Below are 134,099 nucleotides of genomic sequence, written 5' to 3'. Positions count from 1 at the left end.
CTGGTAAGCATATTTGTTTTTCTTTATCATTATCCTGCTCTGTTGTTTTGTAATGTTTTTAATTTTATTTCCTGTTCATTACAAGTGCTGCTTTTGTTAATCACTTTGATCTTTCTTGTGCTAAGTTCTAATAATTCATTGCACTCTTCATACAAACATGTTTCTTACTACCATACTATTGTACATATATTCCATTTGATTACTTTACTTTGTTTTCTACAGTGAAAGTTGCTTCTCTGGAAATCCCTTAGCGAGTACAGTTAATCAAAAAAAATCTCAGCAGTATGACACTTATTGCATTGTGAGGTCTCATAAGTTAGCCTGTTTAAGCACATACAGCATTTAGTTCCTGTTATTGCCTTATAGTCCATATAGAGAATTGAATGAATAAAGATTATTGGAAATAATACATACACTGAAAAGCAGTCCTCTAACAAACAATAAAATAAAGTAAAAATTAAATATTTATATCTTAAATTCTTACCTTATGATTTCTGTACTTTAAAAGCTCCCTTGAAAGTTGGGTGGTTATATCATTGTTCTTCACAATATTGTATCGGCTTGAGCAGAATATTGTCAGAGTTTGGGTCTTCCAGCCTTGACACCTACTTTGTGAGTTTACACCTGACAAGTTATGGAATACAAGGACAAGAGCAAGTGATGAACCATGAAATAGTAAAGCCATACAGTATTAGAGATCTTATTGTGGTCCGGAACTAACAAAATATTGGGAATTGTTGATTAGAATATGGATTAGGTTCATTTAAAGGTCAGATCAGTCTTGTCAATAATATTAGGTATTTATTTTTGTATCCTAAGAATTTATATTTTCTCTAAAAAGATAGTAATAGTGCATAATTCAAAATCTTAAGGCAGTTGAAATTGATTGGCATGGTTTGAGATACTGTACTGTATTGTATTCATCTGTAAAATGGCACAGTAAATTCATCAAGACATCAAAGCACTCCTGGAAGTAATTCATTACAGTATTTATATTTAGAAGACAGAATGTGTGTTATTTGTAAATATGAGGGGTTACCAATATATAAATGGAGCAACACATAAGCAGTACAGTACAGTATATGGTTATTCATTTTCTTACTGGATATGGAAGACGTAAATACAATATGTGCAGCAGTTTGTAAGGGAAGTTAGCATTTGTTACATTGCAAATAATTTTCAGCTGTGGTTTTGTCACTACAGTATTTAAGTACAGTGTAGCTCCAGTTATCTAGATTCCAGTTTTATCAAAATTTCTAGTTCACGCGTATTAACTGGATCATGTCTGGTTAATTGGGTTAATGGCAATTATCAGTGAAGTCTCTGATTTTCCTAAAATGGTTATGAAATCATATCTCCTAAATTATTAATTGAAACAGGTTCCCACGATATGTCACAGCAAAAGCTGATCATATAAAAGTTTTAGGTATGGGAAAAGTCAAGGGGCCTGGTTTGAGAAAGATAACATTCTGACAGAAGAGTTCTGAATGTTGACCCATATTTTAAGTGTTGTTTTTATAGTGTTAATAAAAAGGATAAGAACAAAATTCTGGTTAATTAAACAGTTTGGAGTGAAGGAAAGTCAATGGGCCCATTTTGAAAGAAGTATGGCTGATTTACATTTTGGAAGTGGTAAGTTTCATTCAGTGGAGATGGAGATTTGAATTTGGCCTTGTGGAGGTTTCAGAAATTTTATTCGCAGTATGATTGAGATCATATCTCCTTAATTATTTATTAGAACAGGTTCCCAAAATGTTTTGCATAAAATCTTATGCTAAAGGAAAGAAATTTTTGTGTGTGGAGAAGTGAATGGGACTGACTTGGGAAATACTGGGAAGGTGGGTGAAATATCTCTACAGAAATTTTCTCATATTTGTCCATCTTAAGACAGATTGAAATTATACTTTAGCTTAATGAAATTTAGCTATTGATTCAGGGTGTGAATGGTAACCCCATTAATGTTGCTCTGATTATGTTCTTGTTACTAGGAGTATTATGGTACTTGATATTCTTTTTCATTATTTGGTGAATTTGAAAAGCAATTTAGCATATTTAAATCAAACTCAAGTTTGTTTTCATTTTGAGTTTAATACTTAAACTGCGCAAAACATACATACAGTTTACGATTTGACATAACTAAAGTTTTTCAAACTTGCGTAAACACTTTACAATTTTTTGTGCATAATCAACTAGGCAGATACTCCAACTTTGTGTAAATGATCACAATGTAACTTGAAAAATAAGAAAATAAAAAATAATTTTAAAACTGAATATTGAAAACTTCAGATTTTCAAATCAGATTAAAAACTATGTACTACAGTATCACCAGTTGTTCATTTGGTGTTAGTATGCTGTCAGAATAGCATATGATTTTAATTTTCATCCAATTACAATACAGGTTTTCAGTATACTGTAGTTTACTGTAAAAAAATCGTCAATATGGCATTTGAAATATGCGGCAAATTTAAACAAAAATAAATTATAACTCCAAACGTTTAGGGTTTATGAAAAATCCATTCTGACGGGAGTGTAGAACAGACAGCTGAACAGACACACAATGTCAAAATGGTGAGAATCTGTCAGAAACTGGAATTTTAGAAGCCACTCAAAGTTGAAACTCTACTTTCAGAGATAATTGAAGTTTAAGTTCTCGACAATGAATAGAGGTACAGTACTGTAGTTCTAATTTGTTGAAATTAATCGTATGTTTTAATAAACATTGTTTTGCATTCGTACTTGAATATGTGAAAGTTGTAGGTCAATGTGTTGAAATGAAGTCAAGAAAAAAAAAACCCACCCCCAAAAAAAAAATATAAGGATAACCGCCATAAGGATAATTATAATAATTACAGTGGGGCCTCGACTTACGATGGTAATCCATTCCCAGAGATGGATCGTAAGTCGAAGGGATTTTTCCCATAAGAAATAAAGGGAATTGAATTAATCCGTTCCCCACCCTCCAAAATATTAACTTGCAAATACATTTTATACTGAATACAATTTTGTTCTCTAACTTTAATACAGTACATATGTTTATCTTACCTTTATGGTGGACTCTTGATGGTGTATGAAGGATGGTGATGAGGGGGGGGGGGGGAGGAGAGGTGATACTGTTTGGAAGGGGAGTCCCCTTCCGTTATAAGATCAGGCAGTGATGACTTTTCTGGGATACACTCTGGCATGTTTTGCCTGCATACCACTAGGACCTGCTTGTGACTCACTGCTTGCTTGTCTTACTAAGAATCTGTCTAAAAACACTTGTTTTCCCTACATTTTAACACTTGTCTGTAATAAGACATCACATTGTCATTTAAAAGGTCAATGCAACAGCCTGCTACAGCTTTATCTGGGCGAGTTTTTCTTTAACAAAACTTTGCAGTTCTTCCCATACTTCACACATTTTCTTAATGAGGAAGGGATATCTCTACTGTCTCAACTCACAACTATTTTCTTAGGTTCAACCTTACCACTGACTTTCTGCAACTCATGGCGTGATATATAATAATCAGTTTTATGTTCAAAAAGCAAAAAATCACCACAAAAACGGAATTTCTTATAGGTGTGATCGTCACTAAGCGGGCAGCTCTAGTAAACTGAGGCAGGTTGGCCCGCGTGACCGGGAACCACGCACTCGGTCGACCCAAACGTGTACCAACAAATATCGTTAGTCAACAACACTATCGTAAGTCAAGTCACATTTTTCGATCAAATTTACATCGTAACTCGTAATTATCATAAGTCGGGGCAATCGTAAGTCGAGGTGCCACAGTACAATGATTTAGGGGATATATCTAGGGTATCCTTTATATAAGTGAAAAAGCCCTAATCTGGTCCCTATTCATCAAAACAATCTAAAGAGACAAAGAAAATAGTTTGAAATCTGTAAAAAAAATCAGCCCAAAAAAATTCAAAGTCCCAAGTTCTGCGAGTTGTGACTGATTTATTTGTTCATCAATTTCATTCTGTCTTCACATAGTTAGGAAAGGATATGCACTCTCCAGGATGTAAAAGTTACAACAAAATCAGATAATAAACAAAGGAGAAAAAACTAAAATCTTAAAAAAAAAGTATTTCCCCCTGTAGTAAAAATGATTTTTTTGGACAGTGATGAAAGTAACATATAAATACATTGCCCAGTGTTGATATATGATACATAACAAAATAGAGCATAATTTCTTACTCATTATTATTTGTGTTATGTATTACTCAGCAATGCTATAAAGGCACCAGCTGCATATCCACTTTGTGGACACTTCTTACTACGATTCTTCTTTGAGCATCGGACAGGTGCTTGCATCTCTTTATTACTACATTATCCCTTAGTTCCAGTTAATAGGAGCTGTTCTTATGAACAAAATGTTCCTCTTTTTAAAAAATTTGCCTTAGTCAATTTCTGAAAATATTTTGATGAAAGTTTCACCTCCCTGAAGTCAGTAAATTGAAGAGTTGTTTAACATTTATAAGTTTTTTACATAATTCAAATATTTTTCACTTCCGGTCTTTATGCGCGGTTTAAGGATTGGAGAGAGTTTTGGGTTACCCACATATGGATGTGACCACATTTGAAAATAATGTTTTGAGGCTGGGAAGTAAGGCAGGTGAAGTCTCTCAACTGACAAGTTCTCTTGATGTATGTCCTTCATTTCATACATCGAAATTGAAAAAAGTCAATGAACTTCATCCACGAAGCAATGGGAAAATATGGGCTTAAATTAAATTATTTAGATTTAAAGTTATCTTGAAGTACTACTGTCATATGAATTTAAAACTTATGCCCATTATTAGTTATTATATTTAGGAATTAGGTATTCACTTTACAAATTGAACTTCCATTTTTTTTTTTGGTTGTTAAACATTTACAAAATTCATTATTGTAAATTAATTCAAGGTTGGTAGTTTTTCTCTAATCATACTACAAACTTCCGTTATGCAAGTCTGCATAGATTCTGTAAAATTATTCCCAGCTGTTACTTATTTTATTTTAGGGAATGTAGAATTTATCAAAATTTCATGATATAATCAAGTTTATTCTACTTGTACTGTAGCGTTCAAGTTGTTCAGTAAATTGTAATGAAAATGTGTTGTATGATGGGAAGGGAAAAACATGTGTTATAATGCAGTATGTACTGGTAAATCTTCAAATTCGTGTAACAGTTTTTAAGACTACATGTATTCCACTATAAAACTGCTTGGATATACTGTACCCATATATGCATACACATCCAGTGTTGTGAATGATTTACAGTTGGTAGAATGACGGAAAATTGAGAATCATGTTTAATTTTTATTTATTTAATGATAAGATCTAACATTTAATAGTGGAAGATTTCTGCAACTATAGTTCCTTGAACATTGTCAGCATGTGATATCTGCAATTTCTGTTTTTGTTTTTAAGGACAAAATAATATGTAGTTGAAGTAGTACTCAGCAGTAAGGGTGCAGTTTAACCCTTTAGCTACACTAGTCACAATTATACAATTGGTAAAAAACAACAGTTGCAAAAATAGCAATGTTGTTAGGTGCTTAGGAAAAGTTTCCATATATATATGATCAAATATCTGGCCATCAAAATTGGGGGCTTGGAGCTTCTGCTATTTGTCGGTGACAGAAGCAAGCGTCACTCCTTGTAGTAGCTCCACAAAAACCAAGAATACTACCTCCTTCACACAACCGTATTTACACCCTGTGGCTAGTTCTTCAAGTGTTTCTACATAGTTAAGGTATGTTATGTTTTTACATTATGAGATGTACAGATGTGACATCTATGTAAGCGTGACTGTATGTACTTTGTTCCTAATATCAGGAGTTGCCTAACAAGCTGAAAATTATTAAGTATAGAATTTTTTTAATGTTTCTCTTATGGAATAATATAGTTTTTCATTATATTTTATATTTATATTATATATTATATTTTCATTTTGAATTTAGAATGTTATAATATTGGTAAAATGAATTTTTTTTGATCAACCAAAGAAAAAAGACAACCCAAATACAGTACCTGTATATGCCAATTATTTCTCAATAATACCTAATATAGATAAAAGTAGGTTGTGGTACAGTTAACTAGAGCACGTCTGGGAACATCCAGCACATAGGTTCGAACCCTCATCAAGACCTTCGTGGATTTGTTCATAAGTATCCCTATGTTAGAAATTCATATTGTCAATTTAATAATATTAAAAGTAAACTAATTTTTGAAAGAAATATGTTAAAACATGCAGAGCAGCTCTGGGTGTTAAGCAGAATGTGTTTTGCCTATTGCTCAGATGTTAATACATGAGGCTATGTGTTATAATAAATTACATCTTATGTGAGAGATACTGCTTTGATTATTGCCATATGAATGATACGCAATTATTGCATTAGTAGTAGTCTCCGCCATCATGGTGGAGGTGGTGTGCATGCTTGTCACCAACTAGTCAGTTACGTGTCTTACGTGTTTAGATTATGCATGTAAATTTGCATTGTGCAATTTTCTAATTGTGTCTACATCAAAAGTTCAAGTAGTTTTTGATACTAAAGACAATGTGTGTGTTATTAATTCATACGTTGGATTAATGATTTAACATTAAATTTTTGAAGATTTCTACTGGTTTTTGCTCTCAGGGTTGGCACCGTGCTGTGTATGTGATGAGGCTCTTTATGTCATGTTCCCAGTTCACTGGTTTTTCTTGCATTTTGATGTCATGAATTTTGTGACACCTCGCATAATATTTACCTGAGGTCCACCATCTCTTTAGTGGCTTCGACTGAGACAGAAAGCTATCTGCTTGTTAAAAGTCCCATTGTTTTTTTTTATGATTTTATGTATGTACTCACCTAGTTGGGCTTGTGGGGGCTGGACTCTAGCTCTTTGGTCCTGCCTCTCAACTGTCAATCAACTGGTGTACAGATTCCTGAGCTTGTTAAGCTTTATCAAAGCCACATTTGAAACTGTGTATGGAGTCTGCCTCCACCACATCACTTCCCAATGCTTTTAACTATTTAACTACTACCATTTGTTAACTACTCTGACACTAAAAAAGTTCTTTCTAATATCTTTATGGCTCATCTGGGTACTCAGTTTCCACCTGTGTCCCCTTGTGCATGTGCCCTCTGTGTTAAATAAATTGTCTTCATCTACCCTATCAATTCCTCTATATGTAATTATCTAAGTGTAATTACAGGATGAGAGCTATGCTCATGGTGTCCTGTCTTCCCAGTACTCTTTGTCTTATAACACTTTGAAACTACTGACGGTTTTGGCCTCCATCACCTTCTCACTTAGCTTGTTCCATCCATCTACCAATCTGTTTGCAAAAGAAAACTTTCTAATTTTTTTTGGCACTTTTGTTTCCTTAGCTTGAATCTGTGTCCTCTTGTTTGTGATGTTGCTGGTTTCAGGAATTCCTCTTTGTAAAGTTGGTCAATTCCTGTTAGTATTTTGTAAGTGGTGATCATATCACCTCTTTTTTTTCTTCTATCACCTAGTTTTGGCATGTGTAACGCCTTTAGTCTCTCCTTGTAACTCTAGTTTTTCAGTTCTGGAAGTCATTTTGTAGCATGCCTTTGTACCTTTTCCAGTTTCTTTGTGCATCTTGAGATTTTGGCACCATACAACTGTTGCATATTCCGATTTTGGTCTCACAAAAGTCATGAACGGTTTCTTTAGTATTTCACCATCCATATAATTAAAAGCAAGTCTGAAGTTTGAAAGCGATGCATATGTTCCTCTCACAAAGTTCTTTGTGTGTTCCTCTGGTGATGCCTTACTAGCCAAAACCACCCTTAGGTCTCATTCTTTATTAGTTCTGTAATTCCTCTCCACATAATTTGTAAGTTGTGTGTGTGGTCTATTTTCTCTGATTCCACATTCCATAACATTCCATTCACCAGTATCCGTGGTGTAGTGATGAGACACTCGCCTGGCATTCCACGAGCGCTTTGTCGTGGGTTCGCATCCTGGCCGGGGAGGATTTACTGGGCACAAATTCTTAACTGTAGCCTCTGTTTAACTCAACAGTAAAATGGGTACTTGGTTGTAAAAACAATTCTTCATGGGGGTTGTATTCCAGGGACCGGCCTGAAATGCTATGCGTACTAGTGGCTGTACAAGAATGTAACAACTCTTGTATATATCTAAAAAAAAAAAAAAATTATTCACATTGAATTCCATTTGCCACTTTACGTTCCAACCACTTATTTTATCTACATCAATTTGAAGGGTAATACAATCGTCTGCATCTGCTATCTTCCCCAGTATCTTAGCATCATCTGCAAACATGTTCAAACAATTTTGTATTCCTTCTGGTAGATCATTTAGTTAGATGATACACATTACTGGGTACAAGAACTGAACCCTGTGGTACTCTGCTAGTAACACACCTCTAGTCAGATACATTGTCTCTGATTACTGCCCTCATCTGTCTGTCAGAAAATTTGTCATCCCTGTCAGAAGTCTTCCTATCACTCCTCCAGCATGTTCCAGTTTTCAGAACAGCCTCTTGTGTGGGGACTCTGTCAAAATCCTTTTTTAGGTCCAGATAGATACAGTCCTCTCTCTCACAGTCAACCACTTCTTTCCTGTATTTTCTCTGTGGCTTTTATCATAAAAACTATGTAGATTTGTTACACAGGATCTTCCTGTTCGAAAACCATACTGTCCGTTATTATATCATTACTCTCTAGGTGTTCAACCCATTTGGCTTTAACTATTGTTTCTAGTGTTTTGACTACCACTCTTGCTAATGCAAACTGTCATCCACACTTCTGTGGAAATAAACATTTCATTCACCTGGGTGCTAGGAGACTTGAACCATGGACCTTATGAATGTAAGGCAAAAGCTCTATCCACTCAGCTATGAGTAGTCTAAATAAGGGAACATTTCAGAAGCAACTACTGCTGCTGTGCTGAAATTTGGAAAATTCCAGCACAGCAGCAGTAATTGCTTCTGGAATTTACTATGACTAATCATAGCTGATTTGATAGAGCTTCTGCCTCACACAGGTGTGGTCCAAGGATCAGGTCTCCTCGAGCTCAGGTGAATGAAATGCAAGTTAAGGATACGGGGCTATAATTTAGAGGGTCCTCTCAGCTACCATTTTTATTGATTGGTACTATGTTTGCCTTTTTTCCATACATCTGCTAAGATTTCTGTACAAAAGGATGTCTGGAATATTAATTGGAGTTTAATGCTCAGCTCAGTTGCACATTCTCGCAGCACCCAAGGTGAATCTCCATCAGGTCCAACTGTTTTATTTTTCCTAACCCCTTGAGTAAGTTTTCCACTTTATCTTGAGATACCTCTATGTATTTTTATGGCATGCTCTTGAATTGGTATTGGGTCCGGTTCTATGAAATCCTCATTTTGTACAAACACACACATTGGAACTGTTCCTTTAGCATTTCACACATTTCTTTTTCATTCTCAGTAGTCCTGTTCCCCGTTCTCAATCTCTGGATTTTATCCTTTATATGCAGCTTGCTTTTAGTGAATTTATAGAAAAGGCCTGGATCTATTTTTACACTTGTCTGCTATACCTTTCTCAAAGTTCCTTTCTGCTTCTCTCCTTACTGATGTGTAACTGTTTCTTGCTTGTAGTTTGGGAATTTTTGAGGGTTGGGCCTCTCCTATATTGAACTCATTTTCTTGTCTTTTCCTCTCTGGCCTTCTCACAATTTCTGTTGAACAAATCCTGTTTTCTGGTCCTGCATCTCTTTGTTTTGGTATGAATGTTTGTGTGCCTTTATTGTATATTTTGCAAAATTTGGCATACAACTCATTTACTTTCTTACCTAGCAACAAGTCTGTCCAATTACACTCATTAAATTTTTTTAAGTTCCCATAGTGTCCTTTCTTGAAATCAAGTTTATAAACTGTTTCAATGTCCCCATTCTCTTCTAGATTATATCACAAAGCATATTTAATTTCCAACATGACATAATCATTCTTTCCCAAGGGAGGAAGGTACTGGATGTCAAATATCTCTTCTGCTTTTCTGGTAAATATTAGATCCAGCATTGACAGAACATCCCCTTCCCTCATTTTGTGGCCTGCTTGATGTTTTGATACATGAATGTCTCCAGAATGAGGTTTACAAACCTACCTGTCCAAATGTCCTCTATTCTTGCTTCATGGGCCTCCCAGTTTATTGCTTTCAAGTTGAAGTTCCCCTGAACCAACAATCATTACTTATCTATCTGCTTTTACTCTAATCTCTCTCAGGACCATTATGAGGCCCTCTCATTTGTCATCTAGTTCCTCCTTTGTTCTTGTGTTACTTGCTGGTGGGCTGTAGGCATTTACGATTATCAGTTTATCATCCTAATTCCAAACCTGTAATACCATTGTGTCAACTTTTCTAGGGTTTTTGGTTATTAACTCTCTTACCTTCAGGTGTTCTTTTACCAGCACATCCCTTCCCCCCCCCCCCCTCCTTTCCCAGTTTTTCCTCTCACGTCTCTAAACTGAGTAGCCCCTTGGGAACACGACCTCATTTAAAAATTTTCTTTGAGTTTTGTCTCTGTGTTTGCGACAATATCTGGGAGCTTATGCTGAATTATATCTTTTACCTCCAATATTTTTTATCTCACTCCATCTATGTTGGTATATACAATTTTCAGGAACATGTTCCCCTTCCCTTTGTCCTTTACTCCCCCTTCCTCAAATGATTTTGTTGCTTTGTTTTTATGTACCATTTCACTTGCTTCCCAGTCCCTATCACTTAGTAGTAATAAGAATTTCTTTCTTCATTTCTATTACCATTTAGATATTTCGCGTCATCGAGGTTCATTTTCAGCTTTTCTCTGTCTTCCTTTGAGAGGTCTTGTCTTATTGACCAAAGTTTACCATCCTCATCACACTGTAATTTCCTGGCATTTCTAAGTACTTCTGTCATTTGTTTCACTCCATTAGATATTACTCCATTAAGGGGAGGTTCTAGTCTTTCTCATACTGTATTTTTCTATCCCTAAAATCACTGACATTTTCCTTTGAATTAAGTCCTTCTCCTAAACCTACTATTTTCTCAATGATTTTCATCTCGTCTGCTGCCCTGTCCACCCTAGATAATATTTCCATTTCTGAACACCCAAAACATCTGCAGTGTTTTGTACTAGTTGACTGTTGGTTACCAGTTCTTTCCCAATTGCTTGCCTAATTTCTGTGTCCTGTTGGTCATTTCTGGTTTTGACTTCTGAACACACTTCCCTGATCGTCTCTTTCTCTTTTACAACTTTCACATACGTCTCTTTTATTTCTTTCTGTACTTTTATAGTTCTTAATTAACCTCCTCTATGTAAGTTGTCAATGAAGTTTCTCCTTGCACATCATTGCCTAACTCTCTGTTGGCCCTGAGGGTTCCTTGGAGTTGTTCTCCAAATGCGTCTATTTTCTTATTAATTTCTTCAAATTCACCACTTTTCACTTTCCATGCCTCATTATCTTTCACTAGTTCCTTGATGTGTTCCTCCTGTATCCTTATCAGTCAAGCTGGTCATTTCCTTACCTTGCTGGAAAATACTTCCTATTAAATTACAAAACTCAATCTTGAGTCCTTCATTTTCTTGTTCTACTTTAATTACCTTTTCTTCATAATTCTTTAGCAGGTTCTCAATAATCACTAACCTGCCAAGAAAACCACCTTTCATTATATCTTGTGCTGAGAATCCTTCGAAATGTTCATATGTTGGTGTGCTGTCCTCCCCTGCGGTGGCGGCCATCTTCATTGTTGACATTCTTCTGTTTTGGAATATCAACTTTTCCAACTGCAATTTTTCACACACACTTATTTCTTGTCTCTTAGCAGTGGATGGGGGGTAATTTGGTAGATATATTGTTATCTAGTGCTGCATTGTGAGGTCTGGATTTGAGCATAGGCAAGGTATCAAAATCGTTACTTAACATAATAATAATTCATTGTGTTGAGACAGGAAGCCAGTGTATTCATACACATTTTGGCTTTTTATCAAGTCCCCCCACCCAGGATGCAACCCCACAACAAGCTGACTAACTCTTGAGTACCTACTCACTGCTAGGATGAGCAGAAGCAGTAGGTGAAAGGAAATGTGCCCAACCATTTCTGTCTTGCTCGGGATTCAAACCCGGAATTCTCAATTGTGTGTTGAGAACAATCCCAACTCTACTACCAGGGTCTCTCTTTAATGAGTCATGTACTGTATAGTTTCCAGTACTTGTAGTCTTCTCTGGTCAGTGGTGGATGCCGGGATTGTTGTACAGTATTTTCTGCTAACATGTTCTTAGTGAGTATTGTGTTATGAGCACTTATCATATGGTTTCTAGGGGCACCAGCTTACAGATGGCAGGTCAGTCTTCTCAGCTTTGTGGTGGTCATGTCAATACAAGTAACGTAGATCGAAGGTGACATCCTTCATTGGGGCATGTAAATTGGTATTGGTAAATTGGCTCTCACAAGTCAAGCCTGGCCTCGGGCCTGGCTTGGGGAGTAGAAGAACTCTCAGAACCCCATCAAGCAGGTATACCACGTTTGCTTTTTGGAGAGGGTTGTATTGTTTATTAGGGCTGTTCATAAGTATTAAGTAGTCCTTTTTGTTTTGTAGGAAATTATGAATTCCAATTTCTGGTCTGAGTTCAATTTCTCTCCATTTAAAATTATATTTTTTATTCTTTTTCAGTTTTGTATTGTGAGCTCATTGTGGATTTGTAATACAGTAGTTTTATGGGAAGGGTTATTTGCTGCCGTGTTGGTTGTTCTCTGCTATACCATTTTTTTAAATATTTTCCGATATGGGTGTTGACTTTATTATTAATAAAGCTGTTTATTAATACTTGATGGCTTCTTTCCAGTTCCTTGCGGATTTCATGGCAGTCGGAACAATGAGTAAGGGTTCATTGTTCTGACTGGCATAAAATCCAGTCTTGTTAGGTTCTGTTAGGAGGGTTTAGGTCAGGTGTGATCAAATTTCTGTGTTTTGAATCAAAGTAAAAAAAATATATATATAAATATATAAAAAATATATATTTTATATTTTATATATTTTATATAAAATATATCTATCCAGTCCCCTCACCATCCATCCAGTCCCCCCCCTCACCATCCATCCAGCCCCCCCCCCTCACCATCCATCCAGCCCCCCCCCACCACCATCCATCCAGCCCCCCCCACCACCATCCATCCAGTCCCCCCACCACCATCCATCCAGTCCCCCCCCCACCATCCATCCAGTCCCCCCCACCATCCATCCAGTCCCCCCCACCATCCATCCAGTCCCCCCCCCACCATCCATCCAGTCCCCCCCCCACCATCCATCCAGTCCCCCCCTCACCATCCATCCATTCCCCCCCCCACCATCCAACCAGTCCCCCCCCACCGTCCATCCAGTCCCCCCCTCACCATCCATCCAGTCCCCCCCTACCATCCATCCAGTCCCGCCCCACCATCCATCCAGTCCCCCCCACCACCATCCATCCAGTCCCCCCCACCACCATCCATCCAGTCCCCCCCATCACCATCCATCCAGTCCCCCCCACCACCATCCATCCAGTCCCCCCCCACCATCCATCCAGCCCCCCCCTGCACCATCCATCTAGTCCCCCCCACCATCCATCCAGTCCCCCCCACCATCCATCCAGTCCACCCCCCTACCATCCATCCAGTCCACCCCCGTACCATCCATCCAGTCCCCCCCTACCATCCATCCAGTCTCCCTCACCATCCATCCAGTCCCCCCCCACCATCCATCCAGTCCCCCCCCACCATCCAGTCCCCCCCACCATCCAGTCCCCCCCTACCATCCATCCAGTCCCCCCCCTTCCATCCATCCAGTCCCCCCCTACCATCCATCCAGTCTCCCCCCCACCATACATCCAGTCCCCCCCACCATCCATCCAGTCCCCCCCCTACCATCCATCCAGTCCCCCCCCACCATCCATCCAGTCCCCCCCCACCATCCATCCAGTCCCCCCCCACATCCAGTCCCCCCCCACCATCCATCCAGTCCCCCTCACCACCCCCCCTACCATCCATCCAGTCCCCCCCCACCATCCATCCAGTCCCCCCCCCTACCATCCATCCAGTCCCCCCCCACCATCCATCAGTCCCCCCCCACCATCCATCCAGTCCCCCCCCACATCCAGTCCCCCCCCCCACCATCCATCCAGTCCCCCCTCACCATCCATCCAGTCCCCCCTCACCATCCAATCCCCCCCTACCATATTTTTTTTTTTATTGAGATGATTTCGGGGCTTTTTAGTGTCCCCGCGGCCCGGTCCTCGACCAGGCCTCCACCCCCAGTAAGCAGCCCGTGACAGCTGACTAACTCCCTGGTACCTATTTACTGCTAGGTAACAGGGGCATTCAGGGTGAAAGAAACTTTGCCCATTTCTTTCTGCCTCGTGCGGGAATCGAACCCGCGCCACAGAATTACGAGTCCTGCGTGCTATCCACCAGGCTACGAGGCCCCATCCAGTCCCCCCCCTACCATCCATCCAGTCTCCCTCACCATCCATCCAGTCCCCCCCCACCATCCATCCAGTCCCCCCCCCTACCATCCATCCAGTCCCCCCCTACCATCCATCCAGTCCCCCCCCTACCATCCATCCAGTCCCCCCCACCATCCATCCAGTCCCCCCCCACCATCCATCCAGCCCCCCCCTACCATCCATCCAGTCCCCCCCCCACCATACATCCAGTCCCCCCCACCATCCATCCAGCCCCCCCCCCTGCACCATCCATCCAGTCCCCCCCACCATCCATCCAGTCCCCCCCCACCATCCATCCAGTCCCCCCTCCCTACCATCCATCCAGTCCCCCCTCCCTACCATCCATCCAGTCCCCCCCCACCATCCATCCAGTCCCCCCCCACCATCCATCCAGTCCCCCCCCCACCATCCATCCAGTCCCCCCCACCATCCATCCAGTCCCCCCCCACCATCCATCCAGTCCCCCCCCCACCATCCATCCAGTCCCCCCCCCCCACCATCCATCCAGTCCCCCCACCATCTAGTCCCCCCCTACCATCCATCCAGTCCCCCCCCCCACCATCCATCCAGTCCCCCCCACCATCCATCCAGTCCCCCCCACCATACATCCAGTCCCCCCCCACCATACATTTAGTCCCCCCCCCACCATCCATCCAGTCCCCCCCCACCATCCATCCAGTCCCCCCCATCCATCCAGTCCCCCCCCACACCATCCATCCAGTCCCCCCCCACATCCAGTCGCCCCCCACCATCCATCCAGTCCCCCCCACCATCCAGTCCCCCCCACCATCCAGTCCCCCCCCACCATCCAGTCCCCCCCTACCATCCATCCAGTCCCCCCCTACCATCCATCCAGTCCCCCCCCCTACCATCCATCCAGTCCCCCCCCACCATCCAGTCCCCCCCCACCATACATCCAGTCCCCCCCACCATACATCCAGTCCCCCCACCATCCATCCAGTCCCCCCCATCCATCCAGTCCCCCCCCACCATCCAGTCCCCCCCACCATACATCCAGTCCCCCCCCCACCATCCATCCAGTCCCCCCCCACCATCCATCCAGTCCCCCCCCCACCATCCATCCAGTCCCCCCCATCCATCCAGTCCCCCCCCACATCCAGTCCCCCCCCTACCATACATCCAGTCCCCCCCACCATACATCCAGTCCCCCCCCCACCATCCATCCAGTCCCCCCCCCATCCATCCAGTCCCCCCCACACCATCCATCCAGTCCCCCCCCACATCCAGTCCCCCCCCCTACCATCCATCCATTCCCTCCCCCACCATCCATCCAGTCCAGTCCCCCCCCACCATCCAGTCCCCCCCCCTACCATCCATCCAGTCCCCCACCACCATCCATCCAGTCCACCCCCCTACCATCCATCCAGTCCCCCCCCTACCATCCATCCAGTCTCCCCCACCATCCATCCAGTCCCCCCCCCCCCACATCGTCCCCCCCCCACATCCAGTCCCCCCCACCATCCATCCAGTCCCCCCCCACCATCCAGTCCCCGCCTACCATCCATCCTGTCCCCGCCTACCATCCATCCTGTCCCCCCCCTACCATCCATCCAGTCCCCCCCCACCATACATCCAGTCCCCCCACCATCCATCCAGTCCCCCCCTTCCTACTATCCATCCAGTCCCCCCCCACCATCCATACAGTCCCCCCCACCCTCCATCCAGTCCCCCCCACCATCCATGCAGTCCCCCCCCCACCATCCATCCAGTCCCCCCCCACCATCCATCCAGTCCCCCCCACCATGCAGTCCCCCCCCTACCATCCATCCAGTCCCCCCCACCATCCAGTCCCCCCCTACCATCCATCCAGTCCCCCCCCACCATCCATCCAGTCCCCCCCACTATCCATCCAGTCCCCCCCACCATACATCCAGTCCCCCCACCATACATCCAGTCCCCCCCCACCATCCATCCAGTCCCCCCCATCCATCCAGTCCCCCCCACACCATCCATCCAGTCCCCCCCCACATCCAGTCCCCCCCCCACATCCAGTCCCCCCCCCACCATCCATCCAGTCTCCCCCCCACCATCCAGTCCCCCCCCCACCATCCAGTCCCCCCCCTACCATCCAGTCCCCCCCTACCATCCATCCAGTCCCCCCCCCTACCATCCATCCAGTCCCCACCTACCATCCATCCAGTCCCCCCCCACCATCCAGTCCCCCCCCACCATACATCCAGTCCCCCCCACCATACATCCAGTCCCCCCCCACCATACATCCAGTCCCCCCCCACCATACATCCAGTCCCCCCCCCACCATACATCCAGTCCCCCCCCATCCATCCAGTCCCCCCCCCCACCATCCAGTCCCCCCCACCATACATCCAGTCCCCCCACCATACATCCAGTCCCCCCCCACCATACATCCAGTCCCCCCCCCCACCATACATCCAGTCCCCCCCACCATCCATCCAGTCCTCCCCATCCATCCAGTCCCCCCCACACCATCCATCCAGTCCCCCCCCACATCCAGTCCCCCCCCCACCATCCATCCAGTCTCCCCCTACCATCCAGTCTCCCCCCACCATCCAGTCCCCCCCACCATCCATCCAGTCCCCCCCTACCATCCATCCAGTCCCCACCTACCATCCATCCAGTCCCCCCCACCATCCAGTCCCCCCCACCATACATCCAGTCCCCCCCACCATACATCCAGTCCCCCCCACCATCCATCTAGTCCCCCCATCCATCCAGTCCCCCCCACCATCCAGTCCCCCCCCACCATACATCCAGTCCCCCCCCACCATCCATCCAGTCCCCCCCCCCACCATCCATCCAGTCCCCCCCATCCATCCAGTCCCCCCCCACATCCAGTCCCCCCCCCACCATACATCCAGTCGCCCCCACCATACATCTAGTCCCCCCCCCACCATCCATCCAGTCCCCCCCCCACACAATCCATCCAGTCTCCCCCCCACATCCAGTCCCCCCCCTACCATCCATCCATTCCCCCCCCACCATCCATCCAGTCCAGTCCCCCCCCACCATCCATCCAGTCCCCCCCCTACCATCCATCCAGTCCCCCCCACACCATCCATCCAGTCCAGCCCCCTACCATCCATCCAGTCCCCCCCCTACCATCCATCCAGTCTCCCCCACCATCCATCCAGTCCCCCCCCCACATCCAGTCCCCCCCCACATCCAGTCCCCCCCACCATCCATCCAGTCCCCCCCCACCATCCAGTCCCCCCCCCTACCATCCATCCAGTCCCCCCCCTACCATCCATCCAGTCCCCCCCCACCATACATCCAGTCCCCCCACCATCCATCCAGTCCCCCCCTCCCTACCATCCATCCAGTCCCCCCCCACCATCCATCCAGTCCCCCCCCACCATCCATCCAGTCCCCCCCCACCATCCATCCAGTCCCCCCCCCACCATCCATCCAGTCCCCCCCCACCATCCAGTCCCCCCCCTACCATCCATCCAGTCCCCCCCCACCATCCAGTCCCCCCCCTACCATCCATCCAGTACCCCCCCACCATCCATCCAGTCCCCCCCCCCACCATCCATCCAGTCCCCCCCACCATACATCCAGTCCCCCACCCACCATCCATCCAGTCCCCCCCCCCACCATACATCCAATCCCCCACCCACCATCCATCCAGTCCCCCCCCACCATCCATCCAGTCTCCCATCACCATCCATCCAGTCCCCCCCATCCATCCAGTTCCCCCTCCCCCACCCTGATCCATCCAGTTGCCCTCCCAAATATGACTAAAAAGTTAGTGACGTTTTAAACCCCCAGATAACAGCGAGACCCAAGAATTTAATGACTTGGGTATAGCTCCATATAGGTCGTTAATTAAATCAAGTGGATACCGAACAAACACTTGATGCTCTAAGGCAACTTTGTACTCAATCAATTTTTACAATGAAATTGACTTTGTACACAAAATTTGTACTACTATGGGGCATTCATAGATCGAGGTTCCACTGTATATAGTGTATGTAATTACCTAAGTGTAGTTACAGGATGAGAGCTACGCTCTTAGTGTCCCGTCTACTCAGCACTCTTTGTCATATAATGCTTTGAAGTTACTGATGGTTTTGGCCTCCACCACCTTCTCACTTGACTTGTTCCAACTATCTACCACTCTGTTTGCGAAAGTGAATTTTTTATATGTCTTCGGCATCTTAGTTTAGCTAGTTTAAATCTATGACCTCTTGTTCTTGAAGTTCCAGGTCTCAGGAAATCTTCTCTGTCAATTTATTCAATTCTTGTTACTATTTTGTACGTAATGATCATATCACCTCTTTTTCTTCTGTCTTCTAGTTTTGGCATATTTAATGCCTCTAACCTCTCCTCATAGCTCTTGCCCTTCAGTTCTGGGAGCCACTTAGTAGCATGTCTTTGCACCTTTTCCAGTTTGTTGATGTGCTTCTTAAAATATGGGCACCACACAACCGCTGCATATTCTAGCTTTGGCCTAACAAAAGTCATGAACAATTTCTTTAGTATATCCCCATCCATGTATTTAAAAGCAATTCTAAAGTTAGAAAGCGTGGCATAGGCTCCTCGCACAACGTTCTTTATGTGGTCCTCAGGTGATAGTTTTCTATCTAGAACCACCCCTAGATCTCTTTCTTTATCAGAATTCTATAAAGATTTCTCACATAATATATAGGTTGCGTGGGGTCTATGGTCTCCTATTCCATATTCCATAACATGGCATTTATTAACATTAAATTCCATTTGCCAAGTGGTGCTCCATATACTTATTTTGTCCAGGTCTTCTTGAAGGGCATGACAATCATCTAAGTTTCTTATCCTTCCTATTATCTTAGCATCATCAGCAAACATGTTCATATAATTTTGTATATCAACTGGTAGATCATTTATGTAGACAATAAACATCACTGGTGCAAGAACTGAACCATGTGGTACCCCACTTGTGACATTTCTCCAGTCCGATACATTGCCTCTGATTACTGCCCTCATTTTTCTATCAGTCAGGAAATTTTTCATCCATGTTAGAAGCTTGCCTGTCACCCCTCCAATATTTTCCAGTTTCCAGAACAACCTCTTATGTGGAACTCTGTCGAAAGCCTTTTTTAGGTCCAGATAGATGCAGGCAACCCAACCATCTCTTTCCTGTAAAATCTCTGTGGCCCGATCATAGAAACTGAGTAAATTCGATACACAGGATCTTCCAGATCGAAAACCATACTGTCTGTCTGATATAATATCATTTCTCTCCAGGTGTTCTACCCATTTAGTTTGATTAGTTTTTCCAATACTTTCACTATTACACTAGTCAATGATACAGGTCTATAATTGAGAGGGGTCTTCCCTGCTGCCACTTTTGTAGATTGGAACTATGTTAGCCTGTTTCCACACGTCTGCTACTACACCTGTACACAGGGATGCCTGAAAGATCAGGTGAAGTGGAATGCCGAGCTCAGATGCATATTCTCTCAGAACCCATGGTGAAACTCCATCTGGGCCAACTGCTTTATTCTTACTAAGCTCCTTTAGCATATTTTCCACTTCGTCTCTAGACACCTCTATACGCTCTATGTTGTTCTGTGGAATTCTAATTGTGTCTGGTTCTCTGAAGATCTCATTTTGTACAAACACACTTTGGAACTTTTCGTTTAATGTTTTACACATTTCCTTTTCATTTTCTGTGTATCTGTCCCCCATTTTTAACCTCTGAATATTATCCTTTACCTGCAGCTTACTTTTAATGAATTTATAGAAAAGGCCTGGATCTGATTGACATTTGCCTGCTATACCGTTTTCAAAGTCCCTCTCTGCCTCTCTTCTTACTGACGTGTAGTTGTTTCTTGCATCTATGAATCGCTGGTATGTTTGGGGGTTTGGCCTCTTTCTATAATGATTCCATGCTTTTGTCTTTTGATCTCTGGCCCTCTCGTAATTTCTGTTGAACCAACCCTGTTTCCCAGGTCTGCATGTCTGTTTTGGTAATTACCTAAGTGTAATTACCTAAGTGTAGTTACAGGATGAGAGCTACGCTCGTGGTGTCCAGTCTTCCCAGCACTCTTTGTCATATAACGCTTTGAAACTACTGACGGTCTTGGCCTCCACCACCTTCTCACTTAACTTGTTCCAACCGTCTACCACTCTATTTGCGAAGGTGAATTTTCTTATATTTCTTCGGCATCTGTGTTTAGCTAGTTTAAATCTATGACCTCTTGTTCTTGAAGTGCCAGGTCTCAGGAATCCTTCCCTGTCGATTTTATCAATTCCTGTTACTATTTTGTACGTAGTGATCATATCACCTCTTTTTCTTCTGTCTTCTAGTTTTGGCATGTTTAATGCTTCCAACCTCTCCTCGTAGCTCTTGCCCTTCAGTTCTGGGAGCCGCTTCGTAGCATGTCTTTGCACCTTTTCCAGCTTGTTGATGTGCTTCTTAAGATATGGGCACCACACAACAACTGCATATTCTAGCTTTGGCCTAACAAAAGTCATGAACAATTTCTTTAGTATATCGCCATCCATGTATTTAAATGCAATTCTGAAGTTAGAAAGCATCGCATAGGCTCCTTGCACAATATTCTTTATGTGGTCCTCAGGTGATAGTTTTCTATCTAGAACCACCCCTAGATCTTTTTCTTTATCAGAATTCTTTAAAGATTTCTCACATAATATATAGGTTGTATGGGGTCTATGTTCTCCTATTCCACATTCCATAACATGACATTTATTAACATTAAATTCCATTTGCCAGGTGGTGCTCCATATACTTATTTTGTCCAGGTCTTCTTGAAGGGCATGACAATCATCTAAATTTCTTATCCTTCCTATTATCTTAGCATCATCAGCAAACATGTTCATATTATTCTGTATACCAACTGGTAGATCATTTATGTACACAATAAACATCACTGGTGCAAGAACTGAACCCTGTGGTACTCCACTTGTGACATTTCTCCATTCCGATACATTGCCTCTGATTACTGCCCTCATTTTTCTATCAGTCAGAAAATTTTTCATCCATGATAGAAGCTTACCTGTCACCCCTCCAATATTTTCCAGTTTCCAGAACAACCTCTTATGTGGAACTCTGTCGAAAGCCTTTTTTAGGTCCAGATAGATGCAGTCAACCCAGCCATCTCTTTCCTGTAATATCTCTGTGGCCCGATCATAGAAACTGAGTAAATTCGATACACAGGATCTTCCTGATCGAAAACCATACTGTCTGTCTGATATTATATCATTTCTCTCCAGGTGTTCTACCCATTTAGTTTTGATTAGCTTTTCCAATACTTTCACTATTACACTTGTCAATGATACAGGTCTATAATTGAGGGGGTCTTCCCTGCTGCCACTTTTGTAGATTGGAACTATGTTAGCCTGTTTCCACACGTCTGCTACGATTCCTGTACACAGGGATGCCTGAAAGATCAGGTGAAGTGGAATGCTGAGCTCAGATGCACATTCTCTCAGAACCCATGGTGAAACGCCATCTGGGCCAGCTGCTTTGTTCCTCCCGAGCTCCTTTAGCATATTTTCCACTTCATCTCTAGACACCTCTATCCGCTCTATGTTGTTCTCTGGAATTCTTATTGTGTCTGGTTCTCTGAAGATTTCATTTTGTACAAACACACTATGGAACTTTTCATTTAATGTTTCACACATTTCCTTTTCATTTTCCGTGAATCTGTTTCCCATTTTCAACCTCTGGATATTATCCTTTACCTGCAATTTGTTGTTTATGAATTTGTAGAATAGGCCCGGTTCTGTTTTACATTTATCTGCTATCCCTTTTTCAAAATTTCTTTCTGCCTCTCTCCTTACTGCTGTGTAGTTGTTTCTCGCATCTTTGTATCGCTGAATGGTATGAATGTTTGTGTGCCTTCATCATATACAGTATTGTGCAAAATTTGGCATACATCTCATTTACTTCCTTGCCTAGCAACAAGTCTGTCCAATTATACCCAAGAAGAAAATTTCTAAGTTCCCCATAGCGTCCTCTCTTGAAATTGAGTTTAACAACTGTTTCACTGTCCCCATTCTCTACTAGTTATATCGCATAGCATATTTAATGTCCAATATTACGTGATCACTCAAATAAGTATATGGAGCACCACTTGGCAAATGGAATTTAATGTTAATAAATGCCATGTTATGGAATGTGGAATAGGAGACCATAGACCCCACGCAACCTATATATTATGTGAGAAATCTTTAAAGAATTCTGATAAAGAAAGAGATCTAAGGGTGGTTCTAGATAGAAAACTATCACCTGAGGACCACATAAAGAATATTGTGCGAGGAGCCTATGCCACGCTTTCTAACTTCAGAATTGCTTTTAAATACATGGATGGTGATATACTAAAGAAATTGTTCACGACTTTTGTTAGGCCAAAGATAAAATATGCAGCGGTTGTGTGGTGCCCATATCTTAAGAAGCACATCAACAAACTGGAAAAGATGCAAAGACATGCTACTAAGTGGCTCCCAGAACTGAAGGGCAAGAGCTATGAGGAGAGGTTAGAGGCATTAAATATGCCAAAACTAGAAGACAGAAGAAAAAGAGGTGATATGATCACTACGTACAAAATAGTAACAGGAATTGATAAAATCGATAGGGAAGATTTCCTGAGACCTGGAACTTCAAGAACAAGAGGTCATAGATTTAAACTAGCTAAACACAGATGCCGAAGAAATATGAGAAAATTCACTTTCGCAAACAGAGTGGTAGACGGTTGGAACAAGTTAGGTGAGAAGGTGGTGGAGGCCAAGACCGTCAGTAGTTTCAAAGCATTATATGACAAAGAGTGTTGGGAAGACGGGATACCACGAGCATAGCTCTCATCCTGTAACTACACTTAGGTATTTACACTTAGGTAATTACTCACACACACACACACAGTAGCTCTCATCCTGTAACTACACTTAGGTAATTACACTTAGGTACACTTAGGTAATTACAGTATATATAACCACACACACTCACTACAGACTGCTGGAAGATAGGAGAGCTCGGGAAGACATGATCACTACCTATAAAATTCTAAGAGTAATCAACAGGGTAGATAAAGATAAACTGTCTAACACGGGGAAGGGGGGTACTTGTGCAAGGGGAACACGGGTGGAAACTGAGTACTGTACCCATATGAGCCACAGGGACGTTAGAAAGAACTTTTTCAGTGTCAGAGTAGTTAACAGGTGGAATGCATTAGGACAGTGATGTGGTGGAGGCTGACTCCATACACAATTTCAAATGTAGGTATGATAGAGCCCAGTAGGCTCAGGAATCTGTACACCAGTTGATTGAGAGTTGAGAGGCGGGACCAAAGAGCCAGAGCTCAACCCTCAAAAGTACAACTAGGTGAGCACAGAGTGGTAGACAGTTGGAACAAGTTAGGTGAGGTGGTGGTGGAGGCCAAAACCATCAGTAGTTTCAAAGCAGTTATATGACAGAGTTTTGGGAAGACGGAACACATTCAGATATAAATAAAATCATCAAGAAAAATGAGGGCACTTTTAACAAGCAGCTGGTTTCCTGCCTCCATTAAGGCCACTAGAGAGATGGTGGACCTTGGGTAAATATTATGCAAGATGTCACAAAACACATGATACCTTCTATACTCTTAAATTACTTTCCCTACCCTTCATCACCTTATCTACCATTCACCACCTTATCTACCATTCACAACGTTATCTCCCCTTTACCATTTTCCCGTCATTCTTATAACCATTTTCACTAAATACAGTCTTCATCAATAAATGGCAGTAGAGAAACTTACATTTAATATGCTAGATGAATCTTAGTGAGGCAGGCTAGAGCTTTTTTATTTATTAATTAGCTAGACTAAATTTGTGTACTTTGGTATTTCATGTAAAGAGGAGGCATGGGGCTTGACCTGATTTGCCTCTGACCATCCCCAGACAAAGACCAGTCACCCTGCAAAATTTAATGAGGCTAGCCCCAAGCATCTGGCTCTCAACTTCGCACGGCTCTCAACTTCACACGGCTCTCAACTTCGCACACAGACAGATGTTGCCTTTTATAGATATAGATTATGCAAGAAATCACAAAACACAAGATCTCAAATTTGTAAGTTTTTACAAAATTATTTTCAGTACAAGAAAATTCAGCTTGTTATGCAATTCTGGTTATTTGGTACAACGTGCACACATGCATACACTTTTGCAACAGAGTGGTAGACGGTTGGAACAAGTTAAGTGAGAGGGTGGAGGTGGTCAAATCCTCAGTTCTGTAGTTTCAAAGTATTATATGACAGAGTATTGGGAAGATAGGATGCCTCAAGCATAGCTCTCATTTTGTAACTACACTTAGGTAATTACACTTAGACAATTACACCCACATGTGTATCTAGTCAAGCAGAAGGTTAAATGGAGAAGGTTCATAGGTAAGCCACCAGACTAGTATCCTAGCTGAGGGGTATGATCTGTGAGGAAAGAGTACAGTACTAGAATTAAGCTTCATGTCATTGGAAGACAGAAGAGTTAAGGGGAGACATGATCTTCACATACATAATTCTCAGAGGAATTGATAGGATAAATCATTATTTAACATGGGTGGTACTCACACTAGATAACATGGGCAGAAACCGAGTACCCAAATGAGCCTCAAAATATTAGAAATAATTGTTTCAGTATCAGAGTACTGGTAGTTAACAAATATAATTCACTAGAAAGTGATGTGGTGGAAGCAGACTCCATACACAGTTTCAAATGCAGATTTGACAGAGCCCAGTATTCTCAGGAACCTTTACACCACATTATTTACACATTAGACACTTAGGTAATTACCAGTTGATTGATGGTTGAGAGGCAGGACCAGAGGGCTGAAGCTCAGCCCCTGCTAGCACAGTTAGGCAAGTTGGATGAGTACACACATTCCATAACAGACAAGGAGGAATTTTTTAAACCTAAAACTTCAAGAACAGATGGTCATAGATTCAAACTAAGGAAACAAACTGTACCTAATAACATATGAACATTAACTTTATGCAAATAGAGCTGTAGAATGTTGTTTAAGTTAGGTGAGAAGGCAATGGATGCTGAAACCATCAGTAGCTTGAAAAGGGATATCACAAGCATAGCTTTCATCCTGTAACTACACTTAGGTAATTACAGAGAGAGTGGGAAAGAAAAAGAGGGGGCAGGTGGTAAGGGGCAAAAGAGAGGGAAGGAGGGAAGGGGCAGAAGAGAAGGAGGGAGGGAGGGGAAGGGGCAAAAGAGAAGGAGGGAGGGAAGAGACAAGAGAGAGGGAAGAGGGAAGGAGGGAGGGAAGAGGCAAGAGAGAGGATATGGGGGGCGGGGGAGATGCAAGGAAGCTGGCTAGCTTGCTGGGCTGGACTGGTTGACTGGCCATCTTTCTTTTGAAAGAGTCCCACATGAGGTTATTCTGGAACATACTGGAGGGGTGACTGACTGACTGCTGGCATGAATGAAACGTTTTCTGACAGATATGAAGGCTGTAATTAGAGGCAACACATTAGACTGGAGAAGTGGTACTAGTGGAGTACAACAGGGTTCAGTTCTTGCATCAGTGTTGTTCATTGTCTGTACTGTATAATCAATCTACCAGAAGGAATACAGAGTTATATGAACATATTTGTTGATGATACTAAGCTACTAGAGAAAATACTAGACTTGGACAATTGTCATGCACTTCAAGGTTACTTGGACAGAATGAGTGTATGGAGCTACACTTGGCAAATGTTATTCAATGTGAATAAATTCATGTTATGGAAAATGGAATTAGAGAAATTTGGCCACACAACCTACAAGTTACATGATAAAGTACTAAAGCGCACTGATAAAGAAATAGATCTAGGTGGTGGTTCTGGACAGTAGACTGTCCCCAGAGGACTTCATAAAGGACATTGTGTGAGAAGCATGTGCTACACTTTCTAACTTCACAATCACTTTGAAATACATGGATGGTGAAATATTGAAGAAACTGTTCACAACCTTTGTGAGACCAAAATTGGAATATGCAGTAGTTGTATAGTGCCCAAATCTCAAGAAGCACATAAAAAAAACTGGAAAAGGTGCAAGCACATGCCAAGAAATGGCTTTCAAAACAGAAAAGCAATAGCTACAAAGAGAGGCTAGAGGTGTTAAGTACAGTATGCCAATGCTAGAAGATTGAAGAAATGAAGGCAATATGATTGCTACACACAAAATGGTAACAGGAATCAATAAAACTTGCGAAGAACAGTTCTTGAAACCTGCATCCTCAAGAACATGAGGTCATAGATTCAAGCTAAGGAAAGGAAAGTGCTGAAAAAAAATATTAGAAAGTTCTCTTGCAATCAGAGTTGTAAATGGTTGGAACAAGTTAAATGTAGAGGTGGTGGATACCAAAACTGTGAGTTGTTTCAAAGTGTCGTATGACAGTACTCAGAAGATGGGACACCACAAGAGTAACTCTCATCCTGTAACTGCACTTAGATAATTACACTTTGGCAATTACACATACATGCGTGTCTCATCTAGTTGAGAGGTGGGACCAAAGAGCCGAAGCTCAACTCCTGCAAGCACAATTAGGTGAGTACATGAGGGAAGTAATCAGAGGCAATGTTTTAGACTAGAGGAGCGGAGCACCACAGGGTTGAGTTCTTGCACCAGTAATGTTCATTGTCTACATAAAAACTCTACTGTACCAGAATGAATAGAGTATTATATGAACATGTTTGCTGATGATGCTAAGATACTAGGGAAGATAAGAAATTTAGACGATTGTCATGCCATTCAAGAATACTTTGCCAGATAGGTGTACAGTATGGAGCAATACTTGACAAATGAAATTTTTATATGAATAAATGCCACATTATGGAATGTGGAATAGAAAATTGGCCACACACAACTTAAAAGTTATGTAATTACCTAGTGTAGTTACAGGATGAGTGTTATGCTGGTGGTGTCCCGTCTTCCCAGCACTCTTTGTCATATAACACTTTGAAGTTTCTGACAATTTTGGCCTCCCATCTTTTCACCTAACTTGTTCCAATCGTCTACCACTCAGTTTACGAAAGTGAATTTTGTTTTATTTCTTCAACGGCTTTGCTTCTTGTTCATGACCTCTTGTTCTGGAAGTTCCAGGTCTCAGGAATTCTTCTCTATCAATTTTATAGATTCCCGTTAATATTTTGTACGTACAGTAGTACGTAATGATCATATTACCTCTTTTTATTCTATCTTCTAGTTTTGGCATATTTAACACCTCTAACCTCTCCTTGTAGCTCGTCTGTCAGTTAAGATCATAAGAATAAAGGTAACTGAAAAAGGCCTATTGGTTCATACAAGGCAGCTCCAATTTATAACCACCCTCTCAGTTCCAGGAGTCATTTAGTTTCATGCTTTTGCACCTTTTCCAGTTTGTTGTTGTACTTCTTAAGATATGGGCACCATACAACTGCTGCATATTTCAGCTTTGGTCTCACAAAGGTTATGAACAATTTCTTCAGTATTTCACCTTCTGTATATTTAAAAGTAATTCTGAAATTAGAAAGTGTAACATAGGCCTGGTCGACGACCGGGCCGCGGGGACGCTAAGCCCCGTAAGCACCTCAAGGTAACCACTTCAAGGTAGGCTCCTTGCACGATATTCTTTATGCAAATTTCAGATTTGCTTTTAAATACATGGATGGTGAAATACTTAAGAAATTGTTCATGACCTTTGTGAGACCAAAGTTGGAATATGCAGTGGTTGTATGATGCCCAACATTTTACGAAGCACATCAACAAACTGGAAAAGGTGCAAAGACGTATATCTAAAAATAAAAGGCTTCCAGAATTGAAAGAAAAGAGTTATGAGAATAGTTTAGAGACATTAAATTTACCAAAACTAGAAGATGAAGAAATAGAGGTGTACCCTGATCATGAAAGATCCTGATCACTACATATAAAATAGTAGCAGGAATTAACAAAATTGATAAAGAAGAATTCTTGAGACCTGGAACTTCAAGAACAACAAGATTTAAGCTAACTAAACATAGCTGCTGGAAAACTATTAGAAAATTCACTTTCGCAAACAGAGTAGTTAAGACAGATTAAGAAAGAAGGTGCTGGAGGCCAAAACCATAAGTAGTTTCAAAGTATTATGACAGGTTGCTGGGAGGGAAGCTGAACACCATGAGGTCAGCTCTTGTCCTGTAACTACACTTACATAATTACATATGCATACAAAATAAATAAATAAATATACATAATATATTGTATGTGTGGGTGTGTATATATACACATATGTACATATTTATTTATTAAACAATCTAAATACTATCTAGTAGTGAAAATTGCCACAATTAGTTTTTGGTTGTATTTTGTGATGTAAAATAAACAAAAATCTTTTGGTGAGTATGTTTATTTGTTGTAGTGATGACTTGTGCAGTTTAACTGCAATATTGAAGGTGCACAAGGCCAAGGTTTGTTATTTCACAAAATGTCATAAGTATCATAAGATTTTCTTTACCTACTTTAATACCTAGTGGTAATCAAAATTATTTATCTTGGCTTAACACCTGCACTGCACCAGCCGACATATTAAGGGGTGTGGTGGTGCACCAGCCAACATATTAAGGGGTGTGGTGGTGCACCAGCCGACATATTAAGGGGTGTGGTGGTGCACCAGCCGACATATTGAGGGGTGTGGTGGTGCACCAGCCAACATATTAAGGGGTGTGGTGGTGCACCAGCCGACATATTAAGGGGTGTGGTGGTGCACCAGCCGACATATTGAGGGGTGTGGTGGTGCACCAGCCAACATATTAAGGGGTATGGTGGTGCACCAGCCGACATATTGAGGGGTATGGTGGTGCACCAGCCGACATATTAAGGGGTATGGTGGTGCACCAGCCGACATATTGAGGGGTGTGGTGGTGCGCCAGCCGACATATTAAGGGGTGTGGTGGTGCACCAGCCGACATATTAAGGGGTGTGGTGGTGCACCAGCCGACATATTGAGGGGTGTGGTGGTGCGCCAGCCGACATATTGAGGGGTGTGGTGGTGCACCAGCCGACATATTAAGGGGTATGGTGGTGCACCAGCCGACATATTGAGGGGTGTGGTGGTGCACCAGCCGACATATTAAGGGGTATGGTGGTGCACCAGCCGACATATTGAGGGGTATGGTGGTGCTCCAGCCGACATATTGAGGGGTGTGGTGGTGCGCCAGCCGACATATTGAGGGGTATGGTGGTGCTCCAACCGACATATTAAGGGGTATGGTGGTGCACCAGCCGACATATTGAGGGGTATGGTGGTGCTCCAGCCGACATATTGAGGGGTATGGTGGTGCTCCAGCCGACATATTGAGGGGTGTGGTGGTGCACCAGCCGACATATTAAGGGGTGTGGTGGTGCGCCAGCCGACATATTAAGGGGTATGGTGGTGCACCAGCCGACATATTGAGGGGTGTGGTGGTGCACCAGCCGACATATTAAGGGGTATGGTGGTGCACCAGCCGACATATTGAGGGGTATGGTGGTGCTCCAGCCGACATATTGAGGGGTGTGGTGGTGCACCAGCCGACATATTAAGGGGTATGGTGGTGCACCAGCCGACATATTAAGGGGTGTGGTGGTGCACCAGCCGACATATTAAGGGGTATGGTGGTGCACCAGCCAACATATTAAGGGGTATGGTGGTGCTCCAGCCGACATATTGAGGGGTGTGGTGGTGCGCCAGCCGACATATTAAGGGGTATGGTGGTGCACCAGCCGACATATTGAGGGGTGTGGTGGTGCACCAGCCGACATATTAAGGGGTATGGTGGTGCACCAGCCGACATATTGAGGGGTATGGTGGTGCTCCAGCCGACATATTGAGGGGTGTGGTGGTGCACCAGCCGACATATTAAGGGGTATGGTGGTGCACCAGCCGACATATTGAGGGGTATGGTGGTGCACCAGCCGACATATTAAGGGGTATGGTGGTGCACCAGCCGACATATTAAGGGGTATGGTGGTGCACCAGCCGACATATTGAGGGGTATGGTGGTGCACCAGCCGACATATTAAGGGGTATGGTGGTGCACCAGCCGACATATTGAGGGGTATGGTGGTGCACCAGCCGACATATTGAGGGGTGTGGTGGTGCTCCAGCCGACATATTGAGGGGTATGGTGGTGCACCAGCCGACATATTAAGGGGTATGGTGGTGCACCAGCCGACATATTGAGGGGTGTGGTGGTGCACCAGCCGACATATTGAGGGGTATGGTGGTGCACCAGCCGACATATTAAGGGGTGTGGTGGTGCACCAACCGACATATTGAGGGGTGTGGTGGTGCACCAGCCGACATATTGAGGGGTGTGGTAGTGCACCAACCGACATATTGAGGGGTGTGGTGGTGCACCAGCCGACATATTAAGGGGTGTGGTGGTGCACCAGCCAACATATTGATGGGTATGGTGGTGCACCAGCCGACATATTAAGGGGTGTGGTGGTGCACCAGCCGACATATTGAGGGGTGTGGTGGTGCACCAGCCGACATATTAAGGGGTGTGGTGGTGCACCAGCCAACATATTAAGGGGTATGGTGGTGCACCAGCCGACATATTAAGGGGTATGGTGGTGCACCAGCCGACATATTAAGGGGTATGGTGGTGCACCAGCCGACATATTAAGGGGTGTGGTGGTGCGCCAGCCAACATGTGATGATGTTAATATATCATGAGATTCGAAAGTCCCATGCATACAAGAGGGCTCACATTTGCTTCCTCAGGCCTCCAGGAACCATCCCTCATCTTGAAAATAATCCCGAATCTCTCACTTTCCTTCTATGGCATTAGTAACGTGGCCTACTTTACTAAGGCTTGCATAATGTTCCTAAGGCCATGGCCTTAGGAATGTGCACGGTAGCCATATTATGCCACTGAAATTTTAACAGCAGCGAGTGATTACCATTATATATTTCAGGCAAAATGTGTGATATGTCCAATTCTAAGATTTAAGCTTATATAGGCCTATTTATATATAAGTATGAATAAATACACAGTGTGCATATATTTATACACATATCTCTATATGTATATGTATACATATTTTCAAAGTTATACATAATGAATGCCATCTTTGACACACAGGTGCAACTTGTTAGAGCAAAACATAACTAGATAAATCAAGTGAGAAACAGTGAAAAATAAATTAACAAAGCTATTCCCATGAGGCAACTTGCCTCATGGGAATAGCACCACGGGCGAAATAGAAAACGGGCACCACTCATGGTTAATGCCAGAACTTTTGCAGTTCATCTGTTTGACAGTGTTGTGAGTTTTGAGAGGGGGACATGTGACCTGTTTTATCAGCTTCTGGTTCATGATTTTTAGACCTTTCAGGTCATATCTTGGCATGCGGTGGAATTGGTTAGTCCCTCTGCTCTCTTGGGGTTGGGGCTTGCTGGTCACTCTTGACCAGTGAGCTCCCCACTTCTGTGTTTGATCATTGTGATGTAGTTGGACTTGGGTGTGGTTGAAAGGACCTTTTACATTTGGTGGATGTCTCATTTGTCCCTAGGCCTGGGCCTCCATTTCATTCTCTGCTTTTTTTCTTTTTTTTTTTTTTTTCTTTTCTTTTTTTTTTCTTTTTTTTTCAGAGATATTCCTGCACGGGCCCTAAGCCTGTGGCTGGCCCACTAAGTGTTGCTTGTTTCTGTTTTACTTGGGTAAGGTTTTGTCTCATGTGTTTAACAACACATGTGTTTAACAGTCTCCGTGGTGTAGTGGTAAGACACTCGCCTGGCGTTCCGCGAGCGCTATGTCATGGGTTCGTATCCTGGCCGGGGAGGATTTACTGGGCGCAATTCCTTAACTGTAGCCTCTGTTTAACACAACAGTAAAATGTGTACTTGGATGAAAAAACGATTCTTCGCGGCAGGGGATCGTATTCCAGGGACCTGCCCGAAACGCTACGCGTACTAGTGGCTGTACAAGAATATAACAACTCTTGTATATATCTCAAAAAAAAAAAAAAAAAAAAAAAAACTAATGCTCTGTTGAATCGAAGTTGAAACCTTAATGGGTTTGTAACTCTGCACTATGCTAGATAATGTTCCAGTGGTCTGTCGGGCATTTCTCCACAGTGCTGACATTTCCTCTCATCTTCTGGAACCTGTAAGCCTATTTCTCATGCACATGGGTTTCCAAGCCTGATGCGATGTAAATGTACTTCTGTTGTTCTACTGCTCCCTTTCATCAAACTAAGTGGTTCGTAGTTGGTTGAATTCTTGTACCAACCTGCAGATCCTGATGTTGCAACTGCTGTGTTGTGGTCACTGTACATCTTTTGCATTTGCTCTGTTTCTAATTATTTTCTTAATCTGTGATAGACTCTGTGGTATGTAAATGTCTACATTTTTTTCTCTTAGTTACAAGTTTTACAGCTTTGTCTGCAATGTCATTTCCTATTATTTGTACATGACTTGGCACCCAGTTGATAAGTACCCGACGGCCTTGACGTTTGAGTGTTTGCATTAATGATATGACATTTGTGATCAGATGGATGTTATCACATATGTGTTTTTGTTACAAGGTTTCAATGGCAGTTCTCGAATCTGTATGTATGATAACATGTTGTCAGTATTCAGTAAGAGCATGTTCCAAAGCCTTCTGAATGGCTAGCATCTCTGTTTGTAAAGTCGAACGCCCATTTGAGAGTCTCCAACTATTTAAAGAGTTTCCTGCTTTAACTGCAGCTCCAGTTTCTTGTCCTTGCTGGTCTACTGATCCATCTGTGAAGTATGTGAAGCTGCCAGATGTCAAGTTTACTTTTATATGCATCTGTGCTTTTTGGGTTTGAACAGCTTCATTCCATATCCAACCTTCCACATGTCCATTTTGGCTTATGTGCACCTGATCTTGCAGGGTGAGTCATGTGGTGTCCTGAGAACCAACCAGGTTTCATTGTCTGGCTAATCTCTTCAAGGTTCTGCCCTTTGGTTTGAGTCTGGCTCCCCTTGCTTTTAGTAGGTTAGTGTTGGGTGTTGTGGCCTGGCTCCATCGCTTGGGGTTCTCTTGTTGACCAATCTTGATAACTGGCTAGTTTGGGCTTCCGGTTGGCATGTATATGTCAGCTGGCCAGGGCTCTGGTTCTTTCCCAGCTCACTGAGCTCGTTCCTGGTGAACTGGTGCAAATTCCAGTTGGTTCCATCTCTAGTTTGGACTTGTCTGGGGCCCTCGTTTGGGACTCTTAGGTCAGTGTCTCTGTATCTGCCTCCGGTGGCCTTGCTAAGCTTACAACTTTGTTGCAGCCTGTTGATCAATCGGTTGTGTGGCAATCATTCTTTGCCTGTATGTTTTCCTGCAGTGCAGAGTTTGCCACCAGGCATTGTTCCATTTTACCTGTTTTGCCGCTTCTGAGACTGGCGGGTTCTAGCCACAACCACCCTTTGTTTGCTCATGCTTCACTGGCTTCCTCTTCTGATTTTTTGTGGCTCAGGTTCTGTAGCGCCATACTTTCCCATCACTTGATGTGGTTATGGATGGCTCAACTCTGGGTTTGGGCTTCATGACCAGCATTTACCAGGTCTTCCAAGATCATTAGATGGGACCATTCCTTCAGGTGCACTGCATGTTTCATAAATTGTGGCTATGTGACATTCCCTGAGGAAGATTTCAGCTTCCTCTGGGAGTTTTGATGCTCTTGTTCCATTCTGACTGCTTCCCGGTATTTCATTGCCTGAACTGCAGGAGGTGGGTGGGTTGCTTTGGTTTTCCCCTTCTTTTGGAACTATTATTATATAAATGAAATTATGAAATTATATAAAGCCACTAATACATAGAGCGTTTCAAGCATAATATAAAATAATCGGGTAATTTATTTATAAGTTTAATGGGGGCAATACTAAACAAAAAGTAATGTTACACATATGAATTGTAAAAAAATTAGCAAATTATTAAAAAAAAATTAAGTGATATTTATTAATGAAAGGCATAGACTACTTAAATATAGAACCTGTAGTTTTAGTAAAAATACAGATACAGTATATTATTTAATGTTCACAATAATAGCAAATCGGTTTGACTTACGTAGGTTGAGTAAATGTGAGTTGAAATTGGTTATATAATGTTAATTAGGTATTTTTTAGTTTCTCATTCAAAATGATTGAGGAAAGTACAGTTTTAAATCTCTTCTGGAATGCCATTGCACTAGTTAAGACCCTTTGAGTTGTACGACATTTCTGCTTTGGCTGAGTCACACTCTTGAGATATCAAATAAAAATAGATATTTGTTTCTGGTGTGGTGGCCATAAGTTCTGTTACAGCTCTCAAGGAGGTGTTTGAGGTATTGCAATGTAAAGTTTTATAGATATAGAGCACTTAGTGTGTGCAATTATCTTGGTATTTAACATATTCAAGGATTTCAATAGGGCAGATAGATGAGTGAATAATATAGTGTTACCAAGGCATAGCATGGTACATAATACTGGATTTTAGAGAGAGTTCCTACTATTTTACAAACTGTTATGTTTGTTTATGGCTATTAAAATTCAGCTGGTTGTTAACTTGAACTCCAAGGAATTTTACATCCCCTCTGCTCTCAATTTGTGTTTTGCAAATTCTTAGTTCAATTTGATTGGTTGCCTTCTTTCTAAACATTATGTAATACATTTTTCATTGTGTAGGATGACGATTAAAGTAGTCTGCACACTATATTTTGGCAGGTTATCATTTGGGAGAAATACTGTACATTTAAACCACAAGAAAATTTTAAATTTTTGTACAGTATGCAGTTTTACGATACACTTTACACAATATTCCAAAATGTATTTGATCAATTTGCTCTTGTACAGTGTTAACTGACTTGGTTTAACATGTGATTTATTTATTTGTTTATTTATTTATATATATACAAGAAGGTACATTGGGATTGTGAGGATACATAGCGTAGTAATTACATTCTTGTAAAGCCACTAGTACGCGCAACGTTTCAGGGCAGGTCCTTAATCTAAAAAGTGATATTCAGGTACAGTATCATGAAATATAGTATTGGCAGTTCTTCCTTTTTGGTCTTGAAAAATTTGTCTTATATATTTTTATACAATATTTAAATTAGACAATTTACTATTTGAAGAGTTGGTTATTTAGTGTGTTCATCAAGATTTATAATAAGTAATTGATTTCTATCATAGATAGCCTTACTGCTAAATGTTGTCTTAACTCATTCTTTGAGTGAGTAGATATCTGCTCTATACTGTATTTGGTTACCAGCAATTGGAGTCTTAAAAACAATTGCTTTTAAAGTTGAATGCTATTGTTTGTAGTATTACAGAATACTAAATTTTGCTGTCATGACCCATAGGAAATATTCTTGTATCAAACTTGGTACAGTATATACTAACATTTAATTAATACATAAACATTTTAAGGGAACAATATAAAAATCTACAGTATTGGTGACCAGCAGCAAAATGTGTTGAGTAGTGAACAATATATGAAGAACTTTATGCTTGAAACACTTATGTTCTTAAGATGAAATCCCATCAAACTTAAGTACTGTGCTAAATATGTTATAAGAGGCGAGTACAAGTATTAATATCTTGGCGTAACGTGAGTTTCTCACACAAGGAAATTCATTGGCAGATCACTTTAGTTTCACACTGATAATTAATAACTAACTGCCAAAGTAAGCCTCCATGAAATGCTTTGATACTCTCCTTTAACTTTCTGTACTGTCTTACCTTAAATTTTTTAAACTTTCATAATTATCTTACATAAATTATACTGTAGTGATGTATTCTCCATTTTTCATATATGGGATAACTGATGAGAAGAGCAAGTAGCTGTATCTACAGTTAAGAGGCGAGCTTAATCCCGAGTGGAATACTGTACTGTATAAACTTCTCGGCTTCTAATACAATCGGTCAGTGCTATTTATAGTTGAAAGATGCTTAAAAAATTGAATAACTTCTTAATCTGTGACACTAAATACATAAGCTGTAGTACATTTAAGACTAATCTTGTAAATGGTTTAGCTTTGTACATGTGAAATTTGGATTTCACATGTACAAATTTTACTGGGAATATATTTAATTTTGTATCATTGCTTGTGTTTTATATTACCTACTTGCCTATATAATTTTAAATCTATTATTTAGAATATATTTAGACTATTATTTAGAATTATTTAGAATCTATTCTAAATTTAAATCTATTATTTAAATAAATAAATAAATAAATAAATAAATAAATAAATAAATAAATAAATAAATAAATAATTTTGTTTTTGTTAGGTATTACTGTATGTGCTAGGCCACAAGATGTGTAATGAAGAAAGGGAGATTTGTGTAATCATTTTGTCACTTTTATATCAATATAAACATAGATGGAGGTCATCATCATAATGATAGAGGGGGGGATATAAACCCAGTATACAGTATAAGCCTTATATGAGTAATTGAAGTACTGTATATATATATATGTCAGATTTGATGAATGCAAAAGATAGTTCTTATTACAGTGACAGAGTTATGCAAACTAATGGGGTTATTCCAGCCATATTATCACATCAGAGTGGACTTTTCAACCCGACAATGTCTTAAGTTATTGTCTTAAGTCATGACAAATCTCATTATCGTGAGATTTGGTAGGATGGCGGAGAACATGAAGTAACCTACAAAAGCAAAATATTCATACAGCAGGGTTGTCAATGTGAAAAAAAAAAAAAAAATGGCTTACAAGCTTGACAACATAAAAATTTATAACTTCATTTCTATTTGAGGTAGAACCTTTTTGTGCTTGTTTTAAAGTTAAGGAAGCATTGTTTTCATTAAAAATAGTTTTACATTAAATGTTGATTTTTTTAATTTAAAAAATCACAGTAATGATTTGACCTTGAAATATATAAAAAATATACATTTTCAGTGGGGAGGACCTTCGGCTCCCTGGAGTTATCAGACTAATATGCGAAATCATTAGATCGGGGCATTAGTCTATGGAGTTCTGCCTACCAGGGACCACTAGCCAGAACATGGCCCACCTCAGAGAGGTGCAGGGAGCAATGGCCCTGGAAAACCCCCTTGTGGGGGGGGGGGGGAGGGTTCCTTATCTGCCATTGACTTGGGTTAGGCACACAGAAAGGCAGTCATAACAAAACAGACCACATGGTAAGAAAAATATAACCGAAAGCTGAACAGAGAGGTAGAACTCCCTCCAATCCCGAGGAAAGTAGCAAATGTCACACTCCATCGCCGCAGTCGCTCGTCCATACAGCCCCCCTTCCCCCGTGCCGGCGAACCCAGCCACTCCAGTTTGTCAGCTCAAATCAAATCAAATGTTTATTGAGGTAAAAGTACATACAAGAAGAGTTACAAAAAAAAAAGTTGGATTTCTAGATAGAGCTAGTACATAAAAGGCCTAACCCCTAAGCTCCTCTGGGCTATTTGGTCTTCAACACCTACAGGTGCAAAAAAAAAATTAATATTTCATCTTAAAAAAGTGTTCATTTATGTTTCCTGATCATGAGAAAATAATACAAAAAAATCGTAGGTAGCATATTTTGGCAGGAATAGGGCGGTGAAGTCTGGCAAAAAAAGAGGCAGTTGACAGAGCAAGCTGCCGGAGGTGGTCAGCTCGAGCTGTCAGGCGGAAGGTGCCACAAAGATATTATTACCAAATTATTTCAGTGTCTCTGATTTTTTTTTTTTTAAGTAATATTATTCAATAGTGTGTAGTGTGATATACTGTATTTATATATTAGTATATTTTGGTAAGTGTTTCTTGTAAACATATGTTGTTAAATATGACTGAAAAAGTAAGATTAATAATTCTAACACAAATTTTCTCTATTTCTTATGTTTCTTTTTACTGTCGATGCTAATTAAAAAATCAGTTCTTCAAAATTAATTTTTATTTCTAGTCTGACGCGACGCTTGAACGCATTTCGTAATAACTTATTACATTTTCAAAGACTTTAGTTTACACACACAACTGTAACCTGAAAACACTAATACTCGCATTTGGGTGAGGTGATATGGTGCAACAGTTTTGGGTGAGGTGAACAAACTTGTGACAAATACAAGACAGAACACGAAACTTGTGGGTATTAATTGGATATGAGAGCATAAGAATGGAAGTAACTGCAGAGGGCCTATTGCCCCATACTTCCTCTTGATGCTTCTATATTGGTTCGGAGTCTTGAAGTGGGTAGAATATAGTTGTGCATTAATTAATGCACAATTAGTATTAAGTTTTAGTCTAATTGTTTTCCCACACCTTGCTAGAAACACGAATCAAAATGATTGATCAAGTGTTTCGAGCGATTTTTTGTGGGCCATTGTGCATTGATCCCAAACAATAAGTTTGCATTTCTGCAATACTTTTCCCATGCCAGATGCTTTGGAAATGTTGCACATGAGAGTTTCAATGAATTGCATGTCCAATGGCAATTTAAAAGCCGATGTAGCAGTTTTTCCACCTGGTAGCAATGCCACAGCTATTCCAGATGATGCAAGAGCTATGGTTATGCCATTTTGGGATCGAAATGCTGCTAGAATCAATCTAATTAGGAAGGTTTTACCAGTTCCTCAAGCGCATCTAAGACGAAGAAGATTTCTCCTAGCCCGTTATTGACAGTTTGAATTATTTGATTGTAAATGCCTTTTTGCTCAAGCGTTAGCTTAGGAATATTTGATTGCTCATACTACAACAGATCACCTGTGTTGTAATTTTGTTCACGCCGCAATTCTACATCGAACGAAGCAGCAGCAGATCGATTCGGCAATGGCATTTCCAATTGGTTGAGAACTTTGTTCGCGATTTCTAAAAACAAATCTTCAATCATTATCAATACCATGCCCTAATCCAATAATATTATTGGATTAGGGCATGGCTATTCCAAAGGAAACAGAGAGTTAGTATAAATGGGGTTAAGTCAGAGTGGGATAATGTTGTTAGTGGAGTACCTCAGGGCTCTGTCCTGGGACCTCTGTTGTTTATAATATATATAAATGATTTAGATTCAGGTTTGAGTAGCAACATTTGCAAATTTGCCGATGATACGAAAATCGGTAGGGAAATTAATTCGGAGGAGGACTCACTATCACTTCAAGTTGATCTAGATAGGGTTTTGAAATGGTCAAATGATTGGCAAATGCAGTTTAATGCTGATAAATGTAAAGTTCTGAGGCTAGGTAATGATGATAGAGTTACAAGATACCAGCTAGATGGTGTTGAGATCGCGAAGTCGGATTGCGAAAGGGATCTGGAAGTTATGATTAGTAAGAATTTAAAACAAAAGGATCAGTGCATAAATGTTCGTAATAAGGCAAATCGGACACTTGGATTTATTAATCGCAGCGTTAGTAACAAGACACCTGGTGTGGTTCTGAAGCTATATCTTGCTCTAGTTAGGCCCCATTTAGATTATGCAGTTCAGTTTTGGTCGCCATATTATAGAATGGATATAAATTCACTTGAACGTGTCCAGCGTAGGATGACTAAGTTAATTCCCCAAATTAGAAATCTTTCATATGAAGAAAGATTAACAAAGCTTAAGTTGCATTCACTGGAAAGGCGAAGAGTTAGGGGTGACATGATAGAGGTTTACAAGTGGGTGAATGGACATAACAAAGGGGATATTAATAGGGTATTAAAAGTATCAACACAAGACAGAACACAAAACAATGGGTATAAATTGGATAAGTTTAGATTTAGGAAAGACTTGGGTAAATACTGGTTCAGTAACAGGGTTGTTGATTTGTGGAACCAATTACCTCGTAACGTGCTGGAGGTGGGGTCCCTCGATTGTTTCAAGCGCGGGTTGGACAAGTATATGAGTGGGATTGGGTGGTTATAAATAGGAGCTGCCTCGTATGGGCCAATAGGCCTTCTGCTGTTGCCTTTGTTCTTATGTTCTTATGTAATACTTCGTTGTAGATTTTACTGTGAAATCCATGTTCATATTTTAATTTTCCTTGCGTATTCGACAGATAATATCTTCAGCTATGTGCGATTTATATTTCACCCATAACTCTGTTGGAGATGAAGGAGAGCCGGTGGTCAATATGATTGCAAACAATGCACAAATTTGATTTGGATGTGACGTGTTGGATGCATATTAATGCATACATCCCAGTGTATTTATTGGTTGTTCTCCAATAAATTCAGGGCTTGACATGCACTACGGAAAGTGGTATGTGTTACGCAGTTGACAAATCTCAATTGCTGGAAAGACGTTGGACTGGGCACATTTACCAACAGCATGCAAAGAAAGAAGCATTCATCCTGATTGGGATACACGATGTACAGTCTGCCTATCGTAGTTTATCTGAATATGCCAGGTTGTCCGTCGACTCGCTCTCCTCGTTTGCGTTGCTCAAATGATTTCCTACTGGCATTCCATGTGTAATACGTAGACACTTCCGAATACAGCAGTGTTTTCGCAAACGCTTCATTTTGACATAACATGAAGAAGACAGTTAATGTTGTAGCCGGTGGATTCATAGCTGTTTGTTGCATATTTGCAGCTGTGAAATAAACGTGTTGTCCATTTTCTTATTTTCAAAACCAAAGCAAAAAATACTAATGAAACATTTCAATTCAAACGCAGATCAATCGACACGGCTAAATTTCACCACCAATTGCACTGAAAAATAAGAACAGTTAAAAAAAACGAAATGAAAAAAGAAATAAATAAACTATACCAACGAAATGAACGGTATGGTAAACAACACAGCTCAATTCCAACGCAATGTCACACAACATAATTAAATCAAAATGAAAATAAATAAAAATCTATGAAAATTCAATTTATCAATGCAATCGGAAACATTAAAATAGAATCGTAACATATTTTGTATAGCGTGTGTTGCTCTTACGTGCAACAGATGGCACTGTTTAAAAAAAAAAGTTTTAACAAGTAACAGGTGTGGCATCTAAATAGTAGGCATATAAAAACATGCACGTATTCAAATGGAATGTTGTGTCAAAATTTCAAAGCAATCGGTGAAGAACTTTCAGAGATTACAGCGTGTGTTGCTCTTTTGTCCTACAGCTGGTGCTGTTTTTAAAAAAAAAGCATGTTTTTTCCTGTCACATGTGAGACATGTATATAATAGGTGTATAAAAACACTCGCCTATTTGAATGCAATGCAACGTTGTGTCAAAATTTCAAAGCAATCGGTAAAGAGGTTTCGAAGATTTCCCTCACATGAAAAACACATGAAAAACAGTTTTTCAAAAAAGCATGTATTTTCCCGTCATAGACGTGACATCTATACAGTATGTATATAAAAACCTGCTTGGATGCGAATGGAACGTTGTGTGAAAATTTCAAAGCAATCGGCGAAGAACTTTTGGAGATTAGCGATTTTGAACAAACGAACATTTCCCTTTTTATTTATATAGATTATTTTTTATTATACACTTATGTTGTCAGTCTTTACTGATTTTCTGTTTTTTCTTTTTTACCTAACTTTTGGGACTATTGGTTGTTTTCTCTTCCCTTTAGTGAATGTCTGGGTCCTCTACGGCCTTGTATGATTGTGGGGCATCTGTCGTGGCCGTCTGTTTCTTTCTCGATTTGAGACCTGCAGTGCTGCTGCTTTCCCGTTAAGTCCCCATTTGCCTTTTCTGTGGGTAGCTAGCCTCAGGGAGATGACGGGGCTCCCCACAGAAAACTTAGGGTTGAATGTGATGAAACTCCAGTTTCTGGGTGATCCCCGGAGGCTCCCTAACACCCCTCTTCCCTTAGGTCGGTGGCTTTCAACATTCTAGAACTGAATTGGTGGGTTGCCGGAACACTCGAGCCAGGTCCCCCTCCTCCCGTCATTGAGGGGGTAGTGCTAATGAGTGTGGGGCTAGTTGGATGACATGTTTGTTTTCTTTCTAGGGGAGTTCTTTTGCTAATTTGAGGACATAGCTCACAATTTTCAACCAGACAGTGGTCTGTATTGATTCGCTTACCTTTCTGGGTGTCTTCCCTGGTAGATGGCAAAATATGACATACAGTACTTTAAATTTAAAGTGCTCAGTGGCCATTGCTCTCTGCACCTCTTTGAGGGTGCCAGGTTCTGGCTCTGGTTCCCGGTAGGCAACAAAAACTCTGACTGATGATTCCAACTAATATAGCACTATATCAGTAGAATAGCTTCAGGAGCCTCCAGGGCTCACCCAGAAATCTGGCATTTCATTACATTTAATGCTGGTTTTTTGTCCTTAATGGCAATATACTATTATTCTTTCAAAATTTCTTCTCTAATTCTTTGTTTAAGGTGAGACTTAGTTCACCAATATTAAGGTGTTGCCCTAGATAGTGTTCTGAGCACTACTCTTTTTCCCTGGTTTCCTTACATGCTATTCCTTCCTTCCTTTCCCATGCCATTTTCTCAGATCTTTATGTTAATGATATCAACTCCAACATGATGCGATCGGTAAGGTGTCATTCTGGGCCACCAATCATGGCTTGAAGTTCTCTACAGCTAAGACTTGTGCTATGACTGTTACTTGGAAGCATGTAGTTCATCATCTACTGTTGTCACTCTGTGGTACTGTATTCCCCTTTGGGGTTGATCTTTGACACACCTGTTTGTCATGGGTCACCCCATGCTTTCAGTTAAATGCCCTAAAGCATTTAAGGACCCTATTTAATTTTGTCCTATACTGTACTTCTTATTAAGCAGTGGAGCTGATGGCTGGGGTCAGCAAGTTCCTCCTGTGGTTGCTTCATTTGCATCTTGTTGGTGCAGTGCTTGCCAGGTGGCATCTCTAGGTTCGCATCAGTACTTTTGCAGTCCCTGTTGGCGGAGGGATGTTGATGCAGCTGGCTCGGTTTGCCTCTCCCTGGTCCCACGGTTGAGGGTCTTTTGGGTCATTTTGTCGGCCTTCACTGGGGTTGGTCAGTCCCTCCTTGAGGGAGTTCGGGTCTGTCTGGGCTGGCTTCCTCTCTACGTCTTTATTGGGTTTTTCCAGTTCTTCTTGACCTTTCCAGTTGAACCAGTTTTCTTCCCTGTCCTTTTCTGAGGGGAGCCCCCGTCGGCTCCTCGGAGCTTATCCAGGCTGATATGCTAATGTCAGACTTTGGCATCAATCATGTGTATGGAGTTCTGTGGGCCTACCAGGGACCATGAGCCAGAACCTGGCCCCCTCAGAGAGGCATGGGGAGCAATGGCCTATAAAAAACCCATGTGGTTAGAAGCATTCTATGTCTGCCATCAACCAGGTCAGGCACCCAGAAAGGTAAGGGTCCCAAAACAAACCCCTATTCTGGTGAAAATTGCTACCAAAAGCGAATAAGTGGATAGAACTCCCCAAAAAGAAACAAGCAAACGAGCATTTATTTATTTATTTATTTATTTATTTATTTATTTATTTATTTATTTATTTATTTATATATTTATATACTGTACAAGAAGGTACATTGGGTTTGTGAGAGTACATAGCATAGTATTTACAATCTTGTAAAGCCACTAGTATGCGCAGCGTTTCGGGCAGGTCCTTAATCTAACAGATAATTTTAAGTAGGTAAATTCTAGCAGAATTAATAAAATGATAACAGATACATTGCAAGAAAAAATGAGATGAGAGAGATTAGTAAGTATAGTAAAGCACATTGGTATATTAAAGCTCTGATTGATTATGACATCACACGTCAAACTCTGATTGAGCATGACGTCACACGTCACTGCGTCGCTGTCTGCGCAGCTTCCCCCCCCTCCCCAGGAGGGGGAAGAGGGGAGCCTCAGACCCTCAGTGCCGGCTATCCACTCTCTAGTTCTAAGGCTGCTAGAGGCAGAGGTCATGTGCTCTGGCTCCAGTGATTTTCAACACTGTGCTTTGAGTGTGGTGGCTGTCTTCCAGGGGTGCGAGAGCCAGGAGTTATTCTACAGTACTCGGACTGCATGTGCCTAGGGTTCCCTTCCCTTGTTGCCCTGTAAGTACCGCCCTTGGGGATTGGGGTTACCTTCCTACAAGTTCCTTGGGTCCTGCCCCTGCTGGGCTGTTTCACTGCTCGGTTTTTCGGCCATCCTTTGGGTGCTTGGGTGTTTTATCTCCCTTGTTTACTTTAGGCTAAGAGGCAGTTTGCACTAGTACTCCTATGGTGCTGCGCAGCTTGTTTTCACCAGTTCATAGCAGCCGGCTCTGTTCCCGTTGGGTACGTTGTCCTCTTGCGGGGTTTTATTTTTCTTTTTGTTTATGCCTTGTGGGGGAAGAGGTCTGCCTTGGTATTTGACCTAATACAGTTTTCTTCTGGTTTTGCCCCCTGCTAGGTCCCTGTGAGTGTTCACGTTGCGAAGGTTCAGTTTTTAGAATGTTGTTTGGTATACTTGGGTGCCGGTCAGCAGTACCCTGCCTGGGCTTCCCTGAGCATGTGTTCCGTCTCAGGACCCTGGGAATCCCCATGGGGGTGCGTGGGTTCGATGGATGTGACCCCTGAGTCCCCCTCGCTTTGTGCGAGTTCAAGGGTTGCTCTGTCCCCTTGTATCAGGGTGACTCTTGGTTTTTGCCTCCATCAGCTGCCTGTGGGGTCGGTGACACCTTCGACCCGGAATCCTGCGAGTTTCGTTGCTTGTTTGTGACTCGGTTACCCGGTCTTATGCTGACTATGCGGGTGCAGGCAGCACGGGCGTTGCACGTTGAGTTCAGGTGGTGGCAATGTGCTAGGTTGTTTGCTCCCCAGGGAGCCCCGTGGCTGCCCCGTTTTTGGTTGTTGTGATGGGCCTTGGTGGTGTTGGTTGCTTCGGTTTTTTCCTTCCTCGCCCCTTGTTTTTCCCCTGTTGTGGTTTAGTCTGGTCTCCATCCCCCCCCTTCCTCCCTGCATCCGGAGTCTTTCCGTCTGTGGGTTCTGGGTCTGGATAGGGATTCGATGGTCTCGGGTGGTCTTGGGGGTTTCCCCTTCTGGAGTAGCGATGTAGGCATTCGAGCCTGTTCCTCCACCCGGGTTGTATGAGTCTGCCAGTGGGCTCTCTTCCTTAGTTGGGAATAACACAAAGCTGCTATTAGGACAATATCCAACTCTGGCCCCAGACATCACTCGGTACCCCTACTCAAATCTCTGAATATGTTAGACATTAAGTCACTGCACATTCTCTCATGTGTATTATACATATATAAAACGCTAAACTGTAATGCCAATCCTGACCTCAAAAGCTTCATAGAAAGTTGTAACAGAACCCATGAGCACCACACCAGAAATAAATACAGTTTTGATATTCCTAGAGTACGACTTAATCAAACTAGAAATGCTCTACAAATCAAGGGACCCAGATTGTGGAATGACCTTCCCAACCATGTTAAAGACTGTACCTCTCTCAACCAGTTTAAGATAAAAATGAAGCTATACCTAATAAATTCCCTGTAACCTACCTTACCCCTCTAATGTCATCCAATGTCTGTTTTTTCTGGGGGGAGCCCTGTCGGCTCCCCAGAGCTATCCCAGGCTGATATGCTAATGTCAGACTTTGGCATCAGTCATGTGTATGGAGTTCTTAGGCCTACCGGAGACCATGGCCAGAACTGGGCCCCCTCAGAGAGGCAAGGGGAGCAATGGCCTATAGAAGCCCCCGTGTGGTTGGAAGCATTCTATGTCTGCCATCGACCGGAACAGGCACCCAGAAAGGTAAGCGCCCCAAAACAAACCCCTATTCTGGTTAAAATTGCTACCAAAAACCGAACTAGTGAATAGAACTCCCCAACCGAAAACAAGCAAACTAGTGTGACGTCACACACCTCCGCGCCGCTGTCTGCGCAGCTCCCCCCTCCCCGGGAGGGGGAAGGGGGAGCCCCAGACCCCCCGCGCCGGCTACCCACACCTCAGTTCTTGAGGCTGATGCTATAGGCGATGGTCGTGTGCTCTGGCTCCGGTGTCGCTACTGCAGTGCTTTGCGTGTGGTGTTGGTTTTGTGGGTGGGAGAGCCAGGAGTTATCTTCAGTACTCGGGCTGCATGCGCCTAGGGCTGCCTTCCCTAGGTGCCCTGTAAGTACTGCCCTTAGGGCTTGGGGCCACCTTCCACAGGCTCCTCGGGGTCTGCCTCTGCTGGTCCGTTTTACCTTTCGGTTTTTTGGCCGCCTGCTGGGCTCTTGGGTGTTCTGTTCTCCCTTGTTACCGGCGGGTAAGAGGCAGTTTGCACTGGTAGGGGTGCAGGGTGCTGCTCAGCTTGTATTTCCCGACATCGCGGCCGGCTCTGTTCCTTGGGGTTCGCTGTCCTCTTGCGGGGTTTTGTTTTTCTTTTTGTTTTTGCCTGGTGGGGGGTTCTGTCATTTTATTCCGTTTGTTTTTGCCCTTCCACTGTTCTCCTCGGTGGCGCCCCCTGCTAGGTCCCCGTGAGTGTACACGTCCCTGGGGTTCAGCTTTAGAAGTTTGCTTGGTAGTTTTGGGTGCCGGTTTGCAGCACCCTGCCTGGGACTACCTGAGCGCGAGTCCTCTTAAAGTAAACTCTCAGGACCCTGGGAATCCCCTAGGGGGCGCGTGGGTCCGATGGATGTGACCCCGGAGTCCCCACTCGCTGTGTGCGAGTTTGAGGGTTGCTCGGTCCCCTTGTCTCAGGGTGACCCTCATTGTTTTTGCCTCTGCCACGCTGCCTGTTGGGTCGGTGATACTTTCGATCCTGAGTCCTGTGAGTGTTGCTGCTTGCTTTTGACTCAATTTACCCAATCCTCTGATGATTCTATTCGGGTACAGGCGGCGCGTGCGTTGCAGTCTAGGTTTCGTCTGTTGCAATGCGCTCGGTTGGTTGCTCACCCGGATGCCCCGGGGTTGCCCCGCTTTGCTTTTCGAGACCCGGACTTTGGGGTGGGGGTCGCTTCGATCCTGGTTCAGTCCGCACCTCCTCGTCCTTCCCCTTCTGTTCGTTCTGGTCCCCCCCCCTCCCCTGCTTCCGGCCCCGAAGCGTCTGAGGGTTTCGGGGGGTGCCCCTTCCGGGGGGGCGGCAGAGGCATTCGAGTCTTGTCTCCCGGCCGAAGCTTCAGGGTCTGACCAGTGGGCCCCCCTTCCTCCAGCTTTTCTGGCTGCTCCTTCCTTGTCTTGTGGGGTTGGGGCTTGGGGAGAGGACTCGGCCTCGGGTCCTGTGGTGAAGGACCTCGAGGCTGGGGAGGGGCTGACTTGGGGGCCTTGGGCCCCGCTGGACCCCGCCTGGGTTTTTCTTCCCTCTGAGCGGGGCTTATTGTTACAAGGAGTGGGGTTTTCTTTTCCCCCCTCTGCGTACGAGTTGGATTTGGTGTCGGCCCCTCCCCGGGTTCGGTTCCGTGTTCCCCCGGGTACGTCGGTTCCGTCCTTCTGGAGGTTTTCGGCTTATCGCATCCAACCTGGTGTGGTGCGAGCGGCCTTTGCAGCTTACCTCCTGCGTGACCCGGATTATGCCTCGGATATGGATCCGTCCACGTTCAGGTTTGGGACTTCGTTCCCTTTCTGGCTCCGTTACGAGGTTCCGGAGTCGTCCTGGCTAGCAGACTGCCCCTTGTTTGGTCTGGATTCCTGGCATTCCTTCTGTCGTTCCCGCACGCTGGAGTGGCGGGAAGCTTCCACGGTGCTTCAGGTTTTCCTGGGGGGCGAACTTGAGTACCTGAATGAGTGCTTGTTTGCCCCTGCCCTTCCCCGCGTTGTGGGCGTTATTCAGCTCCATGTGCAGGTTCCCTCCCTTTCGGCGGCGCTCGTTGCGGAGGATTTGCGTGCCCGGGGCCTTTTGACTTCGGCCTTGCGGTTCTTTTCCCTCCTGGAGCTGTCTTCGGATTGGCTCGTGGAGGATGTGGGGACGCTTGGGTCCGTCCCGGGGTCCGGCACCTTGTCCTCGGCTGCGCGTTCGTCGGCTGCCTTGTTGAAGCTGTTCACGCCGATTTTGCGGGATGCGGGTTCCCTGTTTTATGCTTCCCGTCTCGCGTGTCGGCAGGCAGTGCTGGGTTCCTCCGTGGAATCTGCTTGGGCTCTGGCTCTTAAGCGTTCTTCACCTTTTTGTCCTCTTCTGTTTGAGTAGTCGGCCGTGGCGCAGTTTATTCAGGCTGCGTCGGCGGCTTGTCGTCCGATGTCGGACGTGTTGGTTTTCCGGGGGTCCCGGGGTGGGTCTTCCCGGAAAGGTCGTGCCAGGGCTCGGGGTTCCTCTCGTCATGGTAGGCCTCTGGTGTCAGGTTCGGGGTTGGCTCCTCCTGCGGACCCTCCCTCGTCTGGTCGGCACGGTGTTCGCGCTGTGCGGGGTTCTGGGTCTCGTAAGGGTTGCCGGCCCTTTCGCGGTTTGCCCCCTTGACGGGGCGATGGGGGGGCGGCTTGCACTGTTCGCCAGCACCTGGTCCCACGATTCGTGGGCCTTTCGGGTCGTGTCACGCGGCCTGCGGTGGCATTGGGTGGCCCCTCCCCCCTTTGGGGGGTCGGGGCTGACTGGGCAGGTTTCTTCCCCTGCGCTCTGTCAAGTCGTATTGGAGTGGGTACGCTTAGGCGTCGTCGAAACGACGTCGTCCCTCAGATGGGTTTCCCGTCTGTTTCCGGTTCTGAAATGGGACTGCGCGGACCTGCGGTTCATTCTGGACTTGTCCCGTCTGAACCCCTGGGTTCATTGCCCCTCCTTTTGGATGACTACGCTGTCTCAGGTTCGGCTCCTCTTGGAGCCGGGAGCTTGGATGGTGTCCCTGGACTTCCGGGACGCTTATTGGCATGTCCCGATTCATCCGCGGGATGAATCAGGACATGGCTCGGTTTTGTTGTGGGGCGTCTGAGTTACCGCTTTCGTTGTCTCCCGTTCGGGTTGAACCTGGCACCTCGCGTGTTCACGTGCCTTACACGGGTTGTGGTGGCTCGTTTGCATCTCCTAGGTGTTCGGGTGTTGGCCTACCTCGACGACTGGCTGGTTTGGGCTCCCAGCCAGTCAGCTTGCTTGCTAGCCAGGGATGTGGTTCTTTCCCAGCTCGCCGAGTTCAGGTTCTTGGTGAACAGGAGGAAGTCCCATCTGGTTCCCTCTCGGGTTCGGACTTGGCTGGGTCTCGTTTGGGACTCTCGAACCGCCTCCTTGTCTCTTCCTCCGGAGTCTCTCCTGCGGCTGCGGTCCCGCCTTCGTCTGTTTCTGGAGGGCCCTCGGGTCACCCGGCGGATGCTCGAGGGGCTGTGCGGGAGCCTGAACTTCGCGATGGTGGTCTACCCGCCGGGTCGGGTTTGGCTTCGACGGCTGTTCTGGTTCCTTCGGGGTTCCCCCTCCCGCCTCTCTCGCGATCGCAGAGTTCGACCCCCGAGGGCCTTGCGTCGGTTGCTGCGTCACCGGCTTCCTCTTCGGGTTTTTCGGGGTTCTCAGTGCCTTGGCGCCTACCCGAGCCCTCGCTCAATGTGTACACGGATGCGTCGTCTCTCGGCTGGGGTATTGTGACCAGTGCTCACCAGGCCGGTCAGGGGCGTTGGGATCCGTCCTTCCGTCGAGCTCACAGCACGGTGCGGGAGTTCGCGGCAGTGTGGTTTGCTCTGGGGAGGATTCGGGTGGCCCGCGGATCAACGATTCGGCTCCATTCGGACTGCTCTCCGGTGGTTCATTGCCTGAACCGTGGGGGTTCGATGCGGTCCTTGTCTCTTTGGGGTTGGTCGCTTCGGGTGACTCGTCTGCTGAGTTCTCGAGGTTTGGCTCTCCTGGCGGTTCACGTACGGGGCGTGTATAACGTCTTGGCCAACGCCCTGTCTCGCTTCATTCCTCTCTCCACGGAGTGGACGGTCGACAACGAGTCCTTCCGTTGGCTTTGCGAGACGTTCGGGCGCCCCGAAGTGGACCTCTTCGCGTCGGCGTGGTCGAGGCGTCTTCCCGTTTATGCGGCGCCCTTCCCCGATCACTAGGCCGTTGGGGTCGATGCCTTTCGGCTAGACTGGTCGAGGTGGGGGTTCCTGTACCTCTTTCACCCGGTTCGGCTGTTGCTCCAGGTTCTGACTCGCTTAGAGACTTACCAGGGGAGAGTTGTCCTTCTGGCCCCTTGCTGGCCGGCCCAGCCTTGGTTTCAGGCGCTGGTTGCTCGGTGTCCGAACCCGAGGGTTTTCCCGCGGCTCCGCCTCTTTCAGCAGATCGGGCCAGTCTGTCACGTGGCTGGTTCGATCTTCTCCTCGAGTCTTCGCGTATGGTTTTTTTGACTCGAGTCTATCATCATCTCTATGGTGATCAGGTGGCCTCCTTGTTGGTGTCCCACCTGAGGGCTTCTTCTCAGCGGCAGTATGAAGTTTCCTGGCGGTCCTTCCGTTTCTTTTTGCGTCTTCGTCGTGTTAGTTCCTTGTCTGTTCGGGAGGTCTTGTCCTTCCTCTCGTGGTTGTTTCAGGACCGTCATCTTATGCCTAACACTGTCGCTTCGTATCGTGCGGCGCTGGCGGAGCCGCTTCAGCTTGCTTTCGGTATCGATGTTACGTCTGTGCCGTTTCGCAAGCTGTCTCGTGCATTGTTTCACCTCCGGCCTGCTCATGCGTCGCCTGAGCCGTCCTGGTCCTTGGACAGAGTGCTCGCTTTCCTTTCGTCTCCTCGTTTCGTTGTGGCCCCTTTGGTCCAGGATTGTTTTTCCGAGGCACTTTTCTTGTTGGCTTTGGCCTCTGGGGGTCGGGTAAGGGAGCTTCATGCTCTCCTCCGGCGCAGGGGCTTCTGCTCTTTTGGTCGTGGTGACTGTTTTGTTCGTTTGCAGCCGTCTCCTTCTTTTCTGGCGAAGAATGAGACTGCTGCGTTCCGGAGGGGTCCATGGGTGGTTGATGCTTGGTTGGTCAGGTCGGGGGTGCATCATGTTTTGTGTCCGGTTGCGGCGCTTCGCCGTTATTTGCGCACCACAGCTTCTGTGTCCGGGGACGCGCTGTGGGTTGATCCGGTTTCCCTTCTTCCCTGTTCGCGGGTTCGGGTCTCTCAGGTCGTCCGCAGGGTTATTAAGTCCAGCCAGCCTGCGGTCTATCCCCGTGCCCATGACGTTCGTAAGTTCGCGGCTCTTGCTGCCGTCTTTGGGAATATGTCTTGGTCTGATATTCGGGCGCGGGGATTTTGGCGGTCGAACAGGGTCCTGGCTGCTCGTTACCTTGTGAATGTCCCTGGGCCTCGTCGGACCTGTGTTGCTTTGGGTCGGCGGTTGCAGCCAGTTGTCTCGGCTTCGAGTTGAGGAGTGAGTGACGACCGCCTCCCGGGTAAGTCCCTCTTTTTTCTGTCTGTGGGTAATTAGCTCCGGGGAGCCGACGGGGCTCCCCCCAGAAAACCAGCGTTGAATGTAATGAAACGCTATTTTCTGGGTGAGTCCCGGAGGCTCCCCGGCATCCCTCCCTCCCTCCGGTCGACGGTTTTTCGCGTTTTTGACATCCAGCCTCAAGAACTGAGGTGTGGGTAGCCGGCGCGGGGGGTCTGGGGCTCCCCCTTCCCCCTCCCGGGGAGGGGGGAGCTGCGCAGACAGTGGCGCGGAGGTGTGTGACGTCACACTAGTTTGCTTGTTTTCGGTTGGGGAGTTCTATCCACTAGTTCGGTTTTTGGTAGCAATTTTAACCAGAATAGGGGTTTGTTTTGGGGCGCTTACCTTTCTGGGTGCCTGTTCCGGTCGATGGCAGACATAGAATGCTTCCAACCACACGGGGGCTTCTATAGGCCATTGCTCCCCTTGCCTCTCTGAGGGGGCCCAGTTCTGGCCGTGGTCTCCGGTAGGCCTAAGAACTCCATACACATGACTGATGCCAAAGTCTGACATTAGCATATCAGCCTGGGATAGCTCCGGGGAGCCTCCGGGACTCGCCCAGAAAATGGCGTTTCATTACATTCAACGCTGGTTTTTTAAAGAGCGTTGTTTGTCGACAGAATTGTATTTGTGCTGCTTTTTCAGCTATGTTTTCATTCCATGTTTTCATTTTACTCTTTATGCTCAATTAGTATTAAGCTTTAGTCATTTAAGTTTTTTATGCCCGAAACGCTTTGCGTAATAGTGGCTTTAGGCATTGTATGTACTAGCCCTAACTATAAAACCATCACTCTTTGTAAAATCTCTTTTATGTATGTACCTTACCAAAATACACATTTTGAATTTTTTTTGAATTTTTTTTTTAGTAAATTTCCGGCTGCCCCGGACTTTTCTTTTGAGGCTGGGGCTTTGGGGGAGACAGCTCGGCAGGGCCTGCCATGGAGGTTCCTGAAGTTGGGGAGGGGCTGACTTAGGGGGCCTTGGGCCCCGTTGGACCCCGCTGGGGTTTTCTACCCTCAGTGCAAGGCTTGCGGTTGTGGGAGTGGGGGTTTTCCTATCCCCCCTCTGCGTACAAGTTGTTGTGCGTCGGCCAATCCCCGGGTTCGGATCCTTGTCCATTCGGTTCTGTCCTATTGGGGGGTACTTTTCTCCGTTTCTACCCCCTTTTCTTTGGGGCAGGACTTCTCCGTCATGGAGGGGTCATGTTCCCCCCGTTATCGGGGTTTCTGCATGACTTTTGGTCTTGGGTGCGATTGTGCCTTTCTGAGCCTTTATGATATTGTTTGCTTCTGTGAGGTCTCGGGGGTTCGGGAAGGTCTTCGATTCTTCCCACATTATTGGAACATCTGTCGTCTTCCGGTGAGGCTTACCTCCGGTCCTTTTTGGACTCATTGGTCCTCTTCCGTGCTTTTTGTTTTTTTTTATACTGTCTTGTTTTTTGGCACTATTTTTCTCTCTGTGCTCTGTCTAGGCACTGATAATATTTTGCGATACTCCTTGTTGGCGCTCTCCCTGCTGGGTGGGGTTGTACGGTTTGGACCTTATGCGTCCTGCACATGCACCGTGGGAGTTTTTGTTGTGGACAGTGTACACAACTGCTGGTGTTCTGCGTCCTTGTTTTCTCAGGCGCTTCACCTCTTGCTCCTCTCGTCTCTCCAGTCCATGTCCCATAGATGCTGGGGGTGTTCTGGGTTGCTGCTATGGGGATGATTCTGGGTGTTCCCTGCATATGGGTGTGGGGCGCCTTCTTCGCCTCTACCCTACTATTCTCCTGCGGGTGCAACTCTGGCCTTCTTCCTTTGGCGGTGTTCCCGAACTCCTCTCGGCTAAGTTATGTCTTGCCATGTTCGTGCCTACGTTCTGCAGGTGAGCTTATGCGGTCTGGCATCTCTTTCGGCCAGGCCGTGGTTTGTGGCTACGAATTTACGACCATAAGACCAAGGTGACTGCAGAGGGCCTATTGGCCCATACGTGGCAGTTCTTATTTATACCCATCAGGTCCCACTCATATACACGTTCATCGCATGCTTGAGTCAATCAAGGGGCCCCTGGTTCGTGGCTATGAAATAACGACCATAAGACCAAGGTGACTGCAGAGGGCCTATTGGCCCATACGTGGCAGTTCTTATTTATACCTATCTGGTCCCACTCATATACATGTTCATCACATGCTTGAGTCAATCAAGGGGCCCCACCTTCGCCATGTTACGAGGTACATTGGTGGAGGTGAATGTTATGGGGTAAATGTTACCCTACCTTGAGGCTACCTTGAGGTGCTTCCGGGGCTTAGTGTCCCCGCGGCCCGGTCATCGACCAGGCCTCCTGGTTGCTGGACTGATCAACCAGGCTGTTAGACGCGGCTGCTCGCAGCCTGACGTATGAGTCACAGCCTGGTTGATCAGGTATCCTTTGGAGGTGCTTATCCAGTTCTCTCTTGAACACTGTGAGGGGTTTGCCAGTTATGCCCCTTATGTGTAGTGGAAGCGTGTTGAACAGTCTCGGGCCTCTGATGTTGATAGAGTTCTCTCTCAGAGTACCTGTTGCACCTCTGCTTTTCAACGGGGGTATTCTGCACATCCTGCCATGTCTTCTGGTCTCATGTGGTGTTATTTCTGTGTGCAGGTTTGGGACCAGCCCCTCAATTATTTTCCACGTGTAAATTATTATGTATCTCTCCCGCCTGCGCTCAAGGGAGTACAGATTTAGGCTCTTTAGTCGGTCCCAGTAATTTAGATGTTTTACTGAGTGGATTCTAGCAGTAAAGGATCTCTGCACGCTCTCTAGGTCAGCAATTTCTCCAGCTTTGAAAGGGGCTGTCATTGTGCAGCAGTACTCCACTCTAGATAGCACAAGCGTTTTGAAAAGTATCATCATCGGTATAGCATCTCTAGTGTGAAAAGTTCTTGTTATCCAACCTGTCATTTTTCTTGCAGTTGTGACGGCTACTTTATTGTGTTCTTTAAAGGTAAGGTCTTCCGACATGAGTACACCCAGGTCCTTTACATTGCCTTTTCGTTCTATGTTATGATTTGCCTGCGTTTTGTACGTGGTTCCTGTTTTTATGTTTTCAATTTTTCCGTAGCGCATGAGCTGAAACTTATCCTCGTTGAATACCATATTATTTTCTGTAGCCCATAGAAAGACCTGATCAACATCTGATTGGAGGTTTGCCGTGTCCTCTATGTTGCCAACTCTCATGAAAATCCTAGTGTCATCTGCAAAGGATGATACAGTGCTATAGGTTGTGTTCTGGTCTATGTCCGATATGAGGATGAGAAAAAGTACTGGAGCAAGCACAGTACCCTGGGGGACTGAGCTCTTCACGGTTGATGGGCTGGATTTTATTTTGTTGACTATTACACATTGGGTTCTGTCAGTCAGGAAATTGTAGATCCATCTGCCTATTTTCCCGGTAATTCCTTTTGAACGCATTTTATGTGCAATAACACCATGGTCACATTTATCAAAAGCTTTTGCGAAATCTGTGTAAATTACATCAGCGTTTTGTTTGTCTTCCATAGCATCTAATGCCATATCATAGTGATATGGCATTAGACACCCAGGCACCCAGGGATGCCATATCATCCCTGGGTCAGGATGTTATGTGGTGACATTTTGCTGTGGCTTGATACTGGGTTTCCGTGTTGGGGTTTGGTTATGGCGTTTTGTTTGGCCCTGGCGTGCTTCTTCCTGGGGCCTTCCTTGTTCGTCTGTGTTGTTTGTTACACAGTGGGTCACGGCCATGTTTTTCTTAGTCTTGTCTGGGTCACTCTTTCCTTGCCCGTCTTGCAGTGCCTGGCTCAGCCCTTCCATATACAGTACAACCTCGATTCAATGTACTATATGGGACCACCCCCAGTTCGTTGGAGCTTTGGATTCGTTACAAGAGGCGACCTTCAGGAGGCGTTTGCGTCAGTGTCTTTTTTTTTCTTGTACACAATAAAAATGCATTATCATATTACATACTGTACCTATATTTTACTACTCTACTAAAAAATACTGTAATTCACGTATTTACCTTATTGTTGGAGTTATGTCCATCTTGAAGTTTTGTGAAGTTGTGAATGCTCTACAGTAAATAGGTACTGCAGTGCATTAAGCTGTTAGCACTGTATTATTAAAAGTAGTTCTGCTGTATGTTGAGTACTACAATACAGTTCATGAAAACTATTGTACACTAGAATTACGGCAACTTTAATTTTAACACTATGTACACACTTAAATTTAACACTTATTCTAATTGTTCACTTCACACACAATGTTTTTAGATGTTTGCATCAGCTTTGCTGGTGCTCGCTGCTGCTGTGTTGGCTTCAGCTGCTTTTGTGCTGGTGCTGGGTACAGCTGTGCTGGTGCTGGGTACGGCTGTGCTGGTGCTGGGTATGGCTGTGCTGGTGCTGGGTACAGCTGTGCTGGTGCTGGGTACGGTTGTGCTGGTGCTGGGTACGGCTGTGCTGGTTGATTTTCTGCTAGTTTGTGAAAAATATTGACTCATTTTCGTTTGTTTCCTTCTTTTTGTCATGTCCTTGAGACAAATATCTTTCTTCATCCTTAGGTGTCGATAAAAACCTGGTAGCTCTGGATTGTCAGTTTGTGAAACAATATCAAGAAGTTTTTCAACATAGAACAATGCGTCAGCACACGTAGCAGATTGTAAACTGCTATCATTCTCATCCTCATCTTCCTCTCCGTCGTCGTCAATAGTGCTAGTAACATTTTGTATAATCTCATCATCTGTTAAATGACCAATGGGTGGATCGACTGCATCAATATCTAACCACTCCTCCACATCGTTCAGCTTCAACTCCACCTCACCAGCGGCACGCAGTTCTTGATAAATATCATTTGAAAATCCTTCAAAATCCATTTCTTCCTCAGTCACTTCATCAGCATGATCAAGCAACAGGAGTTTTTTCCAACAATTTCTTAATGTTGACTCTTTAACTTCATCCCAAACTTTAGCCCAGTTGTAAATGGCTTCCTAACTAAGTATTTTTTGTAACGTTCCAGTGTTGCTTGACCTCGCGAATTGGTTCCTTGTCTTTTGTCTTCATCTGACTCAAACACCACCATGATTTCTTTATTCATTGCTCGTTTGTAGAGCCTTTTCATTGCATATATAACACCCATATCCATTGGCTGGATCAGAGAGGTGGTATTGGGAGGCAAGGCCATACATTTGATGCGTCCATCATGTGACATTAATGTGTCGAGCCCTACATGAGCTGGGGCATTGTCAACCAAGAGTAATGCCTTAACATCATTCCGTCTCACTCCACACTTCTTTATCTGAAAATCTCTTACTTCTTTGCAAAAATGATTTTTGAACCAGTCTACAAAAATATCTCCAGTAAACCAAGCTGTTTTAGAGCTGTAGTAGACCACAGGTAGCTTGTTCATTAAATTTTTCAAAGCATGTGGGTTTTTTGACTTCCCCACAATGGCGGACTTTGTTCTGTGACTTCCGTCTGCATTTGCACACAGCATGGCAGAAACTTTTTCTTTGTTTACCTTACAGCCAGGAACACTCTCATCTAGCCTAGATGCCAATGTGTTGTTCTGCAAGCATTTCCAATTAAAGCCTGTTTCATCGGCATTGTATACCTGAAAACGCCTTAGATCATTTGTTATTATGTAATCATTTAATTTACGCTTAAATGGCTCGACAGAATCGATATCTGCACTTAATGATTCTCCACAAACTTTCCTGTTCTTAATATTATGTCTATTCTTAAATCTTTGCAACCATCCTTCACTTGCTCAAAAATCTGGAATGTTCATCTTTTGTGCAAATTTATCGGCTGCTGTCTTAATGGCGTCGCCGCCAAGTGGCATCCCCACAGAGCGCTCCTGGTTAAACCATTTATACACAGCTTCGTCCAAATTCGTATTTGTAGAACCTTTTATTGTTTTCCTTTTATTTAATGCACCACTATCACTCGAAGCAAGGAACTTCCTAATATCATCTTTCTGTCTCTTGATAACACACACCGTACTTTTCCCGACATTAAATTCTGCTGCCAGCCTAGTAACAGAGTAGCCATGTTCATGTTTCTGTATCATGTCTAATTTCTGCTCAATGGATAAAAAACTTCTCTTCCTCTTTGTAGATACAGCACGATTAGCAAGCCCTTGAGACATCTTGTTGTATATTAATAAAGCTGTAGTAAAAAAAATGGTACATTCCACGATTATTCTTTTACCGGCGGACAAACACGTCACTCGCACGCAAACAAAGCTAACGGCACTGGGTGCCTACTGTATGAACGCAGACTAGGTCTATACACCCTCCAGTAGGCTGGTGTTTAAGCCAGATCCAGTAACATAAATTTATCTCAAATTTTATCTATAATATGATTTACATCATATTATATATTTTTAGGTTATATATTTAGATTAGTAATATTATTAGGATAATAAGAGATATGAAAACTTATTTTAGAACTGATTTATTAATTTTATTATTTCGAAGCCGTAGTCACTGAACTGTGGCGACGAAATGAAACGAGAAACGCATGGTGCTGTATGTACAGGGATTAGACCCGTCCACTCGCTCACACTGGAGTTGTTCCAATAACAAATAATTTCTCAAATAGCAGATGTCTATCATATTACAGTATATTTTCGGTTTTATTTAGTTTAGTTTAATTAGGATAATAAAAAGCTATTAAAGCATTGATTTTAGAAATGATTTATTAGTCTGAAACTTTCAAAGTCATGGGTCACTGAACTATAACGACACAGACAAAGGAAAACCAAGTGATGTTTGCAGAACAGTATTCCCTTATCTGTTCATCCTCACTCACCTTGTTTTATCACAGAAAATGCCTATAAAGAGATTTTACATGTAGCTAGCTAATCATGCTTCAGCCTTTAAATTAATTTACAAAGATACATCTGCCACAAATCAGTGAACGAAAATTATGGAAACTCGGTCGTTCATTTGTGTGGACCACTCTGGCTGGTATCTGGTTCATATGGTTCACTTGTTGTGTGGTCCACTTAATTGTGTGATGCAACTTGTCATATGGGAGGAACTATTAATTGTAATCTGTGATAGAATGAGAAAGTTTTTCACCACTCTGTGAACTCTGTCCCAACATTGTAAGCTTGTGGACCACTTGGGCGGTCCACTTGTGCGGTTCACTTGTGCAGTCCACTTGTGCGGTCCACTTGTGTGATTGAACTTGTCATATGAGGGAATTATTAATTGTAATCTGTGATAGAATGGGAAAGTTTTCCACCAGTCTGTGAATTCTGTCTGGACATCGTAAGCAAATCCGAACATCCCCCGCTTCGGCGAAACATTGTTCGTCGAACCGGGTGAGTAAATCCGGCCTGAAAAGTGTGCGAACTAGCCGGAGATTCGTTGAATCGGGGTACGTTGAATCAAGGTTGTACTGTACATTGGATTCTCTGTGCTCACCTAGTTGTCCTTACCTAGCTGTGCTTGCGGGGGTTGAGCTTTGGCTCTTTGGTCCCGTTTCTCAGCTGTTGTTCGCCTGACAAAGACATGGCCTCTGTGTTGTTGGTACTGTCCCTTTCGTTCCTGTTGCTGCTTGTCTTCCTCATTCCTCTTTTTTCTTTTACATTTGTGTCCCTCGCTGCTGGTGCTGGGGCTGTTTTTCTAGTCCGTATGGCTTGTTCTACTGTATCCGCTTCAGGTCGACTGACCTGTGGGGTAATATACGAGGGGTAGTTGGATTGTTTTGCACGTCAGTTCCTCATCAAGGCTTGCCATCTGCGAGGAGCCCTGTACAAGTTAGTTTACGCTTGTTTGTGTTGTGCTGACTGAGTGTCAAGGGATGTAATAGTTCTGATGTTACCTCGCCCCTCTCATTACACCATGTTGTGTGGTTTCGTATGTGCTTCTTGACACCAACTGCTGCCTTGTTGTTCCCTTGCAGGGTTTTGGGGGCTTGGCATCCCCACAGCCAGGTCGTTGACAGGGCCTCCTCATTGCTGGTCTGGTCACCCAGGCTGTTTGACGCTGCTGCGTGCAGCCTGACGTATTACTTACAGCCTGGTTGTTCAGGTACTTTTTGGAGGTGTTGATCCAGTTCTCTCTCTTGGTCACTGTGAGGGGACGGCCTGTTTTGCCCCTTATGTGTTGTGGAGGCGTGTTGAACAGTCTCGGGCCTTTGATGTTGCGGGGGTTCTCTCTGAGTAGGGGGCTCGGTTGGACTTTGTCCATGTTCCGTCCCTTGCTTTTGCACCGCCCCTGTGTTTGGTAATTCCTGGCTTGCCATGTTTGGGTTCCTGTTTTCCTGGCTTACCCTGCCACTTGGCATTTTCCGGATCTTGTGGCGTCACTTCTCAAGAGTCTTGTATTAGGACCACAGTGTCTCCGATCTCCTGGCAACTTGCTGGCATTGGGAAGTTTTCTGTATGGCAGATGTTCCTTCTCATTCCTTGATGGATTGGGTTCCGGCTCTGCTTGCTCGGTGGTCGCACCTGAGGTTTTTCTCGCGGCTCCTCCTCTTCTTATACTCGATCGGTCCATAGCGGGACTGGTTCAGTTCTACCTCGAGTATCTCGCCATCTGTTGGTGGTCAGGTGGCTTCATTGATGGTGTCCCACCTGTGTGCTTAGTCTTAGGGCAGCAGTGTGGGGTTTTTTTGGCGGTCCTTCCTTTTTCTTTTTGTCTCTTCGTAGGTCTTTGTAGCTCACCCTTTGTCCAGTTTTTGAAACTTTTTTTTGATATATTTAGAATGTGTCCCTGGAAATTCAGCTTTGGGTCAATGAGAACGCCAAGGAATTTGCCATCTACTTTGTTACAAATTTGGGTATTGTTAATCCTGAGATTTATTTGATTCAAGGATTTATTGCCAAACAGAATATAGAAAGTTTTGTCAATATTGAGGGTGAGTTTGTTGGCAGTTAGCCAGTGATGGACTTTATTTAGCTCAGTATTCACTGTGACATTTAGAGCAAGGGGCTCAGGACTAGAGTAAATGAAGGTCGTGTCGTCAGCAAATAGAATTGGTTTGAGATGTTGGGAGGCATTTGGAAGGTCATTAACCCTCAAACCGCTAGGGGCCCAAATGGAATTCACACCCACAGGCGCAACAAAAAAAAAAAATTCCAAAAAATTCTTTCGTCTTATAGAAGTGTTCATTTTTGTTCCCTGATCACGGAATAAATAACAAAAAAATCGTAGGTGGCATATTTTAGCCGCAATAGGGTAGGGAAGTGTGGCAAAAAAAGGGTCGTTGGCAGAGCCTTCGCCAGATGAGGTCTACTCCGCCCGAGCTGTCAGACGGCAGTTGCCACAAATATATTATTACCTAATTATTTCAATGTCTCTGATTGATTTTTTCTTAGTTTTTTTGCAGTAATATTATTCCATACAGTGAATTGTGTTATATTTATATTATAAAATGTGTGAACCATCGCTGTACTCAAAATTATGGTGTGCATATTAGTGATTCAATTATTATGTTCATAAAACAATAAACAAATAGTTTTGCTGTTGTTACACTATATACACAGGTTATATATAAGTATTTGCATGTTTTGTACACCATAACGAACTACTAAGTTGGTCTTGTGAGTCAAAAAGCAACGAGGAGTGACCGCCAAACACCAGCGAGCCACTCACTGCCATTCCCTCCCTCAACACCACCTCACTCACCCTCATTCACCTCCTACAATACTCTTTCTGTATTTATTCACTATACACAGACGTTATATATACGTATTTACATGTTTTGTTCACCATAACTGTACATCTAAGCTTGTATGGTGAGTAAAGGCCACAAAGACGTAGCTACTCACACAGTCAGCTGATCGGCGGCCGCCCTCAAGGCCAGACGCACTAATATTTGTCCTTCAACAATATTGTTTGTGATGTTATTACGCTATATACACATATTATATATAAGTATCTACCTGTTTTATTGACCATACCTGAACAAATAAGCTGGTATGGTGCCCAAAGACCATAGTGGCCATCAGTAAACACCATGCCAAGACGTGCAGACGACGCTCCTCCCTCACCAAAATGGCGGCTCCCAACCTCCTACTCTCGCTCTTATCACACTCTATACACACGTTATATATAAGTATCTACATTTGTGTTCACCATATCGAACCACTAAGCTGGTATGGTGAGTGCAGTCAATAAATGGTGGCCACACACAGTCAGAAGACGACGCCACAACCCTCCCTCGCACAGCCTTACGCCTCCCTCCATGGAGCACAGCGCTAAATATCACCACAATCCTGCTATTATCAGAATCTTGGTCAGTTTTATCACAGTCAGGGGGCTTCAGTAATACTATCACTGCTAAATAATAGCAGTATCATATATATTATGGTATTTGTAGGCGATGCTGTGGTCACAAGCTGAACAGCGGTGCTGTGAGCTCGTGCTGCGTGCACCAGCCTTGGTGGCTTGCTCAATACTGACGCTGTAACACCCAAGAATGTTGGCCTGGATTTTTTTTCTAGGTGGCATCTGGCAACTATCGGTCGTGGCTGTACTATAGCTGCCCCTATCCCAGGCGGGGAGTTTAAATTATAGCGCTAGACACGAAATCATATATAAATGATGTGCGCGGTTTCGGTTTTGTCACTGATATCATTTATATATGATATGCGCGGTTTGAGGGTTAATGTAGATGAGAAAGAGGAGAGGGCCAAGTATGCTGCCCTGAGGAACACCAATGTTGATGGGTAGGGTGGGAGAAACTGAATTATTCACAGAAACATACTGGAGCCTGTCAGTAAGATAAGATTTAAGGTATTGCAGGGAGTGACCTCTGACTCCATAATGTTGTAATTTAAGAAGAAGGTTTTGGTGGTTGACTGTGTCAAAAGCCTTACGCAGGTCCACAAATAACTCAACAGGGAACTCATTTTTATCAAGAGCTGCATGTAACAAGTTAATCATACAAATAAGTGCATCGTTAGTGCTTTTTTTGGGGACTGAAGCCATATTGACAAGAGCTAAGGCTAAGTATATTGAGTTTGGCTAGATAAGAGTACAGCTGCTTGTAGACTAGTTTTTCAAATATTTTTGACAAGTTTGGCAGAATTGATATAGGTCTGAAGTTGTTAACATCAGTGGGATCACCACATTTGTGGACAGGGGTTACTCTCACTTTTTTTGGAATATCTGGAAAGGTTTGGAGTTCAAGTGACTTGTTGAAGAGCAATGCAACGGCAGGAGCTAAATATCTGGAGGCTTTTCTGGGGGGAGCCCAGAAAAGGCTCCCCGGAGCTTTACCAGGCTGATATGCTAATGTCAGACTTTGGCATCAGTCATGTGTATGGAGTTCTAGGGCCTACCGGGGACCACGGCCAGAACCTGGCCCCCTCAGAGAGGCAAGGGGGAGCAATGGCCTATAGAAACCGTGTGGTTGGAAGCATTCTATGTCTGCCATCGACCTGGTCAAGCATCCAGAAAGGTAAGCATTCCAAAACAAACCCCTATTCTGGTTAAAATTGCTACCTAAAGCCAAACTAGTGGATAGAACTCCCCAACAAAAAACAAGCAAACTAGTATGACGTCGCATGTCACTGCGCCGCTGTCTGCGCAGCTCTCCCCTCCCCGGGAGGGGGAAGGGGGAGCCTCAGACCTCCCACGCCGGCTATCCACCCATCAGTTCTTCGGCTGATGCTATAGGCACCGGTTATGTGCTCCGGCTCCAGTAGTTGTTTCAGCACTGTACCTAGAGTGTGGTGTCTGTCTTCTAGGTGGTGCGTGAGCCGGGAGTGTGTCTCCAGTACTTGGGCTGCATGCGCCTAGGGTTCTCTTCCCTAGGTGCCCTGTAAGTACTGCCCTTGGGGCCACCTTCCACAAGTTCCTTGGGTTCTGCCCCTGCTAGGCCGTTTACTGCTTGGTTTTTGGCCGCTCTTTGTGTGCTCGGGTGTTCTGTCTCCCTTGTTCGCCTTAGGGTAAGGGGCAGTTTTGCACTGGTGGGGCGCAGGGTACTGTGCAGCTTGTCTTTACCAATCATGGCGGCCGGCTCTGTTCCGCTTGGGTACGCTGTTCTCTTGCGAGGTTTTCTTTTTCTTTTTGTTTATCTACCTGGTAGGGGGGGGGGTCTGCCTTCATTCTTGCCCCTTGTGTTCTGAGTATTTTCTGGTGGTACCCCCTGCTAGGTCCCCGTGAGTGTACACGTCCCGGGGGTTCAGCTCTTAGAAAGTTGTTTGGTAGCTTTGGGTGCCGGTTAGCAGTACCCTGCCTGGGATTACCTGAGCACGAGTCCTCTTATAGTAAACGCTCGGGACCCTGGGAAACCCCTGGGGGCGCGTGGGTCCGATGGATGTGACCCCAGAGTCTCCCTTGCTTCCAGCGAGTTTGAGGGTTGCTCTCACCCTTTGTCTCTAGGTGACTCTCTGTTTTGCCTCCGTCTGCTGCCTGTGGGGTCGGTGACACTTTCGACCCGGAGTCCTGCGAGTTTTGTTGCTCGTTGTGGCTCGGTTACCCAGTTGTGCTGACTAAGTGGGTGCGGGCAGCAGGGGCGTTGCTCTTTGAGCCTTGGTGGTGGCAACGCTCTAACCCCGGGAGCCCCGGGGCTGCCCCGTTTTGGTTCGTGTTGGAACTTGGGGGTGTTGGTTGCTTCGGTTCCTTCCACGCCCTTGTCTTTCCCCTGGTCTCCCCTTCCTGCCTGCATCTGGTTCCTTACCGTCTGTAAGATCGGGGCGGGGTTTGATGGTGTTGAGACTCGGGCAGTCTCGGGGAATTCCCCTTCCAGGGTAGTGACGGGGGCATTGAGCCTGTTCCTCTAGCCGTGTTGTAAGAGTCTGCCAGTGGGCTCCCTTCCTTAGTGTTTTCGCGGCTGCCCCGGTTTTCTGGTACGGCCGGGGCTTTGACGGGACGGCTCGGCCCCGGGGCCTGTCGTGTCAGTTCCCGGGGCTGGGGAGGGGCTGACTTGGGGGGCCCTTGGCCCCGTAGGACCCCGCGGGGATTTTTTCTCCCCCTCTAGGCGGGGCTTGTGGTTACATGGAGTGGGGTCTTTCCTCCCCACTCGCCGTACGTGCTGTTGGGCGTCGGCCCCTCACCGGGCTCGGTTCCATGTCCTTTGAGTCGGTTGGTTCCGTCCTGTGGGGGGGGGATGCTTCCCCCCCCTATTTTTGGGATGGTGTCTTTGTCATGTTTCCCCGTTCTTGGGGTTCTACGTGACTTCTGGTCTCAGGTGCGCCTGCGTCTTTGTGTGCCTTTGGGACTAGTGTTGGCTTCTGTGTTCTCGAGGGTTCGGGCAGGTTTTCGCTACTTCCCACATTATTGGAACGTCTGTCGGCTCCTCGTCCGGGTCGCCGTTTTGGGCTACTTGTAGCCCGGTTGGGCTGCTTGTGGCCCTGTTGGGCTACTTGTGGCCCTGTTGGGCTACTTGTGGCCCTGTTGGGCTACTTGTGGCCCTGTTGGGCTACTTGTGGCCCTGTTGGGCTACTTGTGGCCCTGTTGGGCTACTTGTGGGCCGGTTGGGCTACTTGTGGGCCGGTTGGGCTACTTGTGGGCCGGTTGGGCTACTTGTGGGCCGGTTGGGCTACTTGTGGCCCGGTTGGGTACCTTTTTGGGCTCTGTCTTCGCTTCGTTGGCTGGTTTTGTTGTTCCTGCTTCCTCTTTTGGCTACTTTTCTAGTGCAGTAGTCCTGGTTGGCGCCTTCCCACAGAGAGGGTTGTGCGGTTCGGCCAGCGTGTCATGCGCATGTGCCGTGAAGTTTGTTTTGGTCTGGGCGGTGTGTTTCAGTGCTGGTGTTTTGCGCCCTTTTTTCTCGGGTGCTTCGCCTCTCACTCTTCTCCCTTGCTGCGGTATGTGCCCCTTATCTCCGGGGGGTGTCCTGGTTCCAGCTGTGGGGAGGACTCCGAGGTTTTCCCTGTGTCATGGGTGTAGGCCGCCTCCTTCGCCTCTACCCTGCTTTCCTGCGGGTCCGGCTCTGGCGTCTTCACCTGGCGGTGCTCCCAGGATCTTCTGGGCACAGTTGAGTCGTGTCACGTTCGTGCCTCTGTTTGACAGGCGAATTTCTGTGGTCTGGCATCTTTTGGCCGGGCGCTGGATGCGGAGATGTTTATATACCTGTCTTTATTTAGGTATATTTTTGTATGACTAAGACCGTTCGCACACCAGTGACTGTCCCTTTTTCAACCCTTCCAGTCCCACTCATGTGCATGTCCAACCCATGCTAGAGTCATTCAGGGGACCCACCTTTTTTGTGTTATAAGGTGTGTGGGTTGTGGTGCTGGTTATGTACTTACCTGGTAGGGCTCTCCTGGTTGTGCTTGCAGAGTTTGAGTTCTGGCTCTTGGGTTCTGCCTATCTGGAAGACCTTGCGGGATAGTACCAGTGGAGTGCAGTGGTGCTCTAGGCACAATCGGGGAACACTGTATAACCATCAGAGGTCTGCGGTTGTTACACGACCTACTTGCGAGCATACGCCATATTGCCAGTACGTCCGTGGACTTCCAGGGCACACTAGCCTGTTTTCGACTAGAAGTTCGGCCCATCCTGGTTGTGGGGGTATGTGGACCTGCGGGCCGCTCCAAGCAGCTGCCTGGTGGGCCACCCTCTGGCCGGTCTAGCCTAGCCTCAGGCCGGGCTTGGGGTGTAAATGAGCTTCCAGTACCCCATCCTGCAGGTATCGAGCGGGGTTCTCCGCCGTTGGTCACCTGGTGTGCAGGTTTCTGGGCCTGCTAGGTTCTGTCATGTCTCCGTTGGCCCTGTCTGGGGTCTGCCTGCTCCGTTCTCTGCCTTTGCAGAAGAGAGTTGCTCTTTACATGTTGCATGTTGCAGTGGTGCCTGTTGCTGTTGCTGCCTGTTGCTGCTGCTGCACGTGTGCATTGGTACCGTGTTTCGCGGTGGCCTGTCCTTGTTCCTGTATCCAGTTGTGGTGTGGCACTTTGCTGCTGTTTTGTGCCTAGGGTTTGCGTATGGGGGTTTGCTTGTTGTTTTTCGTGGTCTTCGGGTCCCTGGCTTGGCCCTCTCATGTGCGTGGGGTTTTTCTGTCCCTGCCTGCTTGTCCACCCCTAGTTGTTTTCCTGGGGTTTTTGTGCTTCAGCTCTTTCATCCTGCCTCTCCCCAGTCGCTTTCCTGGCATCTCCTTTGGTTGGTTTCCACCGCTTCATTTCCTTGTGCGTTCCCTTGTTTCCTCCTCTACCGCAGGGGTGTTCGGCGTGTGTTCCTTGGCTTCTTGGGCATTTTTTCGGCCTGTGTCCTGTGGTGTGCTTCTTTGTCTCGGTCTGTTGCAGTTGCTCGTACCCCTTGGTTCAGGTACTGTTCTGGCGGCAACCCTTCCGCCTTCTTTGGTTTCCTAGCTAGCCCTTCCAGTTGGTTTTTCGGGGTCTTGCGATGTCTCGCGTCGGACCCGTCGTTTTTGAACTCCTGGCGGGCTTGCTTGCTTTGGGGAGTTTTTCTGTTCGGCAGACGTTCCATCTCCTTGTGCCGCCTGGGTTCGGTGGTCGCGCCCGCGATCTTCCCGTGGCTCCGCCTTTTCCTGGGCTCGGAGGGGTCTTGTCGGGGCTGCTTACGTTCTGCCTCGCGATCTCGCCTACAGGTGGTGGTCGGGTGGCTTCGTGGTAGGTGTCCCACCTGCGTACTTCTCTTGGCGGCAGTATGGGGTATTTTGGCGGTCCTTCCTTTTCCTGTCCCTTCTTAGGTAGATACTCTTGTTAGCGTCGGCTTGGTTTTCTGGTGGGGGTTGGGGGCCGTCGTCTTGCCGCATACTGTCGCCTCTTTCGTGTGGCGCTGGCGGAATCGCTTCGGCTTGCTTTCGGTCATGGTGTTGCTTTTGCACCGTTAGTAAGCTGTCTCGTGCGTCGTTTCACCTCCGGCCTATTCATGCGCTGCTTGCACCGTCCTGGTCTCTGGTCAGCGTGCTCTGTCTTCTCCTCGGTTGGTAGGGCCCCTTCGGTTCCAGTTTGTTTTTTCGTCGGCTCTTTTTCCTTTTGGCATTTGCCTCTGGGGGTCGGGTCACTGAGTTTTCTTGCTCCTTTGGTTTTAGCGTTTTGGTTGTTCAGTGGCAAATGTCTCCATCTTTTCTGGCGCGGGGTGGGGCTGCTGCGTTCCGGAGGGGTTCATGTTTTGTTGATGCTTCGTTGGTCGGGCCGGGGGTGTGTTGTGTTTTGTGTTCAGTGGAGGCCTTCCGCTGTTGTTTGCGTGCCACGGCATCTGTGTCCAGGGCGCGTTTTGCGTTGATCCGGTTCTGTTCTTCCCGGTTCCCGGGTGATGGTGTCCCGGGTTGTCAGCCGTGTTCTTGCAGCTCAGCTGCCTGTGTTCTTCCCTCATGCCCGTGGCGTTCGTGGCTTCGTTGCTCTCGCTGCTGTCTGAGCGACGTGTCCTTGCGGTTATTTGGGAATGGATCTTTGGTGTTCGTACGGGGGCCTTGCTGCTCATTCTCGTGTTGTTCTCTGGACTTTTCGGGGCTGTGGCGCCTTGGGTTGGCGTTTGCTGCCGGTTGTCTCTCTTCCGTGAGGGGTGCATGGTGTCCGCCTCCCGGTTTCGTCCCTTTGACCTTCCTCTGTGGGTAGTTAACTCCGGGGAGCCGACGGGGCTCCCCCCAGAAAACCAGCATTAAATGTAATGAAACGCCATTTTCTGGGTGAGACCCGGAGGCTCCCCGGCAACCCTCCCTCCCTCCGGTCGGCGGTTTTTGCGTGTTTTGACATCCAGCCTCAAAACTGATGGGTGGATAGCCGGCGTGGGAGGTCTGGGGCTCCTCCTCCCCTCTCCTGGGGAGAGGGGGAGCTGCACAGACAGCGGCGCGGTGACGTGTGACGTCATACTAGTTTGCTTGTTTTCTGTTGGGGAGTTCTATCCACTAGTTCGGCTTTAGGTAGCAATTTAACCAGAATAGGGGTTTGTTTTGGAATGCTTACCTTTCTGGATGTTTGACCCGGTCGATGGCAGACATAGAATGCTTCCAACCACACGGGGGTTTCTATAGGCCATTGCTCCCCTTGCCTCTCTGAGGGGGGGCCAGGTTCTGGCCGTGGTCCCCGGTAGACCCTAGAACTCTATACACATGACTGATGCCAAAGTCTGACATTAGCATATCAGCCTGGTAAAGCTCTGGGGAGCCTCCGGGTCTCATCCAGAAAATGGCGTTTCATTACATTCAATGCTGGTTTTTTGTAAATAAGAGTTGGTATCTCCTCAAGGGCACTAGACTTGGTTTTAAGGGAAAGGATTATGTCAGTAACATCAGTGGAATTAGTAGGCATTAGGTACAGAGACTGTGGATAGTTATCTGTAAGATAGTCCTGAATATTAGTACTGGAAGATGGAATATCATTTGCAAGGGATGACCCAATGGAAGAGAAGAACCTATTGAACTCAAAAGCAGTATCAGAGGCTGAAAGCAGACCATCATTATTTGACAGGAGTATTGGTTTGTTATTTATAATCTTCTTTGATCCCAATATTTGTGAAATTGTGCTCCATGTTTTCTTAATGTTGCCCTTTGTTTGGGTAAATTTATCTTCGTAGTATTTAATTTTGGCTTTCCTAATTATTTTAGATAGCAATGATGAGTAATTCTTGGAAAATTCTTTGGAGACGATTCCTAACCTATACCTCTTCTCAAGGTCATGTTTTTTACTAATGGATTTAAGTATCCCCTTTGTAAGCCAAGGATTGTTTAGCCTTTTAGTTGTGACTTGTTTTGTTAGCATAGGACAGTGGGTGTTATAAAGGCTGAGAGTTTTTTGAAGAAATGATTGCACTGCTAGGTTGATGTCCCCTATGTTCCCTAATTCGGATTCCCTGTTGATATCAGCAGCAGCAGCTATAAAATTGCCTATAGCAGTTTCATTGTGCAGCCTAAAGCTTGTCTTCCTTGTCTCTAGAGGTGGTTTGTTAATGTTGGTTAGGAGAAATGTGGGGTAATGGTCTGTAGAGATTATCAATGATTATCCCTGAAGTAAGTGGAGAGGTTATGCTGGTTCAGATGTGATCGAGAGCTGTGGCAGTACTGTCAGTGATTCTAGTTGGTCTAGTGATTAAGGGTATGAGGAAGCAGGAATTCATACAGTTGAGGAAACTAGCATCAGGAAGGTTATCAGGCTCACAGAGGTCAATGTTAAAGTCCCCAGAAATAATTAAGTGGTTTTTGTTTAGTCTGGTCTCTAGTATAAGATTTCTAATTTCTAAGGTTAGAGTTAAAATCAGTCACATCAGTGTTAGGAATCCTGTAGACTGCTCCCACAGTCAGGACAGCATCGCTACCCTTGACTCTGAAATAGGCAAATATATACTCTCCATAAGGGTCTCTAGATTTAATTACTTTTAAGCAAGTCAGTTCATGGTGGTAGTAAAGAGAAGCACCACCACCTCTTTGTATAGGACGACAGTTGTGAATAGCTGATCGAGTAGTTAGGTATGTTGTAGAGTTGAGTAGTGTCCTCTTTTAACCGTTTCAGTAAACACAATAAAAGAGAATTTGTTGTCAACTGTTTGAATCAGTTGGCTTGGGTCATGGTGGCCCGTTTTTGTCTCTTGGGTGCTTGGGTTTTGGCCTGCTTCAGTGATTGGCTGGTTCAAGCTCCCATCCAGTCCCTGTATCTGCTAGCTAGGGGTCTGGTTTTTCTCCTGTTCGCTGAGCTTGAGTTCCTGGTGTCTTGGTGGAATTCCCAATTGATTCTGGCCTGTACTTTGACTAGGTTGGGCCTTGACTACTACTATTTCCTTTTTTGGGGGGAGGTGGGGGTGGGGGGGGGGGAAGTAAAGAGGATTGGGAGGCACAGGTGAAGGGAAAGTTTTCAAAGTAAATATAGTGTGAGTTATGATAGCAGGCAGGCTATCCACTTTACTGATACAATGTGTAGGTGTTGGCAGTAGCCGGCATAGCCGGCAGCCTTGTCCCGGCTACTATGCTGCTAGTGTTGGTTGTTTTTGGCTGAACCAGTCCAGGCAAAAGGCCAAGATTGTAAAAAAAAAGCCCCTTAGACTGGTCGAGGTGTGGGTACCTCTTTTCCTGTACCTCTTTTCCCCAGTCCAGCCGATACTTCAAGTCCTAGTGCAATTGGAGTCCTACAATTGTAAGGTGATCCTTCTGGCTCCTTGGTGGTTGGCTCAGTTTTGGTTTCTGGCGCTTCTTGCTTGGTGTCCGAACCCGGTCATTTTCTATGACTGCCTTTCCTGAGAGTCAGTCCGGCAACATGCAGTACCTCGCTGGTTTGATCTTAGCCTTCGCTCCTTGTGTCTGGTGGTTCTGACGTGAATGTATTGCCTTCTATCTGGTGATTGAGTGGTTTTGTTGAGGTGTTCCTCGGGGCAGCAATGTGTTGAGTGTACTTGCCTACCTACTTTGTGAAGGTTCTGGGGATCACCATTCCCATGGTCCAGTCTCTGACCAGGCTTTCGCCACTCTTTTTCTTCTTCTTTGCTGTCCTTTTTATCTGGTTCCTTCTCTTTTCTTTCTTAGTTTTTCTTGTTTGGCATCTGATGCCTCCTCTGTCACCTCATGTTCTTTATTCCTGCAGCACTGGTGCGTGCATTCAAGGTTGATACTTTCTCGGCTCTCTTTCACAGGCTGTTATGGGTGTTGTTCATCTTCTGCTTGAATTTGCATGTCTGATCTACATTTGGGCTTGACTCATGACCCACGTTTCTTCTTTTCTATTTTCAGCTCAGTGTTGGAGTCTCCTTCCGTTTGGCTTCATTATGGTTGCTGGTTCCCTAGCTTGGTGCTCTCCTCTGGCTATGGTTCTTGGCCTATGGTTCATCCTGTTGGGCTATTTCCTTGTTGCTGCCGGCCTCTACTTTTCTGGCTGAGATTGGGTCAGTTGGCCTCCGGAAGGGTCTTTACGTCTTTGGATTTGGTGGATTTGGTGCAGTTGGGGTGCCACACCTGATCTCGGGTGGTAGGTTCTGCCGTGTCCTTTGTGCCGCCAGTTCTGCCTCAGTGGTTGCCTTATGGGTTGCTCTGGTCTCCTGGGTCCCTGATTCTGGGGTTTTCCTTTTTAAATTGTCCTTGCCAACCTGAGGTCTTTCCTTGCACCCATGGGGTTCAGGCATTTTCCATTTTTTGGCTGGCCTCGCTTACTTGTTTTAGCTGCAGGGGTTTTGGAGGTCGTTGCAGGTGATGGCAGCCTGTATTTGGACAGTGTTCCCAAGCCTCATTGCCTCTGTGTGGCCTTGGGTCAGCTTTCTAGGCCGACGGCCTTGTCTTCGTTTTCATACCTGCAGTGCTCCCTCCTTCCGTATGTGTGCCATTTCTTCCTTCTTCCTGGGTAGTTAGCTTCAGGTAGCCACAAGTGGCTTTCCCCAGAAAACCAGCATTGAATATAATGAAACACCAATTTCTGGGTGAACCCCGGTGGCTCCCTGACACCCTCCCTTCCTCAGGAAGTCGGGTTCTTACATCATTCGTCAAACTGATTTTGGAGCAGCCTGAGAATCTTTGGTCTGCCCCCTTCCTCCCCTCAAACAAAGGGGAGGGGTGGGGTGATCGAGCGGGCACTGGGTTATAACATTTTTGGTCATTTGTTTACATAGTTTAGGGAGTTATATGGCTGTTTTCGAGTCTGCAGGTATTGAAAGCAGCCAACTGTGGATTTTGTCTTACTGACTTTCTGGGTGCTTACTTTGGTTGTGGCAGAAATGAATAACAATATATAAATGTCATAGCTCCTTGCACCTCTGTGAGGGGACCAGGTTCTTGCGCTGTCCTCAGTAGGTCAGAGAACTCCTCGACTGATGGCACCTACATTGGAGATGGCAGCTTTCAGGAGCCACTGGGCTCAGCCAGAAATTGGCATTTCATTACATTAAATATTGTTTTTCTGGGGGGAGCCCCTACGGCTCCTCGGAGCTTACTAGGCTGATATGCTAATGTCAGACTTTGGCATCAGTCATGTATATGAAGTTCTTAAGGGCCTACCGGGGACCACGAGCCAGAACCTGGCCCCCCTCTAGAGAGACAAGGGGAGCAATGGCCTATAGAAACCCCCGTGTAATTGGAAGCATTCTATGTCTGCCATTGACCAGGTTAGGCACCCAGAAAGGTAGGCATCCCAAAACAAACCCCTATTCTGGTGAAAATTGCAACCACAAGCCGAATGAGTGGATAGAACTCCCCAAACAAAAACGAGCAAACTAGTATGACGTCATCTGTCGTCCCGCCGCTGTCTGCGCAGCCCCCCACCCCCTTCCCGGGAGGGGGAAGGGGCAGCCCCAGATCTACCGCGTCGGTGATCCACACCCCAGTTCTTGAGGATGATGCTATCGGCTCAGTTGTGTGCTCTGGCTCCAGTATTTTTGCGGCGCTGTGCCTTGTGTGTGGCTGCTGTACTCCAGGGGTGCGAGAGCCAGGAGTTATTCCTCAGTACTCGGGCTGCATGTGCCTAGGTTTCCCTTCCCTAGGTGCCCTGTAAGTACTGCCATTGGAGCTTGGGGTTACCTTCCACAAGTTCCTTGGGGTCTGCCTCTGTGTGTCCGTTTTACTGCTCGGTTTCTCGGCCGCTCTTTGGGTACTTGGGGGGTTTTGTCTCCCCTAGTTAACCATAGGGTAAGAGGTAGTTTTCGCATTGGTAAGGGTGCAGGGTGCTGTGCAGCTAGTTGTCACCTATCACAGCGGCTGGCTCTGTTCCTTGGGGTACGTTGTCCTCTTGTGGGTTTTTTCTTTTTCTTTTTGCCTTGGTGGAGGGTTCTGCCCTATTTGCCACTGGTGTTTGGCCTCACCCTGATACTTGGTGGTGCCCCCTGCTTGGTTCCCATGAGTGTACACGTTCCTAGGGTTCAGCTTTAGACAGTTTGTTTGGTAGTTTTGGGCTGCCGGTTAGCAGTACCCTGCCTGGGTTTCCCTGAGCACGAGTCCTCTTCAAGTAAATGCTCAGGACCCTGGGAATCCCCTAGGGGACACTGTGGGGTCCGATGGATGTGACCCCGGAGGTCCCCTCTAGCTTTCGTGCGAGTTTGAGGGTTGTTCAGTCCCCTTGTCTCGGGGCGACCCTCACTGTTTTTGCCTCTGTCACGCAGCCTGTTAGGTTGGTGACACTTTCGACCCCGAGTCCTGTGAGTATTGTTGCTTGCTGGTGATTCAATTTACCCACTCTATGGATGATCATCTTCGGGTACAGGCTGCACAGGCATTGCATTCTAGGTTTCAGTTGTTGCAACGCTGCTAGGTTGGTTGCTCACCCGGATGCCCTGCGTCTTCCCCAGTTTTGCTTAACGAACTGGTCCCCCTCCCCTGCTTCCATGCCTCGAAAACATCTGAGGGTTTCTGAGTCAGGGCAGGGGTTAGTTGGTCTTGAGACTCGGGCAGCCTCGGGGGGATACCCCCTTCTGGTGTGGCAATGGAGCCATTCGAGTCTCATCTCTGGCCGAAGCCTCTGGGTCTGACCAGTGGGCCTCTTTCTATCCAGCTTCTATGGCTGCGCCGGCCTTGTCTAGTGGGATCGGTGCTTTGGGGGTAGGACTCGGCCCCAGGGTCCTGCAGAAGAGGACCCTGGGGCTGGGGAGGGGCTGACTTGGGGGCCTTGAGCCCCGCTGGACTCCACCTGGGTTTTTCTACCCTTACTGAGCGGGGCTTACTGTTACAAGGAAGTGGGGTTTTCTTTCCCCCCCCCCTCTGTGTATGAGTTGGATTTGGTGTCTGCCCCTCCCCTGGTTTCGGTTCCGTGTTCCCCCAGGTGCTTCGGCTCCGTCTTTCCGGAGGTTTTCGGCTTATCGCATCCAACCTGCTGTGGTGTGGGCGGCCCTTGCGGCAAACCTCCAGCGTGACCCGGATTATGCCTCGACAATGTATCCCTCGGCTTTCAAGTTTGGGACTTCGTTCCCTTTCTTGCTCCGTTACGAGGTTCCGGAGTCATCCTGGCTGGCGGAGTGTCCTGTCTTTTCCTTGGAGGCTTGGCACTCCTTCTGCCATTCCTGCACGCTTGAGTGGTGGGAGGCTTCGACGGTGCTTCAGGTTTTCATGGGGGGCGACCTTGAGCACCTCAATGAGTACTTGTTTGCTCCTGCCCTTTCCCGGGATGTTGGTGTCGTTCAACTCCATGTGCAGGTTCCCTTTCTTTTGGCGGCGCAGGTGGCGGAGGACTTGTGCGCTCAGGGCCTTTTGGTTGCGGCCTTGCGCTACTTTTCCCTTTTGGAGCTGTCTTCTGACTGGCTCATGGAGGATGTGGGGGTGCTTAGGGGTGTTCCTGGGCCTTGGCACCTTGGCCTCAGCGGCTCGCTCGTTGGCTGCCTTGCTGAATCTTTTCGTGCTAATCTTGCGGAATGCGGTGGCTCTGTTTTATGCCTCCCGGCTCGCGTGTCGGCAGACGGTGCTTGCCTCCTCTGTGGAATCCGTTTGGGCCTTGACTCTTAGGATGTCTTCCCCTTTTTGCCCTCTCTTGTTTGAGGCTTCAGCCGTTGCCGCAGTTTATTCAGGCTGCTTTGGCTTCTTGCTGTCCTATGTCAGACTTGCTGGTTCTCTGGGGGTTCCAGTGGTGGGCCTTCCCGGAAGGGTTGTGCCAAGGCTCGGGGTTCCTTTTGTCATGGTAGGCCACTGGTGTCAGGTTCGGGTTTGGCTCCTCCTTCGGACCTGCCTTCGTCTGGTCGGCGCGGTGTTCGCTCTGTGTGGGATTCTGGATCTCGTAAGGGGCACCAGCCCTTCGTGGTTCGCCCCATTGATGGGGCGATGGGGGGAAGGCTTGCGCTGTTTGCTCACGCCTAGTTCCACGATTTGTGGGCGTTTCGGGTCATTTCGCACGGCCTCCAGTGGCATTGGGTGGCCCCCTTCTCCTGCGGGGGGTTTGGGGTTGGTGGGGCAGGCTTTTTCCCCTGCACTCTGTTAGGTCATCTTGGAATGGGTTCGCTTGGGTGTGGTCAAAACGATGACGTCCCTCAGATGGGCTTCCCGTCTGTTTCCAGTCCAGAAATGGGACTGCGCGGACCTGCAGTTCATTCTGGACTTGTTCCATCTGAACCCCTGGGTTCATTGCCCCTCCTTTCGGATGACCACACTGTCCCAGGTTTGGCTCCTGTTGGAGCCGGGCGCTTGGATGGTGTCCCTGAACCTCTGGGACACTTATTGGCACGTCCTGATTCATCCGGGGTTCTGGGACTGGCTCGATTTTATTGTGGGGCTTCATGCTTACCGCTTTCGTTGTCTTCTGTTCGGTTTGAACCTGGCACCTCGTGTTTTCATGCACCTCACTTGGGTCGTGGTGACCCGTCTGCGTCTGTTAGGTGTTCGGGTGTTGGCCTACCTCGACGACTGTCTGGTTTGAGCTCCCAGCCAGTCCGCTTGTCTGCTAGCCAGGGATCTGGTTCTTTCTCAGCTTGCTAGGGTTCGGGTTCTTGGTGAACTGGAGGAAGTCCCATCTGGTTCCCTCCCAGGTTTCGGACCTGGCTGGGCCTTGTGTGGGACTCTTGGACCACTTCCTTGTCTCTTCCTCCGGAGTTTCTTCTGCGGTTCTGCTTGTGCCTGTTTCTGGGGGCTTCTGGATCACCCGGCGGTTGCTTAAGGGTCTGTGTGGGAGCCTGAACTTTGTGATGCTGGTCTTCCCGCCTGAGTCGGGTTTGGCTTCGTCGGCTGTTCTGGTTCCTTCGGGGACATCCATTCCGCCTCTCTCGCGATTGCTGGATTCAGACCCTAGGGTTGTTGTTGTTGTTAAAGATTCGCTACCTGGAACAAAAAGTTCCAAGTAACACGGGCTATGGTGCTAAACAGCTGACCCTAGGGGCTTTGCGTCGGTTGCGGCGTCGCCGGCTTCCTCCTTGGGTTTTCAGGGTTCAGTGCCTTGGTGCCTACCTGAGCCCTCGCTTCGATGTGTTCACGGACTGCATCGTCTCTCGGCTGGGGCTTTGTAACCAGTGTTCACCAGGCCGGCCAGAGTCAGTGGGGTCAGTCCTTCCGTCGAGCCCACAGCACTGTGCAGGAGTTCGCGGCAGTGTGGTTTACTCTTTGGAGGATTCGAGTTGCCCGCAGGTCGACGATCCGGCTCCATTCGGACTGTGTCCTGGTGGTTCATTGTCTGAACTGGGGGGGGGGGAGGTTCGATGCTGTCCTTGGCTCTTTGGTGTTTTGGTGCTGGTCGCTTCGGGTGACTCAGTCTGCTGAGTTCTCAGGGTTTGGCTCTCCTGGTAGTTCACGTGTGGAGAGTGTTCAACGTCTTGGCCGACGGCCTGTCTCGTTTCGTTTCCCTCTCCACGGAATGGACGGTCGACGCCGACTTCCTTCCGTTGGCTTTTCCAGATGTTTCGGACGCCCCGAGGTGGACCTCTTCGCGTCGGTGTGGTCGCGGTGCCTTCCCCTGTATGTGGCGTCCCTCTCCCGACTGCGAGACCATCGGGGTCGACGCCTTTTGGCAGGACTGGTCGAGGTGGGGTGTTCCTGTACCTCTTTCCCCCGGTTCAGCTGTTGCTCCAGGTACTGACTTGCATAGTGACGTACCAGGGGAGAGTTGTCCTCTTATCCCCTTGGTGGCCAGCCCAGCCGTGGTTTCAGGCGCTGCTTGTTCGGTATCTGAACCCGGAGGTTTTTCCATGGCTCCGCCTCTTCCAGCAGATCGGACCGGTACGTCACGTGGCTGGTTCGATCTTCTCCTCAAGTCTTCGCGTATGGTATTTTTGACTCGAGTTTATCATCATCTCTATGGTAATCAGGTGGCTTCCTTATTAGTGTCCCACCCGCGGGCTTCGTCTCGGTGGCAGTATGAAGTTTCCTGGCGGTTCTTCCAGTTCTTCTTACGTCTTCGTCGTTGTTCTTCGCTTCTGTTAGGGTGGTGTTGGGATCCTTTCTCTCTTGGTGGTTCTAGGACCATCATTCTTATGCCTAAGAAGGCATAAGAAGACCTGTTGCCTCGTATCGTGCGGCGCTGGCGGAGCCACTTCAGCTTGCTTTCGGTATTGATGTCACATCTGCGCCGTTTCGTAAGCTGTCTCAGGCGTTGTTTCACCTCTGGCCTGGTCATGCGCTGCCTGCTGCCAGTCCTGGTCATTGGACAGAGTGCTCTCTCTTCTTTTGTCTCCTCGTTTTGTTGTAACCCCTTCCGTTCCAGATTGTTTTTCGAAGGCTCTTTTCCTGTTGGCATTGGCCTCTGGGGGTCGGATGGGTAAGCTTCATGCTCTTCCTCCGGCGCAGAGGTTTCTGCTCCTTCGGTCGGGGTGATTAGGTTTGTTCGTCTGCAGCCTTCTCCTTCTTTACTGGCGAAGAATGAGACTGTTTCCGTTCCAGAGGGGTCCCTGGGTTGTTGATACTTGGTTGGTTCGGCCAGGGGTGCATCATGTTTTGTGTCTGGTTGCGGCTCTCCGCCGTTATTTGCGCACCACGGCTTCTGTGTCCGTGGATGCACTTTGGGTTGATCCGGTTTCCCTTTTTCCCTGTTCGAGGGTGCGGGTCTTCCAGGTTGTCTTCAGGATTATTAAGGCTAGCCAGCCTGCGGTTTATCCCCATGCCCATGACGTCTGCAAGTTTGCGGCTCTTGCTGCCGTCTTTGGCAATATGTCCTGGGCTGACATTCAGGCGCGGTGATTTTGGCATTCAAACAGGGTCCTGGCTGCTCGTTACCTTGTAAACTTTCCTGGGTCTGGTCGGGCCTGTGTCGCTTTGGGTCGGCAGATGCATCCAGTTGTCTCAACTTTGGGTTGAGGAGTGAGCAGCAACTGCCTCCCGGGTAAGTCCCTATTCTTTTCCTCTGTGGGTAGTTAGCTCCTGGGGAGTCATAGAGGCTTCCCCCAGAAAACCAGCATTGAATGTAATATAACGCCATTTTCTGGGTGGGTCCCGGAGGCTCCCCAGCATCCATCCCTCCCTCCCTCCCTCCGGTCAGCGTTTTTTTCACGTGTTTTTGACACGTGAAAACTCCTCAGTGTATCTGAGGAGTGTATCCTCCTCAGATACACTCCTCAGAACTGGGGAGTGTATCGCCGGCGCAGTAGGTCTGTGGCTGCGCAGACAGCGGCGCGACAACGGATGACATCATACTAGTTTGCTTGTTTTTGTTTGGGGAGTTCTTTCCACTTGTTCAGCTTTTGGTTGCAATTTTCACCAGAATAGGGGTTTGTTTTTGGACGCCTATCTTTCTGGGTGCCTAACCCGGTCGATGGCAGACATTGAATGCTTCCAATTACACGGGGGTTTCTATAGGCCATTGCTCCCCTTGCCTCTCTAGAGGGGGCCAGGTTCTGGCTCGTGGTCCCCGGTAGGCCCTTAAGAACTCAATACACATGACTGATGCCAAAGTCTGACATTAGCATATCAGCCTAGTTAGCTCCGGGGAGCCTCCAGGACGCCACCCAGAAAATGGCGTTTCATTACATTCAAAGCTGGTTTTTTGCCAAATGTTAATTTGAAATCATACGATATTGTGTGGTCTCTGCATATAGCTTGTGACATTTTTCTTATTGACTAATGAAAAATGCATGAATTTTGTTTTTACAGCAATGATGAGAAATTCCTTACAAGCTTGAGAAGTATTTTTGGAGAAATATGGCAACTTATTGATGCACTCCCATGGGGTCGTAATGCTGAACTTTTTTTTAACTTAAGTGGATGGTGCTGCTTGAGTTGTGATAGCTGTGGTAGCTATGATGACCTGGATACTTTTGTGATAGTGCAGTTCAGTATACTGTGGTGATAAATGAAGAACTAACTCAAGTGAAGTGTTAATATTGATATTGTACCAATAACAAATGTCATTTGATTTAAAGAATAGCATTGTAGACTATGAAGAGAGCAGTATTTGGATTTATGATGACAACATCATTTTTGTTTTAAACGTATTAAGGATGTAAACAGTGGTGATTATGACATAGCAGAAGTGTTGAGTTAATGTAATTATCTTGCTAAATGGGGCCAGTTGCATGAAAATCTGAGTTGTATACAATGCTGTAAAATCTAAATATGAAACGGTGTGAGAGTTGTAATAGCACTTAATAATATGTGATGATTAGCAACAGTATTTTTAGCTACTGAAAAACACCAAGAAACAATTATAGTTTGTTTTCTTTATTATAGACTTGCCTACTTATGATACTTGTTTTATTGTGACTATTACCTCACTCGTAATGCAAGTACCAAAAATGTGTGTAAGTTTAATAGAAGTCTAAAAAGAAAAGAAAAATGAGTACAAGGATATTATTATTATTATTATTATTATTATTATTATTATTATTATTATTATTATTATTATTACAGTATTGAGAAAATCCACAGGAGCCATGATGAAGATTCGAATCTATGCGCTAGGTATTCCCAGATGCATGCTCTAAATGATTATGCCACGACATGGTCAAAACTTTTGACCATGTCGACATAGGGAATACCCAGTGCATAGGTTCGAGTTCTCAACACAGATCCTGTGGATTTACTCATTGATATATCACAATACTGTACTATAATGTGATTTATGTGTATTATTATTATTGTTAAGTGGAGCATCAGGAAGATTGAAATCATGCTACAATTTGAGAGGTTTAAGAATAATTGTAAGTCGGATTTAAAATAGCAAAAAAAAATAGTTGATAAATGAAATATCAGGAAGAATATGAGCATGTAACTATTGTAACAGTCACAGTAAGCTGGGGGAAAAAGAAATAGCCTAAGCTACTCTATCCCTTTGAGATGTATTTTTTCCTGTCTCAATAAATATACTTAACTTGAACACAGTAAGCTAACAATAAAACAAGAGATATATAAAAGAAAGAAAATGACTAGGAATAAGGGTGACCAGGAGGGCAGTTTTGCCTTCAGCAAGTGGACGGGGAGGAAGAGCTATATGAGCCTAACACACCATGTCTTTGATGAGGGTATACATATAGTACTGAACAGGTGATCAGTTTCTTAGATTAAGGACCTGCCCGAAACACTGCACGTACTAGTGGCTTTACAAGAATGTAATTACTATGCTATGTATCCTCACAATCCCAATGTACCTTATTGTATATATATAAATAAATAAATAATAAATAAATGTGCACCAAATGAAATACTGTACTATACCAGGAAAAATCACATGACACTATTCGTGAACATTTTCCGGAAGAATGAAATGCTTGAAAGAAGACTGGCTTGAGAAAAAACTGCCAGGAATTCTAAAGTTCATCAGGGAGAATGACAAAGCTCCGAATGATGCTAATCATGTATTGTAGGATAAAAGCTGTACAGTATATGGAAAAAAAAGAGAGGAAATTTCTTGATTGGTTACTTTGTTAAATTAAGTACAGAATGCTGCTATATAGCATAACTAATTTTGTTCCATAGCTTATCATACACCTGTGATTTCCTGATCCTTCCCTTCCTTCCTTCCTGACCTTTCTGGTACTTACTGTATTTTCTTTAAAAGGCAATAACCATTTTAATGCTACAGTGACTACACTGAACGTTAGGTGGTCAGTGTTTTAATTTCTCTGCCCAATGAAAGTGGGACATTGGGGTAATAATCATATATGTTATATTTTAATTACAGATTAATATAAAAGTACCATTTCAGTTTTTCTTGTTGGAACAAGATCTGCATGGAAAGAGAGAGTACTACATGAAAAAGGTAGCGTTGTAATACTACCAAGAGAAAATAAGCCATGCCAAATGTTTAAGGAGAAGAAATGTAATGTCATGTATTAATAGTAACAACAAGACTTTAGGGCAATGTCAAATAACCTAACTGGCACTGGGCTTCTGTCTGAATTCTCTATTAATAAGAAGTTTACAATGGTTTCAAGTGTATGGGAAGATAATATAAAGGCTATAGGTTAAGGGATAAGTTTAATGTCAGGTGGAACAAACAAAATATGTCAGTCATAGCAGCAGTGATATTAAGAAAATTATGTTAGGAGAAGCAACACAAAAAGTTTAGATATAATAGTTGTAATAGTCTTAATAAAAGATTACCTCTGAAAACTAACTAGAGAAAACTGAAAGAGAATGTTTTCAATGAAAACAGCAAAATGAGAAATATTGTATTTCTACAATATTTTGTATTTTTAATACTACTATTAAAAAGTAGTATTTTACTATCATCTGTTCTCATGTCAGGTATATATGAGATGAGCTGGTTGGGGGGATTTAAACCCAAAAGTGAGCTCTGGTTGTTGCATCAGACTGTTACTTGTGTACAGGCGGACAGCGTCCCCAACCACTCCCAGACAGAACAGTCAACCTCGGCAGCCACACTCCCGCTACTGTCGGTTGACCAGCAATGGACCCTGGAGTGCTTGCAGTTTACCTAGGAGATTCCCCCCCTCCCAGTTCAGCTCGTTGATGCCGTGAGGGGGGCTTAGTGGGCGGCTGCCAGAGTGTGATGCTCCTTGAGACAGTCCTCTGTCCTTTTGTGGCCTTGTGCTCCTGCTGCTGTCCTCTCTAATTGTGCTGAACGACTTTTCCTTTTCCTTGTGTTTTGTTTTTCTATCCCCTCTTCTTTTATCTGCTTGTCATTTCCTGCCGACCTATTGCTTGTTTTGGTTATTCCTTTGGACTTCTTCTATTTTGACGCCCATATGCTTGAGGAGGCATACTCTTGCACCCGTAGAACTGTAGTACCCAACGTCTCGAGCGCAGGGAACCTTTTATTGTCAATCCCCCTTTCATCACTGAACCCGATCTCAACGGAGACTGACGGATCTTAAGGTGGCGTTTGTGGGACGTATACTCACGACGCACCCCTAGGGGGCCCCGGCATGATCGGCGATAGCTTCCTGTTGGGTGTCCTGCCTCTAATTGTAGCCCCATGGTGGGCATGGGGGCACATTCGTGGATGAATTTATCACTCTTCATCTGTAAGTTATTGAATGTTTCTGTTGTACCCTCTCAGACTCAGAGTGGGCGACCAAGCCCCCGAGTCAGCCTGTATTGGAAGACCGGGCTCTGTAGCCCCCGCTGCGTTGGGCCCCGACCTTGCTCCTCCTTTGATCCTCTTGATTTCTTCCCCCAGCTCCCCTCCCTCCTCTGTGGTTGGGTCGAGCCTCAAGCCCCCAGTGGTGACCTCTTCGTCCCCTGGTGCAGCTAAGTCTCTCGTTGTGACTAACTACTGCGCCTTTTAACCCCTCTCTCTCTGGGGGTTCTCAACGCCGTCCGCGCCACGGCCGCACTCGCTCGATTCCTTCCCGTACTGATGCGTATCAGGCCTTGTTTGGTCCCGCTTCATGGGCCAAATACTTTGATCTCCTCCCTCTTGATTCTGCGCCTCCTGACGATTTCTCCCTCCATCGGTATCTTGTTGATTCCGTGGATGCCTCTGTTACCTTCAACCCCACTCGTCTCGGTAAACGTGTCGTTGCTGCTCCTTCTCAGGATGCAGCTTCCCGCTTGGCTGCCTTATCCTGCCTTGGCGAGATCCCTGTTCAGGTCTCAAAGAACGCTCGGTTGACTGCCAGTGTTGGCACTATTCTCCTCCTGCCCCATGTTGCGACCGGTGTTCTGAATCTGCAGGACTGCCACGATGATATTCGGCATATCCTTGATGCCCAAGGCCATTCTGTCCTCTAAGTAGACTCATTTACTTGTTCCCCTCGTGGTCGTCGCCGTCAACCCCTTCGGGTTGCGAAGATTACCTTTGATGGTAGGACCCTTCCACCCTCTGTCATTCTTGCTGGTGCCAGGTGCTCTGTCCAGGAGTACATTCCTTCTCCTAGGCTCTATAACAAGTGCTGGAGGTTTGGGCATGGTGCCCTCCGCTGCTCTGAGACTGTCTCTCTCTGTCCATTGTGTGGGGGCGAAGGTCACTCTAAGTCGGAGTGCACTTCTCTCCAGGTTCGCTGCCTCAACTGAGGTGAGGCCCATCCTACCTTCTCCCGTGCCTGTATCCATTACAAGCTTGAGGCAGCCATCCTCACCTTGAAGCACCGGGAGCGTTTATCTTTTCCTGAGGCGAGGTGCCAGGTTCGCCGGCTCCCGCCTTATGCTAACGTCTCTTATGCTCGCGTGTTGCGCTCTTCCTCTCCTCATCCTTCCCACCTTCCTCAGACTCGCAACTGTTTCTGGGCCTTGGACCATGATACACCCACTAGCTGCCTCTCCTCTGTTCCTTTGAGTTCTGTCCTGCAGGGTCCCCCTCCTGGTCCTCTGTCTGGGGTTCCCCTTCTTTCTACCCGGTATGTCATGTCTCCTGTGTCTTCTTCCTTGTCTCTCTCCGATCCTCCTTCCCATCCTTCTCCTCCATCTCTTGACTCTCCCCGCCGCCTGTCGGTGCGGGCTGATGTCTATCGCTCTCCTAACGGCCGTCGTGTGTGCTCTCGTTCAGCTTCTAATGTTGAGACGCTGGAATCCGTTGCCTGGTACTTAGTTACTGGGATGCCGGTCTCTTTAAGTCAGAAGCGTAAGCCTGGCTCCTCTCCTTCCTCCTCCCTGGCAGGTAAGAAGGCTTCGCTTTCTTCCTCGACCCCTACTATTGACTCTCTCGCTCCTTCACCTCCCATTTCGGTGGTTGCGCCCCCTGTTCCTGCTATGGAGGTTTCATTGGCCCCCGCTTCCCTCTCGGTTGATGCCCTTGCTGAGGTGTGCTCCCCTCTTTCTACTCCCCCTCTTCCTGCGGCTGTCCTTGACTGCTCCTCTCGGTTGTCTCCTCGTCCTTCTTTTTCCTCCTCCGGACCCCGCCCGTCCACCTCTGGTCTGTTCTCCCGCTTCCTTCCCTCCGTCTTTGCTCAGTTTACCCATGCCCCCTAACCCTGACTTTGCTGACCCTGATCCCGACCCTGATCTTCTTTAACGTGCTATGTTGCTCTTTCACCTTTGTTTCTTCCTTGTTCTCTGCTGTTGTCCTTTCTCTTCTCGTCGATGTCTATTCTATTCAATGGAACGTTCGAGGTTATTACGCCAATTTCCTTCAACTCCAACTTCTGATTTCGCGGTTTTTGCCCTTTTGTGTCTGTCTCCAGGAGCCGATGCTTGGTGCTCGTCCTGGTCACTTTCGTGGCTATTCCTTTCTCTCTCCCCTAAAAAAAAAAAAAAAAAAAAAAAAAAAAAAAAAAAAAATCTCTCCCCCCTCCCCGAGCTGTTGCTGGGGCTCCTAATTCTTCTGCTCTCTTGATTCGCTCTGATGTTCCCTTTGTTCCCTTACTTTTTCCTTCACCTCTCCAGTGTTCTGCTGCTCGTATCTTTGTAGGGAAATGGTACACAGTGTGTTCCATTTATCTCCCCCCCGAGTGTCCCGCTGTCTCTTCCTGATCTGAAACACCTACTGGACTCCTTGCCGGAGCCTGTGCTCCTACTGGGTGATTTCAATTGTCGTCATTCCCTTTGGGGTGATGTTCTGACGAACACCCGAGGTCGCCTTCTTGAGCCGTTTCTCCTCTCTTCTTCCCTGTCTCTTCTGAATTCTGGTGAGCCCACTCATTTGGACTTTCGGACTCGCACCCTTTCCTGTCTTGATTTTTTTTTTTTTTTTTTTTTTTTTTTTTTTTTTTTTTGAGATATATACAAGAGTTGTTACATTCTTGTACAGCCACTAGTACGCGTAGCGTTTCGGGCAAGTCCTTAATCCTATGGTCCCTGGAATACGATCCCCTGCCCCGAAGAATCGTTTTTTCATCCAAGTACACATTTTACTGTTGCGTTAAACAGAGGCTACAGTTAAGGAATTGCGCCCAGTAAATCCTCCCCGGCCAGGATACGAACCCATGACATAGCGCTCGCGGAACGCCAGGCGAGTGTCTTACCACTACACCACGGAGACTGCTTTTCTTTCTCTTTGCTCGTCTTCTCTTTACTTAGACTTCACGTGGCAGGTTCTTGATGACCTCCATGGCAGTGACCATTTCCCTATCCTTGTTACCTTTTTCTCTTTTCACCCTCCCCTCTCCTTCCCTAGGTGGCAGTTTGCTAAAGCGGACTGGAACCTCTTTACCTTCAGGGCTGCTCTCTCTGACCCCTCCCTTCTGCCTCTCCCTCGCTCTCTCCTCCTTTTTCATGACACTGTCTTCAACGCTGCCCTCCGCTCTATTCCTCACTCTTCCTCTCGGGTCCACGGAAGTGCGTTCCTTGGTGGAATGCAGATTCCGAATGCAGAGCCCTGTTGCATAAGCAACAGGGCTCCATTAAGGAACATATAATCTCTTCCCACAACCGAACCATCGCCAGAGAAATCCTAGTAAACAACACAGAAATCATCGATAGATACAGCGATAGCAGGCGGCTTGACGTTTGCGAGGCACTACACATCAAGAAGTCAACACCAGCAATCAACAGCCAATTATTGCACAACTATATTCTACCCACCTCAAGAATCCGCTCCAATATAGAAGCATCAAGAAATATGGACCAATAGGCTTTCTACAAACACTTCTATTCAATATCCATTGTTTCGTGTTCTGTCTTGTGTTGATGAAATTAATACCCTATTAATACTCTTGTCCTGTCTTGTGTTGATGAAATTAATACCCTATTAATGCCACATCTTGTTCTGTCTTGTGTTAATGCCACATCACCCCTTCCACCTCACTCAAATGTAGATATAAAATCGGAGATGCGTAAGTTCTATTCAGTTGTGTATTTGTGAACTAAAGTCTTTGAAAATGTAATAAGTTTTACGAAACGCGCTCGTGTCGCGTCAGACTAGAAATAAAAATGAATTTTGGAGAATTGATTTTTGATTTACCTCCAACAGTGAAAAGAAATGTACGAAAGATTGAGAAAATTCGTGTTAGAATTATTAATCTTACTTTTTCGGTCATATTTAATAATATATGTCTACAGGAAAGACTGCTACCAAAATATACTATTATTTATATATATATATATATATATATATATATATATATATATATATATATATATATATATATATATATATATATATATATATATATATAAATATATATATATATACATACATACATACATACATACATACATATATACATACATACATACATATATACATACATACATACATATATACATACATACATACATATATACATACATACATACATATACATATACATACATACATATACATACACACACACACACACACAAACACACACACACACACACACAAAAAAAAAAAAAAAATTAATGAGTGTAATTGGACAGAATTGTTGCTAGGCAGGGAAGTAAATGAAATGTATGCCAAATTTTTAAAACTATAGGAGGAAGGCACACAAACATTCATACCAAAACAGAGATGCAGGACCAGAAAACAGGATTGGTTCGACAGAAATTGTGAGAGGGCAAGAGACCAAAAGACACAAAAATGGAATCAGTATAGGAAGAGGCCAAACCCCCAAACATACCAGCGATACAAAGATGCGAGAAACAATTATACAGCAGTAAGGAGAGAGGCAGAAAGAAATTTTGAAAAAGGGATAGCAGATAAATGTAAAACAGAACCGGGCCTATTCTACAAATTCATAAACAACAAATTGCAGGTAAAGGATAATATCCAGAGGTTGGAAATGGGAAACAGATTCACGGAAAATGAAAAGGAAATGTGTGAAACATTAAATGAAAAGTTCCAAAGTGTGTTTGTACAAAATGAAATCTTCAGAGAACCAGACACAATAAGAATTCCAGAGAACAACATAGAGCGGATAGAGGTGTCTAGAGATGAAGTGGAAAATATGCTAAAGGAGCTCGGGAGGAACAAAGCAGCTGGCCCAGATGGCGTTTCACCATGGGTTCTGAGAGAATGTGCATCTGAGCTCAGCATTCCACTTCACCTGATCTTTCAGGCATCCCTGTGTACAGGAATCGTAGCAGACGTGTGGAAACAGGCTAACATAGTTCCAATCTACAAAAGTGGCAGCAGGGAAGACCCCCTCAATTATAGATCTGTATCATTGACAAGTGTAATAGTGAAAGTATTGGAAAAGCTAATCAAAACTAAATGGGTAGAACACCTGGAGAGAAATGATATAATATCAGACAGACAGTATGGTTTTCGATCAGGAAGATCCTGTGTATCGAATTTACTCAGTTTCTATGATCGGGCCACAGAGATATTACAGGAAAGAGATGGCTGGGTTGACTGCATCTATCTGGACCTAAAAAAGGCTTTCGACAGAGTTCCACATAAGAGGTTGTTCTGGAAACTGGAAAATATTGGAGGGGTGACAGGTAAGCTTCTATCATGGATGAAAAATTTTCTGACTGATAGAAAAATGAGGGCAGTAATCAGAGGCAATGTATCGGAATGGAGAAATGTCACAAGTGGAGTACCACAGGGTTCAGTTCTTGCACCAGTGATGTTTATTGTGTACATAAATGATCTACCAGTTGGTATACAGAATTATATGAACATGTTTGCTGATGATGCTAAGATAATAGGAAGGATAAGAAATTTAGATGATTGTCATGCCCTTCAAGAAGACCTGGACAAAATAAGTATATGGAGCACCACTTGGCAAATGGAATTTAATGTTAATAAATGTCATGTTATGGAATGTGGAATAGGAGAACATAGACCCCACACAACCTATATATTATGTGAGAAATCTTTAAAGAATTCTGATAAAGAAAGAGATCTAGGAGTGGTTCTAGATAGAAAACTATCACCTGAGGACCACATTAAGAATATTGTGCAAGGAGCCTATGCAATGCTTTCTAACTTCAGAATTGCATTTAAATACATGGATGGCGATATACTAAAGAAATTGTTCATGACTTTTGTTAGGCCAAAGCTAGAATATGCAGCTGTTGTGTGGTGCCCATATCTTAAGAAGCACATCAACAAACTGGAAAAGGTGCAAAGACATGCTACTAAGTGGCTCCCAGAACTGAAGGGCAAGAGCTACGAGGAGAGGTTAGAAGCATTAAATATGCCAAAACTAGAAGACAGAAGAAAAAGAGGTGATATGATCACTACGTACAAAATAGTAACAGGAATTGATAAAATCGACAGGGAAGACTTCCTGAGACCTGGAACTTCAAGAACAAGAGGCCATAGATTTAAACTAGCTAAACACAGATGCCGAAGAAATATAAGAAAATTCACCTTCGCAAATAGAGTGGTAGACGGTTGGAACAAGTTAAGTGAGAAGGTGGTGGAGGCCAAGACCGTCAGTAGTTTCAAAGCGTTATATGACAAAGAGTGCTGGGAAGATGGGACACCACGAGCGTAGCTCTCATCCTGTAACTACACTTAGGTAATTACACACACACACAAGAAGGAACATTGGGATTGTGAGGATACATAGCATAGTAATAACTTTCTTGTAAAGCCACTAGTACAGGCAGGTTCTTAATCTAAGAAACTTATAAGTAGGTAAATACTTGCAAAATTTATAAAAATGATAACAGTTACATAGCATGAAAAAAAAATAAAAGATGAGAAAAAAATTGTAGGTATATTAAAGCACATAGGTAGCTCAGAATGATTGCAATGACAGCTTGAATGGTGGTTTAACAAAACTTAGCAGGCACAATATAGCATATGGCTAGCACATAAAAGAAGACAGCAATGAACATAATCAGATTCAGATTCAGATTCAGATGTTTATTCAGGTAAGGTATATACATACAAGTGATGTTACATTAATGGATTGATATATAGATAGAGCTAGTACATACAATGCCTAAAGCCACTATTACGCAATGCGTTTCGGGCAAGAAAAACATTAATATCTAGAACTTAATACTAATTGAGCATAAAGAATAAAAGATGTTGAGAACAAATACAAATAAAGATAAAAAAAAAGGGGGAACATGACTGAAAAAGCAGCACAAATACAATAGGTTGACAAACAGTGTTGATTAAAAAAAAAAGAAAAAAAAAGAAAATAACAGACATGGGTTGACAATAGAGGAGTGAGGTAGATTACAGGGAATTTATTAGGTAGTGTTTAGTTTTTATCTTAAACTGGTTGAAAGAGGTACAGTCTTTAACATGGTTGGGAAGGTCATTCCACATTCTGGGCCCCTTGATTTGCAGAGCATTTCTAGTTTGATTAAGACGTACTCTAGGAATATCAAAACTGTATTTATTTCTGGTGTGGTGCTCATGGGTTCTGTTACAACCTTCTATGAAGCTTTTAAGATCAGGATTGGCATTATAGTTTAGCGTTTTATATATGTATAATACACATGAGAGAATGTGCAGTGACTTAATATCTAACATATTAAGAGATTTGAGTAGGGGTACCGAGTGATGTCTGGGGCCAGAGTTGGATATTGTTCTAATAGCGGCTTTGTGTTGGGTAATTAGAGGACGTAAGTGATTTTGGGTAGTAGAACCCCAAGCACAAATACCATAGTTGAGATAAGGATAGATAAGGGAGTAATAGAGAGTCACCAGAGCAGGGCGTGGTACATAATATCTGATCTTAGAAAGAATGCCCACAGTTTTTGAAACTTTTTTTGATATATTTAGAATGTGTCCCTGGAAATTCAGCTTGTGGTCAATGAGAATGCCAAGGAATTTGCCATCTAATTTGTTACAAATTTGGGTATTGTTTATTTTGAGATTTATAAGACTAGAGGATTTATTGCCAAACAGAATATAGAAGGTTTTGTCAATGTTAAGGGTGAGTTTGTTGGCAGTTAGCCAAAGATGGACTTTATTTAGCTCAGTATTTACTGTGGCATTTAGAGCAAGAGGGTCAGGACTGGAGTAAATGAAGGTTGTGTCGTCAGCAAATAGAATTGGTTTGAGGTGTTGGGAGGCATTTGGAAGGTCATTAATGTAGATGAGAAAGAGGAGAGGGCCAAGTATGCTGCCCTGAGGAACACCAATGTTGATGGGTAGGGTGGGAGAAATTGTATTATTCACAGAAACATATTGGAGCCTGTCAGTAAGGTAGGACTCGAGGTATTGTAGGGAGTGTCCTCTGACTCCATAATGATGTAATTTAAGAAGAAGGTTTTGGTGGTTGACAGTATCAAAAGCTTTACGCAGGTCCACAAATAACCCAACAGAGAACTCATTTTTATCAAGAGCTGAATGAATCGAGTTAAGCATACTAATAAGTGCATCGTTAGTGCTTTTTTTGGGTCTGAAGCCATATTGGCAAGGGCTAAGTATATTGAGTTTGGCTAGATATGAGTAAAGCTGCTTGTATATAAGTTTTTCAAAAATTTTTGACAAGTTTGGCAGGATTGATATAGGTCTGTAGTTGTTAACATCTGTGGGGTCACCACATTTGTGGACAGGCGTTACTCTCGCTTTTTTTAGAATATCTGGAAAGGTTTGGAGTTCAAGTGACTTGTTGAAGAGCAAAGCAATAGCAGGGGCTAAAGATCTGGAGGCTTTTTTGTAAATTAAAGTTGGTATCTCCTCAAGGGCACCAGACTTGGTTTTAAGGGAAAGTATTATCTCATTGACGTCAGTGGAGTTAATAGGCTTTAGGTACAGAGACTGTGGATAGTTACCTGTAAGATAGTCCTTAATGTCAGTACTGGAAGATGGAATATCATTTGCAAGGGATGAACCAATGGAAGAGAAGAACCTATTGAACTCAATAGCAGAATCAGAGGCTGAAAGCTGACCATCGTTATTAGACAGGAGAGTCGGTTTGTTATTTAAAGATTTCTTTGATCCCAATATTTGTGAAATTGTGCTCCAAGTTTGTTTAATGTTGCTCTTTATTTGAGTAAATTTATCTTCGTAGTAATTAGTTTTGGCTCGTCTAATTATCTTAGTTAGCAATAATGAGTAATTCTTTGAGAATTCTTTGGAGACAATTCCTAACCTATACTTCTTCTCAAGGTCGTGTTTTTTGTTAATGGATTTCAGTATTCCCTTTGTAAGCCAAGGATTGTTAAGCCTTTTGCTTGTGACTTGTTTTGTAAGCCTAGGACAGTGGGTGTTATAAAGGCTAAGAGTTGTTTGTAGAAAAGATTGCACTGCTAGGTTGATGTCCCCTATGTTACCTAATTCGGACTCCCAGTTGACATTATCAGCAGCAGTTATAAAATTGTTTATAGCAGTTTCATTGTGCAGCCTAAAGCTTAACTCCCTAGTTTCTAGAGGTGGTTTGCTAATGTTAGTTAAGAGAAATGTGGGGTAGTGGTCTGTAGTGCTATCGGTGATTATACCTGAAGTAAGCGGAGAGGTTATGTTGGTCCAGATGTGATCTAGAGTCGTGGCAGTGCTATCAGTGATTCTAGTAGGTCTAGTGATTAAGGGTATGAGGAGGCAGGAATTCATACAGTTGAGGAAGCTAACAGCAGTAGGGTGTTCTGGCTCGCAGAGGTCAATATTAAAGTCCCCTGCGATAATTAGGTGGTTTTTGTTCAGTCTGTTATCAAGTATTAGATTTCTAAGGTTTGAGTTGAATACAGACACATCAGTGTTGGGAATTCTATAGACTGCACCCACAGACAGGACAGACTCGGCACCCTTGACTCTGAAGCTGGCGAAGATATACTCCCCATAGCAGTCTCTAGTTCTAATTTCTTTTAAGCATGTTAGTTCTTGGTGGTAGTAAAGAGCAGTGCCACCACCTCTCTGGAGTTGACGACAGTTGTGAATTGCTGAGTAGTTAGGCATGTTAAAGAGTTGAGTAGTATCCTCTTTCAACCATGTTTCAGTAAGTATAATAAAAGAGAATTTGTTGCCAATAGTTTCAATCAAGGCACTAACATCATCGAAGTGTTTACCTAGGGATCTAACGTTCAAATTGATTACAGAGATATTGTGATTATGAGTTAATACATTGTTTACATCATGTGCTGCAAAATATCTGCAATTTAGATCATTAAAGTGATTATTGTCATAGATAGTGGATAAGAGGTTAAGTTCTGGGTCTATACTTGACTGCATAAAAGAAGCTGATTGTAGAATCAGAAATAAGTAGAAAAAAGCTATAAAATAGGGAAAAATATATACACAATACTGTACAAAACAAACACAAAAGGGGCTTACAGGGGTACAATGGAGTAAGGGAGTATGGCTAGGCTAGGCAACCTAGGCAATTAATGAGATTAAAGAAAAAACATGTAAACATGGACTATACAAAACACAAGATATGGAAATACAAAACAAAAAATATAAGCAAGACTAAGCAATACAAAAAAAAACAAATTGAGCAAAAATGAGGTAGATTGATTACGAGTACTCACAGGTACACTGTAAGTAACAATTTGCAATTTGAGATGCAGGCAAAGCCAGGGGTACAATGGAGTAAGGGAGCATGGCAAGGCTAGGCAACCTAGGTAATAAATGAAATCAAAGAAAAGTTGAATAATAAACATAGGCAAATTTAAGCTAATGATTAATAACTATAGATAGTTCAGTAATGACTGTATAATTAAAAAGACCTGAAGAACTACTTAATAACTCAATTAAATAATTTCGGTAAATGACTAGGTAAGAGTAAGTTCAAAATTAAGTCAGAAAATGAACCAAGGAGACTTAGGATACCTAGCCCCACTAGTTGACAGGGGGTTAATTAAGTTAATTCATTGGGAGTGATAAGGTGAGACAAACCACATTGGGAGAGGAAAGTGTTGAGGTTCTCTTCTCTAGTAATAGTAAACATTTTGCCCTCTGCGGTTTTTCTCACCTTTATCAGACCATCTCTAACGAAGCACTGATGAATAGCATCTGGGTTTTGTTGCCGGATTTGACGCAGGCGGTAGAGGATTTGCTGTCTGTTCCTGGTCAAGCACTCGTTGATGTATAATCCCTTCCGTAGGGATGCAGCTGTCCGGACTAGATTGGATTTCGTGAACTGGGAAGACAGCTTCAGGCGAATTTTCCGTTGATTTAGACCTGATGGATTCTTTTTGCCTACTCTGTAGGCAGCAATAACGTCAGCAATAACGTCATAATGATAAAGTTGTTTGGATTAAGTATATAAAGATTGGGAGATTGGGTAACACTAGATGTCATGTTCACAGAAAATGGTACCATCCGTTTTCTATGTGCGGCGGCTGAGACGCCAGAGAGAAGAAAGGTAAACAAGAGAGCGTACAGGATGCCCGCCAAGCTTGGTAGCTACTAGTCATGTAATCATATTAAGTATTAAAGTCAGTAACCAAGTCATGACTTTACATCAACCCTACAACCAAGACTTCCTCAGTAACACACAAACACCACATTGGCGACGAGGATGAACTGTGAACGCAGGTATTTGTTCAGTTTCAAACACAAGGGAGAAGCATGCTGCCTGGAGGAGGAAGAGAAGCTGTGAGCGCCATACCCGATGCTGTATGCTAACCGATGCTGTGTGCTAACCAATGCTGTGTGCTAAACGATGCTGTGTGCTAACCGATGCTGTGTGCTACCCAAGCTGTGTGCTACCCAAGCTGTACTGAAGAATCTGCCGACGTTGTGTACGAAACGACGCTTTGATGTGTACAAAACCTGATGTTTTGGTTACGAAACGACGCTTCGTGCTACAAAATTCATCACACTGAACTGACTGCTGTACCGACTGCTGTACCAACTGCTGCACCAACTGCTGTACCAACTGCTGCTGTACCAACTGCTGCTGTACCAACTGCTGTGCCAACTGCTGTGCTGCTGCTGTGAGTAGGAGCAACACATGTACACAAGGGCTAGGTAAGAAGTCAGTTGCTGCTATATTGTGCACTGTTGTGAACTTTTGCATTAAAATGCTTGTGTGCTTTGCAAAATTAAAGTAATTACAGTGAATTCTTGACTAACATATACAGTGCAGTAAGTGTTTAATATTCTGAGGAACATTTAAGTGATAAGTTACATTTATTCAGTAAAAATGGCAAATATACCTCAGTTTCCTGCATTTGATCCTGACTGTGACCAGACAAACCTGTCACAGAGGTGGGTCAAATGGCTTAAAAGGTTTGAAAATTTGTTGATAGTTTCTGACATCAAAAGTGCTGAAAGAAAGCGTGCCTTTCTACTTCATTATGCAGGTGATAGAGTTTGTGACATCTTTGACACACTGAAAGACACTTGTGGTGCCAAAGATTATGACACTGCCAAAGCCAAACTAACAGAGCATTTCAAACCAAGGCAAAATACTGCTATGGAAATTATGCATTTCAGGAGAGCAAAACAACTCTCTAATGAAACTGTGGATCAATACCACACACGTCTGCAGGGTTTAGCAGCCCATTGTGAGTTTGCTGATGTTGACAAAGAAATCAAACAGCAAATAATTGAATCATGCACATCTACACGTCTTCGTCGAAGAGCTCTAGAACTTGTTGATGATGACAGTTCTCTTACCAAGATACTGGATATGGCTCGTCGAATGGAAGATGCTGCACGTGATGCTCGTGTCATGGAGTGCAGTGCCAATAACGGTTCTGCCACTGTTACTAACAGTGATGAGGTACGTAAGGTTCAGGGAAGACATCGTAATCAAAGAAGATATCATGCCAAACCTAACAGTAATTTGAGCCGAGAACCACGTCACAACTGGGGTCAAGGAACAAGGCTCAAGCAGTCACAACGACCCACATCAGAGGGTGTCAACAATAAATGTTACAATTGTGGAGGAGACTACCCACACCAAGATAATGTTTGTCCTGCTCAAGGTAAGAAGTGCTATGAGTGTGGAAAACTAGGTCATTTTGGTGCTAGGTGTCGTTCTGCACTTAAGAAACCACAGTCAATGAATAAAAGCACTGTACGAGGATCAGGTCATAGGGGTCGAGGTGGTAAACACAATATTGCACCTCATATCCAGAATGTTAATAATATACAAGACAACATTTCATTACAACCAGTCTCAGATGACAGTGAATGTGATTATACTTATGGAGTACAAGCAATCACAGAATGGAATGATCTTCCAAACAACCCAGAGACATGTGTATACATTGCTGGTATTTGTCTCAAAGTTCTCATTGACACTGGATCAAACATTGACACCATGGCTGAGTGCCACTATGAAAAATTTAGAAAACAGTTCCCAAAGCTAGAAAAATACAATGGTAAAGCCACTGCCTATGCTTCGAAGTTAGCCTTGCCAGTGATTGGAACTTTCACTGCAGAGATTAGGTCAAAGAATGCAATGCTCATTACTACATTCCATGTTGTTAGGAATGCATAGGAGTCTTTACTCAGTTACAAGACTTCAACCAAATTGGGGCTACTTCAGCTTTCTAATGCTGTAGCAGTGGAATCTGCAAACAATGTTGATGGTATTGTTGCTGAATTTTCTGATCGATTTAAATCCATAGGTTGTTATACTGATAGCAAAGTACATCTGCACATCAACCCAGATGTAATTCCAGTTGCCCAACCACATCGCCGACAACCATTCCATACTCGCAAGAAAGTCGATGCTGAACTGGATAGGCTGATAGAACTAGATATCATTGAACCAGTAACAGGCCCAACACCATGGGTAAGCCCAATTGTCACTCCACCAAAGCCGAAGAATCCAGATGAGATACGCATTTGTGTGGACATGCGTGTTCCCAACAAGGCAATAATGCGTGAACGCCATCCTACACCCACTGTAGATGATATGATTTACCGCTTGAATGGTGCAACTGTATTCAGCAAGTTAGATTTAAACAAGGGCTATCATCAGCTTGAACTTGATGATGAGAGTCGCTTCATCACAACGTTTACGACACATCGAGGTCTGTATAGGTACAAGCGCCTGAGTTTTGGTATTAACAGTGCTGCCGAGGTATTCCAGCACATCATCAGCCAGGTATTGCAAGACATACCTAATGCTGACAACATGTCTGATGACATCATTGTTTATGGCCGTACCCAAGCTGAACACGACAAAGCTCTTCGTGCAACATTGCAACGCTTACGAGAAAAGAATTTGACGCTAAGCCGAGCAAAGTGTGAGTTCAATCAACATAAAATTGAATTCTTTGGACATGTACTTAGTGACAAAGGTCTGTCTCCAGATCCTAAGAAAGTTGCAGATATCAAGAATGCTGCACCTCCTTCAACGTCCACTGAAGTACATAGTTTTCTGGGAATGGCAAACTACTGTTCTCGCTTCATTCCAGATTTTGCTACCATTACAAAGCCTCTACGTGAGCTCCTGAAGAAAAATGCATCATGGTACTGGAGCGATATCGAGCAAAATGCATTTGATGCTGTGAAAGATGCACTAGTAGAGAATGCGACTGCTGCATACTTTGATCCATCAATGGACACTGAGTTAACGGTGGATGCTAGTCCTGTTGGATTAGGTGCTGTTTTAGCCCAACACAAACCTGGTCAACCAGATTCCAGAGTAGTAATTGCCTACGCCAGCCGTTCTCTCACAGATGTTGAGCAACGATACAGTCAGACAGAGAAGGAAGCTCTTGCTCTTGTATGGGGCTGTGAACACTTCAAGGTGTATCTGCTTGGTGCACCCTTCACCACGATAGTCACTGACCACAAACCGTTGGAGACCATCTTCAATAATCCAAAGTCCAAACCACCAGCTCGCATTGAGAGATGGGCTCTTCGTCTGCAACCATACAACTTTACGGTGAAATACAAGCCGGGTGCAGGCAATCCCGCTGATTACATCAGTCGACATCCTGCCAACAGTTTCACCATCACCAAGCATCAGCAAGTTGCCGAGGAATATGTACACTCTGTAACCTGTGATGCAGTCCCTAAGGCTCTCACTCTTGATGAAATCCGTACTGCAACCCTGGAGGACCCAACTCTGCAAGCAACAGTGGATGCATTGACTAAGAAAAAGTTTCCACGCATCCCACCCTCAGGAGTTGACCAAGATGCATTCAAAGCACTTGAACGCATCCAGACAGAATTAAGTGTTACGCAACAACGCGACACTGTGCTGCGAGGTACTCGTATCGTGATTCCAGCTGTTCTCCAGCAACGTGCTCTGAAGCTTGCACATCAAGGACACCAAGGTCTTGTTAGGACGAAACAGCTGCTACGAGAAAAGGTGTGGTTTCCTGGCATTGATCGTCAAGCAAAGGATATGCATGATGCCTGTGTCCCTTGCCAAGCTGCAGTGGATACTTCAAGACCAACACCTCTACAACCTTCACCACTACCTGCTGCACCATGGACGGAAGTATCAATGGACTTCTGCGGACCACTACCAACTGGAGAGTACTTGATGGTAGTCATTGATGATCACTCACGTTATCCAGAAGTAGAAATCATCAATTCCACATCTGCAAAGGCCGTCATCCCGAAACTTGACAAGATCTTTTCAAACTTTGGCATTCCTGAAGTTGTCAAGACGGACAATGGACCGCCATTCAATGGACAAGACTTTGTCAACTTTGCTGAGCATATTGGATTCAAACACCGCCGTGTGATGCCACTACATCCTCAAGCAAATGGAGAAGTTGAGAGATTCATGCAACCTCTCATGAAAGCGGTACGCTGTGCTCATGCCGAAGGACGATCCTGGAAACAAGCTATGTATGCTTTTCTCAGGAACTACCGTGCAACACCGCATGGAACACTGGGCAAGTCACCTGGTGAACTTTTATTTGGACGTCCTATGAGAATCGCACTACCCGTCATGCCAGCCAAGGTAACGGATAAACGTCTCGCTCAGAAGGATGCACTAGCCAAGGGCAAAATGAAAATTGCTCATGATCAACGTGCAAAGGAACAGTTCATAAAGGTTGGTGACACTGTTCTCGTTAAAAAGAAAAAAAGAGGGAAAGTTAGATATGCCGTATGATACAAAACCATATAAAGTGATTAGTGTAAAAGGAACTATGGTAACAGCTAGTAATAGAGATCATAGTATAACACGTAATATGGCTTATTTCAAAGTGATTCCAATTAGTGTAGAAAATGATGAAGTGCAAAGTCGTGCAAAAGAAAAAGAAAAAAATAGTTATAACCCCACAAACAATTCATCAAGGGATGTTATTGCATTTAAGGACTCTCGTCCTAAACGTCATGTTAAACGCCCTACACGATTTGATGATTAATTGTGTTCCTATGTAATGAAAAGTATTTACTTATTGTGCTAAACTAAATTTAATATTGTTTGAATAATGCAGATATCTCATTCAATATTTTGTAACTTTGTAGTACAGTTTCTTTCATGTTTGTTTAACATTGCATATGTATTTTTAACATTGAAATCCTTTGTGGAAAAGATTAAGTTGTTTAAATTCTTTGTGTGCTTAATTAATGTTAAATGTATGCAGTATCTCTTGATATGTTAATAACTTACTTTGTGTCAATAACTTTGCTTTGTGCTACACGCATGGTAGACATCCTGTATTCATTCTTTTTAAAGAAAAGGAGGGATGTCATGTTCACAGAAAATGGTACCATCCGTTTTCTATGTGCGGCGGCTGAGACGCCAGAGAGAAGAAAGGTAAACAAGAGAGCGTACAGGACGCCCGCCAAGCTTGGTAGCTACTAGTCATGTAATCATATTAAGTATTAAAGTCAGTAACCAAGTCATGACTTTACATCAACCCTACAACCAAGACTTCCTCAGTAACACACAAACACCACACTAGATACAGAGCAAATTTAATGCTCAGTGTAGGAAACTACGAAGATGAAATTAGGTACTTTCTGGGGGGAGCCCCGTCGGCTCCCCGGAGCTATCCCAGGCTGATATGCTAATGTCAGACTTTGGCATCAGTCATGTGTATGGAGTTCTTAGGCCTACCGGGGACCACGACCAGAACCGGGCCCCCTCAGAGAGGCAAGGGGAGCAATGGCCTATAGAAGCCCCCGCGTGTAGTTGGAAGCATTCTATGTCTGCCATCGACCGGAACAGGCACCCAGAAAGGTAAGCGCCCCAAAACAAACCCCTATTCTGGTTAAAATTGCTACCAAAAACCGAACTAGTGGATAGAACTCCCCAACCGAAAACAAGCAAACTAGTGTGACGTCACACACTGCCGCGCCGCTGTCTGCGCAGCTCCCCCCTCCCCGGGAGGGGGAAGGGGGAGCCCCAGACCCCCCGCGCCGGCTACCCACACCTCAGTTCTTGAGGCTGATGCTATAGGCGATGGTCGTGTGCTCTGGCTCCGGTGTCGCTACTGCACTGTGCTTTGCGTGTGGTGTTAGTTTTGTGGGTGCGAGAGCCAGGAGTTATCTTCAGTACTCGGGCTGCATGCGCCTAGGGCTGCCTTCCCTAGGTGCCCTGTAAGTACTGCCCTTGGGGCTTGGGGCCACCTTCCACAGGCTCCTCGGGGTCTGCCTCTGCTGGTCCGTTTTACCTTTCGGTTTTTCGGCCGCCTGTTGGGCTCTTGGGTGTTCTGTTCTCCCTTGTTACCGGCAGGTAAGAGGCAGTTTGCACTGGTAGGGGCACAGGGTGCTGCTCAGCTTGTATTTCCCGACATCGCGGCCGGCTCTGTTCCTTGGGGTTCGCTGTCCTCTTGCGGGGTTTTGTTTTTCTTTTTGTTTTTGCCTGGTGGGGGGTTCTGTCATTTTATTCAGTTTGTTTTTGCCCTTCCACTGTTCTCCTCGGTGGCGCCCCCTGCTAGGTCCCCGTGAGTGTACACGTCCCTGGGGTTCAGCTTTAGAAGTTTGCTTGGTAGTTTTGGGCGCCGGTTTGCAGCACCCTGCCTGGGACTACCTGAGCGCGAGTCCTCTTAAAGTAAACGCTCAGGACCCTGGGAATCCCCTAGGGGGCGCGTGGGTCCGATGGATGTGACCCCGGAGTCCCCACTCGCTGTGTGCGAGTTTGAGGGTTGCTCGGTCCCCTTGTCTCAGGGTGACCCTCATTGTTTTTGCCTCTGCCACGCTGCCTGTTGGGTCGGTGATACTTTCGACCCTGAGTCCTGTGAGTGTTGCTGCTTGCTTGTGACTCAATTTACCCAATCCTCTGATGATTCTATTCGGGTACAGGTGGCACGTGCGTTGCAGTCTAGGTTTCGTCTGTTGCAACGCGCTCGGTTGGTTGCTTCCCCAGATGCCCCGGGGCTGCCCTGCTTTGCTTTTCGAGACCCGGACTTGGGGGTGGGGGTCGCTTCGATCCTGGTTCAGTCCGCACCTCCTCGTCCTTCCCCTTCTGTTCGTTCTGGTCCCCCGCCCCTGCTTCCGGCCCCGAAGCGTCTGAGGGTTTCGGGGTCGGAGCAGGGGTTACTTGATCTCGAGACTCGGGCAGCTTCGGGGGTTGCCCCTTCCGGGGGGGCGGCAGAGGCATTCGAGTCTTGTCTCCCGGCCGAAGCTTCAGGGTCTGACCAGTGGGCCCCCCTTCCTCCAGCTTTTCCGGCTGCTCCGTCCTTGTCTTGTGGGGTCGGGGCTTGGGGAGAGGACTCGGCCTCGGGTCCTGTGGTGACGGACCTCGAGGCTGGGGAGGGGCTGACTTGGGGGCCTTGGGCCCCGCTGGACCCCGCCTGGGTTTTTCTTCCCACTGAGCGGGGCTTATTGTTACAAGGAGTGGGGTTTTCTTTTCCCCCCTCTGCGTACGAGTTGGATTTGGTGTTGGCCCCTCCCCGGGTTCGGTTCCGTGTTCCCCCGGGTACGTCGTTTCCGTCCTTCCGGAGGTTTTCGGCTTATCGCATCCAACCTGGTGTGGTGCGAGCGGCCTTTGCAGCTTACCTCCTGCGTGACCCGGATTATGCCTCGGAAATGGATCCGTCCACGTTCAGGTTTGGGACTTCGTTCCCTTTCTGGCTCCGTTACGAGGTTCCGGAGTCGTCCTGGCTAGCAGACTGCCCCTTGTTTAGTCTGGATTCCTGGCATTCCTTCTGTCGTTCCCGCACGCTGGAGTGGCGGGAAGCTTCCACGGTGCTTCAGGTTTTCCTGGGGGGTGAACTTGAGTACCTGAATGAGTGCTTGTTTGCCCCTGCCCTTCCCCGCGATGTGGGCGTTATTCAGCTCCATGTGCAGGTTCCCTCCCTTTCGGCGGCGCTCGTGGCGGAGGACTTGCGCGCCCGGGGCCTTTTGTGTTCGGCCTTGCGGTTCTTTTCCCTCCTGGAGCTGTCTTCAGATTGGCTCATGGAGGATGTGGGGACGCTTGGGTCCGTCCCGGGGTCCAGCACCTTGTCCTCGGCTGCGCGTTCGTCGGCTGCCTTGTTGAAGCTGTTCACTCCGATTTTGCGGGATGCGGTTTCCCTGTTCTATGCTTCCCGTCTCGCGTGTCGGCAGGCGGTGCTGGGTTCCTCCGTGGAATCTGCTTAATGGGCTCTGGCTCTTAGGCGTTCTTCACCTTTTTGTCCTCTCCTGTTTGGGGAGTCGGCCGTGGCGCAGTTTATTCAGGCTGCGTCGGCGGCTTGTCGTCCGATGTCGGACTTGTTGGTTTTCCGGGGGTCCCGGGGTGGGTCTTCCCGGAAAGGTCGTGCCAGGGCTCGGGGTTCCTCTCGTCATGGTAGGCCTTTGGTGTCAGGTTTGGGGTTGGCTCCTCCTGCGGACCCTCCCTCGTCTGGTTGGCGCGGTGTTCGCGCTGTGCGGGGTTCTGGGTCTCGTAAGGGTCGCCGGCCCTTTCGCGGTTTGCCCCCTTGACGGGGCGATGGGGGGGCGGCTTGCGCTGTTCGCCCGCGCCTGGTCCCACGATTCGTGGGCCTTTCGGGTCGTGTCTCGCGGCCTGCGGTGGCGTTGGGTGGCCCCTCCCCCCTTTGGGGGGTCGGGGCTGGCAGGGCAGGTTTCTTCCCCTGCGCTCTGTCGAGTCGTCTTGGAGTGGGTACGCTTGGGCGTCGTCGAAACGACGTCGTCCCTCAGATGGGTTTCCCGTCTGTTTCCGGTTCCGAAACGGGACTGCGCGGACCTGCGGTTCATTCTGGACTTCTCCCGTCTGAACCCCTGGGTTCATTGCCCCTCCTTTCGGATGACTACGCTGTCTCAGGTTCGGCTCCTCTTGGAGCCGGGCGCTTGGATGGTGTTCCTGGGCCTCCGGGACGCTTATTGGCATGTTCCGATTCATCTGCGGTTCAGGGACTGGCTCGGTTTTGTTGTGGGGCGTCTGAGTTACCACTTTCGTTGTCTCCCGTTCGGGTTGAACCTGGCACCTCGTGTGTTCACGCGCCTTACACGGGTTGTGGTGGCTCGTTTGCATCTCCTAGGTGTTCGGGTGTTGGCCTACCTCGACGACTGGCTGGTTTGGGCTCCCAGCCAGTCAGCTTGCTTGCTAGCCAGGGATTTGGTTCTTTCCCAGCTCGCCGGGTTCGGGTTCTTGGTGAACTGGAGGAAGTCCCATCTGGTTCCCTCTCAGGTTCGGACTTGGCTGGGTCTTGTGTGGGACTCTCGAATCGCCTCCTTGTCTCTCCCTCCGGAGTCTCTCCTGCGGCTGCGGTCCCGCCTTCGTCTGTTTCTGGAGGGCCCTCGGGTCACCCGGCGGTTGCTTGAGGGGCTGTGTGGGAGCCTGAACTTCGCGATGGTGGTCTACCCGCCGGGTCGGGTTTGGCTTCAACGGCTGTTCTGGTTCCTTCGGGGTTCCCCCTTCCGCCTCTCTCGCGATCGCAGAGTTCGACCCCCGGGGGCCTTGCGTCGGTTGCTGCGTCACTGGCTTCCTCTTCGGGTTTTTCGGGGTTCAGTGCCTTGGCGCCTGCCCGAGCCCTCGCTCGATGCGTCGTCTCTCGGCTGGGGTTTTGTGACCAGTGCTCACCAGGCCGGCCAGGGGCGTTGGGATCCGTCCTTCCGTCGAGCTCACAGTACGGTGCGGGAGTTCTCGGCAGTGTGGTTTGCTCTGGGGAGGATTCGGGTGGCCCGCGGATCGACGATTCGGCTCCATTCGGACTGCTCTCCGGTGGTTCATTGCCTGAACCACGGGGGTTCGATGCGGTCCTTGTCTCTTTGGGGTTGGTCGCTTCGGGTGACTCGTCTGCTGAGTTCTCGGGGTTTGGCTCTCCTGGCGGGTCACGTACGGGGCGTGTCCAACGTCTTGGCCGACGCCCTGTCTCGCTTCGTTCCCCTCTCCACGGAGTGGACGGTCGACGACGAGTCCTTCCGTTGGCTTTGTCAGACGTTCGGGCGCCCCGAAGTGGACCTCTTCGCGTCGGCGTGGTCGCGGCGTCTTCCTGTTTATGCGGCGCCCTTCCCCGATTGCGAGGCCGTCGGGGTCGATGCCTTTCGGCTAGACTGGTCGAGGTGGGGGTTCCTGTACCTCTTTCCCCCGGTTCGGCTGTTGCTCCAGGTCCTGGCTCGCTAAGAGACTTACCGGGGGAGAGTTGTCCTTCTGGCCCCTTGGTGGCCGGCCGAGCCTTGGTTTCAGGCGCTGGTTGCTCGGTGTCCAAACCCGAGGGTTTTCCCGCGGCTCCGCCTCTTTCAGCAGATCGGGCCGGTACGTCACGTAGCTGGTTCGATCTTCTCCTCGAGTCTTCGCGTAATTTTTTTTTGACTCGAGTCTATCATCATCTCTATGGTGATCAGGTGGCCTCCTTGTTGGTGTCCCACCTGAGGGCTTCTTCTCGGCGGCAGTATGAAGTTTCCTGGCGGTCCTTCCGTTTCTTTTTGCGTCTTCGTCGTGTTAGCTCCTTGTCTGTTCGGGTGGTCTTGTCCTTCCTCTCGTGGTTGTTTCAGGACCGTCATCTTATGCCTAACACTGTCGCTTCGTATCGTGCGGCGCTGGCGGAGCCGCTTCAGCTTGCTTTCGGTATCGATGTTACGTCTGCGCCGTTTCGCAAGCTGTCTCGTGCATTGTTTCACCTCCGGCCTGCTCATGCGTCGCCTGAGCCGTCCTGGTCTTTGGACAGAGTGCTCACTTTCCTTTCGTCTCCTCGTTTCGTTGTGGCCCCTTCGGTCCAGGATTGTTTTTCCAAGGCACTTTTCTTGTTGGCTTTGGCCTCTGGGGGTCGGGTAGGGGAGCTTCATGCTCTCCTCCGGCGCAGGGGTTTCTGCTCTTTTGGTCGTGGTGATAGTTTTGTTCGTTTGCAGCCGTCTCCTTTTCTGGCGAAGAATGAGACTGCTGCGTTCCGGAGGGGTCCATGGGTGGTTGATGCTTGGTTGGTCAGGCCGGGGGTGCATCATGTTTTGTGTCCGGTTGCGGCGCTTCGCCGTTATTTGCGCGCCACAGCTTCTGTGTCCGGGGACGCGCTGTGGGTTGATCCGGTTTCCCTTCTTCCCTGTTCGCGGGTTCGGGTCTCTCAGGTCGTCCACAGGGTTATTAGGTCCAGCCAGCCTGCGGTCTATCCCTGTGCCCATGACGTTCTTAAGTTCACGGCTCTTGCTGCCGTCTTTGGGAATATGTCTTGGTCTGATATTCGGGCGCGGGGATTTTGGCGGTCGAACAGGGTCCTGGCTGCTCGTTACCTTGTGAATGTCCCTGGGCCTCGTCGGGCCTCTGTTGCTTTGGGTCGGCGGTTGCAGCCAGTTGTCTCGGCTTCGAGTTGAGGGGTGAGCGACGACCGCCTCCCGGGTAAGTCCCTCTTTTTCTGTCTGTGGGTAGTTAGCTCCGGGGAGCCGACGGGGCTCCCCCCAGAAAACCAGCGTTGAATGTAATGAAACGCCATTTTCTGGGTGAGTCCCGGAGGCTCCCCGGCATCCCTCCCTCCCTCCGGTCGGCGGTTTTTCGCGTTTTTGACATCCAGCCTCAAGAACTGAGGTGTGGGTAGCCGGTGCGGGGGGTCTGGGGCTCCCCCTTCCCCCTCCCGGGGTGGGGGGAGCTGCGCAGACAGCGGCGCGGCAGTGTGTGACGTCACACTAGTTTGCTTGTTTTCGGTTGGGGAGTTCTATCCACTAGTTCGGTTTTTGGTAGCAATTTTAACCAGAATAGGGGTTTGTTTTGGGGCGCTTACCTTTCTGGGTGCCTGTTCCGGTCGATGGCAGACAGAATGAATGCTAGAATGCTTCCAACTACACGGGGGCTTCTATAGGCCATTGCTCCCCTTGCCTCTCTGAGGGGGCCCGGTTCTGGCCGTGGTCCCCGGTAGGCCTAAGAACTCCATACACATGACTGATGCCAAAGTCTGACATTAGCATATCAGCCTGGGATAGCTCCGGGGAGCCTCCGGGACTCGCCCAGAAAATGGCGTTTCATTACATTCAACGCTGGTTTTTTGTTTTTGTTTTTAAATGAGGCAAAAGTTTGACAGCTTTTCAATTCACTAGGGAGTGAGTTCCATAGACTAGGTCCCTTAATTTGCATAGTGTTTACACAGATCAAGTTTGACCCTGGGGATATCAAAGAGAGATTTATTTCTGGTGTGGTGATAATGGGTCCTATTACATCTGTCCAGGGAGAATTTCAGAGCATGGTTTGCATTTAAGAACAGGGTTTTGTAAATGTAGTTTCCTTGAGCACTTCTCACTCCCGCTCCGTTTCTGTCTTCACCGATGGATCTAAGTCTGCAGTGGGTGTTGGCTACTTTGTTGTTTTTCCTGATCGCACTTATATGTTTTCGCTTACCTCCGGAGACTAGCATCTTTACAGCGGAGCTTTATGCTATTCTCTATGCTCTTCGTCTCCTGCTTTCTCGTTGTCAGTCTTCCTTTGTAGTTGTTGTTGACTCTCAGTGCCCTCATGGCTCTCGGGTCCTTTAATCCGGTTCATCCAGTAGTTGTCGAGATCCAGCATTGGCTGTTTCTTGTTCACAGTAAATTTAAGTCGGTTGAGTTTTGTTGGGTTCCCAGCCATATTGGTGTGTCTTTAAATGAGCGTGCGGATGCTGCCACCAAGGAAGCTGTCCGCTCTTGTCCCATCTCTTGTAAAGGCATTCCGTATTCCGACTTTTACCCGGTTATCCATTCCTCCGTCCTTACCCGTTGGCAGGCTTCTTGGTTGTCTGTTACTGGTAACAAACTACGTACTCTTAAATGTTGTGTTTCCTCGTGGCCGTCCTCCTTCCACCGTAACCGGCGGTGGGAAACAGCTCTGGCGAGGTTGCGTATTGGCCATACTTGCTTAACTCATGGTCACTTGATGGAGCGCCGCCCTGCTCCTTATTGTCCTAATTGCATTGTCCCTCTTACGGTCGTGCATATCCTTGTTGAATGTCCTGACTTCCAGGACGAGCGTGTGTCTTGTTTTCCGACCATCCCCCGCGGTCGCTTGTCTCTCGATAGTATTCTTGGTGACACGGATACTTTTGATATCGTTCACTTTATGCGTTTCTGTTCTCGTATTGGCATCCTTGGTGATATTTAGTGCCTTCTGATTATCCCGCACATTTGATGGTGCTACATAGCCTTCCCGGTTTGGTGCCTTCTTTTGATAATTACTTACCAAGGAGATCGCCCTGTACACGTCTTGATCTTGGAGAGGGGTTCAGCGTCACCTATTTAGGGGTGCGGCTCCAAAACTTGCCTCGTTGTCTTGTGTACACAACCTACTCGAGCCGCCGTGACTCCCCACTCTCTTCTTATTTGGAATGATCTCTTAAATCCCCTTTTCGTGAATTAGTGTCTACTGTCACCCTATCTGGAGCTGTGACCCTCTCTCTCTCGCTTTCCGGGAAACCTCACCAGAACAAGAGCAAAAACCAGCTAACATACAATGCATTTATTTTATTTTATTTTTATTTATTTATATACAAGAAGGTACATTGGGTTTGAGAGAATACATAGCATAGTATTTACAATCTTGTAAAGCCACTAGCACACGCAGCGTTTTGGGCAGGTCCTTAATCTAACAGATAATCTAATGATAATGATGTAATAATCTAATAATAAATGATAAAAGTTACATAGCAAGAAAAAATAAAAGATGAAAGAAAATTATAGGTATATTAAAGCACATAGGTAGCCCAGATTGATTGCAATGATAGCTTGAATGGTAGTTTAACAAAAATAAAAGGCACAATACAGCATTTGGCTAGCACATAAAAGAAGACAGCAATGAACACAATGATAAAGTTGTTTGGATTAAGTACATAAAAATTGGGAGATTGGGTAACACTAGATAGAGAGCAAATTTAAAGCTCAGTGTAGGAAACTACGAAGATGAAATTAGGTACTTTTTGGTTTTGTTTTTAAATGAGGCAAAAGTTTGACAGCTTTTCAATTCACTAGGGAGTGAGTTCCATAGACTAGGTCCCTTAATTTGCATAGAGTGTTTACACAGATTAAGTTTGACCCTGGGGATATCAAAGAAATATTTATTTCTGGTGTGGTGATAATGGGTCCTATTACATCTGTCCAGGGAGAGTTTCAGAGCATGGTTTGCATTTAAGAACAGTGTTTTGTAAATGTAGGTGACACAAGAGAATGTGTGGAGGGAGTTAATATTTAGCAAGTTAAGGGATTTGAACAAGTGAGTTGAGTGTTGTCTGTCATTTAATACATGGCAACATACATAATAAAAGATATGTAATATACAATATTACCATACAACATTCTAAATTGCTACAACCTGGTAGCACTCCAATATCATTTCCTGGCTTCATCAACTATCCCTATCAGGTGGCTGCACAACTCTTGGCTCACAACCTCCTACACCCGCACTGCTTGGGGCTGAAATACCTAGCACAACAATAATGTATCTTCAACCATAAAGGTATATGAAACTCTGGGGCTAAAATACCTGGAACATCCACATAAGTATCCCCCCAACAAAAGAAATCAGTCACTCGTCTTACACTGCATCTTACATGCCAATAAGCATTCAAGCTCTCCCCCTTTATACAATTCAAAGTGTCCACAAAGATCCTCTGTTCTGCTCCTAGAAGCTCATTATCAATGCATATCTCTAGGTCCTCCAAAGTATCAGGAAAGGCACTTCCGCAGTTCTCCCAATCTGCTACACAGGGAAGTCCTACTCCAACATCAGTGACACTCTTCCACTGGTTCCACAAAGAAACCTGTAGCTCCTCTACACAGCTTAAAGTTCAACTTCTCACTATGGAGTTCTGCTCTACCTCAAAGTTCAGCATACACTTCTTCTCCAGCCTCGAAGTTCGTCCATTAATTTCTTCCCTAGATAAACCTGCAATTCCATTACCATGCTAATAAAAATGTTTTCCTAACAAAACATAAGTAATAAACCTATATCCAAGCATTAAATCTTGCTCTCCGACACCGCATCGCACCGTCCAACTGTGGTGGGTATTCCCCCATCCTGGATGAGTCCAGCTGGAACCATGTCTTGACACCCCACTGGGAGCTTCCGCCCCCCATCCTGCTTCCACTCACACTAGTACTCCTATTGTTACTACTGCCTCCACACCCCCTTCATTGTGTTTCCTTGACGTCGTGAGGGGGCTCACGTACACCTCTCTGGGACCGGTGAGGGTTGCCCCCGCCCCCTTTCCTGTCCCTCTTTGTGAGTTGTACGTGCGAATGAACACAAACGTAGGGGTCTTGTGAGTCAACGAACCACCCACTGGAGGGGTCGCCCGTGAGTGGCTGCCCTAAGTGGATTGCTGGGTGTCCAGGCTAGGGCGAAACGGAGAATGAGATCTTTGCATCAGTGTAGAAGAATGGACGATGCAGTAGGACTCTCCTGTTAAAAAGGGGGAGCACCGCTAGGGACGACGCACCCCTTCCTGCACTGGCTACTCTGGTAGGTTGTATCCCTTGGTTCCAGGCCCCAGACCTTTTACGATATATGATATATGGATACTGACACGACCTCTCTTACCCAGGTTTATGGGATGGTCGACCAGGCCCCTGAGTCGGATTGTGATGGATGACCAGGCTCTGTAGCCTCCACTACATTGGGCCCAGACTGGACTACTTCTTCCCCCCCCCCCCCCCCGCTCGCCTCCCTCCTCTGTGGGAGGAGGGAGGCTGCCCTAAGTGGATTGCTGGGTGTCCAGGCTAGGGCGAAACGGAGAATGAGATCTTTGCATCAGTGTAGAAGAATGGACGATGCAGTAGGACTCTCCTGTTAAAAAGGGGGAGCACCGCTAGGGACGACGCACCCCTTCCTGCACTGGCTACTCTGGTAGGTTGTATCCCTTGGTTCCAGGCCCCAGACCTTTTACGATATATGATATATGGATACTGACACGACCTCTCTTACCCAGGTTTATGGGATGGTCGACCAGGCCCCTGAGTCGGATTGTGATGGATGACCAGGCTCTGTAGCCTCCACTACATTGGGCCCAGACTGGACTACTTCTTCCCCCCCCCCCCCGCTCGCCTCCCTCCTCTGTGGTAGGGTCGAGTTCCAAGCCCCCAGTGGTGACCACCTCGTTCCTGACACGGTTTCGTCTCTCATTGTGACTACTGCGCCATTTAACCCCTCTCTGGGGGGGTTCTCAACGCTGTCCCCGCCATGGCCGCACTTGCACGATCCCTTCTCATATTAATATGTACCACGCCTTGTTTGGTCCCGTTACATGGGCTAAATACTTTGATCTCCACCATCTGGATTCTACTCCTGACGATTTCTCCCTCCATAAACACCTTGTTGATTCAGTATATGTCTCTGTTACTTTTAACCCCACCCGTTTCGGTACACGTGTCGTCGCTGCTCCTCCTCAGGATGCAGCTACCCGCTTAGCCGCATTGTCGTGCATTGGGGAGACGCCTGTTCTGGTGTCCAAAAACGCTCGGTTAAATGCCAGTGTTGGCACTGTTCTCCTCCCGCACCATGTTGCTACTGGTGTTAGGGACCTAAATGACTGCCATGAGGATATTAAACATATCCTCGAAGCCCAAGGGCATTCTGTCCTCCAGGTGGGCACGTTTGCTCGACCCCCTCGTGGTCGTCGCCGTCAGCCCCTTCAAGTAGTGAAAATCACCTTTGATAGTAGGACCCTTCTGCCCTCTATAATTCTTGCTGGTGCCAGGTGCTCCGTTCAGGATTACATTCCCTCTCCTAGACTTTGCAATAAGTGCTGGAAGTTCGGGCATGGTGTCCTCAAATGCGCAAGTACTGTGTATCTATGCGCCATGTGTGGAGCCGATGATCACTCTAAGTCTGAGTGCACTTCTCCTCAGGCTCGCTGCCTCAATTGCAGAGAGGCCCACCCTACCTTCTCCCGCTCGTGTATACTCTACAAACTTGAGAAAGCTTCAACTTGAAACAACGGAATCATCTGTCTTTTCCTGAAGCGAGACGCCGAGTTCGCCGTCTCACCCCTTTCGCTGATGTATCCTACGCTCATGTGTTGCGTTTTATCTCTCCTCGCTCTTCCCACCTTACTCAATCTCACAACCGTTTCCAGGTCTTAGTCCTGGACATGCCCACCGCATTGTCGTGCCTCCCCTGTTCCTTTACGTTCTGTCCCGAAAGGGCCCCCTCCTGGTTCTCCATCTGGAGTTTCCCCCCTTCCTACCCAGGCAACCATGTCTCCTGTGTCTTCTTTCCCCAATCCTTCTTCCCATCCCTTTCCCCAGTCTCTTGGCCCTCCACACCGCCTGTCTTGGTGTGGAGGGCCACACCGCAATCTTCATGTTGTTCACTCCCGTTCATCTTCTCCTGTTGCGCTCTGTTGCTCTTTCGCCTTTGTTTCTTCCTTGTTCTCTGTTTTTGTCCTTTCTCTTCTCGTCGATGTCTATTCTTCAATGGAATGTTTGAGGTTATTACGCCAATTTCCTCGAACTCCAACTTCTGCTTTCGCGGTTTTTGCCCCTTTGTGTCTGTCTCCAGGAGCCGATGCTTGGTGCTCGTCCTGGTCGTTTTCGTGGCTATTCCTTTCTCTCTCTCCCCCCCCCAGCCGTTGCTGGGGCTTCTAAATCTTCTGCTCTCTTGATTCGTGCTGATGTTCTCTTTGTTCCTTTACTTTTTCCTTCGACTCTCCATTGTTCTGCTGCTCGTATCTTTGTGGGGAAATGGGACACAGTTTGTTCCATTTATCTCCCCCCGAGTGTCCCGCTTTCTCTTCCTGATTTGAAACACCTCCTAGACTCCTTGCCGGAGCCTGTGCTCCTGCTGGGTGACTTCAATTGTCGTCATTCTCTTTGGGCTGACGTTCTGACGAATACCCGGGGTCGCCTTCTTGAGCCGTTTCTCCTCTCTTCTTCCCTGTCTCTTCTGAATTCTGGTGAGCCCACTCTCGGACTCGCACCCTTTCTTGTCTTGATCTTTCTCTCTGCTCTTCTTCTCTTTACTTAGATTTCACGTGGCAGGTTCTTGATAACCTCCATGGAAGTGATCATTTCCCCATCCTTGTTTCCTTTTTCTCTTTTCGCCCTTCCCTCTCTTTCCCTAGGTGGCAATTTGCTAAGGCGGACTGGACCCTATTTACCCTCAGTGCTGCTCTCTCTGACCTCTCCCTTCTGCCTCTCTCTCACGCTCTCCTTTTTCATGACAACGCTGCCCTCCGCCCTATTCCTCGCTCTTCCTCTCGGGATCCACGGAAGTGCGTTCCCTGGTGGAATGCGGACTGTGCTCGGGCTGTCCGCTGTAAGCGTGCAGCCTGGAAGAGGCACCGCCGTAGGCAGACGACCGATTCTTTTTTTTCTTTCGGAAAGCGAGTGCGGTGGCCCGTAGGGCCATCCGTACGGCTAAACGTGAATGTTGGGCATCTTATGTCTCAACAATTACGTCCGAAACTCCTCTGGCCCAGATCTGGAAGCGTATCCGCAAGATAGCGGGTAAGTTCGTTCCCGATGTTTCACCGGTCCTTCACCTCCATGATACTCTTGTGGCGGATCCGTTGCAGGTCGCTTCCATACTGGGTTCCCACTTTTCTTCTGTTAGCTCTGGTCTTCATCTTCCCCAATCTTTCCTTCTTCGTAAACCTGTCCTTGAGTCTCGTCCTTTAGATTTCTGCACTCATCTTCAGCTTCCCTATAATGATCCCTTCTCTCTCTCTGAACTTCGTTCTGCCCTGGCCCTCTGCGGTTCTACGGCGGCGGGCTCCGATGGTATTCATTATGAGATGCTTCACCAACTCCCTCCGTGCACGTCTCAGTATTTACTGAGTCTGTATAATCGGATCTGGGAGTCGTCGTCAGTCCCTGAGGACTGGCTCGATGCCGTTGTCCTCCCTGTTCGCAAACCGGGGTCTCTGGGTACTTCCCCTAAGGACTTTCGTCCTATTGCCCTCACAAGTTGTCTGCAAACTCTTTGAACGTATGGTTAACGTTCGTCTGATGTGGTTCCTGGAACACCATCACCTCCTCTCCCCTTCTCAATTTGGTTTCTGCAAGTGCCGCAGCACGACAGATGTCCTGGTGAACTTGGAGGTCTATATTCATACTGCTTTTGCTGCGAAGACCTCCGTTGTTGCCGTCCTTTTTGACCTGGAAAAGGCTTACGACACCATTTGGCGGTATCATATTCTATCTCAACTTCATTCTTTTGGCCTTCGTGGTCGTCTCCCTCTCTTTCTCCGCAGCTTCCTCTCTCGTCGTTCCTTTCGGGTGCGCCTTGGTACCGCTCTCTCTACCTCTTTTCAGCAATACGAAGGTGTGCCCCAGGGTAGTGTTCTGAGCATTACTCTTTTTCTGGTTGCCCTCAATGGTCTTCTTCCTCTCTTCCTTCAGGTGTCTTCTCCGCTCTCTATGTCAATGATCTTACCCTTTGCTGTCAGGGTGATAATTCGCCTCTCCTTCAGCGCCGGCTTCAACTTGCAATTGATGCCGTGTCGTCTTGGGCCACCGATCATGGCTTCATGTTTTCTACTTCTAAGACTTGTGCCATGACTTTTACGCGGAAACGGGTCGTTCTTCGTCCCTCTTTGTCACTTTATGGTCATCCCCTTGAGTACAAAGATTCCGCGAAGCTTTTGGGGTTATTCCTTGACACTCGTTTGTCTTGGTCTCCCCATATCTCTTACCTCCGTGTTGAGTGCTCTAAGGCCCTTACCCTCCTTCGGGTCTTGTCCCATTCTTCTTGGGGGGCAGATAGGCGCGCACTCCTTGCTTTACATTCCTGTCTCGTCCTGTCTAAGCTCGATTATGGTTGCCCTGCTTACTCGTCTGCTTCTCCTTCTACTCTTCGCCGTCTTGATGCTTTGCACCATACTGGGTTGCGCCTCAGTTCTGGTGCCTTTCGTTCGACTCCAGTCCTTAGCTTGTATGTTGACACTGGCTTCCTGTCTCTCCAAGGCCGCCGTGATCGCTACTGTCTTCGCTATCTTGCGCGGTCCTTACAACATCCTTCCTCTCGCCTCTGTCGTGCTTTAACTTTTACCCCTCCTGCGGTTCCTGTTCCTCTTCACCACCTCCCTCTTTCTGTCCGGTTATCTCGCCTACAGGACTCTCTTTCCGTTCGTATTTCTAATGTTTCTCCTCATGTTGTTCCTTCTTTGCCCCCGTGGAGAGTCAGATTCAGATGTTTATTCAGGTAAGGTATATACATACAGGTGATGTTACATTAATGGATTGATATATAGATAGAGCTAGTACATACAATGCCTAAAGCCACTATTACGCAATGCGTTTCGGGCAAGAAAAACATTAATATCTAGAACTTAATACTAATTGAGCATAAAGAATAAAAAGTGTTGAGAACAAATACAAATAAAGATAAAAAAAGGGGGAACATGACTGAAAAAGCAGCACAAATACAATAGGTTGACAAACAGTGTTGATTAAAAAAAAAAAGAAAATAACAGACATGGGTTGACAATAGAGGAGTGAGGTAGATTACAGGGAATTTATTAGGTAGTGTTTAGTTTTTAACTTAAACTGGTTGAGAGAGGTACAGTCTTTAACATGGTTGGGAAGGTCATTCCACATTCTGGGCCCCTTGATTTGCAGAGCATTTCTAGTTTGATTAAGACGTACTCTAGGAATATCAAAACTGTATTTATTTCTGGTGTGGTGGTCATGGGTTCTGTTACAACCTTCTATGAAGCTTTTAAGATCAGGATTGGCATTATAGTTTAGCGTTTTATATATGTATAATACACATGAGAGAATGTGCAGTGACTTAATATCTAACATATTCAGAGATTTGAGTAGGGGTACCGAGTGATGTCTAGGGCCAGAGTTGGATATTGTTCTAATAGCAGCTTTGTGTTGGGTAATTAGAGGACGTAAGTGATTTTGGGTAGTAGAACCCCAAGCACAAATACCATAGTTGAGATAAGGATAGATAAGGGAGTAATAGAGAGTCACCAGGGCAGGGCGTGGTACATAATATCTGATCTTAGAAAGAATGCCCACAGTTTTTGAAACTTTTTTTGATATATTTAGAATGTGTCCCTGGAAATTCAGCTTGTGGTCAATGAGAATGCCAAGGAATTTGCCATCTAATTTGTTACAAATTTGGGTATTGTTTATTTTGAGATTTATATGACTAGAGGATTTATTGCCAAACAGAATATAGAAAGTTTTGTCAATGTTAAGGGTGAGTTTGTTGGCAGTTAGCCAAAGATGGACTTTATTTAGCTCAGTATTTACTGTGGCATTTAGAGCAAGAGGGTCAGGACTGGAGTAAATGAAGGTTGTGTCGTCAGCAAATAGAATTGGTTTGAGGTGTTGGGAGGCATTTGGAAGGTCATTAATGTAGATGAGAAAGAGGAGAGGGCCAAGTATGCTGCCCTGAGGAACACCAATGTTGATGGGTAGGGTGGGAGAAATTGTATTATTCACAGAAACATATTGGAGCCTGTCAGTAAGGTAGGACTCGAGGTATTGTAGGGAGTGTCCTCTGACTCCATAATGATGTAATTTAAGAAGAAGGTTATGGTGGTTGACAGTATCAAAAGCTTTACGCAGGTCCACAAATAACCCAACAGGGAACTCCTTTTTATCAAGAGCTGTATGAATCGAGTTAAGCATACTAATAAGTGCATCGTTAGTGCTTTTTTGGGTCTGAAGCCATATTGGCAAGGGCTAAGTATATTGAGTTTGGCAAGATATGAGTAAAGCTGCTTATATATAAGTTTTTCAAAAATTTTTGACAAGTTTGGCAGGATTGATATAGGTCTGTAGTTGTTAACATCTGTGGGGTCACCACATTTGTGGACAGGCGTTACTCTCGCTTTTTTTAGAATATCTGGAAAGGTTTGGAGTTCAAGTGACTTGTTGAAGAGCAAAGCAATAGCAGGGGCTAAAGATCTGGAGGCTTTTTTGTAAATTAAAGTTGGTATCTCCTCAAGGGCACCAGACTTGGTTTTAAGGGAAAGGATTATCTCATTGACGTCAGTGGAGTTAATAGACTTTAGGTACAAAGACTGTGGATAGTTACCTGTAAGATAGTCCTTAATGTCAGTACTGGAAGATGGAATATCATTTGCAAGGGATGAACCAATGGAAGAGAAGAACCTATTGAACTCAATAGCAGAATCAGAGGCTGAAAGCTGACCATCGTTATTAGACAGGAGAGTCGGTTTGTTATTTAAAGATTTCTTTGATCCCAATATTTGTGAAATCCCTCTTCCGCGGTTTTGTACATCCTTGACCCGTATCACTAAAGCTTTTACCCCTCCTAAGGTTCTAAAACGCCTTTCCCTTGAGCACTTTTCTCACTCCCACTCCGTTTCTGTCTTCACCGATGGGTCTAAGTCTGCGGACGGTGTTGGCTACTCTGTTGTTTTTCCTGATCGCACTTATATGTGTCGCTTACCTCCGGAGACTAGCATCTTTACAGTGGAGCTTTATGCTATTCTCTATGCTCTTCGTCTCCTGCTTTCTCGTTGTCAGTCTTCCTTTGTAGTTGTTGTTGACTCTCGTAGTGCCCTCATGGCTTTCGGGTCCTTTAATTCGGTTCATCCAGTAGTTGTCGAGATCCAACATTGGCTGTTTCTTGTTCACAGTAAATTTAAGTCGGTTGAGTTTTGTTGAGTTCCCAGCCATATTGGTGTGTCTTTAAATGAGCGTGCGGATACTGCCGCCAAGGAAGCTGTCCGCTCTTGTCCCATCTCTCGTAAAGGTATTCCATATTCCGACTTTTACCCGGTTATCCATTCCTCCATCCTTACCCGTTGGCAGGCTTCTTGGTTGTCTGTTATTGGTAACAAACTACGTACTCTTAAATGTTGTTTCCTCGTGGACGTCCTCCTTCCACCGTAACCGGCGGTGGGAAAAAGCTCTTGCGAGGTTGCGTATTGGCCATACTTGCTTAACCCATGGTCACTTGATGGAGCGCTGCCCTGCTCCTTATTGTCCTAGTTGCATTGTCCCTCTTACGGTCGTGCGTGTCCTTCTTGAATGTCCTGACTTCCAGGACGAGCGTGTGTCTTGGTTTCCGACCGCCCCTCGCGGTCACCTGTCCCTCAATAGAATTCTTGGTGACTCGGATACTTTTGATATCGTTCGCCTTATGCGTTTTTGTTCTCGTATTGGCATCCTTGGTGATATTTAGCGCCCTCTGATTATTTTGCGCATTTGATGGTGCTACATAGCCTTCCCGGTTTGGTGCCTTCTTTTGATAATTACTTACTTCTGTTGCGACAATTGAGTCTGTTGCCCAGTACGTTGTTGCTGGAATACCTGTCTCTTTGAGTCAGAAACGCAATCCTGGCTCCTCTCCTTCGTCTTCAACGGCGGGTAAGAAGGCATCGCTTTCTTCCTGGACACTGACTCTCTCGCTCCGTCCCCTTCCATTTGGGTGGTCAGGCCCCCTGTCACAGCTATGGAGGTTTCTTTAGCCCCTGATTCCCTCTCAGTTGCTGCCCTTGCTGAGGTGCTCTCCCCGGTTTCTGCCCCCCCTCCTCCTCCTGCTGTCCTTGACTACCCCTCTCAGTTGTCTCCTCCGGACCCTACCCGTCCACCTCTGGTCTGTCCTCCCACTCCCTTCACTCTATCCTTACTCAGTTTACCCATGCCCCCTAACCCTGATTTTGCTGACCCTAATCCTTATCATGAGCTTATTTAATATACAGTACTGTGTTCTTCTTTACCTTTGTTTCTTCATTGTTCTTTATTGCTGTCCCTTCTCTTTTTAATATTGTCTATTCTTCAATGGAATATTCGTGGATTTTATACCAACTTCCATGAACTCCAACTTCTGATTACACAGTTTTCACCACTTTGTGTTTGTCTCTAGGAGCCCATGCTTTTTGTTCGTCTGGTCACTTTCGTGGTTATTCCTTTCTTTCTCCCCCCCCCCCCCCCCCAGCTGCTCTCTTGGTTCGCACTGATATTCCCTTCGTCCCCCTACTGTTTCCATCGCCTATCCATTGTTCTGCTGCCCGTGTTATTGTGAGTAAATGTTTTTGTGAGTAAATGGTATACAGTCTGTTCCATTTATCTTCCCCAAATATCCCACTTCTTGATTTAAGCACCTCTTGGTCTCCTTGCCAGAGCCGGTGCTCCTGTTGGGTGATTTCAACTGTCGACATTCCCTCTGGGGTGATGTTCTGACAAACACCCGAGGCCGCCTTCTCGAACCGTTCGTCCTCTGTTCTTCCCTGTCTCTTCTGAATTCTGGTGAGCCCACCCATGTGGACTCTCGAACTCGCACCCTATTAAGTATTGATTTTTCTCTCTGCTCGTCGCCCCTTTACTTAGATCTCACGTGGCGGGTTCTTGATGACCTCCATAACAGTGACCATTTCCCCATCCTTGTTTCCTTTTTCTCTTTTCACCCTCCCCTCTCCTTCCCTAGGTGGCAGTTTGCCAAAACTGACTGGAACCTATTCACCCTCCGTGATACTCTACTCGCGACCCAGTGCAAGTCGCGACCGAACTGGGTTCCCACTTTTCTTCTGTTAGCTCTGGTTCTCATTTTCCTCAATCCTTCCTTCTCTGTAAGCCCATTCTTGAATCTCATCCCTTAGATTTCCGTATTAATCTCCATCTTCCCTATAACGACCCCTTCTCTCTCTCTGAACATCAGTCTGCACTGGCTCTCTGCGGTTCAACGGCTGCGGGCTTGGATGACATTCATTATGAGATGCTTCGCTATCTCCCTCCTTGCACGTCTCAGCATTTACTCAGTCTGTATAACCAGGTCTGGGAGTCGTCGTCAGTCCCTGAGGACTGGCTCGATGCCGTTGTACTTCCTATTCAGAAACCAGGGTCTCTCGAGACATCCCCTTAGAACTTCTGCCCTATTGCCCTCACGAGTTGTGTCTGCAAACTCTTTGAGCGTATGGTAAACGGTTGTCTGATGTGGTTCTTGGAAGACCATCACCTCCTCTCTCCTCCTTAATTTGGTTTTCGCAAGTGCCGCAGCACAACAGATGTCCTGGTGAACTTGGAGGTCTATATTCATACTGCTTTTGCTGTGAAGACCTCCATTCTTGCTGTTCTTTTTGACCTGGAAAAGGCTTATGACACAACCTGGAGATACCATATTCTGTCGCAACTTCGTTCTATTGGCCTTCGTGGTAATCTCCCTCTCTTCCTCCAAAGCTTCCTCTCTCGTCGTTCCTTTCGAGCCAAGCTTGGTACCACTCTCTCTACCTCTTTTCAGCATTACGAAGGTGTACCCCAAGGTAGTGTTCTGAGCAATACTCTTTTTTCTGGTTGCCCTCAATGGCCGTCTTTCCTCCCTTCCTTCTGGCATCTTCTCCGTTCTTTATGTCGACGATCTTACTCTTTGCTTTCACTAATAATGATGAATTGATCAGGAACATAATGATTACAAATACCTGTTACTCAGATCACAACTTAATTGAAGTTATGACAACCATGGGGAGTAGACCTTCAAAACCAGTCCAGATTCCCGGTGGAGGAGATTTCAGCAAATTCAACTTCAATAATAAACAGATAAACTGGGAGCAAATAAACCAGGACTTCACAGAAATAAACTGGGAAGAACAGCTAGAAAATGCAAACCTGAACCAGTGTCTGGAAAAAATAAGCTCAGTAGCACTAGAAATATGTTCAAGCCGCATACCCCTAAGAAAAAAGAGGAAGTGATGCAGATTGGAACGGGAACGTCGTTCCCTATATAGGCGAAGAAAACGAATCGCGGAACAACTTGAGAGTCGCACCCTATCTCAAGAACGGCGACGAAGGTTAGGTAGAGAAATAGAAATAATTGAACGGTAGCTACAAGAATCATACAAAACCCAGGAGAGACAAAGAGAGCAAAAGGCCATCAGTGAAATTGAGAGAAATCCGAAATATTTTTTCTCCTATGCAAAATCAAGATAAAAAACCACATCTAGTATCGGGCCCCTGCGAAAGGGAGATGGAACTTTCACCGATGACAACAAAGAAATGAGCGAGCTACTGAGGAAGCAGTACGACTCTGTTTTCAGCGAGCCATTAAACACACTAAAGATTGATAACCCAAATGAATTTTTCATGGATATGATACCAACATCAAATCATATATCAGACATCATCCTATCCCCACTGGATTTTGAAGAAGCCATAAACAGTATGCCTATGCACTCTGCACCAGGCCCGGATTCTTGGAACTCCATATTCATAAAGAACTGTAAAAAACCACTATCGCAGGCCCTCCACATTCTGTGGAGACAAAGCCTAGATACTGGCGTTATTCCTGATATACTAAAAACAGCAGAGATAGCACCACTTCATAAAGGAGGAAATAAGGCAGAGGCAAAAAATTACAGACCGATAGCACTAACATCGCACATCATAACATTTTTTGAGAGAGTGCTAAGAAGTAAGATCACAAAATACATGGAATCACAGCATCTCCATAACCCCGGACAACATGGTTTCAGAACAGGGCGCTCTTGCCTGTCGCAGTTGCTGGACCACTATGATATGGCATTAGATGCTATGGAAGACAAACAAAACGCTGATGTAATTTACACAGATTTCGCAAAAGCTTTTGATAAATGTGACCATGATGTTATTGCACATAAAATGCGCTCAAAAGGAATTACCGGAAAAATAGGCAGATGGATCTACAATTTCCTGACCAACAGAACCCAATGTGTAATAGTCAACAAAATAAAATCCAGCCCATCAACCGTGAAGAGCTCAGTCCCCCAGGGTACTGTGCTTGCTCCAGTACTTTTTCTCATCCTCATATCGGACATAGACAAGAACACAATCTATAGCACAGTATCATCCTTTGCAGATGACACTAGGATCTTCATGAGAGTTGGCAACATAGAGGACACGGCAAACCTCCAGTCAGATGTAGATCAGGTCTTTCTATGGGCTACAGAAAATAATATGGTGTTTAACGAAGATAAGTTCCAGCTCATGCGCTATGGAAAAAATGAAAATATAAAAACGGAAACCACGTACAAAACTCGGGTAAATCATAACATAGAACGAAAAGGAAATGTAAAGGATCTGAGTGTACTCATGTCGGAAGACCTTACCTTTAAAGAACACAATAAAGTAGCCGTCACAACTGCAAGAAAAATGACAGATTGGATAACAAGAACTTTTCACACTAGAGATGCTATACTGATGATGATACTTTTCAAAACGCTTGTGCTCTCTAGAGTGTACTGCTGCACAATGACAGCCCCTTTCAAAGCTGGAGAAATTGCTGACCTGGAGAGCGTGCAGAGATCCTTTACTGCTAGAATCCACTCAGTAAAACATCTAAACTATTGGGACCGACTAAAAAGCCTAAAACTGTACTCCCTTGAGCGCAGGCGAGAGAGGTACATAATAATTTACACGTGGAAAATATTAGAGGGGCTGGTCCCAAACCTGCACACAGAAATAACATCACATGAGACCAGAAGACATGGCAGGATGTGCAGAATACCCCCGTTGAAAAGCAGAGGTGCAACAGGTACTCTGAGAGAGAACTCTATCAACATCAGAGGCCCGAGACTGTTCAACACGCTTCCACTACACATAAGGGGCATAACTGGCCGACCCCTCACAGTGTTCAAGAGAGAACTGGATAAGCACCTCCAAAGGATACCTGATCAACTAGGCTGTGACTCATACGTCAGGCTGCGAGCAGCCGCGTCCAACAAACAGCCTGGTTGATCAGTCCGGCAACCAGGAGGCCTGGTCGACGACCGGGCCGCGGGGACGCTAAGCCCCGGAAGCACCTCAAGGTAACCTCAAGGTTGCTGACGAGGTGATGATTCGCCTCTCCTTCAACGGCAGCTTCAACTTGCGATTGATGCTGTGTCGTCTTGGGCCACCAATCATGGTTTCAAGTTTTCTACAACTAAGACTTGTGCTATGACTTTTACTCGAAAGCATGTCGTCCTCCGTCCTTCTTTGTCACTTTATGGTCATCCCCTTGTGTACAAAGATTCCGCGAAGCTTTTGGGGTTAATTTTTGACACTCGTTTGTCTTGGTCGCCCCATATATCTTACCTCCGTGTTGAATGTTCTAAGGTCCTACTTAAGGTTCTGTCCCATACTTCTTGGGGAGCGGATAGGTGAACTCTCCTCTCTTTGCATTCCTCTCTCATACTCTCTAAAATCGATTATGGTTGCCCTGATTACTCTTCTGCTTCTCCTTCTACTCTCCGCCGTCTTGATCCTTTGCACCATATTGGGTTGAGCATCAGCTCGGAAGGCTTTCGTTCGACTCCTACCCTCAGCTTGTACGTTGACACTGGCTTCCTGTCTCTCCAGGACCGCCGAGATCACTACTGTCTTCGCTACCTTGCGCGGTCTTTACAACACCCTCTCTCTCGCCTGTGTCGTCCTTTGACTTTTCCCCCGCTCCTTTAGTTCCTGTTCCCTTTCAACACCACCCTCTTTCTGTCTGGTTGTCTCGCATGCAACATTTTCTTTCGGTTAGTATTACTACTATTTCTCCTCGTGTTGTTCCGTCCTTGCCCCCCGGGAGGGTCCCCCTTCCTCAATATTGCAAATCCCTGACCCACATCACTAAAGCTTTTACCCCTCCTACAGTTCTGAAACGCCTTTTCCTTGAACACTTTTCTTCCCATTTCCGCTCAGTTTCCATCTTCACCGATGGGTCGAAGTCTGCAGACAGTGTAGGCTACTCTGTTGTTTTTCCTGACCACACCTATATGTGTCGCCTGCCTCTGGAGACTAGCATCATCACGGCAGAACTTTATGCTATTCTCTATGCTCTTCGTCTCCTGCTTTCCCGGTGTCAATCCTCCTTTGTGTTTGTAGTAGACTCTTGCAGTGCCCTCATGGCTCTAGAGTCCTTTAATCCAGTCCATCCGATGGTCGTTGAGATTCAACATTGGCTGTTTCTTATCTCCAGTAGATTTAAGACAGTTGAGTTTTGCTGGGTTCCCAGCCATATTGGTGTGTCTTTAAATGAGCGTGCGGATACTGCCGCTAAGGAAGCTATCCGCACTTGTCCCATCTCCCGTTAAGGTATTCCTTATTCCGATTTTTACCCAGTTATTCATTCCTCCATCTTTGCCCGTTGGCAGGGTTGTTGGTCTTCTGTTACTGGTAACAAACAACTTACTCTTAAAAGTAGTGTGTCCCTGTGGCCTTCCTCCTATCACCGTAGCCTGCGGTGGGAAACAGCTCTGGCAAGGCTGCGTATTGGCCATACGCGCTTAACTCAGACACTTAATGGAGCGCCGACCTGCTCCTTATTGTCCTAACTGTATTGTTCCCTTTACAGTTGTGCATGAATGTCTTGACTTCCAGGACGAACGTGTGTCTTGCTTTCCGACCGTCCCTCGCGGTCACTTGTCCCTCGATAGAATTCTTGGTGAATCGGATACTGTTGATATCGTTCGTCTTATGCGTTTCTGTTCTCATATTGGCATCCTTGGTGATATTTAGCGCCCTCTGATTATTCCGTACATTTGATGGTGGTACATAGCCTTCTCGGCTTGGTGCCTTCTTTGATAATTACTAACTTACTTACTGCCTCCACTCACATTAGTACTCCTACTGTTACTACAGCCTCCACTCACACTAGAACTCCAATAATAATAATAATAATAATAATAATAATAATAATAATAATATTTAGGAAAAGTACATACATAGATGCAGTTACAAACATTCTGATTGATATATTTTTTTTTATTTTATTTTATTTTATTTATATATATATACAAGAAGGTACATTGGGTTTGAGAGAATACATTGGATAGTACAGTATTTACACTCTTGTAAAGCCACTAGTACGCACAGCATTTCGGGCAGGTCCTTAATCTAGCAGATAATTTTAAGTAGGTAATTTCAATCAGAATTGATAAATGATAAAGATACATTACAAGAGAAAAATGAGATGAGAAAGATAAGTAGGTATATTAAAGCATATTGTTATATTAAAGCTCTGATTGATTACATTGACAGCTTGATTAGTAATTTAAACAAGGTTAATAGACACCATACAGCAGATTGACAGCACATATAAGACAGCAATGATCACACTGGTAAAGATGTTCAGATTGGGTACATAAAGATTGGGAGACGGGGTAGCAAAAGATACATTTAAACAAGATTTATAAACACCATACAACAGATTGGCAGCATATATAAGAAAACAGCAATGATCACAATGGTAAAGATGTACAAATTGGGAACATAAAGATTGGGAGATTGGGTAGCAATTGATACAGTGCAATTTTAAGGCAAAAAGTGAAAAACTATGAAGATGAAATTAGGTACTTTTTAGTATTGATTTTGAATGATGTAAAAGTTGGACAGCTTTTCAATTCAGTAGGGAGTGAGTTCCATAAACTGGGTCCCTTTATTTGCATAGAGTGTTTACACAGATTAAGTTTAACTCTGGGGATATCAAAGAGATATTTATTTCTGGTGTGGTGATAATGGGTCCTATTACATCTGTCCAAGAAGAGTTTCAGACAAGGATTTGCATTTAAGAACAGGGTTTTGTAAATGTAGTTGACACAAGAGAATTTGTGGAGTGAGATTATGTTTAGCATGTTTAGGGAGTTAAACAAGGGGGCTGAGTGTTGTCTGAAAGCAGAATTTGATATTATATATAGATAGAGCTAGTACATATAATACTTAAAGCCACTAGTACGCATAGCGTTTCGGGCAAGGTGAGGTGGGGGAAAAACACTTAGACTAAAACTCAATAGTAATTGAGCTTAAAGTATAAATTGCGTTAAAAAAATGAAAGATAAAAAAGGGGTGGACAAGGTAGAAAAAAGCCAATATACAAGTTGGTCAGCAAACAGCATTGTTTAAAAATAGTAAGACATGGGTTGACATTTAGGGGTAAGGTTGGTTACATGGAGTTAATTAGGTAGTACTTAGTTTTCATCTTAAAATGGTTGAGAGAGGTGCAGCCTTTGACATGATTGGGAAGGTCATTCCACATTCTGGGTCCCCTTGATTTGTAAAGCATTTCTAGTTTGATAAAGTCGTACTCTTGGAATATCAAATAGGTATTTGTTTCTGGTGTGGTGCCCATGGGTTCAGTTACAACCTTCTAAGAAGCTTTTAAGGTCAGGATTGACATTACAATTCAGAGTTTTAAATATATAGAGTACACATGAAAGGATGTGCAGTGACTTAAAATCTAACATATTCAGAGATTTGAGTAAGGGTACCGAGTGCTGTCTAGGGCCAGAGTTAGATATTGTTCAAACAGAAGCTTTGTGTTGGATAATTAGAGGACGTAAATGATTTTGGGTAGTAGAACCCCAAGCACAAGCACCATATTTGAGATAAGGATAGATGAGAGAGTAATAGAGCGTCACCAGGGCAGGGCGAGGTACATAATATCTGATCTTAGAAAGATTGCCAACAGTTTTAGAAACTTTTTTTGCTATGTTTAGAATGTGTCCCTGGTGTCCTCATTGTTACCGATGAGGACACCCAGGAATTTACCATCAACTTTACTACTGATTTGTATATTGTTTATTCTTAGATTAATTGAATTTGAGGATTTATTACCAAACAAAATATAGAAAGTTTTATCAATGTTAAGGGTGAGTTTGTTAGCAGTTAGCGAAAGATGAACTTTATTTAGTTCAGTATTCACAATGACATTTAGAGCAAGCGGGTCAGGACTGGAGAAAATGAAAGTTGTGTCATCAGCAAATAAGATTGGTTTGAGGTGTTGAGAGGCATTTGGAAGGTCATTAATGTAGATGAGAAAGAGGAGACGGCCAAGTATGCTGCCCTGTGGAACACCAATGTTTATGGGTAGTGTAGGAGAAATAGAATTATTCACGACGACGACAATTCTGATAGAATTTACCTACTTAAAATTATCTGTTAGATTAAGGACCTACCCGAAACGCTGCGCGTACTAGTGGCTTTACAAGAGTGTAAATACTGTACTCACCTAGTTGTGCTTGCGGGGGTTGAGCTCTGGCTCTTTGGTCCCGCCAAACTATGCTATGTATGCAACTGTATGCTATGCTACTGTACTATGCTATGTATTCTCACAAACCCAATGTACCTTCTTGTATATAAATAAATAAATTCACAGATACATACTGGAGCCTGTCAGTAAGATAAGACTGAAGGTATTGCAGGGAGTGTCCTCTGACTCCATAATGATGTAATTTAAGAAGGAGGTTTTGGTGGTTGACAGTGTTAAAAGTCTTACGCAGGTTCACAAATAACCCAACAGGGAACTCATTTTTATCAAGAGCTGTATGTATCAAGTTAATCATACTAATAAGTGCATCGTTAGTGCTTTATTGGGTCTGAAACCATATTGGCAAGAACTAACTATTTTGAGTTTTGCTAGATATGAGCAAAGCTGCTTGTAGATTAGCTTTTCAAATATTTTTGACAAGGTTGGCAGAATTGAGATAGGTCTGTAATTATTGACATCAGTGAGATCACCACATTTGTGGACTGGGGTTACTCTCGTTTTTTTAGAATATCCGGAAAGGTTTGGAGTTAAAGTGATTTGTTGAAGAGCAATGCAATGGCAGGAGCTAGAAATCTGGAGGCTTTTTTGTTAGAGATAGTATCTCATCAAGGGCGCTTGACTTAGTTTTAAGGGAAAGGATTACCTCATTAACATCAGAGGAAGTAGCGGGAGCTAGGTACAGAGACTCTGCATAGTTACCTGTAAGGTAATCTTTAATATTAGTGAGTGAGGATGGAATATCATCAGCAAGGGATGTACCAATGGATGAAAAGAACCTATTGAATTCAATAGCAGTGTCTGAGGCTGAAACACACCATCGTCATTGGATACCTTACCTTGAGGTTACCTTGAGGTGCTTCCGGGGCTTAGCGTCCCCGCGGCCCGGTCGTCGACCAGGCCTCCTGGTTGCTGGACTGATCAACCAGGCTGTTGGACGCGGCTGCTCGCAGCCTGACGTATGAGTCACACCCTGGTTGATCAGGTATCCTTTGGAGGTGCTTATCCAGTTCTCTCTTGAACACTGTGAGGGGTCGGCCAGTTATGCCCCTTATGTGTAGCGGAACCGTGTTGAACAGTCTCGGGCCTCTGATGTTGATAGAGTTCTCTCTCAGAGTACCTGTTGCACCTCCGCTTTTCAACGGGGATATTCTGCACATCCTGCCATGTCTTCTGGTCTCATGTGATGTTATTTCTGTGTGCAGGTTTGGGACCAGCCCCTCTAACATTTTCCACGTGTAAATTATTATATATCTCTCCCGCCTGCGCTCAAGGGAGTACAGATTTAGGCTCTTTAGTCGGTCCCAATAGTGAGCTCGTCTCTTCTCTTTGAGCAAAATCTTTTTTGAACCTAATATATGGGAGATAGTGCTCTATGTTTTCTTAATGTTGCCCTTAATTTGGGTAAATTTATTTTCGTAGTATTTCATTTTGGCTCTTCTAATTATTTTAGACAGCATATATGAGTAAATCTCTGAAAATTCTTTGGAGACGACTCGTAACCTATACTTTTCAAGGTCATGTTTTTTTATTAATAGTTTTAAGTATACCTTTTGTAAGCCGTGGAGTGTTTAACCTTTTATTTGTAATTTGTTTCGTTAGCATTGGACAGTGGGAGTTATAAAGGTTCAGAGTTTTCTGAAGAAATGTTTGCACTGCTAGGTTGGTGTTCATTATGTCACCTAATTCAGCCTCCCAGTTGATATTAGCAGCAGCAGCAGCAGCAGCAGCAGCAGCAATAAAGCTGCTTATAGAAGTTTTATTGTGCAGCCTAAATCTTATTTTTCTGTATCTAGAGGTGGTTTATTAATGTTGGTTAGGAGAAATGATGGGTAATGGTCTGTGGTCCTATCAGTGATTATCCCTGAAGTAAGTGGAGAGGTTATGTTAGTCCAGATGTGGTCACGAGCAGAGGCAGTACTATCAGTGATTCTAGTAGATCTAGTGATAAAGGGTACGAGGAAGCAGGAATTCATACAGTTGAGGAAACTAGCAGCAGGAGGGTTATCAGGCTCTCAGAGGTCAAATGTTATTACTTCCTGCACTCACACTAGCACTCCTATTGTTACTACTGCCTCCACTCACACTAGTACTATTGTTACTACTACTGCCTCCACTCACACTAGTAGTACTCACAGGAACTCACACTAGTAGTATTCACAGGAACACTCACTAGTAGTTCTAACAGAAACTCATCCTGTTTATCACTAGATGAAAAGCTGTTTTTGTATCGAAAATATATAAAGGAAAATCTTGTTGCGTCATTATCGATCACATCACATAATTCTCCATAATTGGGCACACGATTCGTGTCCTGGCTAATCGAGGCTCGAATCCCCGCCCCAAATTCTCACCTTCTGTAGTCTGCGTCCCCCACAACAGTTGTATCTCCCTATTATAGTAAAAAAAAAAACCGGATACCTATTTCCAATTAGTTGAGCAGGTGCATAAGGTGAAAAGAAAGGTGCCTAATCGTCGCTGACCTGCCATAGGACTAACCAAGAATCTTTGAACTGTGACTTGTTTGTTTATTTATATATATATATATATATATATATATATATATATATATATATATATATATATATATATATATATATATATATATATATATATATATATATATATATATATTTATATATACATACACACAAGAAGGTACATTGGGATTGTGAGGATACATAGCTAGTAATAACATTCTTGTAAAGCCACTAGTACGCGCAGCGTTTCGGGCAAAGTTGTGTGCTGAGGTCACTGGATGTTTGCTTGTGGTTGATGCCAAGTGGTTGGTGGTCAGTGTGTATATGTAGCTCCTATGTTAGGTACTACCACCTACCAGAGACGAGTCTCAGCCTACCAGGATGGGTAGGCTACCTCTCCTACCTCTTAAACCTCCGCTCACAATGACGTCATCACTCATTATGGAAAAAGTAAAGTTCCCAATTAATATATTTTCACGTGAATTTAGAGCAACGCAGTCGTGGTGTTACATAAACAAAGTTTTAATTAATAGTTTTGTGAAAGAGTGAATACACAATGAGGTGAGGCTGTGTTTGATCATTCTGACCTGTTTACTGCTGCTCCCGCCATTGTGCGCAGGCGACCCTCACAGCCTTGTTGTGTAACTACAGTCTTGAATAAGACCATCTGACTGACAGTGACGATGATTAGTCAGTCAGTCAGTGTCAGTCAGTGTCAGTCAGTGTCAGTCAGTGTCAGTCAGTGTCAGTCAGTGTCAGTCAGTGTCAGTCAGTGTCAGTCAGTGTCAGTCAGTGTCAGTCAGTGTCAGTCTGTGTCAGTCTGTGTCTGTCTGTGTCTGTCTGACTGTCTGTGACTGTCTGTGACTGACTCACTGACTCACTGCCTGACTGACTGACTGACTCACTGACTGACTGACTGACTGACTGACTGACTGACTGACTGACTGACTGACTCACTCACTGACTCACTGACTCACTCACTGACTCACTCACTCACTCACTGACCTGACTGACTGACTGACTGACTGACTGACTGACTGACTGACTGACTGACTGACTGACTGACTGACTGACTGACTGACTCACTCACTGACTGACTCACTCACTGACTGACTGACTGACTCACTCACTGACTGACTGACTGACTGACTGACTGACTGACTGACTGACTCACTCACTCACTGACTCACTCACTGACTGACTCACTGACTGACTCACTGACTGACTCACTGACTGACTGACTGACTCACTGACTGACTCACTGACTGACTCACTGACTCGCTGACTGACTCGCTGACTGACTGACTGACTGACTGACTGACTGACTGACTGACTGACTGACTGACTGACTGACTCACTCACTGACTCACTCACTGACTCACTCACTGACTCACTGACTCACTCACTCACTCACATAAGGAAAAAACAGCAGAGACAAACTCGGGGAGACAAATGCAGGAGGACAAATATGTCAGGAACAAACTCATAGGAAGGGGAGGGACAGGAAGCCTGGATTAGGGATACATCGAACAAATGGGGAGAGAATTCAGGGAAGGACTGAGGGAAATGAGGTGTGGTGTTGTGTGTTGCTGAGGAAGTCTTGGTTGTAAGGTTGATATAAAGCCATTGCTTGGTTACTGACTTTAATACTTATAAATGATTACATGACTAGTAGCTACCAAGCTTGGCGGGCGTCCTGTACGCTCTCTTGTTTACCTTCCCCCGGCGTCTGAGCCGCCGCACATAGAAAACGGATGGTACCATTTTCTATGAACATGACATCCCTCCTTTTCTTTAAAAAGAATGAATACAGGATGTCTACCATGCTTGTAGCACAAAGCAAAGTTATTGACACAAAGTAAGTTATTAACATATCAAGAGATATTGCATACATTTAACATTAATTAAGCACACAAAGAATTTAAACAACTTAATCTTTACCACACAGGATTTCAATGTTAAAGATACATAGGCAATGTTAAACAAACATGAAAGAAACTGTACTACAAAGTTACAAAATATTGAATGAGATATCTGCATTATTCAAACAATATTAAATTTAGTTGAGCATAAAAAGTAGATACTTTGCATTACATAGGAACACAATTAATCATTAAATCGTGTAGGGCGTTTAACATGACGTTTAGGACGAGAGTCCTTAAATACAAGAATATCCCTTGATGAATTGTTTGTCGGGTTATAGCTCATTTTTTCTTTTTCCTTTGTACGACTTTGCACTTTATCATTTTCTACACTAGTTGGAATCACTTTGAAATAAGCCATATTACGTGTTATACTATGATCTCTATTACTAGCTGTTACCATAGTTCCTTTTACACTTTATATGGTTTTGTATCATACGGCATATCTAGCTTTCCCTCTTTTTTCTTTTTAACGAGAACAGTATCTCTAACCTTTATGAATTGTTCTTTTGCACGTTGATCATGAGCAATTTTCATTTTGCCCTTGGCTAGTGCATCCTTCTGAGCGAGACGTTTATCAGTTACCTCGGCTGGCATGACAGGTAGTGCGATCCTCATAGGACGTCCAAATAAAAGTTCACCAGGCGACTTGCCCAGTGTTCCATGTGGTGTTGCACGGTAGTTCCTGAGAAAAGCATACATAACTTGTTTCCAGGATCGTCCTTCGGCATGAGCACAGCGTACTGCTTTCATGAGACGTTGCATGAATCTCTCGACGTCTCCATTTGCTTGAGGATGTAGTGGCATCACACGGCGGTGTTTGAATCCAATATGCTCAGAAAAGTTGACGAAGTCTTGTCCATTGAATGGCGGTCCATTGTCCGTCTTGACAACTGCAGGAATGCCAAAGTTTGAAAAGATCTTGTCGAGTTTCGGGATGACAGCCTTTGCAGATGTGGAATTGATAATTTCTACTTCTGGATAACGTGAGTGATCATCAATGACTACCATCAAGTACTCTCCAGTTGGTAGCGGTCCGCAGAAGTCCATCGATACTTCCGTCCATGGTGCAGCAGGTAGTGGTGAAGGTTGTAGAGGTGTTGGTCTTGAAGTATTCACTGCAGCTTGGCAAGGGACACAGGCATCATGCATGTCCTTTGCTTGACGATCAATGCCAGGAAACCACACCTTTTCTCGTAGCAGCTGTTTGGTCCTAACAAGACCTTGGTGTCCTTGATGTGCAAGCTTCAGAGCACGTTGCTGGAGAACAGCTGGAATGACGATACGAGTACCTCGCAGCGCGGTGTCGCGTTGTTGCGTAACACTTAATTCTGTCAGGATGCGTTCAAGTGCTTGGAATGCATCTTGGTCAACTCCTGAGGGTGGGATGCGTGGAAACTTTTTCTTCGTCAATGCATCCACTGTTGCTTGCAGAGTTGGGTCCTCTAGGGTTGCAGTACGGATTTCATCAAGAGTGAGAGCCTTAGGGACTGCATCACAGGTTACAGAGTGTACATATTCCTCGGCAACTTGCTGATGCTTGGTGATGGTGAAACTGTTGGCAGGATGTCGACTGATGTAATCAGCGGGATTGCCTGCACCCGGCTTGTATTTCACCGTAAAGTTGTATGGTTGCAGACGAAGAGCCCATCTCTCAATGCGAGCTGGTAGTTTGGACTTTGGATTATTGAAGATGGTCTCCAACGGTTTGTGGTCAGTGACTATCGTGGTGAAGGGTGCACCAAGCAGATACACATTGAAGTGTTCACAGCCCCATACAAGAGCAAGAGCTTCCTTCTCTGTCTGACTGTATCGTTGCACAACGTCTGTGAGAGAACGGCTGGCATAGGCAATTACTACTCTGGAATCTGGTTGACCAGGTTTGTGTTGGGCTAAAACAGCACCTAAACCAACAGGACTAGCATCCACCGTTAACTCAGTGTCCGTTGATGGATCAAAGTATGCAGCAGTCGCATTCTCTACTAGTGCATCTTTCACAGCATCAAATGCATTTTGCTCGATATCACTCCAGTACCATGATGCATTTTTCTTCAGGAGCTCACGTAGAGGCTTCGTAATGGTAGCAAAATCTGGAATGAAGCGAGAGCAGTAGTTTGCCATTCCCAGAAAACTATGTACTTCAGTGGATGTTGAAGGAGGTGCAGCATTCTTGATATCTGCAACTTTCTTAGGATCTGGAGACAGACCTTTGTCACTAAGCACATGTCCAAAGAATTCAGTTTTATGTTGATTGAACTCACACTTTGCTCGGCTTAACGTCAGATTCTTTTCTCGTAAGCGTTGCAATGTTGCACGAAGAGCTTTGTCGTGTTCAGCTTGGGTACGGCCATAAACAATGATGTCATGAGACATGTTGTCAGCATTAGGTATATCTTGCAATACCTGGCTGATGATGTGCTGGAATACCTCGGCAGCACTGTTAATACCAAAACTCAGGCGCTTGTACCTATACAGACCTCGATGTGTCGTAAACGTTGTGATGAAGCGACTCTCCTCATCAAGTTCAAGCTGATGATAGCCCTTGTTTAAATCTAACTTGCTGAATACAGTTGCACCATTCAAGCGGTAAATCATATCATCTACAGTGGGTGTAGGATGGCGTTCACGCATTATTGCCTTGTTGGGAACACGCATGTCTACACAAATGCGTATCTCATCTGGATTCTTCGGCTTTGGTGGAGTGACAATTGGGCTTACCCATGGTGTTGGGCCTGTTACTGGTTCAATGATATCTAGTTCCATCAGCCTATCCAGTTCGGCATCGATTTTCTTGCGAGTATGGAATGGTTGTCGGTGATGTGGTTGGGCAACTGGAATTACATCTGGGTTGATATGCTGATGTACTTTGCTATCAGTATAACAACCTATGGATTTAAATCGATCAGAAAATTCAGCAACAATAGCATCAACATTGTTTGCAGATTCCACTGCTACAGCATTAGAAAGCTGAAGTAGCCCCAATTTGGTTGAAGTCTTGTAACTGAGTAGAGACCCCTTTGCATTCCTAACAACATGGAATGTAGTAGTGAGCATTGCATTCTTTGACTTAATCTCTGCAGTGAAAGTTCCAATCACTGGCAAGGCTACCTTTGAAGCATAGGCAATGGCTTTACCATTGCAGTTTTCAAGCTTTGGGAACTGTTTTTTAAATTTTTCATAGTGGCACTCAGCAATGGTGTCAATGTTTGATCCAGTGTCAATGAGAACTTTGAGACAAATACCAGCAATGTATATGTCTCTGGGTTGTTTGGAAGATCATTCCATTCTGTGATTGCTTGTACTCCATAAATGTACTCACATTCACTGTCATCTGAGACTGATTGTAATGAAATGTTGTCTTGTACATTATTAACACTCTGGATATGAGGTGCAATACTATGTTTACCACCTCGACACCTATGACCTGATCCTCGTACAGTGCTTTCATTCACTGATTGTGGTTTCTTTAGTGCGGAACGACACATGGCACCAAAATTACCTAGTTTTCCACACTCATAGCACTTCTTACCTTGTGCAGGACAAACATTAGCTTGGTGTGGGTAGTCTCCTCCACAATTGTGACATTTATTGTTGACACCCTCTGATGTGAGTCGTTGTGACTGCTTGAGTCTTGTTCCATGACTCCAGGTGTGATGTGGTTCTCGGCTCAATTTACTGTTAGGTTTGCCATGATATCTTCTATGATCATGGTGTCCTCCCTGAACCTTATGTACCTCATCACTGTTAGTAACAGTGGCAGAGCCGTTGTTGGCACTGCACTCCATGACACGAGCATCACGTGCAGCATCTTCCATTCGACGAGCAATATCCAGTATCTTGGTAAGAGAACTTTCATCATCAACAAGTTCTAGAGCTCTTCGACGGAGACGTGTAGATGTGCATGTTTCAATTATTTGCTGTTTGATTTCTTTGTCAACATCAGCAAACTCACAATGGGCTGCTAAACCCTACAGACGTGTGTGGTATTGATCCACAGTTTCATTAGAGAGTTGTTTTGCTCTCCTGAAATGCATAATTTCCATTGCTGTATTTTGCCTTGGTTTGAAATGTTCAGTTAATTTGGCTTTGGCAATGTCATAATCTTTGGCACCACCAGTGTCTTTCAGTGTCAAAGATGTCACAAACTCTATCACCTGCATAATGAAGTAGAAAGGCACGCTTTCTTTCAGCACTTTTGATGTCTGAAACTATCAACAAATTTTCAAACTTTTTAAGCCATTTGATCCACCTCTGTGACAGGTTTGTCTGGTCACAGTCAGGATCAAATGCAGGAAACTGAGGTATATTTGCCATTTTTACTGAATAAATGTAAACTTACCATTTAAATGTTCCTCAGAATATTAAACACTTACTGCACTGTATATGTTATGAATTCAATGTAGTTACTTTAATTTTGCAAAGCACACAAGCATTTTAATGCAAAAGTTCACAGCAGTGCACAATATAGTAGCAACTGATGTCTTACCTAGCCCTTGTGTACATGTGTTGTTGCTACTCACAGCAGCACAGCAGTTGTCAGCAGTTGGCACAGCAGTTGTTAGCAGTTGGTACAGCAGTTGGCAGCAGTGGTACAGCAGTTGGCAGCATCTTCCTGTACTGATGTTAAGGACTATCTTACAGGTAACTATCCACAGTCTCTGTACCTAAAGCCTACTAGTTCCACTGATGTCAATGAAATAATCCTTTCCCTTAAAACCAAGTCTAGTGCC

At 45.4% G+C, this 134,099-nt stretch overlaps 1 long non-coding RNA gene across 1 annotated transcript; it reads left to right on the top strand.

Moving 5' to 3' along the window:
- Positions 1–30,916: 30,916 nt before the first annotated feature.
- On the top strand, positions 30,917–79,388 carry LOC123767102 (uncharacterized). Its single transcript, XR_006773916.2, has 2 exons — positions 30,917–36,269; positions 78,799–79,388. It is a non-coding gene; the product is annotated as an uncharacterized lncRNA (long non-coding RNA).
- Positions 79,389–134,099: the final 54,711 nt, after the last annotated feature.

This window comes from Procambarus clarkii, chromosome 53, assembly GCF_040958095.1.
Source record: "Procambarus clarkii isolate CNS0578487 chromosome 53, FALCON_Pclarkii_2.0, whole genome shotgun sequence".
Classification (NCBI taxonomy): domain Eukaryota; kingdom Metazoa; phylum Arthropoda; class Malacostraca; order Decapoda; family Cambaridae; genus Procambarus; species Procambarus clarkii.
Note: the sequence above shows the minus strand (reverse complement) of the source record. Positions and strands in the feature narration are given on the sequence as shown.